The 144,179-nt window shown below is 37.8% G+C and overlaps 5 protein-coding genes, 1 long non-coding RNA gene and 1 pseudogene across 8 annotated transcripts; 4 read left to right on the top strand and 3 right to left on the bottom strand.

The window, feature by feature from the left end:
* Positions 1-2,366, bottom strand: part of LOC120781088 — a 10,044-nt pseudogene extending 7,678 nt beyond the window's left edge.
* A 29,057-nt stretch (positions 2,367-31,423) lies between these two features.
* On the top strand, positions 31,424-33,616 carry LOC120781082 (receptor-type tyrosine-protein phosphatase kappa). The gene has a single exon (XM_040113227.1). The coding sequence runs from the start codon at positions 31,498-31,500 to the stop codon at positions 33,523-33,525; it is 2,028 nt and encodes a 675-aa protein (XP_039969161.1). The 5' UTR covers positions 31,424-31,497; the 3' UTR covers positions 33,526-33,616.
* Positions 33,617-45,958: 12,342 nt separating this feature from the next.
* Positions 45,959-46,540, top strand: LOC120781087. Its single transcript, XM_040113231.1, has 2 exons — positions 45,959-46,058; positions 46,260-46,540. The coding sequence occupies exons 1-2, from the start codon at positions 45,959-45,961 to the stop codon at positions 46,490-46,492; spliced, it is 333 nt and encodes a 110-aa protein (XP_039969165.1). The 3' UTR covers positions 46,493-46,540.
* A 2,933-nt stretch (positions 46,541-49,473) lies between these two features.
* Positions 49,474-133,687, top strand: LOC120781078 (GMP synthase [glutamine-hydrolyzing]-like). 3 transcript variants are annotated; one of them, XM_040113221.1, is made up of 12 exons: positions 49,474-49,560; positions 71,940-72,046; positions 72,102-72,406; positions 77,189-77,345; positions 77,418-77,561; positions 117,121-117,217; positions 117,273-117,642; positions 117,708-117,900; positions 117,951-118,122; positions 127,133-127,362; positions 127,437-127,628; positions 133,445-133,687. In XM_040113221.1, exons 2-12 carry the CDS (start codon positions 71,957-71,959, stop codon positions 133,544-133,546), a joined length of 2,052 nt encoding a protein of 683 aa, XP_039969155.1. In that variant the 5' UTR covers positions 49,474-49,560; positions 71,940-71,956; the 3' UTR covers positions 133,547-133,687. The 3 variants fall into 3 exon arrangements, with proteins under 3 accessions (XP_039969155.1, XP_039969158.1, XP_039969156.1); XM_040113224.1 differs by lacking the exon at positions 49,474-49,560 and adding an exon at positions 49,586-49,605; XM_040113222.1 differs by lacking the exon at positions 49,474-49,560 and adding an exon at positions 49,642-49,702.
* Positions 113,512-115,535, bottom strand: LOC120781080. The gene is made up of 2 exons (XM_040113226.1): positions 115,417-115,535; positions 113,512-115,356 (listed from the first exon to the last, which is right to left on the bottom strand). The coding sequence occupies exons 1-2, from the start codon at positions 115,511-115,513 to the stop codon at positions 115,118-115,120; spliced, it is 336 nt and encodes a 111-aa protein (XP_039969160.1). The 5' UTR covers positions 115,514-115,535; the 3' UTR covers positions 113,512-115,117.
* Positions 133,688-134,348: 661 nt separating the features above from the next.
* LOC120781079 lies at positions 134,349-136,907 on the top strand. The gene is made up of 2 exons (XM_040113225.1): positions 134,349-135,115; positions 135,185-136,907. Exons 1-2 carry the CDS (start codon positions 134,875-134,877, stop codon positions 135,364-135,366), a joined length of 423 nt encoding a protein of 140 aa, XP_039969159.1. The 5' UTR covers positions 134,349-134,874; the 3' UTR covers positions 135,367-136,907.
* A 1,388-nt stretch (positions 136,908-138,295) lies between these two features.
* LOC120781081 lies at positions 138,296-138,879 on the bottom strand. Its single transcript, XR_005706006.1, has 3 exons — positions 138,839-138,879; positions 138,655-138,773; positions 138,296-138,554 (listed from the first exon to the last, which is right to left on the bottom strand). It is a non-coding gene; the product is annotated as an uncharacterized LOC120781081 (long non-coding RNA).
* Between the last annotated feature and the right edge of the window lie 5,300 nt (positions 138,880-144,179).

The raw sequence follows: 144,179 nt of genomic DNA, 5'->3' as shown, positions 1-144,179 counted from the left end.
GAAACACACTTACCACGTCTGTATAGCTGAGTGGTCGCAAAAGGAGAGAGCGCGCGCAACTTTTTTAGTTAGAGTTTAGTTGCGTGCTAATTAAAACTTCGAAAAGGAAGAAAAGAAAAGATTGCTCTGCCAATACAGATGTGGCAAAAGAAATTGGGCGTGGCGGCGTTAACAGGCAGATAATAAGATTAATATAATATGATAGACGATATATTTATATATTGTTGTGATAAATTCAATTTCTATTACTAAGAAACATAATACAAAAATATTTATTAGTATAGTATATTATGTAAAAATCAAATAAAATTATTAAATATTCAAATCCAAATTGACTGTAAATAGTACTATGCATGCATTCATACAAAATTATACTCATATCATAATTATTTTTACATGCCAATATGGAAATGCCGACGGCAAAACGCAAAAGCATAAATATTTGCATACATTGCGAAAGCAAAAATTAAAGCATGAAAATATCACAATGCTGTTGTTGGGAGTATCATAAGGAACATGCATACAAGTTAATGGTTGCCACCAGATGATTAATAACACGCTGTTTTGAATGGTGAAGTTGAACTCAACTTTCTTTATTAAACACATTTCATTTATACAGAATTTGCTTATTTGCTATAAACTTACATATGTACGAATTCTTACTTACTAGTACTTATTTCTATATACTCTATAATAATAACGAAAGCAATAATTATAGCAAAACAGCAAACCCCAGTTTGGTCGAGAAATGGCTTACATTGCGGCGGCACGGCTTCCGTTCTGGTTTAGTGCCGACGAAATGTGCTGTTGTTGTAAATTTTAGAAATTAACTTTATTGAGCAATTATATTGTATATTTACGGAATATTGCTGAATTGAGTAATATCGGTATATTTTGCTAGCTACGACATCATAACTGTGTTGTATTTAATTTAAGCAAAGATTTGTTTATCATGTTTAAAGTCCAGAAACGAGCACATCCAAGAAAATTTTAAATTTTTGTATATGAAGTGTACAAATATAAATAAATGACTTAATATGTATATAATATGTGCATTTGGATCCTTAATGTCAACGTGTATTAGTAACTCTTTATTTCCATCAACTTGGCTCCATCTACTTGGAAACCACTTGGATCGCCAGGACATGATAATATGGTGGAAGTACTAGGCGACTCGGACAAATCTGATTCGATCAGAACATTATCAATGTTGAGCTGCTGGCTGTCTTCAATTACATCAATATCTACCAGAACATTTTTGATGTTGGGCTTTTGGCTGTCTTCAATAACTTGAATGTCCTGTATGTCTTCGGCCGATAAATTTAATTCACAGAATGTCTCTTCAGATGATGAAGATGGCATTGTAGAAACGTGTTTTGGTTTAGATATCAGCTTTTGCTTTAATATATTTTTTTGTACTTTTGCCCTGTTCACGCGTATTATTCGTTCTACATTCTTACCACAATTGGTACAAAATCTGAAGGTAACAGCGATTATGTTGTAGCATTCGTCGCATATTAATAATAATTTAATACAATCTGGACAGTTATTATTTTTTTTCTGCCGTTCCATCCACTTTTTACAAAACGGACAATGCATTTTAAGGAGTTGAGGGATATATAGCTTCACTATAACTATATTGCAGTTGTTTGAATTCTTTATTTTCTCGATGACAGATGTAGTTCTTCTTCTTTTCCTAACCATGGCCATCGTCAAAAAAAAAACGACAGATGTTGTTTGATAGTTATAGTGTAAATATTTGTCAGTATTCACTCAAAAAAAATTGTCTATGGTAAAATGTCACTTGAAATGTTAACGTCTCTTTGCTGTGCATCTATACTATAATTCTTTAATATTCCTAAAAATCTAAAAGCGGCAAATTTCAATAAAATTAAAAAAGTATTGTGTCGTGTGTTTGTGGCTTACTAAATATGCCTCCAATAATTAGGCGGTGCGAAGTTCGCCGGGTCAGCTAGTTTACAAATATATTCGATACAACGGGAAATTGTGGGTTGGCTCATCACAGCGAAAAAATATAAAACTGAAATAAACTAGGGAAATTTGAATGCATGAAAACATACTGTTTCTTTAAGGTTAAAATGTAACTCACCCGAAGTTCAAATGGATTCGATGTTTGCTGTTGGTCATACGGCTTGAATTGATTAATGAGATCCCAGCACAAAGATTTGGGGAATCAGAAGAACTTCCCGAATGTGTTCTCTTCGTATAAAAAAGGATCTTTTTTGTTTCGCAAAACAGTCAGAGTGCGCCTGCGAATGTAGCTGGAAGATATGCACCTTATTATCCATTATTGCAAAATTATAAATATTAATACATTACTTCTCTTCCTCCTCTCATTTTTTCATCATAAGGTAAAATAGTCCAACTTCATCAGCCATGGTTGTGTTCTTATTTTCCTATGACCTGCTGCAAAGCACATAACAAGTTAGAGACTGATATGGCTCAATTAGAGATGAGTCAAACTCGCCAGAATACCATACAGTCTCAAAATAGATTTCACCACAGATTCGTCTCTATTAGAGACTTGAGACTGCTCGCAGAATACCGGCATAAGTTTAGTTATTCACATGTGAGAGCATACATACACTAAATTGTGTTAACGAACATATATATGTACATTCTAAGTCATTAAAAATTGTACATGCATAATGTTCCCACATAACTCATTTGCATATGCACACGTATGAATGTTTACATATGTACGCAGGAAAAACTCTTCCTGATCCTACAGTCTCAAATATCATAAGCATCACAAGTCAATATGGCAGCCAAATTGGCGAAGCCCAATTGTACTAAATCTTACAACAAAAACATTTTCATTCATAAACGAAGGCGCACAAGATAAAAGTGACAACCCCGCAAACCTGCAAAACACAGAAAGGAGTGACAAAAGTGGCAACATAGTTCTCGTCGATTTAAAATATTTATCCAATCTAAAATATTTTGGCGTGACTAACAAAAATCAGCGTCGATATATATGTAAGCTCATACATAAACATACATATTTACGCCAGTTTGTAGGTGAAGCTGTTCGAGTGGCAAGGGAAGCGGTGATAATCAGCGATCGTTTGGTAGTTTCTTTCGGCAATGGTCGGATTTTCTACCAACAACACATTGTTGTGGCGCTTTGTCGTCGCGTCAGTGCTTCGCCACATTAACTCTTTGACTAATCATGAGCTTCGGCCATTGGTTGCTCATGATAACGGAGATGCGGAAAGATGCGTGCGGATATATATCCTTATGGATATTTGTACATATGTACATGTGGCTTTTGTAAACATATAGACAAATAATATAAGGACATTTATTTGACCTGTGTAAGCACTTGCTTATTTCGCTTGTCGATCTAAAAATATTTTAAAAACTTTATTGAAAATAAGATGAATCTGAAGATATAATTATGCATGTATTTTTAAATAGTTAATAAATTTATTAGATTATAATTAAAAAAATTAAAAATAGAAATAATTTTTACTTGATAGATATAATATTAACAACTTTTTTGATATTTTCGTAATTATTGAAACTTATTAATTGGGCCAAAACAAGTCAAAGAAATCAAGATATACTGACCTCTAAACATATTTTGTATATTACATATCCACACAATTCCCTGGTTGAGAAAAGATGTTCATTGCGCATAGAGATGAAAATGCCGACGGCAAAACGTAATTCTATGCTGGTTTGATTCCGTCGTGGTGTCATTGCATGAATTATCTATTTTTCAAATACTACTTTTTTAACTCATTATAAAGATAAATGTATAAAAAATACAAAAGCAAAAAAGTGTAAAAAAATAAAAAGGTATATAAATCGCATGGCATAAATGCAGACCAGTATGATAACGAAATATTAAAGATGAAGACAAATTAACAGAACGGACAACGGACATTATTTGCGCAACCACGTACCACTACGGACGCTCCAGATGGATCGACCATTTAAATTTGTATTTGTTTTACATTTGTTTAATAAATTGTCATCGAACTTAATACGTAATCGCTATTTCAAGTTGGTCGCCTTGTCGTGGCGAAGGGACTTAACGAAGAGTAAAGTGTGCATTCCAAAGGAAACGCACTCTAATCTTACGAACTAAGAGGGACACCTCATAATTCCCACAATAGTGATATGGATGAATAAACCCTAGGTTTTACGCCCATCTCCTATTGTGGAAGTATGAGGATACCCGCACCAACACCATCCTAAGCCAAGGTGTCGAGGTACCCGTGCCGAGGGCTGAATAGTCAGCGGGGGGTAATAAATAGCTGATCGCGAACGGTTCCCTCCGATGCCCGGGCGAGGTCGGAGGTATAAAAGCCTTCTATCCGCATACCGGCTCTGCGGATGAGTGACCAAACCTTTCCGGCTTACTCGTGGGACCAAAATGAACGAAAACAATAACGCAACAACACAACAACAACAACCAAATTGACGACAACAGCGACGACTAAGGACATGAATTACAGGAATCCCATTACGGAATCCGAAGAAGACGAGTTACTCACCTCCAGCCAGGAGACGAGTAAGATTACTGCCGGACATATCAACCAAAGTATACCGGTAGGTACAGCAGTGAAAACAGCAGATTTAAGAGAGGAAGAATCCACCTCCAAAGCTGCTATGAGCACCAAGCAAAGTGCACTGGCGGCTAAAGGAGAAAACAAAAAGAAGCGCAAGAAATCCCAGAATCAACTGAGGAAAAACCGGTACCACAGGTCAGTCTTCATACTAGGGAAGATAGCCAAAGACCAGGCAGCCGGTACCCCAGTTGATGAGGCAGAAACAAAGCGCCTCAAAACAATAGTAGAGGAATATAAAAGCCACCTAACAAGGAAGCAATCAGAACCTCTAGAAGAGAGCAAACAAGAGAGCACTTCACAAAAAAGGAATCGCTCTATCACAGAAATACCAGAAACTCTACCCAAGAACGTAGGCGGAGTGAAGGTGAACGCAGCAGCACAACAATGGCAAGGCATTTCGGCGATGTAGCCAGGGATAGCCTGCAAGTTGCCATCATAGATGGGAATTCCTCCTCTCCGAGCACTATACAGGTAAGATGGATGGAGATCGACGTCAGATTGTCGAGTATGGTGATAAGCTTTATACTCGACAATCCTGCGGGTCCTCACCCGGAGCTTGACTCCTCTGTGACCCTCAGGGGCTACAGGGTCATCAAGTGCGCGGACCAGGCCTCGGTAGATTTCCTGACGAGTAATGTTGCTAAAATCAGCAACGCCTTTGTAGGCCTCCAATTGAGTCTTATACCCGCCAGGGACATTCCGAAGAGACCTCGTGCTCGCATTTGGCTACCTCCTCTAGAGGAGCCAGGCGAAAAACTCCATCAAGCTGCAGAACAAATCTTTACCTGGTATAGATGAGTGACAGCTGATCAAGGAGGAAAAAGCAAATAAATCAAGTAGACCAATACTGGTGGCCATATGCGATGAGCCCCTTGAGGCTCTCAAGAAGACTGACTACAAAATCAGCTTCAGAATTCGCAAGGCCAGACTAAAAATCTTCCAAGGCGACAAAGCGGCTGACGAAGACGACACGGAAGAGGTCGACGACGCCAGCCAGTTGCTAAGGAATGTGGGCATCGAAGAAACCCGAGATGCCCAATAACTTAAGATGCGTGCAGATAAACCTGCAGCACTCGAAGAGTGCTACTGCGAATCTGACAACCCTCATGAACGAGGGGAGCATAGACATCAGCCTAGTACAGGAGCCCTGGGTCAATGAAGACACCATTAAAGGGCTAAACAGCAACAACTACAACCTTTTTTACACACGGGACAAAGGTAAACCTAGAGCATACATTCTTATCAATAGAAGTATAAATGCATTTCTTTGTCCTAATTACAGCACACCAGATATCACAGTGGTAAAGGTGGAACAGAAGGAAAAGCTCTTTTTCTTGGTCTCGGCCTACTTGGTCCATGACGAAGACATACCACCGGCCCCGCTCACCAGACTAGTAGGGGAGAACAGGAAGGAAGATGTCCTAATAGGGTGTGATGCTAACGCAAGGCACACCGTATGGGTAGCTCCAGTATAAACACTAGAGGTGTATATATTCAACAAGGGCGATAAGCCAACATTCATTTCCCCAAGCTCTGATAGGTTTCCGGGGTGGGAGGAAGTGCTGGACCTCACATTATCAACAGACACAGACAGTCTCGTTGTGGATAACTAGAGGGTATCCGATGAGCCTTCCATGTCGGATCACTCCTGGATACTATTCAACATTCGCGAGAAATACAGTGCTCCTCTAACATATCGGAACCCTGGAAGAACAGCGTGGGAAAAATTTACCAGTACAGCAACAAAATGCCTTGAAAAGGGAGGCAATAAGAGTATTAGAAATCTTCAGGAACTAGATTCAGAAGTAGAGAAGTTGGAAAAAATCTTAACAACAAATTTCAATAAATCCACTCCGCTAACAGTTTTGAATAAGACAAAGTATCTTCCTTGGTGGAATAGTGAACTAAGGAAAGCTTTCAATGAGAGTTTTAGAACCAAAGCCTGGCAGCCATATAAAGATATTATGAAAAGATACAAAAAAACAGTCAGGAAAGCTAAAAACGACTCATGGAGATCTTTCTGCATATCGATAGAAAGTTGCAGAGAAACCGCTAGGCTGAACAAAATGCTATCCAAAGATCATTTTAATACTGCCTACATTAGGGCGGAGGGAAGTGATTGGACCTCCTCGGCAAAAGAGTCTCTGAAGGTGCTAATTACAACGCACTTCCCCGGGAGTCAACAAACACCTTCAACGAGGGTTCAACCAGAACCACCGCTGAACGCAGCTGATTATCGAAAGCAAAATCAAATATGCCATAAACAGGTTTGCACCATTTAAAGCGGCAGGCCCTGACGGGATTATGCACATAATGCTGCTAAAACTGGTAGAACCAATGATTCAAAGGCTTGAAAATATATACAAAGCTGGAATTCAACTATCTTACATCCCAAGAAGTTGGAAAAGAAGTAAAGTTGTGTTCCCCCCCCAAAACCAGGCAGAAGGATACACGAGAATGCCAAGGATTTTAGACCTATAAGCCTTACTTCCTTTATGTTGAAGGTACTAGAAAGGCTAATAGATTTACACGTAAGAACAATAATGGCGGAGAAGTTATCGAAGTCCCAACATGCGTACATAAAGGGCCGATCAACCGAAACTGCCCTTCACGAGGTGATAAATCACTGCACCACAAACTATACACCATGGCTGCTTTTCTAGACATAGAGGGCGCCTTTAATAACATAGAAGAAATGCTATAATTAATTCTCTGGCACATGGTGGCATAGATGACACTGTGTGCAGATGGATAGTATCGATGCTTGAGAAAAGGAAGATAATAAGTTATGTGAGTAGAGGGACGCCTCCAAGAGGGGTCCTCTCTCCGCTTCTATGAGTTGTAGCGCTGAACGAAATACTACTCCAACTAAACGGTGGAGGAGTGAAAGCAGTAGCATATGCAGACGATATAGTGTTGTTGATATCAGGCATGTTTCCTTCAACAGTCAGGATTATGGAAAGAGCACTTCGAAGGTTAAACCTATGGGGTAAAAACAATGGACTAGGAGTTAACCCGAACAAATCAGAACTGATGCTATTCACAAGCAGAACCAAAATACCTCAGTTTCAACTTCCTGTACTAAACGGTACAACACTCCCTCTATCCCCCACAGCTAAATACTTGCGGGTGGAGATTGACACCAAACTGTCCACGAAAATAAATATAGAAAAAAGGATAAATGAAGCATACATGGCCTACTATACTTGTAAGAGAATCGTCAATAAGAATTGGGGCCCCAAACCAAGTATAATAATGTGGATGTATACGGCTGTCATAAGACCTATACTTACATATGGAGCTCTGATATGGTGGCCAGGTATGGTGGCTAAACAAACAATACAACATTAAAAAAATTAAATGGAATACAAAGAGCAGCATGTGCGGGTGTTACTGGTGCAATCAGATCATGTCCGACTGATGCGCCTAATGTGATCCTGCATCAACTACCAATGGACATTTTTAGTCACAAAACAGCAGCTATTGCGGCGATAAGAATTAAAGAATTGGGAGGTTGGAATCAGCAGAACTACGGACAAAGTGTAATCCTAAACGAGCTCACCATTAGTAAAGCAGACTACATTCTCCCAAAGCTGAATTTCAATAGACACTTCCAGGTGAGGATACCATCTAGACGAGAATGGAGAAGAGGTTCAATAGGAGAGGAGGATACCATCACAGTCTATACCGACGGGTCCAAAATGGACTGCGGAGTAGGCACGGGGGTATTCTCCGCTGATCAAGGCATATCTCTCTCTATACGTCTAACGAACTCGGCTAGCATCTTCCAAGCAGAAGTACTAGGCATAGAAAAAGCCTGCGAAGTTCTGTTAGAAAACCACGGGAATATACATAAATCAACTATATTTATGGATAGCCAGGCGGCGCTCCTGACCTTGTCTTCACCCATGACAAATTCGAGCAAAGTTGACAACTGCAAGAGAGCAATAAGCTCAATAAAAGACAAGCTCCAACTAGACTTGATCTCGGTTCCCGGCCACAGGAACATTTTCGGTAACGAAAAAGCAGACGAGTTGGCAGAGACAGGAGCTTTCCTCAACGAATCCGAGGTGGAGCTAATACCAAGCCCGCTAGGATCGATCAAAGGAGAGATCAGTAGACAATTTCAACAATTTGCAAATAACAGGTGGAAAAACATTACAAAATGCGTCGTAACTAAACAATTATGGCCAACATATGACAGGAAAAGAACCAACGACCTATTAAATAGGTCAAGAAAAAGCATCTACAGAGTAACAGCTACCACAACAGGGCACTGGCCCTGCGAATGCCCAGCTCTAGCACATATCCGACACAAAACACTTGGAATTCATCAAGCACCAAACCTTAAATGGATTTCCACTAAAAGCATATCAGACATAAGTAGTTTCAACGAAACCTCAAAATGGTTTGAGAGAGAAGGTGAAACGTAACAGCTGATACAGGAGGTTCTACGAATAGTGTATCAAAATGTCACATCAAGTGCTAATTGATGCAATAGGGCTGCACTTCGACCTACTTACCTACCTAATACGTAATCGGGCCACTGGCAGCTCGACAGGGGAAATTGAACAGAGCTGAGCATTGAATAAAAATTGTGCTCGGAACTATATATTGCTATTACAGACGTACTATATGTTAGCTCGTTTGTTTATTTTTTTATACGTTTATATGCAAACATGTGTATTCGTATGAATTCGTTTTGTGCATATTTATGAATGCAGGTGCAATTTTACATTTCAACTAATTTCCTTTTTCAAAGCAATATTTGTAGTTAATGTGAAAATGAGGCCTACTTTTTTAATTATTGCCCATGTTTGATATATACGTATTTATGTCTATACTTCATTACATATGTATGTAGGTATATAACAAATAATCATAATATATTAAAAAAATTAAATATAGCAATAGTGATAAATCTGCGATCTGCTTTTATGTTCATACATAAATATTTTGTTATTGGCACACAAATAATGAATACGCAAACCTACATACACATATGCGCACACATATATTATAAATATGTCACCCACAAAGACTTCAAACATTGTTCTACAAAAATAACAACCCTACCAACCATGAGCGGTTAAAAAACCAATGAATCTGTAGGTAGTAAAGTGGTACATGTGATCATACATTTCTGTTGCGCTCATTCAGCAGTGTCATATAAAAAAGTATATCTGTCCTGCTCTAATATCCCCAATCGAAGGCTGATGCAGGGTTGCATTTTTTGATTCCTACTTTTAAAATTTCAAACAAAACTTTTTAATTTTTAAAATTTTTATTTTATTTTATTTTTTACATATTTACATAAAATTTATTATAATTTTTATAAATTTAATTATATTTAATTTAAAAAAAATAAGTAATATCTGAAAAAAGATTTATTAAAGAAAACCATTATTGATACCTGAAAATAAAAAAGAAATATCTAAAAAAGCTAATAATAAAATGAAGGATATTAATCTTAATTGGCGTAGAAACCGCTTAAGCGATTATAACCGAGTTAACAACAGCGCGCCAGTCGTTTCTTCTTTTCGCTACGTAGCGCCATTTGGATATTCCAAGCGAAGCCAGGTCCTTCTCCACTTGGTCCTTCTAACGGAGTGGAGGTCTTCCTCTTCCTCTGCTTCCCCCGGCGGGTACTGCATCGAATACTTTCAGAGCTGGAGTGTTTTCGTCCATCCGGACAACATGACCTAGCCAGCGTAGCCGCTGTCTTTTAATTCGCTGAACTATATCGATGTCGTCGTATATCTCGTACAGCTCATCGTTCCATCGAATGCGGTATTTGTCGTGGCTAACGCGCAAAGGACCATAGATCTTTCGCAGAACTTTTCTCTCGAAAACTCGCAACGTCGACTCATCCGTTGTTGACATCGTACAAGACTCTGCACCATACAGCAGGACGGGAATTATGAGTGACTTATAGAGTTTGGTTTTTGTTTGTCGAGAGAGGAAAGAGGAAGGATATTAATACCTGAAAATAAAAGACAAATATCTGAAAATGATTGAAAAAAATAAAGGTTTTTAATACCTGAAATAAATAATAATTACACTGAATTTGTAATATCTAAAAGAAAAAGAAAAGATTGATATTATCTGAAAAAATAAAATATATTAAATACAAATAGAATTTGCCCTGAAAGCAAAGATTAATTAAATAAAAATAGTGATAAAATCTGAAAAGAAAGAATAATTAAATAAAAATAATAATAACATCTGAATGAAAAGATAAATATTATTTGATCATTTAAAATATAAAACAAACATTCGTTTTCACATATTATATTGGATTGTGCAGGGAGCCTTAAACGCATAAAATACATACATATGTATGTATTTATTTTTGCGTATTATATTGGACTGCGCAGTCCAATTTCAAAGTACACACACTTTTTTCACATACTTACTAAACACTTTATATTTGCTGCTTCTGATGACATTGCTGCTGCTGCTTTTTCCAATTCATTCTGATTTCCAATGCTATAAAAACAAATGAAGTCTTTATTTGCAAATTCTTTTAAAAAAGATCACATAAAATTCACTTACTTACCTTCTTGTTGTATACGTACGAGCAGGAATGATATGCGCCTTTCAATCGTTTTTTTTGTATTAACCTTTTTGGAATTTTCTTTTGGTACTATTGACAATTATGTTTTTTCCTTCGCACTCATTCAAATAAATCAAGAAATGAAAGAAACTTTTTTTCATCGCATTTAGGTAAACAAAAAATAACCCGAAAATGTGCGTTGGTGTTAGTGCATAGAGAAAAAATGTGTAGTTTTATTGAAATATTGGACAAAAGTGAGTAGCCGAGGTTGGCAGGGAACTGTCTGAAATACCATCAGCGGCGTCACAAGTCAATATGGCAGCCAAATGGCCGAAGCCCAAATTTATAGGGGGTATTGAGACCAGCTATGTTAAATCATTAGTCGTTACTCGGTAATTTTTTGCGTGAGTTTTGTTTTGTTATTAATAATCTGTTACGTTTTACCGAGTAACGAAGTACCAGACTGGCAAGCATGATAGTTTTTTCGTTACTTGGTAACACTCAGCTGTTTTGTTTGCGTTGTTGCCAATTCATTGCGAAAAAATACTTTTGCTGTCTACCACAAAATAGTTTTTGACAAAGTCAGAATTTAATATAATTGAATCAGCTGTTTTGAAAAAAAATTTACACCCACTACTGATGTACAGCAAAAAGTATGTCCACAGATAAGTATTTTAACGAAGTAACGAACTACCAGATTAACAAGTTCGGTCTGAGTACCCCTATAGCGAATCACACAACAACAACATTTTCATTCATGGACGGAAGAGCACTTTAAGCAAGCGGAGTAATCTCCCCGAGCATGTCTTTGCCTACATGCGGAAGAACTAGTAAAAATGAATATTTGATATTGCCACTTACGAATTTCTGAAATTCGCTTCAAAAGGCAAAATTTTGCGAACCTTTATTTGACTGAGTGAAATTTAAAATAGAAAAAACATTAGTATAATTTTAAAAATTTATTTATTGTATATAATTTATTAGTATTTAATTTATTAGCCAAAGGAATGGCTCCGATTGGCTCAACAAAAAAAAAAAAATCGGATGGAAATGTGGGAAGGTATTGCGGCTGAATGAAATAATATCGGCTCTCCAAAGCGTAGTGGTAGCGAATGGAACAAGGAATAATATACAATTTTTATAAGATATATGTAAGTAGGAGCATACTCTTGTAGAACCACCAAAAGCGACTTCTAATGACCGGTGCCCAGAGCATACTAAAATTATGGAGGGAACACTTCTCCGGCCTGCTGTATGGCAGTGAAAGTCTAACGCCAGGAGACGGCGAATCCGATTCCCCAATCGATGACGATGGAGCAGACGTTCCATTGCCCGATCATAAAGAAGTTCGAATAGCAATTACCCGCCTGAAGAACAACAAAGCCGCGGGGGTCGATGGATTGCTGGCCGAGCTATTCAAACACGGCGGCGAAGAACTGATAAGGAGCATGCATCAGCTTCTTTGTAAAATATGGTTAGACGAAAGCATGCCCAACAATTGGAATTTAAATGTGCTCTGCCCAATCCACAAAAAGTGAGACCCCACAATCTGCTCCAACTACCGTGGAATAAGCATTCAGACAAGGCGACTCCCTATCGTGCGACCTCTTCAACCTGCTGCTGGAGAAAATAATGCGAGCTACAGAACTTAATCGAGCAGGTACAGCTGCTGGCGTATGCCCATGATATTGATATCATCGGCCTCAACACCCGCGCCGTTAATTATGCTTTCTCCAGACTGGACAGGGAAGCAAAGCGAATGGGATATCAAACAAACAGTTGTCGCACTCTCGACTTGGCTCTCACTTCACTGTCATAACTTTGAAGTCGTAGATATCTTGGAACTAGTGTAAACACCACCAACAATGTCAGACTGGAAATCCAACGCAGGATAACTTTTGCCAACAGGTAGTACTTCGGACCGAATAGGCAATTGAGAAGCAAAGTCCTCTCTTGACGAACAAAAACCAAACTCTATAAGTCACTCATTATTCCCGTCCTGCTATATGGTGCAAAGGCTTGGACGATGACAACAACTGATGAGTCGACGTTGCGAGTTTTCGAGAGAATATCGCATTCGATGGAACGATGAGCTGTATGCGATATATGACGACATTGACATAGTTCAGCGAATTAAAAGTCAGCGGCTAAGCTGGCTAGTTCATGTTGTCCGAATGGATGAAAATGCTCCAGCTCTGAAAGTATTCGACGCAGTACCTGCCGGGGGAAGCAGAGGAAGAGGAAGACCTCCACCCCACGTAGTTAAAAGAAGAAACGACTGGCGCGCTGTTGTTAACTCGGCTATAATCGCGTAAGCGGTCTCTCCGCCAATAAAGAAGAAGAAGAAGTATATCTCTGAATTAGTTTTTGTTTGGTTGGACTAAAACCTAAAATTAAAAAAAATTTCAGGAAATATGAAAGAGATTGTACCCACAGGTGGAGGACTTTAGACCCAATGCAGCTTAACGCCCTTAGAGTAGGCCGTGGACGAGTTGCTCAGTTAACAGCAGGCAGTGAATCCAAGCGAAGCCGAATTTGGAACCACTGCAGCTGCACCAACAAATTTAGAAGAAAGCAGCACACATGTGGAAGGTGACGAGGTGCAGCCTGAACAAGCGGGAAAAATTTTACAAGTCAGAGTAGAGGAGCGCGAAAATTTGCGTTAGTAGGCTTTGGAGAAGCAAGCGAAAACGCAAGAAAGCCTTGTCGGTAAATTAAAAAACATTAACTCAGTGTGCAAAGAAATCGCTAGGTATAACAGAAAAATTTGTGAATTAAAAAAAGAAAAATTGGCACTGTATAAAATGGAAAACCGGAGAAAATATTGAAAAAAGGTGACATAAAGAAAGAATTGAACTAAAATTAAATTATTAAATTGTCACCTATCCTGATCGCACGCCAAAATAAAATTATTTGTTAAGACGAAATAATAATAAGCTACTCGTATAATTTATTTGTTTAGTTGCTACTTATGTACAATCATCGCATTTGTTGTGTAAAATCCCGGACCATTAATCGAAACGTGCGTTCCATAAACGCAACTTGGAATTCCCGATCTTGTGAAAAATTTCCTTATTATTTTGTTTTCTTCTTCCGTTATGTCCGTTTTGATCCAGAAACTGCAAAGAGTTTATTCCAAAATTGGGAGCATTTCCCTTAAAATCAACGAAACAGAGAGCTGCGCAATAACTATTTGAAAATCATCTCGCACTGTTTGCTGAAAGTCTCCATGAGCCAAAAACCTAAGGACGCAACAAAATTTTAACAGCGGCGATATTGACGACGATAAGCGGATCGAACATTTTTCTTTTATGCTGTCTAGCACATACATAAATGCATCTTTGCTTAAGGGGGTAGTAAGGTTAATTCGAGCGAAAAAAGCAAATTTTCAATAATTTTTTTTAAAGATACTATCAATATTTATTCATTTGTATAATTACAGCATAATTATATGATATTTTAAGAATATTCTGTAAAAGTTTCATAGAAAAATATTAAAAAAATGAGCCGGTGACAAAGAATCTTCGTAGACCTTCCAAAACAAATTGATTCGCGGTGAACCGCATAACTCATGACTGTATCATTTGAAATTAAAAAACCAAATTGATTTGAGTAGTTGATAAGTTTCCTCAGGTAACGCTGTCGAGGTTTTTTTTAACGTTTTTTCAATTTTTTACAACACTCGGAACTCAAAATACTGATTTTTCACCAAAAAAATCAGAAATTTGTTGTTTAAAAATAAGTTAAAATTAAAAAAAAAATCGACAGCGTTACCTCGCAATTTATGTAAAGAAAGACTGCGCACAATTTCAAAAGGATCGGTTGAGTAGATTTTGAGCTACAGAGTTCACCGGCTTCGAAAAATTGAACTGTGAGAAAAACACGTTTAAAGTTTCACAGCCGCTCACAATCAAATCGGAGGGCGGAGACTTACAAGTGTATATCTCCGTAAATTTCACATTATAATCTTAAGATATTGTACATTAATATAAAATAAAAAAAAATAAAAATGCAAATAAAAAAATACCTTACTACCCCCTTTATTGAAAGTTTTCTTCAAATCTGATTATAAAAACTTATTCGATATGTGTGTATGCACATTTACACCCCTATTTTATGCACTTGACATATTCAACATATTGTTAATTTGTCAAAATTTGAAATTTATCAAGCATTTCATATTCTGTGTCTGAAATAAAAAGCTCTTTTCTTTATAAGTTGTTAAGATGTCAAATCCTCTTGACAGTGCTCGTTATGAATTAAATATTTGATTGTGCATCTTGTTATGAAAATGGAAGATATTTTACTTTTGTTATTATTGTGAAACGAAGATGCAAATTGTTATTATTAATTTATATACTAATTTAATAGAAATATATTTCAGATTTTCTGGAAAATTTAATATAAGCCTCCAGCTGCTCGTGAGTAACTCTATTGTTTGGTAGTTGTTCAAAATGTAAATTTTGGATTAATTCGTGTGACATTATTTAAGTATGGCAAGAAAAAAGTTAAGCGAATGTATTCATTCATGTCGAATATTCGCTAAAAAGTTCGACTCACCAAATGCTTTCGCTTCGCCAGTGACAATACCAGCATTAAAATAGATAACGCCTTTGGAATAATACTTTCTCCATTCTATTTCAATTAAATAATTGCAAATTTCTTTAAACATATTGACATTATTTAAACAAGCACTACCGTTTTTCAATTGTGAGGTTTGCTTTCACACATCATAAATTTGTAAGGTAGTTTTCAGTATTTAAGTTCTTGAAATCATGTCCGCAGACGTAAAACCTCAAAATAGTGAGGGCATTAGATTAGGGCTGATAGTTTTAGTAGGGGAGCCCAAGAGGGTATTTTTGCAGTTACTTAAGCGTGTCAGAAAACTTTATGGGGAGAAACATTGGACTTTTCTATGTACCCCAACCAAATATGAGCCCTTAATATGGAGGCGTGCGTTGGGGGGAGTTCGTCAGATTAGAGAAAAAAAATCGATCCTTCGGGAAACTCGAGCGCGTAAGATTAAGAGATGGTAAATTAAATACATGAAGACGAGTGTATATTTCAATATTCTGACAGTTTGAGGGTGACTTAGAGAAATAGCAGGGTGACAAATTTGTAAAAAAAAAACGTCACCTTGAAATACTCGAGCGCGATAGATTTTTTTTTTTCATCTTAAAGATAATTTGTCAGAATCACGAAAATCATATAATCTGACAGTTTCCGTGGGGCGATGCAGGTAAAATCGTCGAAAAAGGTCAAGTGTACTGATCACCATAGCGTGGTTGTTGTTAGTAGTCGCTTGACAATTTTGTTTGTTTCTCACTCTCTCGTCCAAAGTAACTGATACGTCTCAACCCTTCTCATTAAATGTGCGTAACTACGATGCTTGTAACTTACCACCCTGCCGATCAGAGCTACAACAACATTTACTGCGAACGAAATATATTGCGTGTTTGTGGAGAAACGCTCACAATCGTATTCTTACGGAGTTGTCACCTACATATTACGGAAGGAAAAACGTGGATAGAAAGTTGGAGCCGACTTGGTTTGTTGGAAACCAACTACCTGAAGCGTACGAGGACATCGTCAAAACACCTAAAATTTTAGGAGATACTTCTGATGCAGGTAAATCTTTTTCTGAAGACTATACTGTCATAAAAGAAGTAAAAAATTGTAAAGTTTCAAATTTTTTTTTAGTTACAGAAATTCAAAATGACAAGGAAGTTCAAGAAGTGGAAACCAACTTCAACGATGACTCGCATGACGAAAATTGACATGTATTTTTTTTTTTAATTTTATTTTTTTCTATTTTCATAATAATAAATTATTAAGTTTTCTATACATATGTGTATATGTATACACTGTTTTCATTACATCCTGTAACAAAAACAAGAACCGAACAGAATTCTTCCACTTTTAAATCGTCAGATTAACGATATGCCTTTATATAATTGTCAGATTATCTTTTGGGAAGACTCTGACATCAAGTTCATCCCCCTGCATAAAAATCTGACGCGCTCGAGTATCTCAAGGTCACCCTTTTTTACAAGTTTTAAAATCAATAAATGACTTTTGACCACGTCGAAATTGTCAGAAATTTAAATGGCACACTTTTTAGAGGTTCATTAACATTCGCTTTGAAAATCTGATACGCTCGAATAACTTTTTTTTTTTTTTAACCTCTCATTACGGCCCTCAACCTTGAATTGATTGTCAGATTAATATATATCGACTATCAGGAATACAATGCGCGTATATACCATAAATGACTGACGCGCTTGAGTATTTTTATGTGACTGTTTTTTTTTACATTTTTGAAAATAATTACCAGCTCTTCTCCCCACTAAAATGGAAAACTTCACCTAGACTTTCCTTTTTTTTTACGTTATCTTGACAATCTAGTAAGTCTTCATGACGCTCCAGTAACTGCAAATTTAACACTCCAGGCACCCCTACTATTTATAGTGCCCATACACGAGCACACAAGTGCGTTCGATCGGTATGAATTCGTTTGCCCATACACGACACTCAAATCCATTTTGCATTCGTTCTTCACAGAGTTAACATGTGCGACAGGCAAGCGGAACATTTCTTAGAATTTATTTCTAATGTAGCATTTTTATCTATTTCATTGTATTTCGTTAATAAGTTATTCCAAATTTTATTTTTCTTACACTATGTATATGTATGAGCGCTTAGGCAAAAAGCGAAAACTTTGAAGCGTGATTTCTCGGTTTTTCATTTTTACGATTATTCTTAATTGGCGGGCAGGATAGAAAAAAAACTAAACGTCGTATGGAATTAGGACAAAGTTTATTATCATTGACATAAAATTATCTTATATTTAAACTAAAAAAAATATTAAGAAAAGTCAAGTTTTAACATATTTTTAAACAGCATAAAGTAAAATTCTTTTGATCAAAAGCCACTTCTTATTCAATTTTTAATAAAATTTTAAATTTTACACTTTTTTTTGGAATTTTCTTAGTTTAACTAGAAGATAAATTAATAAAAAATATGAATCTCTTTGAATTTTTTGTTTCCGATAGAAATTGCGACCTGCATCCTGCCCGCCGTCCGAAAAATGTACATGCGAGATGCATCGGGTAATTGCTTCCCAAAGGCAGAATATCAAAGATTTCGTATCCAAAAAATTTGTGAAAGATGTTCAAATATAGAACTATTAGGCCTAGAAATTTCGCTTGAATCAATTATTTCTTTCCCTCCCAAAAAAATCCTCAAAAAAATCGATTTTTTGAAGCCTCGCAAGCAGGCTCTCCCCTTAACACTTGCCATTGTCCGCGATCTTCACTGTTCGGCGACACGAGAGAAATGAGATTTTGTGCGCCGACAACGCCATACACGATAAACATGTTCGCGCACCGATCGTAAAAAATCAAACATTTTCGCGAACCTGGATCAGTACGCGAACAAGCCCATACACGATAAACCGCAAGCGCACACATACCGATCGAACGCACTTGTGTGCTCGTGTATGGGCGCTTTTACGTAGGAGCAATAACAGATCGACTACACCGTTAACAATTATCTGTCTTGCAGAGTATATGAAAAAGGCATAATAACAAACTTCTATTACGAATAATATAAGAAGGAATCGATTTACAGCAAGAATGATAGAAACAAGATTGCGCAATGCGCATGTTTGCTTTCAGTCAGCTGTTCTTGCTGACGTCACGGTTGACTTATTATTCGCCCGCGCTTTTGAAAGTGAATTCGAATTGTGTTTTCAAGTGTTGTATTAATTGTGAAATTTTATATTTTTTAAAATGAGTTGCGCAGTGTTGGGTGCAATAATAATAATGGTAAAAATTGTGCTACGAAATGGAGATTTTTCCATTTCCCTAAAGATAAAACAGTGGTAAAACAATGAATAATTTTTGTCGTCGTACGGGCAAAATTAATGCAACTTGCAGTTTGAAATGGGTAATTATAGCATTTTGATAACAATAATTTTACTTTTATAACCAAACACTCTTGCAGGTTTAAGTTCGCGGAATTCAACTAAGTTACTGCCTAGCGCTTTTCCAACGTTAACCACTGCTCCTGCAGAAGCTAATGAACGGCTTTTTTGGAGTCTCGTTCCAAAAAAGAGGTGTTAACAATAATGTTGAAGAATACCGCCCCTGTTGAAGTAATTTTAGAAGACGAGGTTGGAGAGGAACCTCAAACTACAGGAGAGGAGGTCATCGATGAGAAAGACGAGAAAATACTGCATTCGGAAACAGAAATGTTAGTCCTAATTGATATTGATGAAGTATCTTTTTCTTACATAAGTATGTGTATTTCTTATTCTTTTAGACAAAGGCTGAATAGTGTTGTTAGAACTTTGAATAAGTGCAAAAACGAGCAGTCAGCAGAAATTAAACGCCTCAGGATTTCCATTAAAACTTCGGAATTCCACAGAAATAATTTGGAGCAAAAACTTAGCTGCATTTTCATCAACGGCCAGGTAAGTGCCAAAATTCTAAAAAGTATTATAAATTATATTATAAGCCTAAAACTACAATAAACATTCTTATATAAAAATGTATTGATGTTAACAAATGCAAATATGTACTAACGTACAAACTACGTTTTTGCACTGTTTCTTATCCTGGTTATAATAATAATCTTAACTAACAATTTATTCCATTTATTTATACGCATGTATGTATGTTTATTATAATTTTACAGGTAACAACGACGGACTTGAGAATTTGGCAGGGTACGTCTGCCACAAACTCGGTAAAGACAACCTCGAAATTTGTGGCAATTCAGAGAATTGTTCGTCTAATCCTTGGGGGGATCACCTTTCTGAAGAAGGACTCTCAAAACCAACAGATATGTTAATGGAGCATATGAGAGCCTTGCAAGCAGTATTTGACGATGTAAATGGTACTGATTTGCATATATGTACAAATTACGCCCAAAAGCACTTAGATTTAAGTAATTTTGTAAATGGTAGCTCGAAAGTAAAATAACTGTTTTTAATAGCTAGAATGTATTTTAGGATTCGTTCCTTAAATAAAAACTTAATTGAACATATGTATAGCAAAAAAGAAAATTAAATATGTAAGACAATAAATTGATACTTGGTCACAAAATATTCAATCTTTTTTTTGCTTAAATGTATATGGTTGAAACAAACACAGCAAAGAGACAAAATTAAATAATACATTGAAAATACAATTAAATGAATATGTAGGCAAATGTTCACTATAAAATATTCACTTATATTAATATCTTTTATTAATATTCACTTATATTGATGTTAACTTTTAATTATATTCATGTTTTTGTATGTCTGCAATACAAAATTGCTTCTTATTGCAAAGAAAAACAAACAAAGATATTCGGCAACAAATGCATTTTTACATCTAACAGGTACGTATGCATATTGCATACACATAAAGAAGGTGGCATAGAATTTGACATCCTGTTATAATTGAAATTTTAAAGACTATGAACTTCTAAGGGGCAATGAGTTACTTTTTTTCTCAATATTCGAGTCTGAACGAGAATTGGTAAAAATGAGAAATACATAATAGGAAAATAATAATAATTGGAAAAATAAAAATAAATTAAAATATCGATATTTTCAATATTCGGGTCTGAAAGAGGGAGCAATGAGTTTCGACACCCCGGCGTTCATAATTCTTCTGTGTCCAACTTCTTCTACTTTCTGCATTAATAATGAATTATAAATTTTTTTATTATGTATTTCTCATTTTTACCAATTCTCGTTCAGTCTCGAATATCGAGAGTATCGATAATTCGAAAACGATCAGTTCATGAACCCATTCGAATTTACAACAGTGATGCCATAATTTCGAACATAACCAATATACTATACAAGGGCACGAGAGCACCCATTGCAAAATCTTGTGATATATGAACGGCTGATTCGGTCATTTTATTGTAAATGACTATTGTGCATGGCTATTGTGAATTGCCGCATCTTCTGCATTCTTTCTTAACAAAAAACTGTAACAAATCTTTATAATTTAAATAGAAATTATATAATCTATTTAAAATTTACCTTCCTAAACAATTTAACGTCAATATATATATTTTGGTAAAATGACAGCTAAAACAGGGTTGGAGTTATATTTTTACGTGGCATTGCACGCAAATAAACATGGGTTTTGGTCTGACATATTTTACAGCCATTGCAAATAATTTTCTGCGTGTGTTTGTTGTTGTGCCGTTGTATTAGGTGGAAGAATCTGCAATTCGTGCACCGTGCAAGGGTTTCGTAGGCTGTACTGCCTCAAAACTACCCGGCGGAGTTGCTCGGATCGAAGGAGCTTACCGTGCTCCAGGACCTCCTCATGACGAGGTATTCAGAGGAGAAAAACTTAACCTGGGGTCAGTATCGCAGCCTGGCGCGTCGTCAGCAGCAAGATAGACAAATTAGGAGAAATAAATGGTTGGAGATTGTACTTGTACATAGACGATGAGTCGTACAAGTACGTCTGAGCAGCGGGCTTCCGCCTGTACTACAGGTACAGCACGGTGGTAATGCGGCCCCATAAGCCGACAGCCACCGGGAGCAAGGGAGCTGACAAGGCTGAGACTCAGCAAAGCGGAAGTATCACAAAACTAGCAGTGACTGTAGCGGCCCCGGAGGTGGAAAGTATGCAGGTAGGCGAGGTTGCGAATCAGCCCAGCGAGAGCAGGGCTGGGCAGGCTATGCCTGCGGCGACCCCGAAGTCCCAGATGACAGTTATTGCGGTCAGGGAGCAGAGCTACCCTCAACGCAGGAACTCCTCGAAGGGCTAGGAGACCCACCGGACGGCAGCGCGGTTGACGGCGGGGACGAGGATCTGCTCCTCGTCGAACTAATATTGTAGTGATCGTCAACACGGAAATCGCTCAGGTGAACCTGCATCACGCGGCGGCAACGTCAGCTGTCATAAAGAGCAAGTTCACAGCGGATAAACTGGGCATCCTGCTGATCCAAGAGCCATGGGTCCATAGAGGAGAGGTTAAAGGCCTCTAGCGAGAGACCTAGAACTTGCATAGTGGTCAGGAACAACATTGAATTCTTCTGCATTTCAGATTTCCTGACGCAGGATCTGGTGGCGGTGCAAGCCAGAGACTTCGAAAGCAAGGACTTCGTACTAGCTTCAGCCTATTTTCCAGGGGAGGCATCCACAGCATCCCCGGAGGTGGTGGAAAGGCTGGTGGAGCACTGTAGGAGATACAAGCTTCCCCTAATTATTGGCTGTGACGCACACGCCCACCACTTAGAATGGGACAGTACAAACTGCAACGCAAGAGGTGAGTCTCTTTTAGAGTACATATTAGGTAATAGCTTAGCGATAGAGAATGTAGGGTGTGAGTCCACATTCATAACTATAAGCAGGAGGGAGGTGTTGGACATCACCTTGAGCAATGAGCTCGCACACGGATTGGTCTCACAATGGAGAGTTTCAACGGAGCCCTCCTTGTCAGACCACAGCATTGTAAGGTTCACGCTAAAGGTAAAGGTCAGACAACTCCCCCCTAGACGCAACCCTCGGAAGGCGAACTGGGATACCTTCCGGGAGATACTAAGCGAGGAATTGAGCAAGAGGTGGCAGACTGATAGGAGCGTTTCAGGCCCATCAATGCCTACCATGGCAGTTGCCCTCTAAAAGTGCCCACAGACAGTCGAAACTGTCCCTGGTGGTCAAGGAAACTGGCAGACCTCCGGAAAAAAGTACGGAGTTTATTTAACAAAGGGAAACGTACGCGGGTCTGGGAAGAATATGGGAGCTACCTCACCTTATATAATAAAAAGATTATGTCTGCAAAGCAGGCAAGCTTCAGAAGATTCTGCGAAAATGTCACCTCCACACCAGAAGCGGCTCGGCTGCATAAAGCTCTTGCTAGTAATAGCAATCAAAAGAGGTGACGGGACTTTTACGACCAGTGCAGAAAACAGAGCTACAGAGCTACAGAGCATCTGCGAGCGCACTTTCCGGAGACTATTCGGGAAGACCAATGTCTACCCGTGATCGAACACAGGCCATCCCGCGAGGATTGGAGAATAGCCAAACAGCTATATACGGCGGACTCGATCAAGTGGGCAATGGCTTCGTCTGAGAGAGTCAAGTCTCCGGGAGTGGATGGCATCTTTCCAGTGCTGTTACAGCAGGGGGAGCAGGAGAAAGTCTTGCAATGGCTAAAATTCCTGAAGTATGGAAAGAAAGATAATCATGTACGGGGCGGGGGCCTGGGCCTCAATAGCGTCGCAGACTTCGGTAGGGATCAAACTATCGAAGCAACAGCGGCTAGCCTGTGTCTGAATGACGGGCGCAATGCGCACCTGTCCAACGGCAGCTCTGGAGGCCCTACTTGAACTCACACCGCTTCACTTGGTTATCGGTCAAGTAGCCAAGAGCACACTTCTGCAAATAACGGCAGAGGGGTTTGGCAAAGGAAAGGTATCTCGTCCCAGAGGATGGAAAAGATAAGTGGCAATATACCAATCGTTCTTCTCCCGAAGGACAGCACTATCAAAACAGTTAACTTCACTAAGAAGTTTAAGGTCACCCTCGGAAGCAATAATGAGCGGAACGACTCCACCCTTGAGCTGTTACTTAGGAATAGTACGTTGAGGTGGTACACCGACGGCAAAAAAATGTTGGAAGGAATTGGTGCAAGGATCGCAGGTCCACGCACCAAGCTCTCCTTACCTATGGAAGAGTTTCCGAGCATTTACCAGGCGGAAGTATTTGCCATAAGTCGGTGCTTAGAGATAAACTTCCATCGCAACTATCGCAATGAGCGGATAGCCATACTCAGCGATAGTCAAGCAGCACTAAAAGCGATCTCCTCCTACGAGATCAGATCGCAACTAGTGCAGGAGTGCAGAGAACGTCTGAACAGCGTTGCGAAAAGAAACCAAGTGCACATATTCTGGGTACCAGGTCACAGAGGAATAGCCGGTAACGAACTGGCAGATGAGCTCGCCCGCTCCGTAGCCTCCACCAAAATGGTAGGTCCCGAACCCTTTACTGGGGTGGGTCCCCATGGCATAAAGGAGCTGCTCCGCAAAGAAGAAGGAGTGGGCAGGAAAGAGCATTGGCAACGAACACACGACATGCGGCATGCCAAGTTGCTAATGGGAGGGTACAACTTGAGCAGGTTCAAAGTTGTAATTAACCTCCGCAGGAATAAACTCAGGCTACTGGTCGCATTTTATACTGTCCACTGCAAGCTAAATAGTCATTTGTATAACATGGGCCTATCTTCTTGCACTAACCGCCGGTTCTGCGACATCTAGCCTGAAACACCGGAACACCTGCTGATCGACTGCACAGCAGTCGGTAGACGCAGGATTAAGGCCCTTGGAACCATGTTTCCGGATAGGGATCGCATCGCCTGATTAGCAACCGGTAGAATATTGGACTTCATCAATGTGCTAGGGCTAAGTGAGTCCTTGTAATTTCAGAGAGGGCACAATAGACCTAACGTCCGGTGTGTTTTACGTGGGCACCTGCTGACGACAGCCTTACTTCACGGCGCTCAAAAGCACAGCGGATCAAATCAATGCGTTGATCAGCGCCCTGAGAATGCAAAGCATTTTCAGTACCAATTGGCAGTGTGGAATGGACACACTAACCACCTTGGTAGGGTTCGAGGCCCATCTAAAACCTCTGCCGTGCTTTGGGTCCGGCACCCGGTTGCAATGCAACTCCACATTCAACTGACAAAGTCAGTTCTTCCCGCGATTTGGGTTTCAACCACAACCACAACGATACTCCCCGAGGGGCCAGTCCGCACGAGCAGGTTGGAGCGAACTCCAAGGGCTCCTGCTCCCCGTGGTACCAGAACTAAGTCTCCAGTCAGACCTCGTAGCCGAAACTACTACCAGTTGAGCTTCCATACGGCTCTGGACTGGTGGCCAGGGGTTGGACCCCATACACACATCACTTACACACCCCAATCATACAGAAACTAACCCTAACTTCCCGACCCTAACTGTTCGGTATTCCGACTAGTGGAGATCACACCACTAACATCTAATCGTCCATCCGTCCAGCTAATCCCCATACCACCCAGATCCCTAATGTCCGAGTACATCGGGCACTCCGCAATTAAATGCGACCAGTTTTCTAAAACTTCCCCACAAAAACACCCCGACGTATCCGATAGGTGCCTCTGACGCAAAAATGCATTCAGAGGCCCATGCCCCGTAAGCAGGAAACCCAGACTCAGACAAAATCTGAAGTCTGGGTTATCCACAACGAACCCCACGTCCCGAATGTACTCGTACGTCACTCGGCCGTTAGGACTATTGTCCCAACGTTCTTGCCACCTGCATCTAACCCTATCATCTAGGAGCCTATTGCTCCCTAGATATCCCTCCCTCTCCACATCATCGTCAGAAATCCAATCATTCCGCAGCAATGACACACTCAAGCCCCTTCTTAACCTGAATGCAACAGCACGCTGTATGACAATCAGGTCAAGAGGGGGTGCACCTAACAAGACCTGCGTCGCATCCGTTGAGACGGTGCGACATACAGGCAAACAAGCAAGCATCATGCAACGCTGGATTGAGAGGAGTTTTTGAGACCCCCAGACAGTCGTGGCTGTCTCCCACCATACAGGGGCTCCATAAGTGGCACAGGCCACAAACAAGCCACGATATATGGTGCGGACAGCACGACGTCCTAAACCCCAATCGCTCCTCAAAATCCGTCGTATTTTGCCTACAGTTGCCTGCAGTCGCTCCTTTACATTCGCCAAGTGTGGAGTAAAACACATCCTTTCACTCATGGTCAGTCCCAGATATTTGACTTGCGTCACATATCTGATGCTGACCCCGTTCACACGGACAATCGGTGGACGACCCGATGACAATCTACCTTTCAGCAGCATTGCCATCGTTTTGTCCATCGATATGTCGACCCCCACACCTAAACCCCAAGAATTAACGATATCTAGAAGATCTCCTCCCGCCCGTTCTAGCTCAGACCTCGAGCGACCTTCGACCATAAGAAGAAGGTCGTCCGCATACGCACAACATTTACAGAGTGGCTCGAGCTGCCCAAGCAGAGTGTCCATCATAAGGTTCCAAATATATGGACCACAGATGGAACCCTGCGGGCAGCCTCGAACAACTCCGATCTCCACACTCCCATTCATGCCGACAAGAGAGGCCTTTCTGTCCGAAAATAACTCCGCCAAAGAGAAATTTCCGGACAGCCAAGCTCCTCCAGCCGTTGCACCACTCGATCCCAGCTTAGGTAATCAAACGCCTTTGAAGTCAACAAATATGCCGAGGACATATTTGTTGACATTCTCCCTAACGACACTCTGAACGTAGAACCACGCATCCTCTATACTGCGTCCTTTCCTGAACCCAAACTGCCTATCCGACCACATACCCCGCGTTAGCTCCTGAAGCCGTTCCACCATGACTCTTTCCAGCACTTTTCCAAGTACTGGAAGGAGCCTGATGCCCCGATAAGATCGAGGATCGCTCCTGATCTTATCAGGGGCCTTCAGGAGAGGAACAACCCTAGCACTTTTCCACTCGCGTGGAAAGTATCCCTCCCAGACGCACTTATCATAAATGGCCTCCAGGTATTCCGGAATGAACTTCCATAAGCTTTTACACATCTCTCCGTTCAAACCATCAAAACCTGGGGACCGTTTAGACCTAACCAGGCCAAAGGCGTACCCCAACTCCCCATCATCTAATGGAGGGACAGGCACCTCTTGTGCTTGAGGTACCTGCACCTCCGACCTAGGAAAGAACGCACCTAACAGAACCCCCGCACACTCTCTCCACGACGATAACAAGGTGTCACCGACGCGAAGAGAGGTGACATCCTCCCTCCTACGACCCCGGCAGATCCTATAGACCTGACCCCAGGGGTCGTTCCTATTTTCCCTAACAAAGCTCCTCCACTCTTCCTCTTTAACTTTAACTTAATTGGTCTAAGGTCATGGACCCTCACACCAAGTGAGGGACCCACCTCCTTGACCACCTTCTTTATAACCTCCTTAGAGGAAGTTGCAGGCCCCTTACTCCTCACCACACAATAGACCTAAGGTCGCGGTGCATTCCTCAACGGTAAATCTAATTTAATTTAAGGGTTTGGTTGATATCCTCGTAAAAATAAAGGCTGACATCACCGCCATCCAAGAAATGCGATGGACGGGACAAGGACAGACACGAGTAGGTCCTTGTGGCATTTACTACAGTGGCCATATAAAGGAGCGCAAATTTGGTGTTGGATTCGTGGTGGGAGAGAGACTCCGTCGCCGAGTACTATCACTCACTCCGGTGAATGAACGTCTAGCCACAATACGCATAAAAGCGAGGTTCTTCAACATATCGCTGATCTGCGCCCACGCCCCGACGGAAGAGAAGGACGATGTGACCAAAGATGCCTTCTATGAGTGCTTGTTGCGCATTTATGAGGTCTGCCCCCGCCACGATGTCAAAATCGTGCTTGGCGACTTTAACGCCAGGGTGGGCAAAGGAGGTACCTTTGGCACTACAGTCTGTAAATTCAGCCTCCACGAGGAAACATCCCCACGTGGGTCGAGGCTGATCGACTTCGCCGGAGCCCGAAATATGGTTCTCTGTAGTACTAGATTCCAGCATGAGAAGATACATCAAGCTACCAGGCTGTCTCCGGATCGAGAAACCACCAACCAGATCGATCATGTTGTGATAGACGGAAGACACGTCTCCAGTGTTTTAGATGTGCGTGCGCTCCGAGGTCCTAACATCGACTCGGACCACTATCCTGTTGCAGCCAAGATTCGCACTCGCCTCTGTGCAGCAAAAAACGCACGCCAACAAACACAAGGAAGGTTTGACGTCGAAAAGCTGCAATCACAACAGACAGCCGAACGATTTTCTACTCGGCTTGCACTCCTGCTCTCTGAGAGCACTCGTCAACAACTCGGTATGAGGGAACTGTGGGACGGCATTTCAAACTCCTTACGTACAGCTGCAACCGAAACCATTGGTTTTCGGAAAGTGCAAAAGAACAGCTGGTACGACGAGGAGTGCCGTGTCGCAGCGAAGAGAAAACAAGCTGCCTACCTCGCAACGTTACGATCGACCACAACACGTGCGGGATGGGATAGATACCGAGAGTTGAAAAGGGAAGAGACACATTTGCAGACAGAAAAAGAAAGAGGCCGAAATGCGTGAGTACGAAGAGCTTGATAAGCTGGCCGACAGGAGTAATGCTCAAAAATTTTACGAAAAAATGCGGCGGCTTACAGAAGGTTACAAAACCGGAGCATACTCTTGTAGAACCCCCAAAGGTGATCTAGTCACCGATGCCCAGAGCATACTTAAATTATTGAGGGAACACTTCTCCAGCCTGCTGAATGCCAGTGAACGCACAACGCCAGGAGAAGGCGAACCCGATTCCCCAATCGATGACGATGGAGCAGACGTTCCATTGCCCGACCAAGAAGAAGTTCGAATAGCAATTACCAGTCTGAAGAACAACAAAGCAGCGGGGGCCGACGGCTTGCCGGCCGAGCTACTCAAACACGGCAGCGACGAACTGATAAGGAGCATGCATCAGCTCTTTGTAAAATATGGTTAGACGAAAGCATGTCCAACTATTGGAATTTAAGTGTGCTCTGTGCTCAATCCACAAAAAGTGAGACCCCACAATCTGCTCCAACTACCGTTGAAAAAACCTAATCAACATTGCGTATAAGAGTCTATCGAGCGTATTGTGTGAAAGATTAAAGCCCACCGTCAACAAACTGATTGGACCTTATCAGTGTGGCTTTAGACCTGGCAAATCAACAACCGACCAGATATTCATCATGCGCCAAATTTTGGAAAAGACCCGTTAAAGGAGAATCGATACACACCACCCCTTCGTCGGTTTCAAAGCTGCTTTCGACAGCACGAAAAGGAGCTGCCTTTATGCCGCGATGTCCGAATTCGGTATCCCCGCAAAACTAATACGGCTGTGTAAACTGACGTTGAGCAACACCAAAAGCTCCGTCAGAATCGGGAAGAACCTCTTCGATAGCAGACGAGGTTGCAGACAAGGCGACTCCCTATCGTGCGACTTCTTCAACCTGCTTCTGGAGAAAATAATTCAAGCTGCAGAACTAAAAAGAGAAGGTACCATCTTCTATAAGAGTGTACAACTGCTGGCGTATGCCGATGATATTGATATCATCGGCCTCAACACCCGCGCCGTTAGTTCTTCTTTCTCCAGACAGGACAAGTAAGCAAAGCAGATGGATCAAATCAATGCGTTGATCAGCGCCCTGAGAATGCAAAGCATTTTCAGTACCAATTGGCAGTGTGGAATGAACACACTAACCACCTTGGTAGGGTTCGAGGCCCATCTAAAACCTCTGCCCTGCTTTGGGTCCGGCACCCGGTTGCAATGTAACTCCACATTCAACTGACAAAATCAGTTCTTCCCGCGATTTGGGTTTTAACCACAGCCACCACGATACTCCCCGAGGGGTCAGTCCGCACGAGCAGGTTGGAGCGAACTCCAAGGGCTCCTGCTCCCCGTGGTACCAGAACTAAGTCTCCAGTCAGACCTCGTAGCCGAAACTACTACCAGTTGAACTTCCATACGGCTCTGGACTGATGGCCAGGGGTTGGACCCCATACACACATCACTTACACACACCAATCTAACCCTAATTTCCAGCTAACCGCCTTCGCCGCTTAAATAATTCACGCGCAAACGACCCTAACTGTTCGGTATTCCGACTAGTGGAGATCACACCACTAACATCTAATCTTCCATCAGTCCAGCCAATCCCCATACCACCCAGATCCCTAATGTCCGAGTACATCGGGCACTCCGCAATTAAATGCGACCAGTTTTCTAAAACTGCCCCACAAAAACACTCCGACGTATCCGATAGGTGCCTCTGATGCAAAAATGCATTCAGAGGCCCATGCCCCGTAAGCAGGAAACCCAGACTCAGACAAAATCTGAAGTCTGATTTATCCACAACGAACCCCACGTCCCGAATGTACTCGTACGTCACTCGGCCGTTAGGACTATTGTTCCAACGTTCTTGCCACCTACACCTAACCCTATCATCTAAGAGCCTTTTGCTCCCTAGATATCCCTCCCTTTCCACATCATCGTCAGAAATCCAGTCATTCCGCAGCAATGACACACTCAAGCCCCTTCTTAACCTGAATGCAACAGCACGCTGTATGACAATCAGGTCAAGAGGGGGTGCACCTAACAAGACCTGCATCGCATCCGTTGAGACGGTGCGACATACAGGCAAACAAGCAAGCATCATGCAACGCTGGATTGAGAGGAGTTTTTGAGACCCCCAGACAGTCGTGGCTGTCTCCCACCATACAGGGGCTCCATAAGTGGCACAGGCCACAAACAAGCCACGATATATACGACGTTCAAGACCCCAATCGCTCCTCAAAATCCGTCGTATTTTGCCTACTGTTGACAGTCATAACTTTAAAGTCGCAGACAATTTCGTCTATCTTGGAACCAGCGTAAACACCACCAACAATGTCAGCCTGGAAATCCAACGCAGGATAACTCTTGCCAACAGGAGCTACTTCGGGCTGAGCAGGCAATTGAGAAATAAAGTCCTCTCTCGACGAACAAAAGCCAAACTCTATAAGTCGCTCATAATTCCCGTTCTGCTATATGGTGCAGAGGCCTGGACGATGACAACAACTGATTAATCGATGTTGCTAGTTTTCGAGAAAAAAGTTCTGCGAATGATTTAAGGTCTTTTGCGCGTTGGCCACGGCGAGTATCGCATTCGATGGAACGAAGAGCTGTACGAGATATATGACGGCATTGACATAGTTCAACGAAAACCCTCCAGCTCTGAAAGTATTCGACGCAGTACCCGCCGGGGGAAGCAGAGGAAGAGGAAGACCTCCACTCCGTTGGAAGGACCAGGTGGAGAAGGACCTGGCTACGCTTGGAATATCCAATTGGCGCCACGTAGCGAAAAGAGAAACGACTGGCGCGCTGTTGTTAACTCGGCTATAATCGCGTAAGCGGTGTCTTCGCCAATTAGGAAGAAGAAGAATTTAAGGGTTTCGCAAGAGCAAGAGAATACCCCTAATATCAAATTTTAATGTGCATTAACATTAATTTTGCTCGTCTCTCAAGGCTTTTGGATGTTTGGTTACAGTTAACGTTCTTGTTGTGAATATGTTGTGATATGGATGGCAATACATCTATATTGCAAGCCAATTTATATTGAACGTGTATCTGGCCCTATTGTATCAGTGTAATGATACTATAAATTGATTTTATGGGAATTTTATAATGTAGCAGAGTACAAGAATAAAGTTTTTAAGAACTGGTCCGATAATTAAAAATCATAATGCCAAATTTTAAAGATAAATCGCATATTTCAAGGGGAAACTCTCAAAAACGTAGATCTAAATCTTCGAATTACGCCGAAGTGGATATACATAAAACTAATTTTGTATCAATACCAAACACCATTAAACTTAGTATGCTGAATAGTGGACTTCTTTCTTTTGAAAAAATTAGGCTAGAGGCACGAGATGAGAACAACTCTTTATCAAAAACTATACCTCATTTTCCAATAAGTAAAGCACATTTTCTTAAGCTGTGTGATTTGCGACGAAAATTTCCAGTGCTTTATAAATTAGAGTTTCAAACAGCCACTAGAATAGAAACAAATATGTGTAGACATGCATTAAGGAAAAACAATCATGATAAAAACCAGAATTCAAAATGCATTCCTTACGATTACAACCGCGTTGTACTAAAAAAGAAAGCAGCAGTTCCAGATTCAGATTACATAAATGCGTCTTATGTTGATAGTCTTTTAAAACCAAATGCGTATATTGTTTCACAAGGTCCAGTCGAAGAAACTGTAAATGCGTTCTGGCAAATGGTGTGGCAAGAGAATATTAGTGCCATTATCATGCTTACTAAAACCTTTGATTTCGCTAAGGTAATGTGTGTTCAGTATTGGCCACCAAATATGGAAATACATGAAACGTATGGTGATATACATATAAACATTATACATGAGGAACAACTAGCTAATTTTCACATCCGGACCTTTCATTTGTATAAAGTCAACGAACTGAAAGAAATCGTTAATGAACGTCTTATACTACAATTCCATTATACGGAGTGGTATTCTCATTCATGCCCTTTTTCAAATGCACTTTTAGAATTTAGGCGGCGGGTACGTTTGGTTGTTGGTAATATTATTAAAGGTGATGATATTAAAGGACCGATGTTAGTTCATTGTAGCGATGGAGGAGGTAGATCCGGTGTGTATTTATCCATTGATGCTAATCTGGAGTTAGCGGAAGAAGAAGATTGTTTCAACGTGTTCGGTTATTTAAAGAAGCTGCGTCAATCAAGAAAAGGTCTTGTAGAAAATGTGGAACAATATAAATTTATATATGATACCCTAGAAGAACATGAAATATGTGGAAAAACATGGTTTCCAGTATCGGAATTATCTGACCGTCTAAAGGTAAAAGCCCGTCGCAATCCTTTAACAAAAATGAATGAATATCAAGTAGAATATGGTCAAATCTGTAAGCAAACTCCTCGATTTTCAATAGGAGATTGTGCTGGTGGTCATAGAGCTGACAACAGAGATAAAAATCGTGATGTGCTTTGTGTTCCTCCGGACAATTTTAGGCCGTACTTAACCTCTTTTCAAGGTAATGCTTTTACAGACTACATAAATTCTGTGTTTGTAGATGGATATACTAAACCAAGGGAATACATAGTAACAGAATGGCCATTGAAACACACATTAGGAGAATTTTGGTCTCTTATTTACGACCATGAATGTTCTGTTGTTGTAGTGCTATGTCAACCACCTGTTAATTCTCAGAATTTTCCATCATTTTGGCCACATAAATCAAAAATGGAAAAATACGGACCAGTCTTTTCGGTTCACAATATTTCATATAAAAATTATACCAATATCAAACAATGGGAATTCAAAATAAATAAAAAAATTGTGTCACTGACTGAAATGATGGCAGGTGTCAAAGCTCCAACAAAAGCTGTTCAGCTTTTTCAACTTACATGCTGGCCAATGGGACATAAAGTTCCTACTTCTACTAATTCTTTAGTTTACCTAATGAATATGGTAGAGCTTTGGAGACAAAGAGTTGATTACGGTCCAGTTTGTGTTGTTTCCCCAGATGGAAGAAGCCGTGCTGGAGTGTACTGTGCCGCTAATGCTTGTATTGAACAGGTTATTCAACATGGAGAAGTTGATGTGTTCCAAGCAGTGAAAACCGTCCGACGACATCGGCCGCAACTTGTGGAAAATATGACGGAATATAAATACTGTTACGATTTAGTTTTACATTACGTCCTTCATTTTCTAAATAAAACCAAATAATTGTAAAGAAACGCTAATACCTTCTTAAGTAGGTTTAATAGTTGTATTATATATATATGTGCTTCAATAAATACTTGGACGAAAACATTTACTTTAAAGTTTTTATGATAATTTATAGTTGTGCGTATAAATATGGTTTGCCATTAAACATACTATATAAAACCTATATAACAATCATAGATTTTATTGCGGCAGCCATGGCCGGGCACAATTCCGATTTCTTTGGCGCCGTGATTTGAAAGTACCGTTGGAAAGAGGTATCCTTATTAAAAAATATATAGGGTTATAGGTACCGCAAACGCTTAGTTTACGAGATATTCGACCTTAAAGTTCAAAAATTCGCAAAATTCGAACATTTCAAGAAGCTATTTCACCACGTTAAACCCACTCTATTCACATTTTTCTGCTCAAATTAATTAAATTACACTTTAATCTTTTAAATAAATCCACATTTTACACTTTTAGCAGGTTTTTTATTTAAAAAATCTTTATTTTAAAGATTACATTTTACACTCGTTTGAACCTCATTTGTTTACCAAAAATTACGAAGAAATGGAGCGCTGCCATGTGATGACAAGGCAATCCGCTGAAATTCCTCTTTTTCGCAAAAATTCCTCTATTCATGCATATGGATATTTCCTTTTTTAAATATATTAAGCAAATAAGTAATATTATATACATGTATTACTAATATGGGATTTAGAATAGCATCCCCGGATTTCGGGAATAAAATGGGTATCACTGGAAAGGTGACGTTCTCCAGATCACGAAAATATATATATAGTTGCCGCTGACTTATAGTTTTAAAGATATTTGCATTTAAAGTTGAAAAATTGACAGCTTTTACATTGATAATTTGTATATTGTGAGTAACTTTTTCACTTATATTATGCACTTTTCACGTACTAGCACTTCACTCTAACGTTTCTGCATATTACTTTTTTTAATATTTGTTGTAAATAAAGCTTTATTTTAATTATTTAAAAAAATTAATATGCAGAAACGTTAGAGTGAAGTGCTAGTACACTTAACCACAAAAGTGAACATACGATGACAATTTTTCGATTTTCTAACAAAATAATTCAAAGTTTAAATTTTTTTATGCAGTTTTATTTAATTTATTATTATTTAAATGAAACCAAGAGTTTAGAGTTTTACGTTATAAAGTCCTTTTAATTCCTGTTTTCTCATTGGCTGCTTACAAAGAACTGAGTAGAAAATTAAAATATAACATAAACTGTAAATACATAGATGCATGGAATGGAATTCAGGGTTGCAATAAATAGTAATACATATCTAAAATATATGTACGTTGGTAGTCTAAACTACTTCGTTGCGCCTACACCTCCCCTCGAAGTAGTGCGGCTACTTGTCATGCCTAACGCTGCTGAACATTTGCAATGTTTGACGCTGCTCAAGCTTTTCGTTAAGACGTCTGCTGGCATATCTTCGGTGGGCATATATGTTAACGTGATTCTTCCGCTTTGGTGGCATTCTTTGATGAAATGATGGCGCACGTCGATATGTTTTGTACGCGAGCTGTAGCCTAAGCACTGAATTAGTTTTAGAGCGCTTTGGCTGTCGTTGAATAATGTAGTGTTCTTATATGATATGCCGAAATCTTTAAAAATGCCTTGAAGATATATAGCTTCTTTTGTCGCTTCTGTAATTGCCATATATTCGGCTTCGGTACTGGAGAGCGCAACGGTGCGTTGTTTGCGCGCCTCCCAACTTACTGCTGCGCCCGCCACTATGAACGCATATCCACTATAGGATCGCCTGTCTATTATATTTGCACCCCAATCTGCATCTACCACACCATATAGGCTATTGTCGTTTTGCGAATAAAGGAGACCATAATTTCGGGTACCATTTAAATAACGTAGAATTCGTTTTGCGGCTTTCCAGTGCTGCTCGTTGTAGTTCGTATTAAACTGGCTCATATAATTTACTGCGAAAGCTATGTCTGGCCTTGTTGTAACTGCTAAGTACATGAGTGTTCCTATAGGTCTTTGATACGGATAACTCTTCATGGCTTCTTCATCGACTTTAACTGGTTTTTCAATTTGGAAGTTCATTTCTAGGGGTGTTTTTGCTGGTTTGCAATTAGCCATATTAAATCGTTGTAAAATAGTTTCAGTATAAGCTGGTTGCGATAAAAATACTTGATGTGAGTTTAAATTCTGCTTAAAGTCAATGCCAACGCAACGCTTTACTGGATCAATATCTTTCATTTCGAATGATTCGCTTAATGCCTTCTTGATACTTTTTAGTAACATATTATCGTTTGATGCTAGTAACAAATCGTCTACATATATTGTTAGTATTAAAATTTGTTTATCTTTTTGTTTGATAAAAAAACATGGATCTTGTGAAGATGCCTCCAAACCAAGCTGTTTCAATTTAGTTGTCAATCGATTGTACCACATCAAACCGGATTGTCGTAGTCCATATAGGGCCTTTTTCAGTAAACATACGGGATTACGGTTTTTCATCGCTGCAAGCCACTTGTCTGCAGTCTCTTCGACATTTTTACTATGCTTTGTTATACCCTGACTACCTGTAGGCTCACCTGATTTTATTTTGTTCAAAACTTCAATCAACATTTCTGGGACTTCCAAGTATACGGCTTCTTCTAGTTCTCCATTGAGATACGCAGTAACGACATCCATTTGATGGATTTCTAAGTCCATTTTAGCTGCCATTGCTGCAAGCAGACGGATTGATGTATACCGTGCCACCGGCGAGTAAGTATCATGGAAATCCTCCCCTTGACGTTGAGCATATCCTTTCGCAACGAGACGTGCTTTCTTCTGACCATTTTCTTTCGTTCGCAGTACTAAACGGCTACCAATAATTTTACTGTTTTTAGGTTGATTGATTATGTCCCATGTTTCGTTTGAAATTAATGCCAAATATTCATCTTCAATAGCCTCCTTCCATTCTAATGAATAATTACTGGTATCTTCTTCGAAACAACTTGACGGAGTTTCGTGTATACCAATACACGCAAATTCACTTATTTCAGACTCTTCGTCTTTGCGCTGAGTTTCGCAATTATTTTCTTTTGCATGCTGATAAACCTTTTTCGGTCGTCCGCGCAAACCAGTCTTAAGCTTTTTCGGACGACCTTTACCACGTTTTACTTCTGTTTCATTTTGGTCACTGTTGCACGTTTCAAACTCACTTGCTGTTTCATCACAGTCTTGCATTGATACCGATTTTTCAAGCGTCTTTGTTTCTAACTCAATAGTATTATTTTGCATTTCGATTATTTCTTCGTATTCGTTTTTAAAATCGAATTCGTCTATAAATTTAACGTCACGACTAATGATAATGTCTCGTTTATTTTTGGACCATAAGCGATAAGCTTTCGATTCGGACGAATATCCGACAAACACACACTGTTCAGATCGAGACTCAAATTTACCTTTCGATTGTTGTTTGTTTAACACATAGGCTTTTGAGCCAAACACTTTCATATGAGTAACTGTTGGAATTTTTCCAGTCCATGTTTTATGTGGGACTTCTCCCGTAGATTTTGTAATACACCGATTTCTTATATAGCATGAAGTGTTTATTGCTTCAGCCCAGAACGAAGGAGGAACACCAGCTTGCTTCATCAAGCACCTAGCCATCTCCACCAGCGTCCTGTTCTTACGTTCAGCAACTCCGTTTTGCTGGGGAGTGTGCGGGGTTGTTAAACGTCGTTTAATTCCGTATTTTTGCAAAAATAAATCAAATTCGCGATTACAGTATTCACGCCCATTGTCAGATTGTAATGCTTTTATTCTTTTACCCGTGAATGTCTCTGCCGCACTTTTAAACTTTTTGAACGCTTCTAGCACATCTGACTTTTGCCTTATAAAGTGAATTTCACACCATCGAGATTTGTCATCAATGAATGTGACAAAATAATTTTTTCCACCGTTTGAGCTGCACCGCATAGGACCACATCTGACTTTTGTCCGTCATTTTCGACACGGACAACAAATTAGTACGTAAAGCACACCTGTTAATGTTATATTCTTTTCGAACCCTTTCTCGTCTACTTTCACTTTAATGTCTCCTGCACCAGTGATTTTCGTAGAATCGTTATTGGCTAAACTTAACATTTGATTTAATTCTTTAACTTCAAGAAAATTATTTTTGTTAGAACTCATGTGCGAAGTGCACCCACTGTCCAAACACCAGTTGTCAATTCCATTTGGACACAAAAAAACAGATTCGGTTGCTCTAAGAGAAGCATTTTTCTCTTCGCTTTTGTTTGCACTGTGATTATTACGGTTATTCAAACGACAATTTTTTGCATAATGACCGTTTTTACCACACTTATAGCAACAAAAATTTCGTTTCGTTTCTGATTGTTTTTCACCACTGAATCGATCGTTGTAGTTTTTACTTTTGTTGTATACATTTGCTTTTGTCATATTTTTTGCATATAGAGCATCACTCTCACTACGCTCATTTTTTGCTTTTCGCGATTCCCACTCTTCTAATATTTTTACACGAAGCATTGCGGGCTTTGGCAAATCATCACGTGTTTCAAGTGCACACCGAAATGTTTCATATGAGTCTGGTAAGCTATATAATAATAAGATCGCGAGCAAATCGTCGCCGATTTCAACCCCTATTTCCTTTAGTTTAGCGACCGCGTCAAAAAAATCATTTAAATGGTTTCTAACCAAATCACACTCTTTCATACGTGACAACGCCACTCTCTTTAACAATGTTGCTTTTCTAGCGGGGCCTTTCGACTCGTATGTCGCTTGCAATTTTTGCCACATTTTCTGTGAGGTTGTGCATTCAGAAATTTGATTTAATTCTGTGGGACTTATTGCAAGCATAATATCCGCACACGCCTTTTCGTCGTTTATTTTCCACAAATTTGTGGCTGCTGCATCAATTGGACATTCTATTTTACCATTTGCGTATGCCCATAAATCATTTTTAACCAAAACTGCGCGCATGTGTAGCTTCCATGTATCGTAATTTTCCGCGTTCAGCGGCTCGATACGTGCGACTCCTGCCATGCTCAAAAAATTTCGCTAAATTTCTTTTCGAAATTTATACCACGCGTGTAACCAACAGACTTTTACTGCCTATAATATAAAACTCTTTTGTGATGGGTCAGGGCCCATAACCTATTTAAATGAAACCAAGAGTTTAGAGTTTTACGTTATAAAGTCCTTTTAATTCCTGTTTTCTCATTGGCTGCTTACAAAGAACTGAGTAGAAAATTAAAATATAACATAAACTGTAAATACATAGATGCATGGAATGGAATTCAGGGTTGCAATAAATAGTAATACATATCTAAAATATATGTACGTTGGTAGTCTAAACTACTTCGTTGCGCCAACAATTATTTAAAAGTTGGAAAAAACAAACATAACAATTCATTGAAAGTAAAACGATAAACAAAAGCAAAAATTCGAAATTCATTAAAAGGAATTGTCACATAAGTGTACATACGGTGTTAGGAAAAAATTTTAAAAATAGGTAGTTAATATTTTGTATGGCCTCCTTTGGCTTTAATAACTTCGAATAGATCAGACGGCATAGACAAGGCTAAAGTTCGATTAGTTTCCACCGATATTTTATTCAATTCATCAACTATAATAGCCTTCAGGTCCGATTTTGATGTTGCACACCTTTTCTTAATATGTTTCTTCATATGATCCCACAAATGCTCAATAACATTTAAGTCAGGAGATTGTGGCGGATGTTCCATCTTCGATTTCACGTTGTACAACAACCATTCCTTCACCAATACAGAAGTGTGCTTCGGATCATTATCTTGATGCATGATAGGCTCACCTGGCAAATCAAGTTTCTCGAGACTTGGGATGTAGGTGTCCCGAAGAATATAAATATACATATATTTATCCATTATTCCATCGATAAATCTTACGTGTCCGACATCACTAGCCGCCATACAACCATATGTACACCATCACAGATCCTGCACCATGCTTAACCATCCGGTCAATGACCAAACTTTCACCACTCGTTCAATGACGGTTACCCGGGTACCCAGGTGGAGCAGATGTAGAAATCGTTAGTATACTGAATAAAATTTTTTTTCTGTGTAAGTTGGCTACATGGCATATGAAATAACTATATATGGGGAAATAGTCTATAGTTCTTGTAGAAATAACGAAAGCGGAGTGCCAAGGTCGATGGGTATTTAGGTACCTAAGCCGTACCTCTCCCCTTTCCATTTCGGACGAAAAGAAAGAAACCTGTTCAGTTGGAATTCTACAAGCGTAGTGAACAGCGTAGAAAGAATACAGAGATAAGTGAAAAAAAATATACAAAATAAATATTAGTATACAGCATATAATGAAAAAAATCCAGAAAATAAAAAAACAATTGGAGTGGAAAAATCTCGAGCTGCAGGAATTTTAAGCATTTTTGGCTATTTTGATAACTTCTGGCGCAAATAATTCAAATACTGACAATGCAAGGGAAATGTGGCAGCTGTATTCATATCATTTATATCGCGCAGCAATGAGTATCAATCGCTTCTGGAATATAATATTATTCGTTTTATTCGATTTGACGATGCCAATACTAGAGCTCAGCGCTTAGAAAGTGATAAAGCTGCTCCAATACGAGACATTTATTAACCAACAGAATCCCAAACAATCGACGAGCAACTTTATCCATACCGAGGTCGAACTAGATTCACTCAATACATTCCATCAAAGCCAGCTAAATATGGAATTAAAGTATGGTGGATATGTGATGCTGAAAATTCGTATCCACTTACTGGACAGCTTTACACTGGGAAATCGAAAGATGGTCGTGAGAAAAATGTTGGTGAAAGAGTTGTTAAAGACTTGGTGGCACCATACAGAGGATCCGGTAGAAACATTACAATGGATAATTTCTTCACAACTCTTCCACTAGCAAAATTTTTACTATCTTGGAACTTGACGATTGTTGGTACTCTGAAGAAAAATAAAGCATACATTTCACCAGCAATGACTGTTTCAAAAACTGTGTCTGGCTTTCATGGATAAGTAACCCTATGTAGTTATGTGGCAAAAAAAAACAAGGTAGTAATGCTATCATCAATGCATCACGAAGCAAAAATTAGTGATAGTGTACGGAAAAAACCAGAAATCATCGAGTTTTATAACTGGTCCAAAACTGGAGTAGACACGATGGATAAAAGGCTTGGTAAGAATACTACAAAAAGGTCAACTCAACGATGGCCTCTAGCATTTTTTTACAATATTCTCGATGTTGCCTGCCTTGCAGCATATATTCTGTATTATGAGAATAATAAAATGCTTGTTAAAAAATCTCATGAACGACGCTTATTTTATCGGCAATTGGGCAGAGAGCTGTGTACTCCATTTGTTGAAAATCGTGCGAATAATGCACAAATTATGAGGAATATCTCAAAGAAAGTGGCGATTGAATCTCCTCTTGGTCTAGCTGTCAATCCAAATGCGCAGCCAACATCATCTGTATCATTGAGATCTCAGAAGCAGCGCGATTCAACTGGAAGGAAAAATATTACTGGTGTATGCTATGAATGTCTTAAAAGTGAATTCAAAAAACGTCGCAAAACTAGAAAAATATGTTCAGTATGTGAGAAACCTATTTGTGATGAACACTGCTTTACAACCACGATTTATACTTTATACTTTAATTCTTATATAGCACTGTATCATAATAAATAAAACAATATAAATAAACAAATAGTAAAAAAATAGAAAATAATATTACTAAAATAAATAAAAACGGAGTTATTTTGTTCTTACTAACTATTTTTGTTATTGTTTATAATAAAAATTATTGTTAAAATAAAAGAAATTGTAAACTATATTGTCTACTTGTTTTTTAAAAATATAATTATCTGAATGCTTTGATAAATAATCTCTTAAGTGTGTGTAAACCCGTCATTTATATATATAAATCTCAGCGGGTACCCGGGTACCTGGTTTTTGAACAGGGGATGTATCAAGTTTGATAGTTAATAACTTTTATTAAATAATTGATTCTAAAAAATTTTTACGAAAAATGGGCGTCAAATAACTTTAATTTTGGGGATCCAGGCGGCCATAAAATTTTTTTTGAGGGAGAGTTAAGAAAAATTGGCATGTAGATTAAAATGGATACCCGGGTACCTGGTCATTGACCGGACGGTTAACGGTGGGAACAATATTTTTTCGTTGCAGCGAAGTATTTTTTTTACGCCAGACTTTGGTATGACCATCGTTGGAGAAAACATTAAGTTTACACTCATCGGTGAAAATGACACGTTCCCAAAAGGTTGGATCAGTTTATTGGATGTTTTCGTATTTTTTTGCGTAGCCAAGCCGTCTAGCAATATTTGCATCTCTTAACAATGGTTTTCTTCTCGCTACTCTGCAATCTAAATCATGCTTTTTTAAACATCTGTAAGCGATGGCAACTCTGTTGCCCATCAAGTGTCAAATAAAATAAAGCAAGTGGCAGCAACCAAAGAGACAGTCAACGAGCAACCGTCAGCGAGTGAGCAACATAAACGAAATATTTGAGAACACCCAGTAAAGTTGAATAAGTGTAACATTTTTCTTATATTCACAATAAAGTTTTGTATTATTATATATAAGTGTTTGACTGTGCACACGAGTTCGGTGTTTCTCTACAGTTCAGAAGTGGGATGACTAAACCCATACACGTCTACAAACATAGTAAGTATATGTATTGCGTTGGTGAAGGAGCTATAGGCACCACGGCAGATATATATACACGATACGTAAAAACGATACGATGGTGAAGATCAGTGATCACGAAGGTGGAACAACTGAAGAGGTTGCTACGGGAAAGAGCAATTAGCGACGGCTGGCACGCGAGACCAGTTGTTGCAACGTCTTAGCTTGCATATGAGGAGTCCGACGAGGTGGGCATCCAAGAGATCAACGTTACGGAGGAGTCATCCGAGATGTCAGCGGTGGCACAACTGCAGCAGGAGATGAAGCAGTTACGCGAGATGATGGCGCAGCTGCTACAAGCGAAAGACAACGGGACTGGTACAGTTAGCATGAAAGAGGTACAAACGGTACAAAACGCAAATAGCAACGATAGCGCAGTCGCAGTCAACGGCGGCGCAGGCGTTCAGAGTCACGCCACTGACGCTATTTCAACGAACGACGACAGCACGGTGGCAACTAACAACAACGTTACAACACGCATTCAAAGCAACGGTGATATTTCTGCGAACGGGAATATTTCAACGAACGGGAATATGCGACACGCGTCAGTTAAAGAAATTGCAAATACCCTGCCGGAATTTGATCCAACGAATAACGCAAGCATTATGGTAGAGCAATTTATTGATAGAGTCGATCGAGTAGTGGAAGCATATAGATGGGACGAGAAATTTTTATTGTTAGCTATTTACACACGTTTAAAAGGAGTTGCACGTATGTGGTTGGATGCATCACCCACATTACACACAACTTGGGAAAATTTTGCTAATGCGTTACGACACGAATTTGGTACAGACCGAGACGAGGCGGAAATTCATTTCGTGATGGCCAATGCAACGAGGAAGCCAAAAGAAATCGTAAACGAATATTGTTTTCGAGTGGCGGCACTAGGTATACGTTGCAAACTGAGTGAGGCAGCCATTATACGTTATGCAAGAGCTGGGCTAAAACATAGAGAACTCAACCAGCATTTGCAGCAATGAAGTTTACAACAATGAAGCAGATGAGAGACGCCATCGAGGACTATTTCATTAATCGCGGAGGGCTAAGTGAGCCACAAGTACATCAACCAAATCCGCGAGACAACAATAACGAAAAATATGCTGAGTCAACGAAACAAAATGGTGAATTTAAAGCACAATTGAAATGCTACAATTGCAAACGTACCTGGACATTTCGCCAACAAATGTCCATTGCCACAGAAACGACATCGCTGTACAACGTGTAACAAAGTTCATCCAAACGGAGGAAATTGTGAGAAGACGACAGTAACGTTACGACGACTTGGTGCAATCAACCTTGACGAATGTTTCAAGAAGTTAGGGGTGCGGAGGGGTGCGTACGTTCACGGAGGCTATTACCATAGACATCACCATCGACGGAATCAACATCGAGACGCAAGCCTACATCGCTGATGACGAGTTACTAGAACAAGACGTTTTAATAGGTCAAGATATTATCATCAATGCAAACACTACGCTGGAAATCGCACAATATTCGGAAGCAGACGAGCAGTACAGACAACGGTACTAACTGAGAGCAATTTTTCCAAATTAATGTCCAATTTCAGCAATGAAGCAGAACGAAATAAGATACAAAGTCTTCTGGCAAGCTATGCCGATGTTTTCTCCAGTGGGCTGAAAGATATTGGCAAAACTGACGTAGTTCAAGCTAGCATCGAACTTGAGAGCAATCGCACCATATTTCAAGCGCCTTATCGTATCCCAGAAACGAAGCGTGATATTGTCAGCAAGGATGGTTGAGGAGTTGCTTGAGCGTGATATTATCACGAAATCGACATCCGAGCCACGCAAGTCCCGTGGTCTTAAGTCAAAAAGCAGAATGGAAGTGATCGGTTACATGTATCGATTATCGACGAATTAATAAGGTAACAAAGAAAGAGAAATTTTCCAGTCCCGAATATTGAAGAACGGTTACACGAAGCGAAACGTTTCCGATACTTTTCGTCAGTCGATTTGAATAGTGGGTACTATCAGATCAAAATGGCACCCGATAGTAGGAAATACACCGCTTTTATCACGACGGACGGTCTATATGAGTTCAAACGCATGCCGTTTGGTTTAAAGAATGCACCAGCTGTGTTTAATAGACTCATGGCAGAAATCCAAAGACAGGTGGAGACGGGCGACATGCTGCATTATATGGATGACATCCTAATCGGCAGCAATTCTTTCGACGAAATGTATACAAAGCTTTCTCGTATACTCCAAGTACTACGTACCTGCGGACTCACATTGAACGTCAACAAATGTGAGTTGTTCACGCAAACAATAACGTTTTTGGGACATCAGCTAACTCCTGAAGGCATGAGTCCGGGCAACGTCAAAACCAATGCTATCGTAAATTTTCCACAGCCGAGAAATGTCACTGAAGTACGAAAATTCTTAGGTCTCAGTGGCTACTTCCGAAAATTCCCAGCGACGAATTTTCCATATTCCATTATTTCTGAACCATTACGCAAATTGCTACGCAACAACACCGCATTCGCATGGGGACTACAGCAAGAGTCAGCATTCAACGAACTCAAAACCGTATTATCATCGAAACCAACCACGGTCAACTACCGCATCGCAAGCTCTATCGGCCTTGCAAGCGTTTTGTTGCAAGTCGAGAATGGACAACTGCACCCGATCTCATATTTTAGTCGCTCTACTACAGACAACGAAAAACGTTTCCATAGCTATGAACTCGAAGCATTAGCGATTGTGGAATCATTGGAAAGATTCAAATACTACGTACACGGAAAGAAGATCAAAGTTATTACCGATTGCAACGCTTTACGAACAACGATGGAAAAGCGAGAGCTTATACCACGCATTGCCCGATGGTGGTTGAGAATCCAAGAATTCGACATTGAACTTCAACATCGACCAGGAGCTCGTATGGCCCATGTCGATGCGTTGAGCCGTGCACCTTATGAAGATGCACACGAAATAGATGCCGCTGATCTCAAAATTTCCAAGATGATTATCGACCAGGCAGATTGGTTGTTTAGTGTTCAGCTACAAGACGAGAAAATAAGAAACATCGTTAACGAAATACAGAATGAGGTGAAGCCAGAATATCCCGACTACGGTGTTGAACTGGGACGCTTATATCGAAAACACGACAACAAGCTACTATGGAGTTGTTCCAAAGCAATTAAGGTTCCAAATACTAGCAAATGCCACGATAAGGCAGGTCATATGAGCGTTGACAAACAACAATGAAACGAATTCTCAATCTCTGGTTTCCTCGAACTTGCGCAATTACGTAAAGAGCTACATCAACTCATGTGTGGGTTGTTTAAATAAAACCCTGGCGGACGACATGAGGGTCGATATCACTACGATAACGTTAAACCAATGCCGTTTACGACAATACATTGATCATTTGGGTCCGTTCCCAAAAAGTTCAAAACGCAACGAGCATGTATTGGTAATTGTAGATTCATTGACCAAATTCACAATCCTACGAGCAGTCAAGAGTACCACAACAAACCCGGTATTGCTAGAGATCACGAACTATCTGGGAATGCCTGAACGTATCATATCCGACCGAGGAACGACCTTCACTTCAAAAGCGTTCCAAAAGTTTTGCAATGAAAACAACGTCAAACATATTCTCAACGCAGTGCGGACGCCACGCGCTAACGGACACGCTGAACGAGCTAACCGTGTCATCCTATCTATGCTATTACATTCTACTGATGACAAAAGACGATGGGACGACAAGTTACGTCAAATACAATGAATCTACGTCAAATATTAATACCATCCCGAATAAAACCACAGGTTGTACACCATTCCGACTACTTTATGGGTACGTGCCACGAGATATCCTGCAGAATCAACTTTCCAGGCATTTCAAGACCATGATGGCGACCTGATAAACGACACCGACCTACAACAACTACGAGTCACAAGCCAAGAAGCTATACGACGCAAAGCATAATCAACCGAAGACGTACAACGAAGGTGATCTCGAATTGACTACAAACGAACCAATAAGCTCCGGTACTAGAACCACGATTCAGAGGACCATTCATCATCACCAAAGTCCTGCCAAATGATCGTTATGTAATTGAAGACTTACCTCATGCCGAGCGAACGCAACGTCACTACAAAGCCGTATTTGCATCAGATCAACTTAAAACTTGGTGCATGTTACCACCAGATGATCCAGACGACATAGACAACGAAGATGAGAGCACCATGGGCGAGGGCGCCACATTGGGTCAGGAAAGCCGACTGTAAGCGATGGCAACTCTGTTGCCCATCAAGTGTCAAATAAAATAAAGCAAGTGGCAGCAACCAAAGAGACAGTCAACGAGCAACCGTCAGCGAGTGAACAACATAAACGAACTATTTGAGGACACCCAGTAAAGTTGAATAAGTGTAACATTTTTCTTATATTCACAATAAAGTTTTGTATTATTATATATAAGTGTTTGACTGTGCACATGAGTTCGGTGTTTCTCTACACATCTTCAAACGGTTTCAGGATGCACACCAACTCCATAATCAATTCGGATGCCTTTCGCGATATTAACGGCATTTTCCCTAGGACAAACGTTGATTGTACGAATAATTTGCCTTTGCATCCTCAAATCCAGTTTAGGTGGGCGACCAGGGCGAGGCTTATTTTCATAGCTACCTGTCTCGTTGAAATTATTAACTATCACCTGAACTGTTGCTTTCGATAACTTTGTAATTTTTCCAATTTTCCCAATGGATTTTCCTTCGCTTTTAAGTTTTATTACGACTTTTCGTAGATCTGACGATGTTTTTTTTTATTTTTAAACTTTTGCAAATCTGTATAAACTAAAGATAATGTTTTCACGGCCGCAATTACAAAAGAACTGACCACGCAAACCAAAAAACATGCATAAACAAAAAACAAAATCAATTGCATAACGGTAAATCAAATATCAGTAAAGCGTATGTACACTTTTGTGAGATTTCGTTATATGGGATTCCCCTTTTTCATTCGTTTTTTATGCAGTGCCAATAGGAAATTGGTAGTTTCGTATTGTAGTTATTGGTACAAGACCAACAAAAATAAAATGCATTTAAAAAATTATCAAATTTGTGTTATTACATTAGATAATGGCAAAATTGTTATCGTATGTTCACTTTTGTGGTTAAATGCATAATGCATAATGCATAAAAGTGCATAATATAAGTGAAAAAGTTACTCACAATATACAAATTATCAATGTAAAAGTTGTCAATTTTTCAACTTTAAATGCATCTTTAAAACCATAAGTCAGCGGCAACTATATATATATATATTTTCGTGATCTGGAGAACGTCACCTTTCCACTGATACCCATTTTATCCCCGAAATCCGGGGATGCTATTCTAAATTTTACCCTTATATACATATGTATAAGTAATATTACATATATAATAATGTTACGTAATAAAGTGTAAGGTTACAGTACAGTACGAAAACTCAAATTTTGTTTCAACATGAGTGCATGATAACCGTAAAATATAACCACTTTATATCCAAAACTCATATTTTAAATATAATAATATATATATCGTCACCTAAAATACAAACCAATGTATCATAAAAAATAAATTGAAATCGCTGACAGATATAATAACCAAAATGTATAAATTTTATAACGAAAACTTAAATTTTGTTTGAATATTGGATATAAAGTGGTTATATTTTTTGGTTATCATGCAATCATATTGAAACCAAATTTGAGTTTTGGATATAAAGTAGTTACATTTTTTCGTTATTATATCTGTCAGCGATTTTAATTTATTTTTTATGATACATTGGTTTGTATTTTAGGTGACGATATATATATTATTATATTTAAAACATGAGTTTTGGATATAAAGTGGTTATATTTTACGGTTATCATGCACTCATATTGAAACAAAATTTTAGTTTTGGATATAAAGTAGTTATATTTTTTGGTTATTATATCTGTCAGCGATTTCCATTTATTTTTTATGATTCATTGGTTTGTATTTTAGGTGACGATATATATATTATTATATTTAAAACATGAGTTTTGGATATAAAGTGGTTATATTTTACGGTTATCATGCACTCATATTGAAACAAAATTTTAGTTTTGGATATAAAGTAGTTATATTTTTTGGTTATTATATCTGTCAGCGATTTCCATTTATTTTTTATGATTCATTGGTTTGTATTTTAGGTGACGATATATATATTATTATATTTAAAATATGAGTTTGAATGCATAATAACCAAAAAATATAACTACTTTATATCCAAAACTCAAATTTTGTTTCAATATGAGTGCATGATAATCGTAAAATATAACCACTTTATATAAAATATAAATGGAAATCGCTGACAGAAATAATAATCAAAATTTATCAATTTTATAACGAAAACTTAAATTTTGTTTGAATATGAGTGCATAATAACCAAAGAATATAACCACTTTCACCACTTTATAACAAAAAGTCAATATATATTTTTATTATTAACGCAGAAAGGAGTACTACGCGAAAGTACTTCAGTCACCCCAGGTATTCGCTCGGCCAGAGTTATTTTTTTAGAGCACGGCCGAAGGCCGCCAACGCAGAAAGGAGTACTACGCGATATTACTTCAGTCACATAAATTACGTATTACACATATACATATGTAGAAAGTATTTTTTATAGTTAATATAGAAAAAAGAATCACGCGATAAAACAAACAAAGAAAAATTGTTAAAAATCCTACATATTTACTGTTTAAGATGTGGAAAGACTCGTTTTCCTCATAATTGTAAATAATCTAACCTTTTCAACGATGAGTGTGCTAAGTGATTTTTAAATTAATAAATTTAGGTAAAATATAGCAAAATATAAGTGAAATGTAAGCTTATTTCAAAGCTTAGATTGTGTACTTAAATATACAAAGAAAAAAATGTGAAACAATTTTGTGAAACATAGAGAAATAACATGTTTCCTTAGTGCAAATTTTTGAACTTTTAATCGGGGATATTTTAAAAAATATTAGTATTTTTTACATTTTTTTTGGCTATTTCTCCTCTCGAGAGGCGCCCCTATCCGTACATACCCAAAGTAATCGGAATCGTGCCATTTATAAGATTAGTGGGATAAGCCACTCAACAGCCGAAATCGTGTGATTAAGTGTCGGTCTGAACATGGTATTAAATACCACTTCAAAACATTATTGATAGCAATATAGTTGTTTGGATAAAATCCATTGCCTGCCAGTACCTCGTAAACGTTGGTGTTTGGCGGCATATATATAATAGTATATCGATTACTAAGTGGCTATACTCAGTATAGTTTTTGTTTTTTAAATGTGTTAAAGGTACGAAGTTAAACGTTGAATATAAAATGTTATAGTTACTATAGGGTAGGGAATAAAGTGAATGTAATTGAAGGGCATTGTAGTGGTTATGAAATGTTATATTGGAACCAGAATTAAGGGCAACCATGATTGCGCATTTCACGTACTAGTATTTTAGCTAACTTATTTTTCTACATTTTAGTTAACCCTCTAACCAATAACCCAATTTTTGTTTGAGCTGAAAAAATTACCATACACTAATTTTTATACAAGGAACAAGAATCTGAAGTCAGATTTAAAAAAAATTCAATAGGTCCCCTTCCAGGTTGGAAAAAGTGAGGTCTGCCTTAAGGCATACTTGCCTGTTGGCATGTAAAAAAATACGGATTAATTTATTGCAAATTATTTAAAAGAAAAATGTTTATTGCAATAATTTAAAGTAAAACGTATCAAAATCAAGTTTAGTTATATTATTTCATAAACAATATTAAATAAAATAAAAGATAAAGTAAACATATGTATTGCATAGCAGTAAAAATTCAAATTTAGTTATAATATAATATAAAATACAAAAGTGTTTATGATTTTGTGTGAAACAATTGAAAACATTTTTTTGACGATGATAAACATAAATTTAACTGACATTTTGTGCAATACATTTGGGTTAAAGATTTGCAGCCTGGCATCTTACACATATGTTTACCGTCTCGCCCTAAAACATCTGGTATATGACCAATCCCATCGTATCGAATATCAGTTGGTGGTGCATAGGTGCGTCGATAGCCAGTTCTCATTTGTGAACTTGCACTTGATGGTCTACCCACATCATGAATCCGGTGGTAGATGATATATGCGTTGACAACCGCTATATCCAGCATATGATAAAATAAACGTAACGTCCATTTTTTGGTTTTAAGACGGATATGATAGCGTCCTATTAGGCCATCCATTAAATCGACGCCACCCATATGCCGATTGTACTCTTTGACTATGGTTGGGCAATCGATATCTACATACTCTTTTTTTTCTTTCTATCAAAGCGCGTCACTTTTGGGGGTTGACAGGTATCAGTAGAAGTGCAGAAAGGCTTAACGCCAGCATACGTGGAAACAAGTCGTACACATTTTGTGTCTTTCCACAGTACAGACGTTATGTCAACTCCAAAAGCAGTACCCACAAATTCCTCGGCGTAGCCCCGTTCTTTATTTTTTACATCGATGTCCTTTGAGAGCTTACAATTTGGAAGTCTATTGGCACGAACCGTACCAAGTGCATAAATTCCTCTGCTTCGTAAATAAACAAGCAATGCCAATGACGTATAGAAATTATCAAAGTATACTATGTGATTTTTAAAGTTGGGCACGGTTTGTGTTAAGCGGACGACAACGTTTCCGGTTGCTCCCAAGTCAGGTGCATCTGCTACAACATCATTATCACCAGCACCTCTGTAGACTTCAAAATTATACGAAAACCCATATGAGTCACATAACACAAAAAGCTAACACCATATTTGTGAGGTTTATCTGGCATATATTGACGTAAGTTTGTTATCATCTTTGTGGGACCCATTTGCTCGTCAATACATAGCCTTGGTGATTTGGGTACAGAATTAAAGCGTTCATTTAATGTATCTATGAGTGGACACACTTTGTAGAGCTGATCATAACCTTCCTCACCCCTTTTCTTCATATACGAACTGTCATTGAAGTGCAGGTATTTCTTGATTTCATAAAATCGTTTTGATGGCATCGCAGCTCTAACACATTCAAGTGAGTGTTTTGACCAATAACTTTCAATATTTGGATAGCGAAACACAGACATATATAATATTATACCAATGTAAATTTTCAAATCTTGTCTGGTCAAATTGAAATCAGAGTTTATGTTTTGCTGATGAGCGTACAGATTTGTTTGGCTGACAATATCGTCCAGCAATTTATTTGTAAAAAAATATGTAAAGCATTTAAAAGGAGTATTCAATTCATTAAATGCTTGTGGAAATTTCTGTTCACCATTGAATACAATTTCTTTCCGATGTAGCTGGAAGTTTTTTTTTTCCAAACTATATTTTTGAACTGTGAAGATTGTGGTGTACAATGCTTCACAGAACCAAAAAATCCACCAGAGTTAGATGGAATAGAAACTTCACCTTCTTCAATTTGTGGTAACGGTGATCGAGCTCTTTTCCTCCTTGGTGGCTGTTTTGTTGTTTTATTCATTGCGTTACTGCTGGTACTTGGTTGCTCGGAAGAAGGTGGAGTAGACTCATTGGGTTCATCTACACTTATATTAATTGCCGATGACAAAAGATATATTGCACTTGCATTATATAAATGCTCAATATAATGATCGATTTCTTCAAAATCTTCATTTGGTAATTGCACGTTAACTTCATCATCGCTGTCAAAGTCTTCTTCATTCACGCTTTTATCATCTTCTGAATCATCATCATCAACAACAGAATTCATTAATTGTTGGATAGCTTCTTCGCTCATAAGCGACAAATTGTAACGCTTCCGATTATTTGACATGCTTACGACTACGAAACACAATACAAATTATTAAAAAAAAAATTATAATGTATAAAATATGTTATAATAGTTACATGTTTTGCTTTCAACTACAAAACATAATTTTATAAATTACTATTTACTTTTAAACATGTTAAAATAATTACGAATAGAATTTACATACTTACAACGAAATAATTTTTTTGAGCGGGCGCCGGCAAGTGTGCCTTTAGGAGTAGTGAACTTTTAGCTTGCTAGAAGCTTGTCTGTACAAATTTTTTCACAAAAAACTTTATACTAGTAAACCAAAATATTGTATCTATACCGTGATATTTTTTTAAGAACAATTGTAGCACAATTATTTTTTTTTTGCAAATTCTGAAAATGCGCTTTGCATTAAAATAATTTTTTGCTGATCTTCACACCAACTTTTGACACTGACTGATCACTGGCGCCTGAACTCATAAGCAAAGAGCATGCAAATGCTTGTTTTATGCAGCCGTGACATTTTACAACAGAAATTTACAAAGGTAACGGTAAAAACTTTTCGGGCTGTTGCGCTATTGCAATTGTGCTTAACTATACCTTTTGGTAGCATTGCCGGATAGAGGGTTAAATACAACTCGTGGAAATTTTGCGCTCACTTTCTGTTAAGGTTGGCTATATGTTGGCTGGGATTTAGAATAGCATCCCCGGATTTCGGGAATAAAATGGGTATCAGTGGAAAGGTGACGTTCTCCAGATCACGAAAATATATATATATAGTTGCCGCTGACTTATAGTTTTAAAGATATTTGCATTTAAAGTTGAAAAATTGATAACTTTTACATTGGTAATTTGTATATTGTGAATAACTTTTTCACTTATATTATGCACTTTTCACTTACTAACACTTCACTATAACGTTTCTGTATATTAATTTTTTTTAATATTTCTCCGCGCCGCGCTCCAAAAAAAAATAACCATGGCAACCCTTTTCTTATTGTGCAAATGCAGAGAATTGTAAATAAAATAAAATAATTAAAATAAAGCTTTATTTACAACAAATATTAAAAAAATTAATATACAGAAACGTTATAGTGAAGTGTTAGTAAGTGAAAAGTGCATAATAATGGGTGATTTTTTAAGAGCTTGATAACTTTTTTTAAAAAAAAAAACGCATAAAATTTGCAAAATCTCATCGGTTCTTTATTTGAAACGTTAGATTGGTTCATGACATTTACTTTTTGAAGATAATTTCATTTAAATGTTGACTCATGTGGTTTCAACAAGATGGCGCTACATGCCACACAGCTCGCGATTCTATGGCCATTTTGAGGAAAACTTCGGAGAACAATTCATCTCAAGAAATGGACCCGTAAGTTGGCTACCAAGATCATGCGATTTAACGCCTTTAGACTATTTTTGTGGGGCTACGTCAAGTCTAAAGTCTACAGAAATAAGCCAGCAACTATTCCAGCTTTGGAAGACAACATTTCCGAAGAAATTCGGGCTATTCCGGCCGAAATGCTCGAAAAAGTTGCCCAAAATTGGACTTTCCGAATGGACCACCTAAGACGCAGCCGCGGTCAACATTTAAATGAAATTATCTTCAAAAGTAAATGTCATGAACCAATCTAACGTTTCAAATAAAGAACCGATGAGATTTTGCAAATTTTATGCGTTTTTTTTTTAAAAAAAGTTATCAAGCTCTTAAAAAATCACCCGATATAAGTGAAAAAGTTATTCAGAATATACAAATTACCAATGTAAAAGTTATCAATTTTTCAACTTTAAATGCAAATATCTTTAAAACTATAAGTCAGCGGCAACTATATATATATATTTTCGTGATCTGGAGAACGTCACCTTTCCACTGATACCCATTTTATCCCCGAAATCCGGGGATGCTATTCTAAATTTTACCCCATATGTTTATTTAAGTGGTTCTGGTTCTGTAAAATTTGGTCAAACTCTTGCCTTGTTGAGAATAGTTGGGGAAACTTTAGTATACCATCCCACGATTTCAGGATTAAAAGTGGTTTGGTTGGATAAAGCTGATGCTCCAGATTAAGAAAATTTATAATTATAGCCGCCGCAAACTTTTAGTTTTCGAGATATTTGCATTTTAAGTTGAAAATTTCGCTAATTTCAATTTGCAATTTCTCGATTTATAGTAACTTTTTCTTTCATATTATGCACTTTTTATTCACTTACACTTCATTCAATATTTCTACATATTTTTTTTATATTTATTATTTAGATATTTGCCAAAAATAAGCATTTTATATTTTACATAAATATTATTACACGCACAATAACAATAAGTGTTCCGTGTTGTCAAATAATAAGTGTTATCATATCCCAAACGATTGAAAACAATAAAAATAAATTAAAAAAAAACTCAAATGTAGGAAAAAATTACCCTGGGCGATCCAACACCGGGGTGTGTCAGGTTTTTTTTTGAGCAAAACTGCTGTTTGCGTTGGCGGCCTTTGGCCCCTCTTCAAAAAAATAACCCTGGCCGATCCAACATCGGGGTGTGTCAGGTTTTTTCGAGTAAAACTCCTTTTGCGTTGGCGGCCTTTGGCCGCGCTTCAAAAAAATAACTCTGGCCAATCCAACACCGGGGTGTGCCAACACCAGGGTGTGTCAGGTTTTTTTTCGAGTAAAACTACTTTTTTTTTTTTTGCTTTTTACTCATGATATAGAAAGAAAAGGGATAAAGATTTATGTATTTGGCGTAGAAACCTATTTTTTATTCGTTTGATAGACGTGTAGATATGGCAATACTTATTATTTGACAACACGGTACACTTATTGTTATTCAGGGGTGTTGTGGAATCTGATAGATAGATAGATAAGATTATTGAGGTTCTGCACCGCGACCTAGGGTCTATTGTGCCCTCTCATGTATCACATGACCTCCTAAAGCCCCAGCAGTCTGAAAAATTCCAGTAGTTTGCCGGGCGCTAGTGAGGTGATGTGATCCCTGCTAATAAAGATGGAATCCAGGGCCTTAAGCCTTTTTCCACAGATTGCTGTGCAATCTAGGATAAGGTGTGCTGGTGTTTCCTGTTCCAGGTCGCAGAACCGGCAATTAGCACAGGAGACCATGCCCATGTTGGACAGCTGCTTCCTGAGCTTGCAGTGCCCTGTGTAGACTGCGACGAGGATTCGGAATTTCTCACGGGGGAGGTTAATTAATTCCTTAAACCTGGAGAGGTTATATCCTCCTAAGAGCAGCTTGGCGTGGCGCATACTTGCTGCCTGCCGCCAGTGCCGCTCCCTCTCCTCTCTCTCCTCCGTGCGGAGCAGCTCCTTAAGAGTGTGGGGTCCTACTGCTACGAACGGCTCTGGTCCCCACATCTTGGTACGATGAGATCGCTTTTAGTTGCGGCTGAGGTTGATTTCAGCGCATAGACTGATGGCAAGAACTTCTGCCTGGAAAATGCTTGGGAAGCAGCCCATAGGTATGGATAGCTTGGTTCGCGGACCCGCAATACCTGCCCCAATGCCTTCCGGTGTTTTCGAGCCATCTGTGTACCACTGAATGGTACTGTCTTCCAGCAGTCTTTCCAGCGTGGAATCGTTCCACTCCTTCTTACTGCCTAGAGTTACTTTGAAATGCTTTTTGAAGTTTACTTTCCTTGTTGTGCCGTCTCTTGAGAGGAGGGCCAGCGGTGTGCTCTCCGCTAGAGCGTCCATCTGTCTGGAGGACATTATCTTCCCTCTCCTGCAGCCTTCTGCTGACATTAGCAGCATGGTGTGCTTTGCTGCTAGCTTGATCACCTTATGCAGCGGTGTGACGCATTGCCCCCGAAGCACAGACACATGCAAGTCTTTGCAGCTTTGACAGTCTCTGAATCACAGAGGACTGTGCTGCTTTGGTGGCCCAGGCAACCGCTCCATAGGTGACGATGGGTCTTACTATCATGGTATACAGCCATCTCATGATGTTTGGCTTGCATCCCCATGATCTGCCGGCTAGGCGTCTGCAAATCATAAGTGCTCTTGTTGCTTTGGACAGCGTTAAGTCCAAATGCCTGCTCCATTTTAGTGTTGAGTCTAGGGTGACGCCAAGGAATTTGACCTCCCTAGACATTTCCACCTCTGCGCCTCCAATTGTTAGGGTCCTCAGGCCCGGAAGAGATCTCCGCCTAGTGAATGGGATCACGGTGGTTTTGCTGGGTTGATGTTTAACCCTACCGTGTTACACCATTCCTTCGCCAATTTTAAGCCCCTTTGAACAATGTCACAGAGAGTGTTCTCAAATCTACCTCTCGCCATTATGACAATGTCGTCCGCGTACCCTTGACAGCGGATTCCATTGCTGGTGAGCAGCTCGAGTAGTTCGTCTACTATCAGGCTCCAAAGCAGAGGTGATAGTACTCCACCCTGTGGGCAGCCCCTCGTGGTGCCAAGACGAATTTTACTTCCTCCAACTGTTGTTTCTGCAACCCTAGTGCGCAGAAGGGCTTCCGTCCATCTGCGTATCGAGGGATTTACGTTCCTTCTCTCGAGTGCCTTGATGACGCTAGTGTGAGACGCATTATCAAAGGCCCCCTCGATATCAAGGAAGGCGCAGATCGCAACCTCGCCATTATCCAGCGAATCCTGCAGCTCAGACGCGAGTTGGTACAGAGCGGTGTTTGTAGATCTACCTGCCCTGTACGCGTGTTGTCCGGCATGTAGGGGTGCAATCTTCAGCGCTTCCGATCTAATATGGTTGTCTATTACTTTTTCCATCCCCTTCAGCATAAAGGACGTGAGACTAATAGGCCGGAACGATTTGGCTAACGAATAGTCTCTCCTCCCTATCTTGGGGATGAAAATCACTTTTGCTATTCTCCACGGTTCGGGGATATACGACATCGCCAGGCTGTCTCTCATCAGCCCCAGCAGGTGTGGTAGGAGGATGTCCATACCTTGCTGCAATAGGGCCGGGAAGACGCCGTCCACTCCCGGTGACTTGTAGCTCGAGAAGGAGGCCAGTGCCCATCTGACTGAGTCAGCAGTGAACAGATTCCTTGCCGTCAGCCAGTCTGAGCGATCCGGCCTGCGTGTGACCAAGGTTGGGGTTAGGTCAGCTTGAGCCGTCTCCGGGAAGTGCGTTTGTAGGAGTGTTTCTGCCCTCTCCTCCGCGCTTGTCGTATATGTCCCGTCCTGTTTCTTTAGAGATAATACTGTGTCCGTCTTACCCTTCGACAACGCCTTGTGCAGTCGAGCTGCCTCCGGGGTCGAGGAGACGCTATCACAGAATTTCCTGAAACTGTTTGACTTGGCAAGCCTAATCTAATTGTTGTAGGCTGTTAGGTGCCATTTGTAGTCCTCCCAGCTGCCTGTGCGTTTGGCTTTGTTGAACAACCTACGCACCTTCAGTCTGAGGGCTGAGAGTTTACTGGACCACCATGGGCAGCCTTGTTTGCTGGTGGTCGCTTTCAATGGACAGGCACAATGATAGGCGTCCACAATGGACTGGGTTATGGCACTCAGTCTGCTCTCCAGTCCAACTGTGGTGGACCTAACATCCGCCTGCTCCACTACACTTATACTTCTACTTAGGATCTCTTTGAAAGTGCCCCAATTTGTATTTCTGGGGGTACGAGTTGGAGGTCGGTCCCCGACTACCACCCTCAGAGCAAAACGAATGATTCTGTGATCTGACAGTGAGGGCTCTTTTGATACCCTCCACTGCGAGATCAACCCGATCATGTTGTCATTGCTTAAGGTAATGTCTAGGACTTCCCTGCGGACACTTGTTACGAAGGTTGGCTCGCAACCCACATTCTCAATGTTAATATTATTACTAAGTATGAATTCAAGCAGTGACTCACCCCTCATGTTGCAGTTCGTGCTACCCCATTCCGTGTGATGAGCATTTGCGTCACATCCTATGGTCAGGGGGAGATTGTTGGATTTACAATACTCCACCAGACCAAGTATCGATGGGGGGGTGCTGTGGCTGACTCTCCCGGAAAGTATGCGGATGCAAGGACGAAGTCCGATCCTTCCTTGTCCTTCACCTGCACCGCCACCAGGTCTTGCGTTAGAAACTTTGAAATACAGAAAAAGTCTATATCGGCCCTAACGACTACACAAGATCGGGGTCTCTCGCTAGAGTGATCCCAGATTACCTTGCTCCTTCTCATGTTGAGGCCTCTTACCTCTCCTTTGAACACCCAAGGTTCCTGGATTAGAAGGATGCCCAGGTTATCCGAGATGAACTTCTTCACGATGACTGCCGAGGCTGCCGATGCGTGATGTAGGTTCACCTGGGCCACTTCTATGCCGGTGCTGGAGCCTACAGAATTGGTTCTATGAGAGACAGGTCCCCGTCTTCGTCCCCTTCATCGACCTGCATCTCCAACCCTTCCAGAAGCTCCTGGGTGGATGGCATCTTGTCTTCTTGCCCGTTGCTCTCGTCTGCATCCGCGGCGGTGGTCGCAACCTACCCAGCCGAGATGGGTTCGCTGGGGGATTCGCTGTCCTTACCCGAAACCACAGCTGCAGTCGCCTCATGCGCCGCTGGGCGAGTTACGGGTGGAGCTGGTGCTTCGTTCATCCCCGTCTTGGCTTCTTGGCTCATGGACGCAGCCTTGGGCCTCCATGGCCGCACCACAATCTTGCCGAAGCGGAAATTCAGTTTGAATCCCTTCAGCCTTATATACTTGTAGGACTCGTCGTCCATCGTGATGTTGAGGTTCCACCCGGAATCCACAACACTGCTTGCTACGACTTTCCACGCCGAGGTACTTAAACCTTCGTTCTGGTTTCTCACCAGACTAAGCGCGAAGTCGTAGCTATCCTCTGCACTTCTCGGAAAGAACGCTACCATGCTGTGTATTCGCGGTATTTCCTCACCTCTCCTAACACACAGGGCCGGGCCCTTCCAACCCTCGAACCTTGGCGTGATCTCCTTCAGCCAGGTGGCCGACTTCTCTTCCTGGCAGTCGACCAGCAGCATGCCGCCCTTGAAGAATATGCCGCTAAAAGCGCCGGTGAACTTGTTGCCAATGGATAGGGCCTTTACCAGGCAGTTCTGTAGAGCTGTAAGTTGCTCAGGCCCTAGGGCCTCCGCCGGGTAATTGCGAGCCACCACTGCCATACGGATGCTACTTACAGCCTCCGAGTATTTACGGCTTGCGGTACTTATTGGCTGCTGGTTGGGGTTGGAGCGTTTACCACTGGCCTCCTGTGGTTTATCTTCCCGTATTCTCTTGGGCTTTGGTGGCACCTGAGGCGTTATTTGGCCACCCTTCCTTTTCTCCGATCGACTAGGTGCCTCCTGGGTCGCCGGCCTTGCTGCGCTCTGTCCCTCCGACGAGGCTGCTTTAGCACGACGACGCCTTCGGTTCCTGCGTTTTGTCGCGGCCGATCCACCGTTGGTACCTGCGCGTCGTGCATTGTTAGGAGAGGGGTCTTTCCCACTGCTCCTACCCAGAGCCCACCTTTCGGCTGACTCCGGGGTCATGCCGTCCTCAAGGAATCTTAGGTACCACTTAAGAGTGGTTCCACTCATTCCCAATCTACGTGGGTCGTCATGACCTCCTGGCTGTCCTGGCTCCGGGGTACAAGGAATGTTCCCTCGTTGCCGTCTTCTTTTACGTTCACCCCTTGATTCCACTTTCGTGAAACCACCCTCCTCTCCGCAGTCGATCCTGCTCGAGGGGGTTGCGGGGGTAGCGTTTGCGCGAATTGCGGTTGACGCGCTGCGTTGAGTGCCGCTGCAAGAGGGCACGCTCGTGACGACGGCGTGCTCTTCAAAGAGTGCACGCTCTTCCGGCGACAGGGCGTCCAAGAAGCTAAACTTACGCTTAGCCCCTGGGCTACTCTTGCCTACGGTACTATTGCTGCTGCTGTCTATGTCCACCGTTTTGATTGTCGTTGCTTTGGTCGTTGCCGTTGTTGTTGTTTGTTGTTGTTGTTTTTGTGGTTGTTGTTGTTGTTTAATCTTGTTCTTACGACCGTTCGGCTCGTGTTGTAAGCCTCCCGGTCTAGTCTTAAAGAAGGGGAGTCTAAAAGTCCACTGCGCCAGAGCCCCTTGACGCAGTAAGGCCACCGTTACTTCCCAAGGCGGCCCGGTGTTGGGAAGGCTCCGTACGAATACAGCCGAATTTACCTCCTGGCTGCAAATCATCCAATGGGCACGGGCCGCATAACACCCTGGATTAAGAGGTGGTAGCTCTTGGTCACCGTGCACATGCAGCCTCCGACAGCCACCGGGGGCGATGCTCTGCAGCATCATCTCCGGTGGCTGAGAGATGCTGTGCTGTGCTGCGGTTTAAGCCCCTGCACCACGACAAGGTGCCTACCATTCGCAGAGGCGAATCAGTCGGAATCAGAATTGAAACCGTTAAAAAAAAGCAGTAGGTGTCATGAATTCAGATATTATTGGTTTGATATTCGAAACAGAATTTGTATCGGTTTTGGGTGTCACGGAATTCAATTTTATCGATTTTGCTGTCAGAAACAAATCAAGAAGATAGTCGCACACAGATTTGAATTGTAAGTTAAGAAATCAAGTTATTTTATTGTTACAAATTAATTTATCTTTATTTCTATAGGAGAAAACATTATAATAAAACAAGAAATGTCTTAATTATTGAGTTTTGGAAAAGAATGCGGATATTTAAGAGGGGAGCCTTTTTTAGAGGCTTAAAAAAGTCGTTTTTTTTTAGCTTTTTTTGGGTGGGAAAGAAATAAATGATTAAAGCGAAATTTGTAGTGTTTATATTTATACCTGCCTTTGAAAAGCAATTGCTAGATGCTTCTCGCATGTGCATATGCCAGACGGCGGGCACGATGCAGGTCGAGATTTCTATCGGAAACAAAAAATTCAAAGAGATTCATATTTTTTAATAACTTGTGTTCAAGTTAAGTTTGGAACATTTTTAAAGAGATTTAAGCAAAAAGTAATTAATTTTTTTAAAGCTTTTAAAGCAGGCTCCCTGTAAAATGTAATAAACGTAATTTAACACCCAAATGGGTCTTTATTCGTTCGATAAATGTTATCTCTTAAAATCTTTCTTTAATTCGGAACTCATTAAAAACTTTAATATGATTGCATCCAAATGTATTCATTTGCAAGTTTGTGTGTTACATTAGTAAACAGCTGATTCGATTAGTGGTTTTGCATATGTTCGAAAAGACTAAAATCCAATCAATCCACCATTGATAATCAGAATTGCTTTGCAATTCTGACAGCTAAGCAATTCTGTCTTGGATTCCACAACACCCCTGATGGTGCTTGTAATAATATTTATGTAAAATATAAAATGCTTATTTTAAGCAAATATCTAAAATATTAATAAAAAATAAATATGTAGAAATATTGTAGTGAAGTGTAAGTGTATAAAAAGTGCATAATATGAAAGAAAAAGTTACTATAAATCGAGAAATTGCAAAATTAAATTTGCGAAATTTTCAACTTTAAATGCATATATCTCGAAAACTATAAGTTGGCTATAATTATACATTTTCTTAATCTGGAGCATCAGCCCTATCCAACCATATCACTTTTAACCGTGAAATTGTGGGATGGTATACTAAAGCCGACCCAAATTATTCATTAAAACTTCGTGTTTCTATAATTTTAAATAATTTTGGGTAAATTTTAGAATTGCGTTTTAGTGTATATAAAAGTTAAAAATATAGGTCTAAAATTCATTTTAACCGGAGAAACGCGTTTTAAATAGTTGAATGTTTGAACTTTAAAAAACCATAAGTCAGCGGCAACTATATGTATATATATTTTTTTTCTTGATCTGGAGGACCTCCTGTATCCACATACCCATTTCGGGTCATTGTCATGTTGAAAAAAAACTCGTTTTTTTGACATGACGGTAAATTTTCCTTGAGAATGCTTAACATGTGCTTTGATGTTAAATTTTTCACTTGTTTTCCGACAGACCATACGACGGCCATACGATTCGTTCCCACAACAGTCTGGCCTACGTAACCGGAACGGACCCGGATTTTTATCCGGCCAAGGACTGTCAACTGGTCAGAATTCAGCCACTACAACAACAATGCCCATCCGACAGTTTTCCAAAAGTCAACACCTTTAATTTTATAGGTATTAGCGAACGATAATGTCTTGTTTAAATATAATCGATATAAGTGGTTTTTTTCTTGCAACACGGTCTTGTATATTGTTATTTCTCAGCCCTCTGTACACTGTTTAATTTTTCGTTTGTAGTTGGGCCGTTAATTTAGAATTTATTTTTTTAATACCATGTGGACAAAATTAATCGACAGGTCACCGGATATTTGGTTTTCTAAGTCGAAATGGTTTGTAGTTTATTGTAGTTGAAGCAAAATTTCAATTGGCGGTATGTATACTCGTAGATCATCATTAATTGTTGGACGACACTAGAATTATTACCGAGAGCTTCGGTCGTTATTCCAGCCTATCGAAAATTAAAAGTACATGATTGTAGTAACAATTCTTTTACTTGTAGTCAAACTATCACATCAGCATTGATGTTCAAACTACCTGAAGGGTTAATTTTATCGGTGACTCGCCGGATACCCGATATTTATAGTCAAAATGGTTTGTAGTTTTTTGTAGTTAGTGTAGAATTTTTATCCGAATAATAAATTTTGACAAATCAATAACCACGGAATAATTTTAACATTACTATTGAGAGTTTCGCTCATATTCCGATCGTCGCTAGATTGGAATGTAATTTTAAGATAGTTTTATAATTTATCATCAGTTTTTCTAAGTTTTATAAATGAAAAAAAAAACCGTGAAGATACGGTATTGGGTCTAGATGGCGTTGTAAGATCCTCGTAATCCGCCATCTTGTTCCGGTTATACACGTGGTACCGGCATAAGGCATTCTCGTGGTGAGGAAAAATGATTGTTGCTGCGTTTTCCAAATGAACATACATTATTTTTATTTTAAAAGTTACCTGTGTATTTATGAAAAAAAACTGATTTTTATCAACAACTGGAGGTAAAAATGCGATAGTTTCATACTATTTTACGGGTTGATATCCATTATAACCTATTTCAGAACTTTTTTATACACCTCTGCCATGTTTCCCATTTATTCATTACAGCACAGCTCGTTTCCATTCGTGTTTCTGAAAATAAGCTGTGTTGAAAAAAGATGGCGGATTACGAAGATCTTACAACGCCATCTAGACCCAATACCGTATCTTCACGGTTTTTTTTTTCATTTATAAAACTTAGAAAAACTGATGATAAATTATAAAACTATCTTAAAGTTACATTCCAATCTAGCGACGATCGGAATATGAGCGAAACTCTCAATAGTAATGTTAAAATTATTCCGTGGTTATTGATTTGTCAAAATTTATTATTCGGATAAAAATTCTACACTAACTACAAAAAACTACAAACCATTTTGACTATAAATATCGGGTATCCGGCGAGTCACCGATAAAATTAACCCTTCAGGTAGTTTGAAGATCAATGCTGATGTGATAGTTTGACTACAAGTAAAAGAATTGTTACTACAATCATGTACTTTTAATTTTCGATAGGCTGGAATAACGACCGAAGCTCTCGGTAATAATTCTAGTGTCGTCTAACAATTAATGATGATCTACGAGTATACATACCGCCAATTGAAATTTTGCTTCAACTACAATAAACTACAAACCATTTCGACTTAGAAAACCAAATATCCGGTGACCTGTCGATTAATTTTGTCCATATGGTATTAAAAAAATAAATTCTAAATTAACGGCCCAACTACAAACGAAAAATTAATTACTACAATCCTCGGTGCGCCAAGCTGCTTCGAGTATGCACAGAAATTTTGCAATCGGTTAAAGTGGGGTGCCAACTTCACACAGCTGTTTCATTTGACACTTTTGTGTGAAACGCTGCTCTAAGTTCAGAGTTAAATTTTTGGTTACTGCCAGTAACTTGGGTCATCCACTGGATCTGATATTGGGGCAATATTTATTTGCAGTTTTTACTGATTTTTCTAAAGAAAATTTTAAATAACTCAAATCGCCTATCCTAAGCACTCAAAATTTCAATAAAAGGAATGTTAAGGATTCTGCAAAATACTTCTGTGAGCTGTATATACAGCCATGGTCACACAATCCGTGAGATTATGTACTGTGATACAGTCACAAGTCTATAAATTTGAGATTTTAAAAGTTAGAGAAAATTTTTGGGACTTGAGACGATTTTTGCTATTCTGTAAGTGACAGTCACAAAATCTATTACATTTCATTATTCAGAGATGTTTTTACACTTGAATGAAAATAAATATGTGGCTGCGATTTAGAATAGGACACGATTCCGATTACTTTGGTGGAGGAGTAAAAAAACCGAATTTCCGTATAAATGGGGTATGTGCGGATAGGGGAGCTTCACCAGAGAAGAAATACCAAAAATAATATCAAAATATTTTTTATTTTTTAAAATATTCACGATTAAAAGTTCAAAAATTTGCACTAATAACACATGATATTTCTCTATGTTTCACTAATTTTTTTTACGTTTTTCACTCTGTATATTTAAATATACACTCTAAACATTGAAATAAGTTCACATTTCACTTTTATTTTGCCATATTTTACCTAAATTTATTAATTTAAAAGTCACTTAGCACACTCATCGTTGAAAAGGTTAGATTGTTTACAATTATGAGGAAAACGAGCCTTGCCACATCTTAAACAGCAAATATGTAGGATTTTTAACAATTTTTCTTTGTTTTTCCGCCTGATTCTTTTTTCTATATTAACTATAAAAAAATACTTTCTACATATGTATATGTATGTGTAATATGTGATTTATGTGACTGAAGTACTTTCGCGTAGTACTCTTTTCTGCATTGGCGGCCTTCGGCCGCGCTTTAAAAAAATAACCCTGGTCGAGCCAATACCCGGGGTGACTGAAAGACTTTCGCGTAGTACTCCTTTCTGTGTTGGCGGCCTTCGGCCGCGCTTTAAAAAAATAACCCTGGTCGAGCGAATACCCGGGGTGACTAAAGAACTTTCGCGTAGTACTCCTTTGTGTGTTGGAGGCCTTCGGCCACGCTTTAAAAAAATAACAAAAATAACACTGGTCGAGCGAATACCCGGGGTGACTGAAGAACTTTCGCGTAGTACTCCTTTCTGTGTTGGCGGCCTTCGGCCGCGCTTTAAAAAAATGACCCTGGTCGAGCGAATACCCGGGGTGACTGAACAACTTTCGCGTAGTACTCCTTTCTGTGTTGGAGGCCTTCGGCCACGTTTTAAAAAAATAACCCTGGTCGAGCGAATACCAGGGGTGACTGAAGTACTTTCGCGTGGTACTCCTTTCTGGGTTTAAATAAAAATAATATATTGAGTTTCGTTATAAAGTGGTTATATTTTTGGTTATCTTGCACTGATATTGAAACAAAATTTGAGTTATCGTTATAAAATGGTTAAATTTTGGTTATTGTATCTGTTAGCGCTTTCCATTTATTTTTAATAATACGTTGTTTTGTATATTAGGTGACAATATATATAATATTATTATATAATATTACTATATAATATTAACACTTCACTAATTTGTTTATAACCATTTATTTTATATTAAATAATGCACAAATAACTTTTATTCAACATTTAACTTTTGTTCAAACAAAAGGGTTGCATTCTAACTAATAATTAGTGAAGTCATAATTTGCTTACGTTTCAAATACTTGGTTTTATATTCCAGATCTTCGATTATAGCATCACATCCGCATACCATATTTTCTACCAGCTTCTCACATCTCTTCTTTGGATGGTGTACCAGACTTCCTTAATACCTTCCCATAAATCCTCAAAATTTGTAAAATTTTTAGCAGCAATTTTAAGGTTAACATCGTTCCATAAGTTTTCTATTGGATTAAGGTCAGGTCCAAAACATCTATTTTTTCTTTCTTAAGGCCAGGTTGCTCTAAAAAACGTAATTTTTTTCAATACATTTTATTTTTATTACAAAATATGTTGAGTAATAAATTTTATTACATATGAAACTACATATATTAAGTTTTTTATTCTTTTTTCAAAATGGCGGTCCTGAAAATGGCTGCTGAAACTCATCCGATTCGTAGATGGTGACATCATTTCTTGGAAAAGAATAATCTGAAAGCAAACAACTAAACGGTTTCATGTTCTGTATCAAATTAGCTATGGCCTCAAGCAGAATGAAACATTTTCAATGAAAAAAAAATGGCGGGCTTTTGAAATTTTTGAACCCTTTTTTCACTTTTAATTGTTTATAACTTTTTTAAATAATAATGAATATTTCTGGTTCTGCTTAAGGGTATAGCCAGACATCTAAAGAGTAAAATGCCGTTTGGTTCATATCGATAAGTGCAATAGTTTTGAAATGAGAGTGTCATCCATGCGAAAAAGCGTGGCTCGGAGAAAACTCAGTTTAAACCAAAGGCACGCAGTAGCTGCCGCTGCCAAAGTGTTCGAGCGGCCGGATTTCCCGCAGACCTCATCACTGTTTTATACCTGCTTCTCGGTCTTGCTGACCTACGGGCTTAATTCTATACTATTATAAAATGGTTTGGAGGAACCTGGCCATAAGCCAATCCTTTGTGATTTTCGCTGTGTGTTTAGGGTCGTTATCCTGCATAAAAGTCAATGAAGGGGCATGCAATTGAAAGCAAATGGTTCCATTTCTAAATATTTATACCGATCCATTTTCCCCTAAATGGGAATTGTTTGATTGAAGATGAGGAATGCACCGCGACCTTTGGTCCATTGTGCCCTCTCCTAACTCACATAGACACACCTAGCCCCAGCGCATTGATGAAGTTCAATAGACTTCCGGGCGCTAATGAGACTATGCGATCCCTATCCGGAAACATTGATCCAAGGGCCTTAGTCCTGCGTCTACAGACTGCTGTGCAGTCGATCAGCAGGTGCTCCGGGGTTTCAGGCTCCAAGTCGCAGAACCGGCAGTTAACGCAAGAGGATAGGCCCATGTTGTACAGATGCCTATTCGACTTGCAGTGGCCGGTATACTCTGCGACCAGTAGCCTGAGTTTGTTCCTGGGGTGGTTTATTACAACCTTGAACCTACTCAAGTTGTATCCTCCCATTAGCAACTTGGCATGTCTCATACTACGTGTTTGCTGCCAATGCTCTTCCCTGCCCACTCCTTCTTCCTTGCGGAGTAGCTCCTTTATGGTATGTGGACCTACCACAATAAAGGGTTCGGGTCCCACCATCTTGGTGGAGGCTGCGGAGCAGGCTAGCTCGTCCGCCAGTTCATTACCGGTTATACCTCTGTGACCAGGCACCCAAATTAGGTGTACCTGTTTACGTTCTGCAAGGCTGTTCCCTGCACTCCTGCACTAATAGCGATTTGATTTCGTAAGAGGAGATCGCTTTTAACGCCGCTTGACTATCGCTGACGATGGCTATTCGCTCATTGCGATAGTTGCGATGGAGGTTTATTTCTATACCCCGGCTTATGGCAAAGACTTCTGCCTGGAAAATGTTTGGGAACTCTCCCACGGGTATGGAGAGCTTAGTGTGTGGGCCCGCGATCCCTGCACCGATTCCCTCCGACATTTTCGAGCCATCGGTGTACCACCTCAGCGTGCTATTCCTCAACATCAGCTCGAGATTGGAGTCGTTCCACTCGTCTTTGCTGCCGAGGGTGACCTTAAACTTTTTCTTGAAGTTAACTATTTTGGTAGTGCTGTCCCTCGAGAGGAGGGCTGATGGTACATCGCCACTTATCTTTTCCATCCTGCTTAATCCGCCCGCTCTGTAGGCATGCTGAGCCGCATGCAGGGGTGCTCTCTTTAGCGCTGTCGTCCTTATTTTATGGTCCACGATCTTCTCCATGATTTTTAGTAGGAAAGACGTTAGACTGATTGGCCTGAAGGACTTCGCCAACGAGTAGTCTTTCCTACCTACCTTGGGTATGAAGATCGCCTTCCATGTCCTCCATACTTCAAGGATGTACGCCATTGCGAGGCTTTCCCTCAGCAACCAGGTGATGCAGTAAATACTGCGCCCCCTGTTATAACAGCGCTGGGAAGATGCCATCCACTCCCGGAGACTTTAATCTCTCAAACGAGGCCATTGCCCATCGGATCGAGTCCGCCGTAAATAGCTGTTTGGCGATACTCCAATCCTCGCGGGATGGCCTGTGTTCGATCACGGGAGGACATAGGTCTTCCCGAACCGTCTCCGGGAAGCGCGCCCGCAGAAGCTCCGTCGCTTTGTCCTCTGCGCTGGTTGTTAATGTCCCATCTGCTCTTTTTATTGCTACTACTGCGTCATTTGTGCCTCTGGCCCGAGCTTTATGCAGCAGGTGACATTCTCGCAGAATCTCGTGAAGCTAGCCTGCTTTGCAGACCTAATCTCCTTATTGTATAAAGTGAGATAGCTCCTATGTTCTTCCCAGACCCCCGTAAGTTTCGCTTTGTTGAATAGGCTGCGTACCTTTTTCCGGAGGTGTGCTAGTTTTCTTGTCCACCAGGGACAGTTTCGTCTGTCTGTGGTCACTTGTAGGGGGCAACTGCCATAATAAGCGTTAATAACAGGCTCGTTTTGCTTAGATAGCCTAATCTCCAAGCCTGGGCCTGAAACGCTATTATCAGTCACCAGATCCTGCGTCAGCAACTCTGAAATGCAGAAGAATTCAATGTTATTCTTGACAACTATGCAAGTTCTGGGTCTCTCTCTAGAGAGATCCCAGATTACCTTATTTGACTTCGTTCTATGGACCCAAGGCTCTTGGATCAGCAGTATGCCCAGTTTCTCCGCTGTGAACCTGTTTTCTATGACAGCCGAAGCTGCCGCCGCGTGATGCAGGTTCACCTGGGCAATTTCCGTATTGACGGCCATTATAATAATAGTTCGAGGAAGGGTAGATCCTCTTCCCCGCAGTCAATCACGCTGCCGTCCATTGGGTCTCCTAGCCCCTCAAGAAGTTCCTGCGTGGAGGGTAGCTCTGTTCCCTGACCACAGGAACTAACATCCGGGACGTCGAGGGTCGCCGCTGGCATTGCCTGTCCAGGGGGCCTATTCTGTAACTCGATTCGAAAATCGATTTACTAGAATTCGGATTTTTTATATTCTGTAACTCGATTTTCGGATTTTCAAGCCAATTTTCGAATAAAATTTCGTTAGCTTTTGTGTTGTAGAAAGCAAAAACGAATATTGTACGTATTTTTTCTGGCACAGGGTGGTACAACTTTCGCATAATGATAAAGTAGATCCGAATTTCGAATGGAATACATTTTCGAATCGAGTTACAGAATAGGCCCCCAGTCCTGCTTCCGCTGGGTTGATTCGCAACCTCGTCCACCTGCATTGCTACTGTATCCGGGGCTTCCACAGTCTCTGCCTGTTTTTCTACACCCCCGCTTTGTCCAGTCGCAGCCTTTCCTGCTCCCTTGGTTCCAGTGGCTGCAGGCTTGTGGGGCCGCATGACCACCGTGTTGAACCTGTAAAACAGGCGGAAGCTCGGTGCCCGAACGTACTTGTACGATTCGTCGTCGATGTACAGGTACAATCTCCAACCTATCATGTCGCCTATTTTTTCACCTTGCTGCTGACGATGCGCCAGGACGAGATGCTGAAGCCCAGGTTCTGATTTTTCACCAGACCTAAGGCAAACTCGTAGGGTTTGTCCCCGCTTCGAGGGAGGAACATTGTCATGCTATGCATTATTGACAAATCTTCCGCCCTCCTCACGCAGAGGACAGGACCCTTCCAGTCCCCCAGCTTTGGGGCGAACTCCTGCAGGCAGTTGGCGGACCTCTCGTCCTTGCAGTCCACTTGTATCATACCTCCTTTGAAGTTTCCTCCCAGGAAGGATGCCGCGTATTCAGTTCCCCTGAACACCTCTTCCATAAGGAGGTCCTGGAGCGCTGTAAGCTCCTCTGATGTTAGCAGCTCCTCCAGGTAGTTTTGAGGTAGTACAGCCATGCGGATGCCTTTAACAGCTGGGGGGCTCCTGCGGCGTGATTTGGCCGCTCTTCCGCTTCGCAACTTGAGCATACGTGTCTGAGGGCGCCACGCCTTGCGGACAATGTAGCACTGACCGGGCCACGGTTGCTGGTTCCGCCGCCTTGCGCGCGAGCAGACACGGTCTCGCCGCGCACCTTATGTGGGGATGCGTTGCTCCCTTTGCTCCTGCTTCTGGCCATTGCCTCCGCTACCTGGGGAGTCTTTCCTTCTCGGAGTAACGCTGGTACCACTTCATACTGGCACCACTCATACCTTTCCTGTGCGGGTCGTCACATCCGCCGGGTTTACCAGCTTCTGGGAGTGGGCGTTGCCCACCTCTGCGCCTCCTCCTCCGTCCACTACGAGCGCCGTAGGGCTCTGCCCGATGTGACTCACCCGAGTCCGACCCGCTACGCCTTCTGGCGGGGGTCCTGGTGGCGCTCGTTGCTGCTTCCGCGGCATCAGGTCCTTTCGCCAGCCGAGTGCCGCTGCATGAGGGCATGTCGTCATCATCCTCCCTGGCATGCTCCTCAAACAGCGCCCGCTCCTTGGGCGAGAGGGCGTCAAGGAAGCTAAACTTACGCCTAGCTCCTTGACCTCCCTTGCTCCTTGACCTCCCTTGCTCGCTGCTGCACCGGTTTCCTTCTCGTTGTCCAAGTCCGTTTTCCGTGGTTGTTGCCTTGTTTCCGGGTTGTTTTGTTTTAAGTTGTGTGTGCTCATCTTGTCCTTACGACCCTTGGCTCACCAAGGTGAGCTGTCGGGTCTATTATTTTAATGGGGAACTGAGGGTCCGCCACGCCAGAGCCCCTTGACGCGGTAAGGCCACAGTTACTCCCCAATTTGGCCCGGTGTTGAGGAGGCTCCGTTATAATACAGCCGAATTTACCTCCTGCCTGCAAATCATCCAATGGGCACGGGAGTTGCATAACACCCTGAATTAGGAGGTGGTAGCTCTTGGTTGGCGCACGCATGCGGCACCCGACATCCTGCCTATGCCTTGCGCCTAAGCCCCTGCACCGCGGCAAGGTGCCTACCATTCGCAGAGGTAATTGGGAATAATTGAGCCCACGCCATGCCAGGAAAAGGCACCCCATATCATATTTTCGTCTGTGTATTTTATCGTCTTTTGTGTGTAACTGGGATTTAACGATTGACCTTTTGGACCATGAATATTACTTATCCCATTAAGACCATATTAAATTTCGTTTCATCCGTTCATAGTACTTTTTCCCCAAAGTAAGGTCTTTATCCCTATGTGTTTTCGCGAAACGTAGATTGGACGTGCCGCTTTGACAAGTGTTTTTTTGGCCAAAAAATTGGGCCTCATTTAAACGTCTTCCAACAGTCTTCCGCGATATATTTAATCCATTTTCTTCATTGATTTCCAGCATTATTTGTCATGAAGACTTAAAAGGGTTGGCTTTGCTTTTCCAGACTACGGCAAGGACTGTTAAACATGGCGGAGGAAATATAATGATTCGAGGATGAGTATGTTGATAATATTTGGTCAATAGTGAAAAGACAGCTCTGGTAGAACGAAACAGCTTTGGGATAATCGTTTTTTTTATATTTTAAGTTGATTGAGTGGCCAGCAAAAAGCCCCGACTTCAAGCCGATGGTGAAAAGACGGCTCTGGTAGAACGAAACAGCTTTGGGATCGCGTAACAGCAAAATAAAGGCGAATTCTGAAAGACATTGAAAATTTGTCTATAGACAAAATATTGAAATATATTTAGTTATTGACTCTTCGAATTTATCTAATTTTTAATTTGATTGAGTGGTTGTGTTTTTATGAGTGATATTCGAATTTAAAGTACAAAAATTCACAAATTAAGTACATAGTTCTTTTTATTTATTATAAATTTTAACTTATATAACTTAACATTATATCCACTGACATATTAATAAAATATACCTGAATATCCTGTATATATATTTTATGCAAACTGATAATGAAGTAAATTTCATATATATTTTCAGTAATAAAAAACATCGATATGAATGTAACAAACAAATTTTTATCATCAGAGAATGGAACACCGCACGACAAAGTGGCAATATTGGATGCAGGTGCACAATACGGAAAGGTATGTGCTTAATTACAATTCTTTAGAATTTAAGAAAAAAATATATTTTTTACAGGTAATAGACCGCAAAGTAAGAGAATTACTTGTGGAATCGGAAATTTTACCATTAGACACACCAGCTGCTGTGTTAAAAGCTAACGGATATAGGGGTATTATTATTTCTGGTGGGCCAAACTCTGTGTATGCTGAAGATGCGCCTAATTATGATACAGATATTTTTAAAATTAAGATACCAATTCTTGGAATTTGCTATGGTATGCAACTTATCAACAAGGAATTCGGTGGTACTGTACACAAGAAAACAGTGCGTGAAGATGGGCAAGAAAATATTGAAATAGAACCGGAGTGTCCTTTGTTCAAGTAAGTTGACAATAATTAATGGAATAATGTTTGAATCCATGTTGAAATTTACACATGTAATATGTTAGGAAGGGGTTAGGATTTCAATGTAAAAAATAAGACTTTTTCGCGAATTTATTTCTAAAATATGTATTGATTAATTTTATTCGAACATTTTGAACATTATTGAACACACTTTTGACAATATAGGGTAATATTTTCATGCAGAAATATAGAAAATAAAAAAAAAAACAGGAAAAATTAGTCAAATTATAATCAACGTTGAGGGGAACGTTCTCTGATAATTGTTTTTCATTTAAAAGTTTTGGCGGCCATTTAAAGTGCATACTGTTAGTTTCCAATAAAATTTCCGTCATTTTGTGGGTGGTGTGTACAAAGCCTGAAATGAATCGGTCAAGTAGTTTTGAAACGACAGTGAGCACGGAATTTGAAAAAGTAGTTTTGAGAAAAACGCGTCTAAAGTTTATGAACTAAAAAGTTACGAAAAAAAATTATTCTATATTGTCAAAAGTGTGGTTTAACGATTTTAAAGTGAAAAAAGTTCAAAATTTCGTACTGCCAGATTGGCTGGTTAAAAAACACGAGCTAATATAACAGACATCTCAGAAGATCGTGAGCTGATTTTCTTGCGTGAAATTTTGGGTATGCGAAAACTGTCGACACGTCACTGCAACGGACCCGGGTTTTTATCCGGTCAAGGACTGTGAACTCGGTAACATTCCTCCCCAGCTTTTTCAGTGATGTTTTTTGCTGCAATAACATGGCTGCCGATCACTTTAGACAACAATCGCTAATGCCAGACCACTTTGCAGTGGGAAGGTGTCATGTCATGATTTTTGCCTTATATTGCGACCGTCGACGAAACATGAATCTAGTGTACTCAGTAGTCGCTAATTAATAGTCGTAACAGTGAACTTCTCCTGTCGAATTCGCTCCGAGAAAGACGAAATACCGCCGTTTTATGGGATTCACGTTTTCTGGTATTCACGTTTCTGTTTCTGTTTTCCGGTATTCCCGAAGTGTGATCAGCTTTATTGGGCCGAACTTTTGAATCGTTAATGTGTAACCGATCGTTTTATTCTTTCACAATTCACACGGCTCAAAGCGGAGAAATATGTTTAGATGGTACCAAAATTTTATTTTAGTAAGTAAGAAAGTGCTCGAGGACGAAAAGAAGTTTGGGCCATAGATATTTAGTTCAAAACCGATTACATTCATATTCAGCACCAAACAACTTTGAATATATACATATAATTTAAAATATTGTCACGTTAACCGATACAATGGTATAACGAAAAGTCGAAAATAACTATAAAGGGAATATATAGTTCTAGTGGGAGGTCTAGACTAATTTAATTTTGAAATTAACACATTGACCGAAACATTCGGCATAAACTCAATTAATTTAAAGAAAATCACTATTATCCTTTTCCGACCAATGCGGAATCTGCTTTGTGAAAGTCCATAAATTTTTAACAGTTGTCACTTCTATCTAAGAACATTCATGTAGAGTGTTCTGTTAAACTGTACCTTTGTCCCTTATTTTCAGAATTCGCACAATTCTGGTACTAACGGCTTAATTTTGAATAAAAAACAGTAAATAATTTAAAAATGGTTGGATTCTGCTCTAGTATCTACCTTAATTTAGAATTTATTTCACAATTAATTAATTTACTTTTAATTTAAATTCCACAAAATACTAAAACCTAACAATACAAAAAAAATTAACAACTATTGACACTGTTCAAGGTTTTAGTGCAAATCAAAATTATTTTTCCCCACTGCCAACGATTGATGATAGTAGTGACATCGAGACAGAGGTCATTGTTCAAAAAACAAAATTTATGCATATACAACTTCATATCCTTTGCATGAAAAAAAATTTCGGATTATTCAATAAACATTATCTATATTGGCTTGAAATTGCGCTTTGTTTAAAAGGATCTAAGCTGAGTGCCAAAAAATTAAACTTGACAATATAGATTTCTACTCTTGTGCTACTAGAAATGAAAAACCTTAGTAAGTCCCTCTTTGGGCTTGACATGTTAGAGCCAAATACCATTAAACATGCTCGTATTCAAAAGCAAGATGTTGAGCTAGTTGAAAAACAAAGGCCAAATAACAGTCTACTGACTGTGACTGCGCAAGCAGATCTCAGTATCGGTCTATCGGTTATCTTCATTCATTGAGTTGTGAAGAAGGTGTGGGAGGCCATTCCTCTCGAGAAATGCAAGCGTTTGCTAGACTCCATGCCTATTAGATGCAGAGCTGTATTATCAAACAACGGTCATTTGACGAAATACTAATTGTTTAAGCTTTATTTCGTATTATTATAATGAATTAATTGATTTTTGTTGTAAAACCCTTAATACTGCTATTATTAATCACAGCTGAAATTTTTAGTTCTATTCTTTTTGCGTTCTATTTTTTTTGCGTTATTTACATTCCGGGTTATGTCACTGCTATTATTTCGGACACTGTTGTAAGTATATTTTTGCCAAAGTCTGTCAATTTAATGCAAAATTTAGTGTAATGTATTAATAAAAAAAGCTTATCAAACTAAATACGCCATCATTGCATATGTAACTGTCAAAAAGCATCAACTTTATTTGTGATGCGCGATTTTCTTTGTCACTGTGCATCGACTTCCAAGTTAATGCGTTTCAAAACATGATGCAATGTAAAAAATATTACGGATGCATTACAGATCAATATGGAAGGCAATTAGTTGGTGGATTGAGTTGGGCTAAAAATTGCCCTTGTCGCTACATACGACACAACTTTTAATACAATTTTGAGGCCAACTTCATTTTGAATATTCACTGCGTTGCGATTCTATTTCCTTTCTCAGTTCAATGTTGACATATGTTTACTAATCGAAACCTGGTTTAAAAACAATACATTTGGCATCGAGAATACTGCTATTATCGTAATGAAGGTTGTAATTCAAGGGGTGGAGACGTAACGATTATAATTAGGAAAAAATTTACACCATTTGGTTCGTTCATCTAACACTATGCGTATTGATAGTATCGGCATTTAAATTTCAAATTTATCTGGCGATTACACTGTACACAATACTTGAGATATATCTCTAAAAATGTATCAAATGTCGTATCCCGTATCAAGTTGATTTAATGGTCTCCAACTTAAAACGAGTTATACAAACTGCAAGAGATTGAAGCATTTCAAAAAAGTGTTTAAGGGCTTCACATAAACCACTACCAATAAAAATTCGACCGTTAATGCAACTAAGAAATCATACTTTTCGGGACTTCTGTCGGCGAGGGCTAGGTCAAAGATTTGTTGCTTGAATATCGTTGGCTCAGCCAAAACTAATTTTAACACTTTGAGCCCCGCGTGCCCACCCGTGGTAATTTTTTTTCTGTACCGGTGGACCGCATGCTGACGAAGGGTTGTGCTTTAGTTGACAAGCTGGTTTGTTTGTTTTTGTTTTATTGATTGCTTACTTAGTTTTATTGATTTTTTGCGATTGAGGTGACTTTGTGATATTTATTTTTGATAAACCAAATGCATTTTTGATGTTTCTTTTCTTGTTTTTTTTTTTGTGATCACCGGTGGTCACATTGTCCCATTATGAAAATCCACCAATGTCCACGGGTGGTCACATTGTCCCAAATCGTCAAAACATAAATGTCCACCAGTGGTACACGCGGGGCTCAAAGTGTTAAAATGTTTTATGTCTCAAAACGAAAATCTCTTAAATGCATTAGTTCTTCCTAACTTTAATTTTATATGGTTCCCCATCCACGGTACTCGCCTAATTTGGCTCCGTGAGACTTCTAGCTATTCTGCAAACTCAAAAGGTCAATGAAGGAACGTCGTTTTGACACGATTGAGGAGATAGAAACTGAATCGAAGAAGGGGCTGAAAGCTATACCGGAAAATACTATGCCGCCTATTTCAAGGACTGGAAAATTGAAAAAAGTTCGTTTTATAGGACGGGGATTACTTTGAAGAGGACAAAATAAATATTCAAGAATAAAAGCTTTTTGTAATACACTTTGAAGAAACCTCATGGGGTACTTTATTACCAAGTTGTCTAGTGACTGAGCGTTTACGGATATAGACCCATAAGCCCTTAACGACTAGCAAAGTCTAGCCTGCACAAGCATACTGGGAGACATCTCAATCATTCTCTTTATCTTTTTAGATACATTTATTAAAGCTAACTTGTTCACCATTTTCTTATTAGATAGTTCTCTTAGACTTGAAAAATTTAAATGTCTCTTCTGCTGTACTGTCCAAAGTCTGCAGACCGCACGTTTCAGAGTTGGTACCATCCTATTTTTCTATTTGGTATAGGAAACTCATATTTTATTTTAATGTGGCAAACACTTTATGTAACACAGGCAAAATCGTATCGTACAGTTTATATAATTCCGATGTAGGCCTTGGGCCCATAACTTGTTGCGAACTTTACCGCACCGAGGAAATTATAAATACTCGAGTTAAATTCTTCTATTACCGATCACTCTTAGAGTTGAGTAAAACTCAACGCATAACTATTATTCTGTAAGTAATAAATTGTTGTTATCAAATAACTCTTATTTTGTAAGCGAAAAATAAAAATCAAAACTTAACGATTATTTTGTGAAGAAAAAATAAAAATCAATTAAAAGTTTTTGTCATATTTTGCAGTGCTCAAAAAAATAAAACAAAAATTATCTATTTCTATATTATACTATGTATGTACAACCCTTAATTAAAACTATACGCTATTTTACGCTATTCCTGTTTTTTTTTTTATTTCAATTCTAGTCGACTTAGTCGAACACAGTCAGTTTTGCTAACACATGGTGATAGTGTGGAACGTGTTGGAGACAAATTAAAAGTGGGTGGTTGGTCGTCGAATCGCATTGTGACCGTAATTTATAACGAGACCTTGCGAATATATGGCGTACAATTCCATCCAGAGGTAAGTAGTTGCGTATGAAGGTGTTTGATTCGAAATAAATGAATCGTAATCTATATTTTATGCAATGAAAAGGTGGACCTTACAACCAATGGGAAGCAAATTTTTTCAAATTTTTTGTTCGATATTTGTGGAGCAACACCTAACTTTACGCTTGGAAACCGGAAAGATGATTGTATTAATTACATAAAGGAGAAAGTCGGTACTAATAGGGTTTTGGTAAGTTTAATGAAAGAGTCGCAACTGTTAAAATGTTGCAAAAACTTAAACATTTTCCAGATAACTTATGTATATCAATTTATAAAAACCAAAGTTTTTTCTTTTGCAAATATTTTTTGTTTTGAACATTTTACATTTACTTATGTGTATCTTCTATTATCCGTCGTATATCAGAATTTGCTTTTGTGCTGAGTTTATTATTATGTATACTGCATTATAAAGTAAAGTACTGTTATCTATTTAATGGCATAAACAAATGTGAAACTGAGGCAACTGAACAATACAATATCACTTCTTTGACTGTTGTCAATTTTAGATGCAGAAGATATGCAATATTTCCAATAAATATTTAAATATTATTTCAGAAAATTTCAAAAAAAAAAACAAATATGATTTGCAAAATACTTAGTTTGTTTCTATTGTGGTCCTCAACCACCTCTAAAACTGTCACAAATATACGTCCTTAAAAAATCTCTGTGTGTATCATATTTTCATCGTCTTGAATGAATTTTAAAATTACTATATTATAACCTTCCCTGATTTTATGTTAAGGTCCACTGTAAAAAGCTACAAGTGTATAATTGCTGTATATTTATGCATTGAATAATATTGACAATTTAAAAAAAATATATAAGAAATAATTTAAAAAAAATATATTTCTCAACAAAAATTTTACGTAAAATTCAATTGAAAATGTTCATAAATAAATAAAAAAAATACACCTATTTGCTTTAAAGGAAGTCAACGTTTTCGTACTCCAAACTTACCAAATACAGTTCGTCTGAACACTAGCTTGATTTTGATATACATATGTATGTGATACCTTGTGTATTACAATATATTGGCTATTCTAATTAAATTAAAGTGAGAGAAAGTGGAGGAGACACCTGTATTGAATTCTATAGCCATAACAGAATTTGAATAAAACAGGAAACATTTTATGGTTGCTGGACTTTCTTAACAAAAAGGTCATTGCTTAATGATTTGTTTTGGAATGAATGACTAACAAGAAAAAACGTTAACTTCGGTTGCACCGAAGCTAAATACCCTTCACAGGTGCATTTCTGTTAGTAACTATGTGTTCAGTTTGTATGGAAGCTATATGCTATAGTAATCCGTTCTAAACAAGTGTTTTAGAGATTACATTGTTGCCTTAGAAAATAACATATATCAACTTTCGTGAATATATCTTGTCAAATGTGAAAGTTGTCCATACAAGAACTTGATTCCGATCGTTCAGTTTGTATGGCAGCTATTTGCTATAGTTAACCGATCTGAACAATTTCTTCGGAGATTACATTGTTGCCTTAAAAAATAACATATACCAAGTTTCGTGAATATATCTTGTCAAATGTGAAAGTTGTCCATACAAGAACTTGATTCCGATCGTTCAGTTTGTATGGCAGCTATTTGCTATAGTTAACCGATCTAAACAATTTCTTCGGAGATTACATTGTTGCCTTAAAAAATAACATATACCAAATTTCGTGAATATATCTTGTCAAATGTGAAATTTGTCCATACAAGCATTTGATTCCGATCGTTCAGTTTGTATGGCAGCTATATGTTATAGTGGCCCGATATCGGCCGTTCCGACAAATGCTTCTTGAAGAGAAAATGACGTTTGCAAAATTTCAAAAAGATATCTTAACAGACAGACGGACATGGCTAAATCGACTCAGCTCGACATACTGATCTTTTATATATATACTTTATTGGGTCTCCGACGATTCCTTCTGGGTGTTACAAACTTCGTGACAAACTTAATATACCCTGTTCGCACGCTTCTTTCGCATCTCCGTTGTCACGGTCAACCAATTTTTTGTTGGTGACATATTCACATGTGTACGCATATGTACTTATGTATGTATGCATGCTTGTGCATTATTTGTTCGGAAGTGTATACAAATATATTTATGTATGTACATATAAGTATATATGAATGTATGAACAAGCAGATTAATGCGCGAGTTAATTTTTACATGAAGTAAAAATGAGTCAAAAGAATATATTTTGAGCTGCACCGAAATGTGTACTCTTTATTTATACTCTTAAGACTAACTTATTACATGGTTCTTACTTCTATTTATACTAACTAGTATGTTTACTTATTACTAGTTGATAGTTTGTTAAGATACAGATTATATTATTTGTTTAGGTTTGTTTACATCAGAGCCGCTCAAAATAATTCATGCCTATACTCGGAGTATAGGCAAGCAAATGCAGTCGAAACATGTACGCTATGACGCTAATTCTGCCAGCGTCAAAAATACACTCGAAATACAGAAATTCAGTTTCGAATAAGCATATAGAGGACTTAATGAGAATCAAAACTTACGATCTTGAAGTCGATATGGAAAAAATCACGGAAAGTTAAAAAAATTAACAAACGTATTTGCTGGTTTTGTTGTTATTATTGTTGTTCTTAATTGCTTTTTTAATCAAAAACCATAATTTTTTATTTTTTTCTAAATTTTTAATAACAAAATAAACAAATAGCACGATTTCACTCAGTGTACTAAGCAAGCGCACGCACTCAATCATTCGCTAGCAGATATCAAATGTGTGATTGTATGCGTTGGTAAATAAATTGCGCATTATTTTGAGCGGCTCTGGTTTACATATATGTATGTATGCTGTTTGCTTAGATACATTTGCTTTGTTTTAAGATAACGTTGTGGTGGTATTCAAACTCAATGTTGTTTTGATACTTCCCTGCCAACCATGAGCGCGTAAAAAACCAGATAATCAGTGGGTAAGAAAGTGGGTAATCCATAGGGTAATCATGTGTACTTTAACATAGGCCGAGCGACAATTTTACCCAGTCACGTACGTATACATGTGATCTTACATCTTTGTTGCGCTCATTCAGCAATGTCATATAAAAAAGTATATCTGTCCTGCTCTAATATCCCCAATCGATGGCTGATACAGGGTTGCATTTTCTCTTTTTAAATAGCTGATGCAGGGTTGCATTTTTTGATTCCTACTTTTAAAATTTCTTAAAATTTCAAACTAAACTTTTTAATTTTCAAAATTTTTATTTTATTTTATTTTATTTTTTTAGATGTTTACAAAAAATTTATTACAATTTATGTAAATAAAAATATATTTAATTTAAAAAATATTTAATATCTGAAAAAAGATTAAATAAAGAAAAGAGTTTTTAAAACCTGAAAATAAAAGAGTGGAAAAATATAAAAAATAAAAGACAAATACCTGAAATAAAATAACAATTACCTTGAAGAAAGATTAATTGTATAAAATGATAATAATATCTGAAAAAAAGATTAATATTATCTGAAAGAATAAAATATATTAAATACAAATAGAATTTACTCTGAAAGCCAAGATTAATTAAATAAAAATAGTGATAAAATCTGAAAAGAAAGAATAATTAAATAAAAATCATAATAATATCTGAAATAAAAGAATAATATTATCTGATTATTTAAAATATAAGGCAAACATTTGTTTTCACATATTATATTGGATTGTGCAGGCCGCCTTAAACGCATAATATACATACTTATGTACATACATACTTATGCAATTATTTTTGCGTATTATGTTGAACTGCGCAATTCAATTTCAAACAACACACACTTTTTCTCACATACTTAACAATTTAAATTTGCTGCTTCTGATGATATTGCTGCAGCTGCTAATTCCAATACTATAAAAACAAATGAAGTAATTATTTGCAAATTATTAAAAAAAATCATTCACTTACCTTCTTGTTGTACGAGCCTCCTTTACGATAGTACGATCACGAATGACATGCGTCTTTCAATCGTTTTTTTTATTACCCTTTTTGGGATTTTCTTTTGTCACTATTGACAATAATGTTTTCTCCTTCGCACTCATTCAAATAAATCAAGAGATGAAAGAAACTTTTTTTCATCGCATTTAGGTAAACAAAAAATAACCCGAAAATGTGCGTTGGTGTTAGTGTATAGAGAAAAAATGTGTAGTTGTATTGGAATATTTGTCTCAAGTGGGTAGCCGTGGTTGGCAGGGTTGTTTGTTTGTTTGCGATTACATGGGGCAACTTTAGTTGCTAATTCTCGGGCGATTCTCTTTTACTGTCGCCCATTACCTTCACACGAGCAACTTGTGTTGCGCAACTCTGCTCGAGTTTTTTTCTCATTCTCTTTCACTTTACTTTAACCCATTGTCTACTCTTTACTTTAACCCATTGTCGCTTCTTTTTCCTTATAGGTATTTGGGCCACTCTATCACATATATTAAACAGCTCTGTCAATTAAGAAATACATTTTATTTATTAAAACAAAGATATATCACCCTTTTTACTATCATCTAAATCAATTTGTATGGCTTCCTCCATACATTTCACAATATCTTTAATTAATTCGATTTTTTCGTCATACTCCATTTTCTAAAATATTTATATTATATTATGTATATTTGTATACATATTTGCAAATTACTTACCAAAAGATGAAATTGAATTTTTTAAATATATTCAAAATATTAATTTCAAAAAAAATATACGCAAATGCAACTATGTACTACGAAAGAAAGAACACGAATACCGAGAAACGTCGCAGCGAACTGTTACGAATAAGAACACAAAGCGAGTTGCTGAACACTGGAAACTCGGCGCGATTCTCCTCTCCTCGTCGCCCCCTCGCCTATAAACTAAGAGTTGCCGCAACAAAAGTTGCCGTGTGTAATAAGGCTCTTTAGGATGGTTTGTTGTATCGGGTGATTTTTTAAGAGCTTGATAACTTTTTTAAAAAAAAAAACGCATAAAATTTGCAAAATCTCATCGGTTCTTTATTTGAAACGTTAGATTGGTTCATGACATTTACTTTTTGAAGATAATTTCATTTAAATGTTGACCGCGGCTGCGTCTTAGGTGGTCCATTCGGAAAGTCCAATTTTGGGCAACTTTTTTCGAGCATTTCGGCCGGAATAGCCCGAATTTCTTCGGAAATGTTGTCTTCCAAAGCTGGAATAGTTGCTGGCTTATTTCTGTAGACTTTAGACTTGACGTAGCCCCCCACAAAAATAGTCTAAAGGCGTTAAATCACGCATGATCTTGGTGGCCAACTTACGGGTCCATTTCTTGAGATGAATTGTTCTCCGAAGTTTTCCCTCAAAATGGCCATAGAATCGCGAGCTGTGTGGCATGTAGCGCCATCTTGTTGAAACCACATGTCAACCAAGTTCAGTTATTCCATTTTTGGCAACAAAAAGTTTGTTAGCATCGAACGATAGCGATCGCCATTCACCGTAACGTTGCGTCCAACAGCATCTTTGAAAAAATACGGTCCAATGATTCCACCAGCGTACAAACCACACCAAACAGTGCATTTTTCGGGATGCATGGGCAGTTGGCCACCAAGATCATGCGGGGGGCTACGTCAAGTCTAAAGTCTACAGAAATAAGCCAGCAACTATTCCAGCTTTGGAAGACAACATTTCCGAAGAAATTCGGGCTATTCCGGCCGAAATGCTCGAAAAAGTTGCCCAAAATTGGACTTTCCGAATGGACCACCTAAGACGCAGCCGCGGTCAACATTTAAATGAAATTATCTTCAAAAAGTAAATGTCATGAACCAATCTAACGTTTCAAATAAAGAACCGATGAGATTTTGCAAATTTTATGCGTTTTTTTTTTAAAAAAAGTTATCAAGCTCTTAAAAAATCACCCGATAGTATAGTGCATTTCAATTGTTCCAACTCAAGGTTGTTTCTGCATTCTGTTTACTGAGACAAAACTTTGTTTTGATGTTTGTTACTATTACATATAAGGAATACATTCCTTAACTCGCGCACATGTAATATGTATAAGTGATGAAATCATGATTTGATTTTCTGAACGCGCACATGCGTATACATATGAGCAAATAATAAGATTAATATGATAGCCGATATATGTATATATTTATTGTTGTTGTGATAAGTTCAATTTCTATTACTACTATTAGTATAGTATATTATGTAAAAATCAAATAAAATTATTAAATATTCAAATCCAAATTGACTGTAAATAGTACTATGCATGCATTCATACAAAATTATACTCATATCATAATTATTAAGCTATTGCATAGCTTCTATCGCGGGCCTTGAGCGCGGGGACCGAATCCAGAAATTCCGTAACGAAAAAACCTCACGCTCCCCACTCCGACGGGCACGATTTGACACATGCATACATATAAGTTAAGCTTTCTCTCGTTGAGAAAGCTAAAAAAAACAAAATTGTTTTCGCGTTTAACAACGGTGCTGCATGGATGGCAGCGCGACTGCGTTACTTTATTGATTGACATAAAATGTGACTAAAATTAGTGCTTAACATAATTTTATACCTAAATTCCGTCTAACCTGCAGTGTGGTGGCGTGATGCACTTCCAGGAATTGGCTTGTGAAGGTGCATAAGCATTTCGGGTGCGCGTGCCGGAAGTCAAGTCGTTGTTACTGAAACTGCTACGGCGATTTGCTTAAGTCAGTAAATTATGTAGTAGTTGCGCAAGTTATGTTGTCGAACTGTTGATATGTGTTGTATTAATTCTTCCCCTCTTAGTTCGATCGTCCGCGATCGGTGTTATTGTTGGGCTGCGATGTTGTAATTTGCAGGAACGGGCCTTTCTGCACGTTTGCAATAAATTCTGCTTCTGGGCTAGGCGAAATGTACATTTTTTGTTTTTCTTTGATAATAAAAAATAAAATTGCAGTAGTGACTACTATAATTAAAACAATTGAAATATCAGAACTTAAGCTAATTATTGAGGATACACTGTTTCCATTCTTTAGTAATTTAAAATTATTTTCATGCTGAAGCAGTTTTATGTACAATGCTTCCATCTTTATTTCTTTATTAATTTCGTTTGTATCATTTATTTTTGTTATTACATTTGGTAATACAAATGTTTCAAATATCCTCAAGTTTACATTGAAATATGTTCTATTAGAAATCTTTATCTCACAATTTTCAAACCTTAATAAAAATGTGCCTTTTTGGCTTATCTTTTGTTTATTACAATTTTGGGTTATATTTGAATTAAAATTCTTAAATACAAGGGTGCCTGGTAGCACTTCTATTACATCAGGTTTATTAAAATTTTCAAGCTTACAGCTCGCTTCTTTAAACATTAATATATTGCCTATACATGTGTCTTCAATTCTTATAATATTCTTTTCTAAATTATCCTTAATTTCTAATTGGTACATTTTATTGTCCTCGTCTACAAGGATTTCTAAATGGCTTAGTATTACTGATTTATTATTAATGTTTGGGATGGGTTCAAACTTTATTTTGGATAATGTATTCTGGGAATATTGAGGTATGAGGAGGGATAGGATGATTGTATTTTCCTGAAATAGTACGGCTGTTCTAATGTGGCTGTAACTTTCAAAATTGCTAATATGATTCAGTTCAGTAGGGGTTAGAATGTCCGTTGGCAAGATACCTAATTTAGTTGAAAAAATGATTTGTCCGATGTCATCTACGTGATTGCGTAAAAGCGATATGTCGTTGCTAATTTGGTAAGTATCCATGATGAATTGAATTTCGTCCTCTATTGTCTTTATTTTATTTTGTGCTAATTCAGTAAATTCGTTTATGTAACTACTAATAACAGTTTGTTGTTTGTATATGTGGTCTGTAATGTTCGTTATCTGTCCAGATAGAAAGTCGCTAATTTGCATTAAATTGTTAACATTATTCGTGGTAATTTCTTCGTTATTATGAATTTGTGTAAGAGCGTCTCTAATTTCTTTTTCATCGTCACTGTCCATGGAGCCTGCTATAAATTTTAGTCCTTTTCCTACGATATTGAGTAAGCCTCGTTTGACTTTAAAGTGCGGATGCAAACCGTCTAACTTAGCTTCTAATAAAACAAAATTTTTATGGATTGAGTCAAGAAATTGTCTGTCCTCAAAAGTGATTGCTTTTAGAGTGTTAATGTTGCCTGAAATAAGCGATAGTGTTTCTTCATATTTCGTTAAATTGATGAAATGTAAAATTTTGTCGTAATGGTTGATTGTCCTTACTTCTCCTGTCTTAATGGGTAGGTACCCGTTGCTGCTGGTAAGATCCTGTATGTCGATTTGTTGTGTGACCGCGGTCAATGTCATCGTTAGTTGAATCAGAAAGGTATAGTAGCGGGTCATTATGACTAACTGGAAAAATAATTTTAACATTGTTTAATATTTTTTTTGTGAACGATTTTACCTGACTTAGTTTTAATTGCGGAATTGTAGTTCTGCTCTACAATTTCCTTTCTGTATTTAGAAGATAACTTTGTTCCTATTCTCTTGTCTATTTTTACGAAAATCTCGTCTCCTCTGACGTATTGTTTTAACGGGGTTCGATCTTTATTATGGTACAAAAGGTCGATATTCTGTTTAGTTAATAATTTCCTAGCAGTTTCCTCTCTATCCTTATCTAGTAATTTTGGGTCACTACAAACTCTTCTGCCAAAGAAAGCTTCTACGGGTTTCTTTGCGGTAGTGGAATGAATTGAATAATTGTATTCTTTTACCGATTTCTCCAGTAATTCGTTAAAAGAATTATGCGTTTTTTCCCTTTGCAAGCAACGCATGATCTCCTGTAGAGTTGAATGAAACCGTTCAACCTGTCCATTTGAGGAGCTGGTGTAAGGGGCTGTTCGAAATATTTGTATGCCGAACTCATTCTCTATCATAAAATTTATTGACTCAGATTTAAATGATCTTTCATTGTCAAATACTACCGTTTCCGGTATGAGGGAAAGTAGTATATCTCTCAGAGGTTGCCTGATATCCTCTGCAGCTTTAGATTGTATGGGTTTCGCGACAGCAAATTTTGAAAATTTATCTACGGCTGTCAAAATCAACTGTTTTCCTATTATGAGGATATCTAAGTGAACTATTTGACCAGGAAATTGTGGAATTGGAGTGGCCTGTATTTGCGGCTTTGGCGGATGCCGTTCGTATTTATTAACTTTGCATGTTTCGCATTTTTTCATAATTTTTTTAATTTTATTTGCATTGCAGGAAAATAATATTTTTCTAGGATCTGCATTCTATTTTCCCTGCAATTCCTATGTGCTCTATTATGGGTGCTAACTATTATCTCTTCTTGCTCTTGTTCATTCGTTATGTCCTTTACCATTATTTGGGTAAACCTAACTTTATATTTGTTAAAGTGTAAGGGATATAATAACTGAATTTTTCCCATAATATGCTCATCCGTTTTTATGCAATTTATGACGGACGGATTGAGGTATCTTTTTAAAATATCTATCAAATTTTCATCAGTATATTCGGGTTCGGTGATTAGATGGCGATGATACGTTGGAAATATAATTTTGAATTGGTAACTCGAGATTACGTCTTTATTTAAGAATATTTGATTTTTGAATGCATTAATAGGTGCTTCAACGCTATATATTAAATTGTGGGATGAACTTCCATCCGAATGAGTCGCTGTAGAGAAAGAATTCAATGGTGTATCATGAGGTATTCTAGACAAGGCGTCAGCTACGACGTTACCCTTGCCAGGCCTGTAGTATAACTCATAGTTATATTCTTCAAGGATCGCCTTCCACCGCTTCATTTTACTATTGCTATTCTTGTTGCTTAGCGCATAGGTTAAAGGTTGGTGGTCGGTCGTGATTTTTACCTTGCGTGAACCGTATAGGTAATTTCTGAAGGAGTTTAATGCCCATATTATTGCAAGCATCTCCTTTTCGTTTGTTGCGTAGTGCTCTTCGGCTCTACTCAACGTTCGCGATATAAAAGCTATCGGCTTATCACTTTGCGACAAAACTGCGCCTATGGCGAAGTTTGAGGCATCAGTAGCCAGTTCAAATTCCTTTTCGAAATCTGGGAAAGCAAGGATAATGTCCTTGGACGTTAGGGAATTTTTAATTTTGATAAAAGACTCGATTGCATTTTTATCGAGGTCAATCTTAATGTTGGCCGCTTTGTTTTTAGACGTTCGGCCCTCTTCCCCTCTTAAAAGGGATGTCAAGGGTTTGGCGATTTTTGCGTAATCTCTAACAAATCGCCTGTAATATCCTGACATACCTAGAAAGCTACGGATTCTTTTAAATTTTTGGGCTGTGGAAAATTGGAAATTGCCTCCACTTTTGCCGGATTGGTTTTTATGCCATTTGGTGTAATGATGTAACCTAAAAATTCCGTTTCCCTTTTAAAAAAGTTGCATTTATCCAACTGCACCTTCATGTTGGCTTCATCTAGGGTCCTAAAAATTGTTTTAATGTGTCCGAGATGTTCCTCCTCGGTTTTACTAAAGATTATTATGTCATCAATATAGACATAACAACATTTCCCGATATATTCTCGCAATATATCGTCTAATGTGCGCTGGAATATTGATGGCGCATTTTTCAGGCCAAAAGGTAAACGCGTGAATTCGTATTTTCCATTGTTTATGGAAAATGCGGTTTTTTCAATGTCAGATTTTTTTAGTGGAATCTGGTGAAAACCACTTTTTAGATCAAGTACAGAAAAAAAAATTGCTGTTGCTCAGCTGGGAGATAACTTCTGTTATCTCGGGGATAGGGTACCTATCCGCAGTCGTGACTGCATTGAGCTTTCTGTAGTCGATGACCATGCGGTACTGTTTGTTTCCCGCTGAATCCGCCTTTTTGGGTACAATCCAAACTGGGGAGTTGTACGGCGACCTTGACGGCCTTATTATACCATCATTTAGAAGCTTTTTTACTTGGTTTTCTACCTCGCCTTTTAGAGCTGAGGGGTATGGGTAGAATTTCGTGTAAACTGGTGAATCACTCGTTGTCCTAATTTGGGCAACAATTTTGGTTGTATATGTAAGTTTCTCATCGGGTTCTGATAAAAGATTTCTGTAGGAGTTGACAACGTGATTCATTTTTGTTTTCGTTTGAGGAGCCAACGTTTCCTCTTTTATATTTACTGCATTGACTGCTTTAGAAGGCAGCTGCTTTAATCTTATTGCCTTACCATTTCTTATTTTCATGTAGTTTTTGTTTGTGTAAATTACGGCCTCTAACTCCTTTAGAGTGTCGTTACCTAGTATGCCATCAAAAGTTACTAAAGAAGGCATGAGGTAGAATTTTATCTCCTCATTCATATCGAACAACTTTGCTTTTGTATGCTCGCATATTTTTATGCAACCTACAACGGATTTTGCATAGAAGGGCACCTCGTTTGGTATACGCTTCCTTGCAAGTTCGGGTTTTACGTAATTCTTGCTTGAACCCGTATCTATTAAAAAATTTAAGGATTTTTTCGCTCCGCTTTTACTTCAAAATAGGGCAGCGAAGAGCCCATCATGCTAAAAATTAATGTTCGTTTGTTCAACGATATTCTCATCTTCCGCCTGTTCTGTAGCTATATGAAGTTCTTTGATATTTATTTTCTGGTTGATGATGAGCAGTCGGCTGGAGGTCTTTTGCCAAAAATTAATGCCTGGTTTTTGGGTGGGTCTATTCATATAATTTATCCTACGGGAGTGGATGCTTGGGTCTACATCCATCGGTTCTGGCCGCTGTTGGGGTTTGGGTGGTCTAGGGGGGTAATTGCCGTTATGCTGCCCTATTTGACCAAGAAATTGTGGCCGTGGTTGCCAAGTAGGTTGGTTTGGCTGGGGAAAATGAGCCAGTTGGGGATAAAATTGTAGTGTTTGCTGCTGCACAAAGTTTCTCCTTGGTGGCTGCTGAGGGGGTTGTCTTTTCCTTGCGTTAGTCGCATGATTTGTGCGAAAAGTTTGGTTCTCTAGTTTCATACACATATGAAGAGCCAAGTCCGCCGGTTCCCGTATGCCTGTGTCAGGAGGCACAAGGATTCATTACCCATTTCGAGGCATCCTAACTTGTTTAAAATCAGCGAAAGGTGTGTACTCGAGAGTGGACAAATCTCTCTTGTCGCCATAATGCATCGTTAGACATTTTGATATGGCCTTCTAATCAAGCGGCGTGTTGTAAGATTCTAAGGCGATGTCGTCGTTGCCGACTATTTTATTTCTTATCACACTTAATATGCCAAAATACTTTTGTTGTCCTTTCAATGGCTCGTATATGGTCAAAATTCGATCAACACCTTTCTTCCAGGAGTTGTATTCTCCTGGCTGTCCCGAAAAATCCTTAAGGGATTTAACTATGTCAGGAATTTTATCTAATTCCCCTAAATTGTTCCTATGTCTATCCTCAATTTGTTGGTCTACTACTTGCGACGGAGGGGGGTTAAGTACTGACTGTACTACTTGTGGTCCTTGTTGTCTAAGTATGTCTGTGGCAATTGTCGATATTAGCCTAGTCAAATCATCTACTGATAACTGAGCAGATTGTGGGGGGCGACAGAAGTTTGGGATGAGGAAAGAATTGGTGGACGAACTAGGTTATAGGGATTTGCCATTTTTACAAAATACTATGTATATAATTATAAATATATTTAGAAATAATAAAAAATATAGCACCGACTCACTGCTTGTAGCGCTGGTTTTGTGCTTGTATTTTCTTCCTTCGTTACGGATTCTGTAGTTAAAGCTGTTGAGCTGTTGTAACTTTTCGATATAGAATTTCACGCTGCTCACAGAACTTGTTTTATAGTTCACTTTTAGATTTTTCCTCTTCTATTAACTTGTTTCACAGTTTTTTTCTTTCGCACATTCAATGCTCAATAGGATTTGGTAGCAGCACTATTTTGATGTAGAATTGCACGCTGCTCACAGAACTTGCTTTATAGTTCACTTCTTATTGAAAGTCAAATATTTTTACTATCCTTTGTTGGTTTAAGGATAGATTTTTCTCACAGTTTTTTTGCACATTCACTTCTTATTTTATCCTTGATCGTTTACGGATATTGTTTATATAGATTTTTCTTCTTTATTGTCGAACACTTTATTACAGTATTTTTTGTTATTATTCTAGTTAAAAATTTTTTTTATATCCGCGATCTTAGGCCGACACGTAATGTCTCCTTTTTGCCTAAGCTACTAAGGAACCGACCGATCGACGCTTTTTGTTTTTAGCAAAATAGCTTTACGCCTAACTTTTTAGCTAAGTTTTTACACTTTTACACGGCGCGTGATACAGGTGGCTTTACGCTTCTTTGCATCTAAGTTGTCTTTGCACTTTACGTGACTTTTAGTACAAACAGCTATATCCTTTTTCGCTCGGGCGTCAGTTAAGCTTTCTCTCGTTGAGAAAGCTAAAAAAACAAAGTTGTTTTCGCGTTTAACAACGGTGCTGCATGGATGGCAGCGCGACCGCGTTACTTTATTGATTGACATAAAATGTGACTAAAATTAGTGCTTAACATAATTTTATACCTAAATTCCGTCTAGCCTGCAGTGTGGTGGCGTGATGCACTTCCAGGAATTGGCTTGTGAAGGTGCATAAGCATTTCGGGTGCACGTGCCGGAAGTCAAGTCGTTGTTACTAAAACTGCTGCGGCGATTTGCTTAAGTTAGTAAGTTATGTAGTAGTTGCGCAAGTTATGTTGTCGAATTGTTGATAGGTGTTGTATTAACTTGTATTATTTCTTTGGCACATTTGTCTGTATGTTTACGAAAGCAAATGCGAGCCATATATATATGTACATACATTCATAATAACAAGTGTCGCACGCTTCTTCGCATCTCCGTTGCCACGGTCAACCAAAGGCCGAAACTTGCGTTTTGTCAAAGAGTCAAGTGCTGAACACATTGAGCACGACAGACTGCAAGCGACATCTGTCAAAATTAAAATACACACGTTCTTAGGGACCCAGTTATGTAGTTGTGCAGCTGCCTCAATACCTGTGTCCCCAAGAATGTTCAGCACTTGTGTGATAATAGAAAATCCAAGCTGTGCCGAAAAAAATAAAAGAATGGCCGCCTATTGACCGCTTCCCTTGCCGCTGTAACAGCTTCGCCCACAAATTAGCGTAAATATGTATGCATATGTATGGGCTTGCATATATATCGACGCAGATTTTTGCGATTCACTGAAAAATATTTTAGAATGGACAAATATTATAAATCGACAACTCCGTTGTTGCCACTTTTCTGACTTTTTTCTGTGAAGAAGCAACAGAAGTTGTTCAATTTATGATTTTTAGCTTTTGCCATTGTCGCGAAAAGACGCTTGTAGGCAAAGGCATGCTCGGGGAGGTGTTACGGCGTCTGTTTTTATGAATGAAGCGAGGTCGCTTGTAGAATTTGCGCCTGCGTTTATGAATGAAATCGTTTTTGTTGTAAAATTTACTACATTTGGGCTTCGCCAATTCGGCTGCCAAATTGACTTTTGATGCTTCTGCTATTTGAGCAATTGTTGTTTTTGTAGAACAATGCTTAAATTTTTTGTTGGTGACATATTCACATGTGTACGCAAATGTATGTATGCATGCTTGTGCATTATTTGTTCGGAAGTGTACATATAAGTATATGTGAATGTATGAACAAGCAGATTAATGCGCGCACATGTAATATGTATGTATAAGTGATAAAATCATGATTTGATTTTCTGAACGCGCACATGCGTATACATATGAGCAAATAATAAGATTAATATGAAAGCCGATACATGTATGTATTTATTATTAATAATAAAAATATTTTACACAATATTAACATTTTATTTATTTAATAATAGAAAAATTTGTTTTCTTATCGGACACCACGCTCAAAAAGTGTAACTTGAATTAATATCAAAGAAAAAGAAATACTGCATGAATAAAATAAATAATTATAATTGCATAAGTTGATACAAAATGCTAAGCAATAGCTTTACCGCGGCAGTCCCGAGTGCCACACGTCATTTTTTTTTATAAGTGAAATACTGAAAAATCAAATTTATTATCAATATTTTTTAAAGTATTTCTATAACTTTTTTATGGCCCAATACTAACTTAAATAAGCAATCAATTGTTTATGAAATACGATGCCAAAAACACACGGTCGTGGTACCGTATTTTGTTACTCTATTTTGCAAATTTTGTATATACAACCATGATCACGCAAATATCACACTTAGTCATAAACCTACGAAAATCATGTGAAATTAATAAAATTTAATCAACGATTTGGTGTCATAACATGGTTACGTTTCTAATACTTGGTCCTATATTCCAGATTTTCAATTATAGCATCACATCCGCATACCATATTTTCTATCAGCTTCTCGCATCTCTTCTTTGGGATGGACTACCAAGCTTTCTTAATACCTTCCCATAAATCCTCAAAATTTGTAAAATTTTTAGCAGCAATTTTAAGGTTAACATCGTTCCATAAGTTTTCCATTGGATTAAGGTCAGGGCTTAACGCTGGCTAATCCAAAACATTTATTTTTTCTTTCTCAAGCCAATCCTTTGTGATTTTCGCTGTGCTTAGGGCCGTTATTCTGCATAAAAGTACAGCGAAGGGGCATGCAATTAAAATCAAATGGTTCCATTTCTAAATATTTATACCGATCCATTTTCCCCTAAATGGGAATAATTGAGCCCTCGCCATTCCAGGAAAAGCTACCCCATATCATCATATTGCCGCTTGCGTTTTTTTATCGTATTTTTTGTGTACCTGGGATTCAAAGATGAACTTTACTTTTCCTATCAGGACCATTCTACTAATTTTCGTTCCATCAGTTTATAGTACATTTTTTCCAAAAATAAGATCTTTATCCCTATGTGTTTTCGCGAAACGTAGCCGATTTAGAATGTGCCGCTTTGACAGAAGTGGTTTTTCCGACTCGGCCAGCCAAAGGTTGTACCTCATTTAAACGTCTTCCAACAGTCTACCGCGATATATTTAATCCATATTTTTCAATCATTTCCTGCATTATTTGTCACGAAGACTTAAAAGGGTCGGCCTTGCTCCTCCAGACTATGACTCTGCCTTCAGTAATTGTTGTCTTTCGCGGTGGTTGTGGTTTTTTTTAATAGATCTCGTTAGCTTTTATGAGTTTAAGACCATTATACACCATTTTCCAATTCAATAAAACAGCAATTTCTGCAACAGTTTTCCCGGATTTCTTAATATTGAGCATAATGCGTCTTTTTTCAGGACTACAGTGCTTACCATCATACCATATTTTAACTCTGCAATTTCTTTTATATTTTCAATATTTTTTATTGCGATATCATTAAAAGTAAATTTTTGTGTGTAGCTTTGGTTTAATTTTTCGACAGGGTATACAATAGTATGAACATATTTTGTTTTATTATTTTTATATTCTTGTTGTAAAATTTCTATTTTACAATTTACTCATACTTTTGCCAATTTTAATTTGTAAAAATAAATTTCATATTTTCAATTTCTTCTCCAGTTAACATACTAGGGTGCACCATATTTTACTTCATTATATTATCTTTCTTTTACTTTATTTTCTATAAATTTTATTTTGTTCATTTGGTCAATATACATATGTAAATTTTCTTTAAATTATATTTTGTTCTTTAGTTATTCCAAATAAAAATGTTATTATTTGTTTTCTATCTGATTCTACAAGATGCTTTTCAAAGTAAACAGGACTTAAAAAAAACAGAACGAATGGTTTTTTTGGCAAAATCAATTTATTTTATTCTAAATAATTTTCTGCTTCAACACAGCTTTTTGCACGGTCCAAAAACATGTCGAACGAGTGTTTTAGCTCGTTGGACGGTATGGCCGCCAGTATGCTGGTGCAAGCCTGTTGAATGGCCTCTACGTCTGCATAACGCTTTCCTTTCATGGGCAAATCCATTTTTCCGAAAAGGAAGAAGTCGCACGGTACCATATCAGGTGAATACGGGGAGTGGTTAATGGTTAAAATGTGACTTTTGGTAAAATAATCAGAAAGATTCAAAAAGTCGTGTTTACTTTGGAACGCACCTTGTATAGACGCTTTCAACAATTTAAAGATATATGAAATGTCCATTAATTACTACATATTTGTGTATTTAAATTTGCAATTGCATTATGGTTATTTTCTTCAATAACTTTGAAAAGATCCACAATTTCTTGCCTGTCATCATTATCCATAACTCCAAACATCTATTTATAGGCTATTCCCAGGGTTTTCATTTACTACTCCGTAGCAGCAAAATTTCTAGAATTGCTATACTATAGCTACCGCTTTCACTTTGACGGGAGCCATAGCAGAACAATATAAAAGTATGTGCTCTGCTCTGCTCGGAGTTTTGTTAGGTAAAAAACTATAGCTGTAGCAATAGCCAAAAATGAAGTGCTGTGCTCTGGCGTAGCGGTAGCAAAAAAGTTGGAAGTAGAGCAGAGCTAATTAAAATTTTCATGTGCTACAGCTACACATGCGAGAACTGTGTGGATTGTTTTTTGAAATTAAAAATATCAATGTGCACTATTTCTTTTTTTTTTATCAGGGGCTTCTGTTAATTGAAATTTTTGTTTTGTTGGTAGGTATTTTATTTGGTGGCATTTTTGGCAGTTGTTTATTGGTAGTTATATAAATTTAGGGTGACTTATTTTATATTTTAGTGAAATATACGTTTCGTTTTTACCACTATATATAGATTATTTTGTATGGAAAAGTGATATTTGCTTATGTAATTCCTCTTCTTTCATTACTGAGGCTCTTTTTGTGCATTTTACAAATTTTAAATTTCTTTCTTGAGCAAAAATGTCAATGAGTAATTTCTGAATTTTATGGCAATCTGCTTCAGATACTTTCCACTATTCCGTTTCCTATTATATATCTTTTTAATGGTTTCTCGTTCTCTCCTTCTTCATACATTGGATTTATTTCCATTATTTTTCTTCCATGAAGCCTTTGCATCTGAACTTTTGGGTTATATGTGAATATAATTTTATTTTAATATAACTTAAATTGAATTTTGTACTTATTTACAACTTCTTTTTAATTCGGAAGTGCTGAAGCGGTTCTTCAACTTCAGAATTGAATTGTTTCTGACAATTCCAGGGTTGCTTCATTGTCGTTACCTTCTTTTAGTTTTGGTGAGTTTTCAATTCGACTCAAGAAATCAGCTACATCATTATTGTTTCCATTTACATATTCTATTTCAAAGTTGTATTCCTGTAATTTCGATAACCACCTCTGATGATGTTGTGAAAATTCTTTTCCTTTATATTTATTAACTGGATATTTGATTGGACAATGATCTGTTATTATTTCAACTTTGTTGCCATATATACATACAAGTCTACGGTCAAAAATATGTTGTTGAAAAAATTACTGCTAAAAATTATGTAATGCATTTTCTATAGTAACCGGTTCCTCTTAAAAATCCTTTTAATTGTTTCCTTCTTTCATTAATATGTCCTAAAAATTTAGTTTCCCTTTGAAGAAAACTGCATTTATATGCCTGTATAATCGTGGTACCATATTTTGTTACGCTATTTTGCCTATTTTTTGTATATGTATTTATAACTACCAAGTAAACATATTTATAATTTATTATTTCTAAAAAAGAAAAAACGTTTACTTCGGCTGCACCGAAGCTAATATAACATTCACAGGTGCATTTCTTTTAGTAACTATATGTCCAGTTTGTATGGAAGCTACAGCCATGGTCACGCAAATAGCACACTTAGTCGTAAGAAGCAATAAGGGCTTATACAATTGAGAAACATTTTTTAAAGAGTAAAAAGTGCTCAAAATATGATTACTTGTTTATTAATTTACTCATTTAAGTAACAGAAATTCACGAATAATTAGTATTAATTGAAAAACTTGAACTCCCTCTAAAATGGCCTGGTCACCCAAACAGCACATTTTTTAGAAAGTGAAAATCTGTTTGTAAAAATTTATAAGGAGTGAATTATTATTACTAATTAAGGTTGTCTACGATAAAGTGATTTAATTCGAGTGGAAATGGGCCGTTGTAAGCTCTGTTAATTCGGGAAAACTGTTCAGAAATTGTTGTTCTATTGAATTGTTCCCGGAAAAAGGTTTATACGGATAACAGCCTTAAACTTATTAAAGCTAACGAGATCTATTTGACCAAAAACAAAAAAAAAACTCCAACCGCCGCGAAAGACAACAATTACTGAAGATAGATCCATAGTCTGGAGAAGCAAGGCCGACCCTTTTAAGTCTTCATGAAAAATAATGCAGGAAATTAATGAAGAATATGGATTAAATATATCGCGGAAGACTGTTGGAAGACGTTTTAATGAGGTACATCTTTTTCGCTGCCCGAGTAAAAAAAAAAACACTTCTGTCAAAGCGGCACATCCAAAAACGGCTGTGTTTCGCGAAAACACATAGACATAAGGACCTTATTTTTGGGAAAAATGTATTATGAACGGATGAAACGAAAATTAATGGAATGGTCCTGATGGAAAAAGTAATGTTCATCGTCCTAAAGGTCAATCGTTGAATTCCAGGTACACAGAAAAGACGATAATGGGGTGGATATGGGGTGCCTTTTCCTGGCGTGGCGTGGGTCCAATTATTCCCATTTAATAGAAAATGGATCGGTATAAATATATAGACATATTAAGAAACGAAATGGAACCATTTGCTTACAATTGCATGCCTTTTCGCTGTACTTTTATGCAGGATAACGACCCTAACCACACAGTCAAAATCGCAAAGGATTGGCTTAAAAAAGAAAAAAAATAAATGTTTTGAATTAGCGAGCGTTAAGTCCTGACCTTAATCCAATAGAAAACGTATGTAACGATGTTAACCTTCAAATTGCTGCTAAAAATTTTACAAATTTTGAGGATTTATGGGAAGGTATTAAGGAAGCTTGGTACTCCATCCCAAAGATGAGATGTAAGAAGCTTGTAGAAAATATAGTCTGCGGATGTGATGTTATAATTCAAAATCTGGAATATAGGACCAAGTATTAGAAACGTAAGCCTATTATGGCACCATATCGTTGATTAAATTTCACTAATTTCACAGGAATGTTGCAGGTTTGGTAAAATGTGCTATTTGAGTGACCAATGCATTTTAGAGGGAGTTCAAGTTTTTCAATTAATACTAATTATTTGTGAATTGCTATTTGGTTTTTGTTACTTAAATGGATAAACTAATAAATAAGTAATCATATTTTAAGCTCTTTTTACTCTTTTAAAGATCTTTGTCAATTGTATTAGCGTATATTGCTTCCTAAGTGTGCTCTTTGCGTGACCACGGCTGTATATGCTATAGTAATCCGATCTGAACAATTTCTTCCGATATTACAATATTTCTATAAACAATAACTCATCCCAAATTTCGTAAAGATATATCGTCAAATGAGGAAGTTTCACATGCAAGCATTTGATTTCGATCATTCGGTTTATATGGCAGCTATATGCTGTAGATAACCGATCTGAAAAATTTCTTCGGAGATTACATTGTTTTTGGTATGTTTAAGGTCATTATCCCGTTGATATACCCATATATCAATGGCATATTCCATGAGGCATGTGTTAACATTACCTCATATAATATTTTGACATATGCCCTTTGGTCCATGATGCCTTCAATTAAGTGAATTGGACCAACACCACAATGTGAAAAACGACCGTGTACAATGATTTGCCATCGTTATGTATAACGGTTTTTGTGGTAAACCGGGGATTACATTCTGAGTTAGGGGGACGTCGGGCAAAGTTCCTAGAACCTGTACTACCAAATAACTCAACTTTGGATTCGTCTGACCACAATATGTTTCGCCATTTAGACACGGGTCAGGAGCCATGCTTTTTTGCAAATTGTATGCGGGCTTCCTTGTTATTTTTTTAATGGGGGTCCTTTTCGTGGACTTCTGGCAAATAATTTGTTCTGCTCCAAATGCCTACGAACAGTTTCAGTATTAACTGACAAATTTAGTTCGTCATGGATGCTCCTGGCTGAAGCAAAAGGATTAGTTTTGGAGTAGCGTACTATATTGCGATCGTCTGCAGTGCATATTTTGTGCTTTTGTCTACAAGTTTCATTTTTGTTTCTGAAATTTAAGACATTTGCTATCATTTGAGGAAAGCATTTTACGATTTCTTGGATCTCTTTATACAATTTTCCTAAATTTCTCAAATTTTTTATCGTTTTCCGCTTTTCCTCTGTACAATGATTTTCTCTACCCACTGAAGAAAAACCCAATGATTAAATAAAATAATAACTAATTGAATCTGCTGCTAGATTATGGAACTATACTTACATTTATAATTTTGTGAATATTTTTTATATTAAGGACTATTTTGAAAACGAAATATCGAACACTCCTATTATTTTGTGAAAAGCAATTACAAGTGTCTCCGAGAACTAGCAAAGCAGAAGTAGATTAGCAATCATCACAATAAAAATTTGTATTGTATTTTTAAGCTAGTATCCAGTTATGTGTACCGTTATTGTTTCGCGCCATTTCATGTGATTTAAAAAAGTTATGCAGCCAAATACATTTTTCATATTGGCACCCCAATTATTTTGTGGACAACTGTATATTTTTTCTGTTTTCTGCGAAACTCACTGCGCGACACTGCTGGCAAAATCGGGAATTTAGTTCACTCCGTCACTTGGCGGTTTATAAAAAACGGAAAGTGCGGTGGTTGCTGCGGATAACAAATGAAAGTTAATATTATCGGTCGAACGTCTTGCTTCGTGGATGAAACGAAAATAAGGAATATCCTGTTCGGATCTATCCCTTTTAATAGTTTGGGTGGTGAATATTTGATTATTGCGAGTCGTCTCGTTGATGATCGTGTGGCGGAGATGGCCGTGAACGTGTTGTGGTTGGTTGGCTGCCTCGTCGTCGCCTGATAGGATCGCTGCGTGGTCTGGTACGGGAGTTGGTGCGATTGGCTCGTGTGGGAAATCGATGCAACAGAGTGTGGTGCGGCCTTTGGCAATATTGACAGGCACCGTCGGCCCAGCACTCTATGGTGGCGTGGTCATCTGCCAGGCAGGTCATGCAATGCTCGCGGGCCCTTGCAACCTGTTGTCGTTGAGCGGGCTTCATACTTTGAAAGATGGTGCATCGTTTCAGGGCGTGTGGGCGATGGTACAGGATGCAACATGGAGGACCCTGTGGCTCCAATAGCTGCTCTTCTCTTATCTCCCTGACTGCTGCGGCGGATGGCGGTGGCCCCATAACCTTGGTCCTTGGAACGGCAACGGGTGCAGCCGACGCTGTGGGTGTAGCGATTTCGAACCTTACGGTGTTGGAGGTGGTTTGGGGAGACCCAATCTACGTCCATTTCTATGGGAATATAAATTTGCTTTAAATTGATTTTATTTATAATGTTATGATGTAGTTGTAACTACAGTAGAATCCGGATATAACGACCTTCAAGGGACCGGCGGTATTATGTCGTACTAACCGGATGACGTATAAAACGGATATTTACATATGTATGTAATTATGTATTATAAGTGCGAAAGTTTGATTTTCCTATTTAGGTAAATAAAACATGTTGTAGGAATCAGTTACATATGTTTATTTTAATTATTCTTATATGTACACAAATAAGTAGTACATACCAAATTACAAACATAGGTACGTAATGTACTGTAATACTGTCACTAACGTAGGAAATCTGTTATTTGGGTTTGTTTTTGACAGGCTTTTGTTCGGTAGTAAGAACTTCGGACAGCATTGTGAATTCGTGACATCATTGTTTTCATTTGGTCATCATCAAAGTTAGTCTGAACAAATACATTAAGCGTTTCCGCAGCCTTCAGAGCTTCAGATACACTCAAGGTTGGATAAAACTCTGGTTCGTCATCATCACCGTCGCTATCTTTGCTATTCGCGTCGTCGGCGATGATATTATCCACAATGTTTTCATCAGACGGCTATTCACAAGTGGCGACGGCATCATCAACACGCGCGTATTGTTCAAAGCCCTCGTTTCTTATGGGTAACTGATGCTTATCAATAGCCTTCGCCCAAATGCTCAGCGGTACGTCGTCTTCTTCGTTAAAATCATCTGAAGTTATGGTACATTCTATATTGCTTCGGACAAAACCAGCATGTTTGTAAAAGTTAAAAATTGTTCCTTGCTTGAGTTGAGTCCAGGCATCTTGAATCATTAGAATAGCGTCAAGAACAGTGATCTCAGGCACTCAACACTACTGCATCCGCCATTTAGAAACTGGATCATTTTTAAAACAAGGTTTTTACGAAAATGTGTTTTCAAAGCTCGAATGATCCCTTGATCCATTGGTTGCAACACTGATGTCGTGTTTGGAGGCAGAAATACTAGGGTTATGCTTTTCAAGTCTGCAATATGGGGATGTGTAGGACAGTTGTCAACTAACAGCAGGATTTTCTTATTCTTTTTCGTAATTTCACGATCCCATGGTCGTGCCCATTTGGTAAAAAAGTCACCAGTCATCCAGGCTTTTCGATTCTCTCATAATCCACTGGCAAATGCCGTACATTTTTAAAACATCTGGGACGTTGAGATTTCCCGATTACGAGAAGTTTTTTTTTAACTGTGCCACTCATGTGGGCTGCCACCATCACTGTTATTCGCTCCTTTGATAATTTTCCTCTTGTACATTTTTATACTCTCTCAACAATGTTGCTAAGGAGAGTATTATAGTTTTGTTCACATAACGGTTGTTTGTAAGTCCTAAAACTAAAAGAGTCAGATATAGGGTTATGTATACCAAAGTGATCAGGATGACGAGTAGAGTCGAAATCCGGATGTCTGTCTGTCCGTCCGTCCGTCCGTCCGTCTGTCCGTCCGTCTGTCCGTCCGTCCGTGCAAGCTGTAACTTGAGTAAAAATTTAGATATCATGATGAAACTTGGTACACGTATTCCTTGGCTCCATAAGAAGGTTAAGTTCGAAGATGGGCAAAATCGGCCAACTGCCACGCCCACAAAATGGCGGAAACCGAAAACCTATAAAGTGTCATAACTAAGCCATAAATAAAGATATTAAAGTGAAATTTGTCAAAAAAGATCGCATTAGGGAGGGGCATATTTGGACGTAATTTTTTTGGAAAAGTGGGCGTGGCCCCGCCCCCTACTAAGTTTTTTGTACGTATCTCGGAAACTACTATAGCTATGTCAACCAAACTCTACAGAGTCGTTTTCTTCAGGCATTTCCATATACAGTTCAAAAATGGAAGAAATCGGATATTAACCACGCCCACCTCCCATACAAAGGCTATGTTGAAAATCACTAAAAGTGCGTTAACGGACTAACAAAAAACGTCAGAAACACTAAATTTTACGGAAGAAATTGCAGAAGGAAGCTGCACCCAGGCTTTTTTGAAAAATTGAAAATGGGCGTGGCCTCGCCCACTTATGGACCAAAAACCATATCTCAGGAACTACTCGACCGATTTCAATGAAATTCGGTATATAATATTTTCTTAACACCCTGATGAAATGAAATATAGGTGAAATCGGTTCACAACCACGCCTTCTTCCAACATAACGCTATTTTGAATTCCATCTGATACCTTCTCTGTATAATATATAGTACATTAGGAACCAATAATGATAGCGGAATAGAACTTTACAAAAATACGGTATTTGAAAAATATGTAAATGACGTATAATGAAATCTCGATTATCACTTTATCATGCGAGAGTATAAAATGTTCGGTGACACCCGAACTTAGCCCTTCCTTACTTGTTCACCTTTAAATTTCAACGTCTTGTCTGGGGTTAATTTATAAAACAACCCGGTCTCATCTGCATTAAAAATTTCATTATCACTAAATTGAGCACGTAGAGTAGGGGATGTTCGAGCAAGCAAATAACTGCGGCAATATTGCAACCCTGATGTTTTTTTGCAGATACTCAGCTGATACTTAAACAAATATTTTGCAAATATTTTGCGCGGCGTGCAGGTGCATTGAAGAAGTGATGTTTAAGAAGTCTTAAAATGAATTTTTTATCAATTTAACAGTGGATAACCGGTGGATAGGAGTGTAGTTTGCTTCTTAAATACAGAAAAACAAGGAAACAAAGTTTTTTGCGTAAAAGTGGCTTACGACTGAAATTTTAAAGAAAAGGGCAATAGTAAAATCGCAAAACTTCTTTAAAACAATTCGATTTTATCCTCCAAATATATATTTATCACATTTTCGGATGTCTCGTGAAACACAATTAATGATAATAATTTGTTGTAAACAAAAATAAAGAGCGTTTTCGCTGTCTAGCAAAAAAATTTGCTTTCTCTTGTAGCAGAGGTCCATTAAGAGGTATTCCCCGGTCGCTGAAGCTTAAACCACTGTAACAATGCCTTATCCAACTGCTCATGAGTAGAAGTTCTTACACGTTTCCATTTCAAAACATTGGCATTAAATTGCTGTTATTTATTCTTCTTTATTGTTGATATTGTAGAATGAGATACGCCAAATTTCTTTGCGAGGGTCGCGTTTGATTCACCAGCTTGTAATCTGTGTAATATTGCACTCTTTTCTTCAATTGTAAAACATTTTCTCTTCACAGAACTCATTTTATGGCGCTTTATGAACTTGTCATAACAGGTGACAAACACTAACTGTGATTTACGCGCGCCAATAAGGAGAATTGAACGGTGAAATATCAAATTGAACAAACGAATTATCGTAAAAAATGGTCGCTATAAACGGTTTGTCGCACTAAACAATTACATTAATAATATCGACGATAAAAACGGTTAGTCGTTATAAGCGACGTCGTTATAAATAATTCTACTGTACATACATACATATCTGTACATATGTATATGTATAGTAGGTTGATCTTCAACGCGCGTGTTTGAGTTTATTTTTATGTACGGATTATAAAGCGGGTTAATTTCGAATTTATTTATGATTTTTCGATTAATTTTGCGAGTTATTTTGCGGTTTTGGTTGAAGTTGTTCTTCGCTGTATGGAAGAAAACACAGTTTGGTGACTGGTCGAGTTAATATGCCGGTTTGTGTTCGAACATCGACTACTCTTATGTGACCATTTGATCCTCGATGAACCTTTTTCAATGCGACCTAGTCGCCATTCCGTTGGAGGAAGGCATTTGTCTTGTATGATGACGCATTCTCCTGCATTGGAGATCTTTAAGATAGTCTTCCTTCCATCTGTGGCTGAATTCGTGATGGAGAATCTTGATTCTTTCCCATCGATTTATTAAAGTGAGTGAGTCTCCTTCTGTCTCAGGTATGGCGAGAAGAGGAGCTCCTCTGAGGAAATGACCTGGTATGTGACTGAGTTTACTCGCGCTTATTTTGTATATTTGTATCTGCAAACGAATCAAGAACGCGAAGGAAAAATACAATACGTAAAATTTTTTGTATGTATATATGTATTTATTTTCATATGTTTGCATATGCATATGCTTTATATGCACCATATGACGTTTTCCTTTTTGTTTTGCTTTGCTCGTATCCCTTGTAGTTATGTAATTGTTATATATGTATGCTTGTATATATGTTATAAAAATGTAACATATAAAGTGCGGAACACATAGAGCGCGGCAGACTGCAAACTACATCTATCAAATATTAAAATACACACGTTCTTATGGACACTGTTATTTTGACAGCTGCACGACTACACGACTGCAGGCCGACAGTTGTTGTTCTCGCTAACTTCAATATCCTCCTATATTTGCCAACGACAGTACGACGACAGTAGAGTAGACAGTAGAATGGAAGATAGAGAGATGAGGTAGAGTGGTGATGCCACTAATATGTAAAATGTAAAATTATTCACAGCTCTAACAAATTTGAAGTTATTTTACAATTAACAGCATAAACTAGCTATATTATAGCTCTATTATATCATTTGTAATAACAATTGATAATTTAAAGCAAAAATATTTACCTATTTACTTATTTTTTGCATAAAAAATTTCACTTTGAACAAAATATTAAAATTTCATTGAAGTGAAAGGAATTAGTATGGCCACAACGAAATTGTGTACATACAAAAGGGCAACTGCGTTGTTTTGTGTACATGCCGGCCATTGTGTTGTTGTTGCTTCTCAAAATGAACATGTAGTAAGATGAACAACGACGTTTTCAGTTCACTGTCGTGCTGCTGCAGTCTGTCGCGCTCTATGTGTTCCGCACTTAACAATTCGATAATCGCACATAAATGTATTAAAGCGCGGAAAAAATACATAAATGTGTATGTAATAAATAATTAGTTCAAATGTGAGGAAAGAATAGGTGAAATGTAATGTGCAAAAAGTGTATACTTGTATGTACATACATATGTCGCGCGGGAGAAGCATATGTTTACCGGCACATTAGTACATATGTATGTACATAAATGTAATGCCTTTTTTTCTCTTTTTATTCTTTTGCTATTTCTTTATTTTTTTATTACCTACCTTTGCTTGAATGTTAAAAGCGATGCAGCTTGTTGCTTTATAGTACAAGGGGTATCGTTGGTAATTTGCAAGCAACGAGTACTTGTCTTCTGTAAGTTGCTTTTGTAATGCTTTTTGGTAGTGTGTTTGGAGACACGAATTGAACATCCAATCAGGTAGTTTAATATTATTGTATGTTATAGCTTTATGTAGGTTAAGTTAGTTCATGTATGTACATACATACATATGTACCATATGATTATGTATGCATATAAATATGTACATATATTAAAATGGAAGAATTTGCAATTTTAGAAGAATATGCTTATATAATAGGTTGTCAAAAAAGTCTTGCGGTATTTGTATTGAATTCTGTTTTGTTTTTTATTGAAATTGAAATGAACTTTTGATGACTCATGCCCAGCTCTTGACCGTTGCTATGGCTGCTACTATGCCGGTCTCTTTCGACCAATTCAGCGATTTTATCCCAATTTTCGACGACAGGCCTTCCGGAGCGTGGCGCATCTTCGACCACCTCTACACCAGTACGAAAACGTTGAAACCATCGTTGTGCGGTGGAAATGGAAACTGTATCGGGTCCATAAACTGCACAAATTTTATTGGCAGCTTGAGATGCATTTTTGCCTTTATCGTAGTAGTACTGTAAATTATGCCGTATTTTCTCTTTATTTTGCTCCATGTTTGCGACGCTATAACTCACGAACGACTTAAAAGAAACGACAATCAATCAAACACGTGTTAGCGTGTGAAATGAGCTTTCCAAAAAGGTATAGCATGACCAGATGCGACGAATAAAACTAGAACTACGCGCTTTCAGCGCCAACTAGCGAAAATACCGCAAGACTTTTTTGACAACCTATTATATGTATATATTTAATATTCTTTTTATTTCGTATCTTCCGCTTTTGCTTAGGGTTTGAGCGATCCTGCTTGTTGCTTTTTTTTATAGCCCAAGGGGTATCGCAGGAAATATTGCAAGTATATAAAGTGCTGAACACATAGAGCTCGACAGACTGCAAGCGACATCTGACAAGTATTAAAATACACACGTTCTTAAGGACACAGTAGAGTTGATAGTAGAGAAGAGTGATGCTACTAATATGTAAAATGTAAAATTATTCAAAGCTCTAACAAACCTAACGTTATTTTACAAATAAAAGCATTAAATCTGTTATGTCATTTGTAATAACAATTGATAATTTAAAACAAATAAATTTACGTATTTACTTATTTTTTGCATAAAAAATTTCACTTTGAACAAAATATTAAAATTTCATCCAAGTGAAAGGTATTAGTATGGCTACAACGAAATTGTGTACATGTAAAATGGACAGTTGTGTTGTCTTGTGTACTTGCCGGCCATTGTTATGTCGCTGTCTTCTTACAAATGCTCATGTAAAAGGATTCACGACGCCATTTACAGTTCACTGCCGTGCTGCCATGTCGTGTCGAACTCTATGTGTTCGGCACTTAATACTTGACTTAGTAAATTTTTTTTTTGAAATTATATAACGGGGTGTCTAACGACACAAGCTAAGCAAAAGGCGGGTACTGTATTTTTTGCAGTTATTATTATTTTTTTTTGTAGATATGCATTTATCGAACCCTTAAGAACAGTTAACGGTGTCCCGAAATACCGTCAAAACTGTAAATTTAACATACATACATATATATGTGCATAAGAATTAAATGTATATATTTTTATATATCAAATTATATATGGAACGGACTCACTTTATTTACCGCCAAGGGTTTTGGGTCATTGTACCTATACCCTTTTTTCGTTTACTTACTTTTCCTCTTATGTATGTCCAGCGCTGTCCCTGTTAATTTGCTGTCTTTCTCTTTGTTGTTTGTTGGTGTAGTCTCCCGTGACTATGTATGATAATTGTGATTTGTGTATATGTTATCGCCCGCTTACTATTTTAGTTTTAATGTTTGTATGTTTGTTAAACTTTGTAATTATACCGCGCCCGTTTTTGATGTTAGTAGGTTTTGTTTTTGTTGTTTTGGTTTTTAGTTTATTTCGCGCCCGGTTTTGATTTTAGTAGGTTTTTTTTCACTGTTTCTTTATGTTTAAATTTCTTGTATGTATCTTTTCACTTCACTTTCTATTTTCCGTGTGATTATGGGGTTTGTTTCTTTTTTCACTGTAACTTTGTTCTTTATACAGTGGACCAATAAAGTTTACATACACCCAGTTCTATTAAATTACGACACGTTTATTTGATATAAAATTAATAAATTTTGTGGTTTTTTTCTATCCATTTCAAGACATGCATATTTAACATTAAATATAGCATATCAAAATATTTTTGTTTTTTACACAAATAAAAAAAACGTACATCAATGATTATTTTATGATGAATAAGCATATGTATCTGAACATTTTAAGAAAAAAATTTAAATTTTAAGTGTGCTTAAATCGGCTGTTAATAGCGGTCACTTCTATTTACAACAGGATAACGACCCAAAAAACCCATCTTATCTTGTATGTACAGGGTTGTTATGGAATTAAAAATAACTCCATAGGTCCCGCAATCCCTAGACATTAATCCTATTCAAAACATCTGGAACTTCTGGAAATCGTATTCGAAAACATCGAATTTCATCAAAATAAGGCCAAAAAGCTGGATCATGGACTTAGTGGGTCAAAATATCCGGAAATAATACTAGAAATGGAGTGAGGAGCAAACATCGATGTCTATGGACAATAAAAGAAACAAAATGTATTCCAAAAACCGCTAAAACTATTGTAATTACTTTTGATTTCTATAAATAATAATTAGTGTACGTAAACTTTTTTGATGTAAATTATGCTCATTTTAAGCTTTAACATTATTTTTTTTTTATTTGTGCAAAAACAATTTTTTTTTTGATTTGCTAAATTTAATGTTAAATATACATCGTTTGAAATGGATAGAAAAAAACCACAAAATGTATTAATTTTATATCAAATAAACGTGTCGTAATTTTATAGAACTAGGTGTATGTAAACTTTATTGGTCCACTGTATGTATTTGTTCACATTAACTTTGTTCACCATATGTTCACTTACATTTTTATTTTATTTTATTTTCTTTTGTTGCTTAGGTGCCTTTCGGATAGGCTCGAAGGACCATTTGTTAACGTGTGACACTAGTATACTAGTTAACAAACACAAACGGTTGATTTCAAAAAATATATTTTCGGGAGCTCATTCAATTCAACTCCAACTAAAAAGTAAACTTTACATTTTATCATTCTTAATGCTAGCCCTAAATCTGTCGCTACTGCTACGTGACCAAAAGTGCTGATTCTGTGGTTCCCACCGTTTTGCTAGATTTGTGTTGCTGGCCGTCCGTTCCCATAGTCTGGAGTTACACGTGCCGCAACTTCAGCGACTTTATTAGTTGGATGTATGTTGGCATAGGCATCCATAACATAACATAACATAATTAACATAATGAGGTGTTATGTTGCGCTAAAGAATGTTGGTGTAACAGTATGCGTGTCTTAACATTTGTTAATATGTGTCGTGCTAACAGGCCCCCCCTGAGATTCAAACGTCCTCGTTTGGACCTTTAGGCTTATTGAAGATCTGGTTAAGTCCTTCGACTGCGGTTTCTGTTAGATCGATGGACCGTTTCTGTTTGTCCTCCTTGGGTGATAGAACGGATTTTGTTAGGTATATGATAATGATTAACAATATGATGGTTAAGATAATATTTGCGGTATATTTAAGTTGGTTTGCTGATTGTGTGAGGCTTATTTCTTTTGAATTATCGATATTTAGTTGCTTCAGCATCTCTAAGGAAAGTATTGCCTCGCTTTGAAGTTGAGGGTGGTTGGAGTAGGGCAGGTAGGGGCTTGTTTGTCGATCTTTGTGCATTGAAAAATATCTTCTCATTGATCTTGATTGTAGCATTATGGTAGTGAATTATAAAAGTACCATTCAGGATCGTAAGTTCCTCGTTTATTATGATTTCTCCTTTAAAATTGTTTAAAAATAGTACTCCTGGTGACAATTCTTCGTAGTCTAAAATGTGTTGGCTGTTGGTCACTGTGTAGTTTGACAAACGACTCCTTAGGAGATTACTTATGCAATAGTCATTACTTAAATTTAATAAGTTACTTCTTAAACATATTTGCAAGGAATTATATTGCTTACAATTGGTATTTATTCCGAAAATATTCTTTTCACAGCTAAGAATTGAGTTAAAATTTATTTTATTGATCTTGTCATTCCTCTTCACTGCTCTAATATCTATTGTTTTCCAAATTTCTTTTTCTACTGTAAGTAAACTTATAATGTAAATTATTATTTTTCCATCGGTTGCTATTTTTATTTCAGAAAATTCTAAAGCTTCGTCTAACTTTATGAATGGAATATCATCTTTTTCAAAAATTTTCTTGGCGATGTCCACTTCTTCGCTTGACATGATGTAGGAGTTGATTATATTGGCTTTTGCCCAATGTATTGCGTACGCAATATTTACGACTTCTTCTTTTATAATTTCTAATTTATACTTTAACTTCAAAAATGATTCTATTTCTTTGCTTTTATCATTTTCCAACTCTTTCGTTTACTTTTTCTATCGTTAGCTTGTTAATTAGAACTTGATCATTATTATTTTCTAGAACGTTATTTAATTTGTTTAACACTATTTCGTGGTCTTCGTGGTCTGGACTTCCTACAATCCATTTCCACGCACTACCTAGAAAATTTAATGACCTTTCTGATTTTCTTACAATTTTTAAATTATTGATATGAGCTTTGATCTGGGATATTAGTTGAGTAATGAAAGGATCGTCATTTCGATATGTTCGAGGACTTCCGTATATTTGTCAATGTCGATTTCATGTATTATTCTAAAGGTTCCTGTCTGCAATCTGGCCGATCCTTTTTCTATAGTCACTAATTGCGAATTCGAATAGTCTATGATTTGTACCTCCGCGAGGCATAGTGGTAAGAGAAACCTGAAAAAAAAATCGGTTTTCATCAGTTACGTATCCTGCTTTTATGTATAATTTGTCCTTTTCCAGTAAGGACTGTACTATTTTTATCCTCCTTAATTATTTCCTTACAGTATGGTTTGCTTAACTTAGTTCCTAATCTTCTATTTTTCTTAACGTAAATTACCTGTCCTGGCAAATATGTTTTTGTTGTGTGTCTTTTTTTGTTGTGATAATCGATATCCTTTCTCTGCTTTTCCGCTAATTTTTGTAAGTTATCTTGTCTTGTTTTTTCAATATCCCCGGGAATATGTGTCACATTCCTACCAAAAAATATATCTACTGGTCTTTTCCTCGTCACCGAGTGGATGGTATGGTTATACTCTGAAACTGCTCTTTCTAATAGCTCTTCGAAATTTCTGTGGCCTCCATTATTCTTGATACATCGCATTATTTCGGTTAGGGTGGAGTGAAACCTCTCCACTTGGCCGTTCGCTTGACTTTTGTATGGGGGAGTAGTGTAAACATCTATTCCTAGTTCGTCTTTTATCATAAATTTAATTGAGGTGGAATTAAACGCTGGTTCGTTATCCATTACCATTAGCTTTGGTACACCGAAAAAGGATATTACGTCTCTTAAGGGTCTTCTGACATCCTATATCGCTCTACTACTCAATATTTTTGTTATAGCGTAATTACTAAATTTGTTCAATGCGGTCATAACTACCTTACCTTCGGTCAAATAAATATCAACGTGTACGGTGTGTCCTGGAAATGTGGGTAGCGGTGTTGGTGCTAATACGAGAATTGGCTGATTAGGATATCTTTCGTATTTATTCTCCTTACATGTTGTGCAATTGGCTATTATTCGCTTAATTTTGTTCATCATCGCAGGGAAGTAGCCTTTCTCTAGAATTTGTTTTTTGTTTTCGGTTGCATTCCTATGGGCTCTTGAATGTCCTTCTAGAATAATATTTTCCTGTTCCTGGTCGCTGCATATGTCGTCTACTAATTTCTGAGTGTATCTGCATTTACAATTGCTGAAGTTTTGAGGGTAAATATTTTGAATCAAGCCCATCGTTCTTTCGTCTGCGTCTGTATTCCGTTAATAACGGACGGATTTAAATATCTTCTAAACAACACAGTAAGGTTCTGTTCATTAAAATTTGGTTCTTTAATTATATGTCGGTGCATGGTCGGAAAAGTTGTTTTAAATTGGTATGAGGGTGTTTCGTCTAGTTTAAGGAATATTTAATTTTTGAAAACATTTATGGGTACCTCTGCACAAGGTATTAAATTGTGACTTGAACTATCGTCGCTATGGATAGTGGGTGTAAGTGAGTTTACTTGGTTCGATATCCTTGATAGTGCGTCTGCCACTACGTTTGATTTTCCGGGTTGGTAAACTAATTCATGATTATATTCCTCTAATATTGATTTCCAACGTTTCATCTTACTGTTAGAATTTTTATGGCTAAGAGCATATGTAAGCGGTTGGTGATCAGTTATTATTTTTATTTTTTTCGAACCATAGAGGTAACTTCGTAATGTGTTGAGTGCCCATATTATGGACAGCATTTCTTTTTCGTTAGTAGCGTAGTGTTCCTCCGTTTTACCAAGGGTTCTTGATATGAAAGCTATCGGTCTGTTATCCTGTGATACCACACCGCCTATGGCATAGTCAGAGGCGTCGGTAGTCAGGTCGAAGTCTTTTTCAAAGTTTGGGTGCGCAAGAACGATGTCTTTTGATATTAATGTGCTTTTAATTTTATTGAATGCTCTTAACGCTTCGTCATCTAGTCTTACTTCCATTTTCCTAGATTTGTTTTTAGGGACGTTCCCGGGTTCTCCTCGGAGAAGTGCTGTAAGGGGCTTGGCTTACTTAGAGTAGTCCTTAATACATCGTCTATAATATCCCGACATTCGGAACTGGGGATTTAGCTATTGCTTCTACCTTTTTGGGGTTTGTTTTTATTCCTTCAGGGCTGACTACATATCCCAAGAATTCTACTTCCTTCTTTGCAAATTCCCATTTATCTAGTTGGATTTTCATGTTGGCTCTTTCCAACGTTTCGAAAACCCTTTCTAAATTTCTTAAATGATCCTCTTCGTCTCTTCCGAATATAATAACGTCGTCAATGTATACGTAACAGCGAGTTCCAATATGTTCACGGAGGATATCGTCTAGTGCCCTTTGGAATGTGGACGGGGCATTTTTAAGCCCAAAGGGCAATCGTATTTTCCGTTATTTACGGAAAATGCCGTTTTCTCTATGTGTTTCACGGAGGGATATTTGATGAAATCCGCTTTTTAAGTCTATAACTGTAAATATTTTGTTATTTCCAAGGTTTGAAAGGACTTCACTAATCTCAGGAATAGGATATCTGTCTGGAATGGTAATTGAGTTGAGTTTCCTGTAGTCGATGACCATGCGATACTTCTTTTCGCCGGAAGCATCCATTTTTTTATCGACTATCCAAACGGGGGATAAGATCCTGTATCTATGAGAAAATCTAGAGCGTCTCCACTCCTTGTCACGAATTCGTAATAAGGTAGTGAGGACGACGTTAGTCTAAAAAATGGATCGTATCAGGTTCGTAATAGTCTTGATCGTCCTGTTGCTGTTCGTTATTATTAATGAAATTAATATTTCCCTCCGTTAGTTGATTTGGTTCGTTTCTTTCTATGTATTCGTTAGGGTAGGTACTGCTTTCAAAAATTTGGTAGGGATCTGCTGGTATTTGGTAGTTGCTAACTGCTGGTTCGGTATCCGCATAAAAATTTCTTTGTATTTTATTCGGTGAGTGGACTTGTTGTGCAGAAAGTGGTCGCTTCTGTGCATTGTAATTATTTTGGTTGGTATTGGGGTAGTTTTGATAATTGACATTTCTGGACTGTATAGATCTATCTACATCCATTGGTATGGGCGGTTTTTGAGGTAGATTGGGTCTATTATTATTATAACAGTTAGGTTGGTTACCAAATCCTGGAGCTTTCGGCCGGAACCCTTGGTTATTTTGGGGATGATTATATCTATTATAGTTATAATTGATAGCTAAAGCAGCCTGTTGTTGAGGGCGGTAATTTTGAGGTGCGATTTGTGGGAAGTTTGTCTGAGTAATGAAGCATCAGACATTTTTTAATTTGTGTCCAGTCCAGTGGAGTTCGATAAGACTCCAGGGCCGTATCGGCATCGCCGACAATCTTATGCCGTATGGTATGTAGGATTCCGAAGTATCTTGGGGTGTCCTGGAAGTTTTTGTAAACTTCTAGAATTCTGTCTACGGATTTGCGCCAAAAATTGAATTCTCCAGGACGTCCGGAAAATTCTGTTAGGCATTTGAATGTCCGGTATTCTGTCAATTTCTTTCACGTTAGTGGTATACGATAGTCCCTATACTCTAAGTCTGAGTTGTTGGTCATGTGGTTCGCGACTTGTTGTGCTATCTCTCGTATAAATGCGTTATTCATAGGTACGGATTGGGAGGTAAAAGGTTCGGTATTTGGGTTTTCATTTAGTCTAATCTGGTTTAACCGTTTAACTAATTCTTCCTCCATTTTTTTTTATATTATATTTTTTTTAAACTTCACAATTAAGTAAAAATCGGGTTTTACAATTTCCTTGATATTAATGAATTTTCTTTTCGATAAAATTTATAACTAATAATTTTATTTATTAAGGCGTTCGATTTACGTTTTGATTACGTTTTTTCTTCTTCACTAGAATTTTTCCCAATAAATATTATCGTCTAGGTAGCCGATTTCTTTAATATTAATAACTTTGTTTTCAATAAAATTTATAAACAATATTTTCTTTTCGATTTATAAAAAAATAATAATTTTCTTTTCAATAGAATTTTACAATCAACATTCTCACTGCGGGAAGATTTCCGCTTTCTTTAGTTTTAATAACTTCGCACAATATAAATTTTTAAATAATTAGTATTTTAAAATTTGAAATTATTCCATTAATCAATATTTTACTATATTTCTATGTTGTTACAGTATATTTTGATTTCACAATGCTTAAATAATTTTTTTTTTTTACGTTATTCTTTTCACAATCATTCACAATTACAAAGATATTGTAAGGATAAACTTACAATAAACTAATCATGTCCAGCGCTGGGGCTCTGAGTTGTTAAACGTTTCCAGATGATCCTTTTCCTGCTGATTTATAAAAAATGTTTGCTTTTATTACCATTCAACCGATTCTCTCTCATTGTTGTTCTCAGCCATGTCTTTACTCTTCTGAGAGTGCTGAACGACCGTTCAACAGTGGAAGTTGTGCAGGGAATTGCGAACAGATTTTCAAGTCCCTCCCTTATCCTCGGATAAAAATCTGAGCTATTGTAAGCACATATTAAATCTAACTCATCTCCTTCCTTATCTTTCCAATATTTGTAATAAAGTTCAAGCTCATTTTCAATATCTTTTATATTGTAAAAAGAGCTTGCACGCAAAACTTTTTCATTGAATTCGCTTAGAGAGATAGTTTTCATATGCAGTGGACTTAAGGCTGCGAGATCAAAAGTTGAAATGTTTTCTTTAGGAAATCGTTCTGTAATAGATGTTATTAAAGAGTCCAAATATGGAATGAAAATTGCCCGGCGGTAATACTCTGCTGTTGTCGTGAATGGAGGGTTTGATCTTTTTGTTTGCTTCTCGACGACTCTGGGCACACTTATATTGAGCGATGCATTCTCAGCTAACTTTTCACAGTCTCTAAAAATCTTTTCAAATTCGCTGGCAGATGTCTCTCGATGTTCCTCAAATAAATTTAAAATGTTATTGATGTGATCTCTACATTTAATCACATCATTGTTCTTGGCTTGCAATATATTCACTACTGGTTGGAGAATGCTGTAATATTTGGCAATAATGAACATACAAATAAGAAAAACGCTTTTAGTTGGAGCACTGTGAAGTGGGAATGCAAATTTTCTCGTGCCTGCGTTTCCTTCTGTGTTTAGTTTTTCCAATCCATCTATTATATCACAATAGAAATTTTTAAAATCAGCGATGCTTTTGTACTTCTCCGACCAGCGTGTTTCACAAAAAGAATGTACATTCGAAGTGTATCTTCTGCGAAGGGGTGACTCTGAAAAAATTTATTACATCCTTTATGGTGGAAATGGTGTTACGTATTTCAGAGACTGAATTCTGGTTATTAACCACCAAATTGAGGCGATGACTGGCGCAATGAATATAACAACTTTTTTGGAATGTACCTCTTAATATTTTTTGCACCCCACTAGTATTGCCGGCCATAGTAGCACATCCATTAAACCCAAGCCCAATACATTTAGCAGGATCTAAGTCTAAACCTTCCACAAATCCTTCGATGTTGGCTGCAATTGTTGCTGCATCCATTGCATCTAATTCCATAAATCCAATAAATTCTTCACGGATAATTTTTTTTCTGCTGTCAAAAAATCGAATTCCTATCGAAGTTGTTCCTTTCCAGCCATGTCCGCTGTCTCGTCTGCTAAGATGCTGTACGCTGACGCTTTCTTAACATCTGTGCAGATGTAATTTTTAATTACTTTCGCCGAAATGTCCACAATTTCATTTTGGATTTGTGGACTAGTATACTTTGCGTTTTGTTTGCCATCCTCCAAATTGTTTTTTAATGCCTCAGCACCAACTGATATTCTCATCATAAGCAGATCATATAGAACACCTTTGAAAAAGTGAAATAATGAAATATAGTTTTTAACTTTTATAAATCTGTTAGATTTACCTTCATCATTCGCTTTGCCACGAAGAGGAAGATCATGCGTTCCACAAAACAAAATTGTATTTATAATGGATTTAATAATTTTTTTATTTGGTTGCATTTTTTTTGCATGACCCCGTTGCATTTGCAAATCGACAGGAGTTTCATTTAAAAATGACATTGCTGATTGTGTAACTTCTTTATGCAAACTGCTTGATGCATGAGCTTTGCAGTACTCATGCACATTTTTAAATTTTGTAAAAGGGCGTACAACAAACGAGGAAGTTACGCCAGGTTTGTTGAGAGGCTTAAACAGCACGCAATGAAGACAAAAAGCGTCCTTTAGCCTGCGCGAGTACACCAACCATGGTTTGTATAAATCTAGCCATGACCAATTGAATTACCTCTTCAAGTGCGTTGCATCAGCTGAAAAATTATAATTTTGGTCGGGCTTCCAACAACTAACCAACAGTTCTTTTTTCTGCTCCTCACTCATCGTACCGACTAAAGCCACCCATTTGCCAATATCGTTGGCATGACAATCATCCGCCGTCATATCTGCTCATTTAAGCTCAGCCTCCTCTTCAATCTCGCTGCAATAAGAACATATGTATCATTAAAAAGTGTAATGCAATAACTTAAGTCAACTATTACGTACTTGTAGTATTATTAAAAACGGTTCTAATGTCCATTTTTATTATATTATTATCAGTTATACTTCTTAAGCGACACTTTTTTTTAACCAACACTAATCACTTTTGACACTTTTTCTTTTTTTAATTGCCTGAATGACAGCTGTCTCTCAAATATGATAGTGATGACAAACTATTAAAAAAGCTATTGATGGTAAACATACGATCGATAAATTATTTAACTTCATTGCAACTTTACAAACAAAAAATCACCAATGGGACGAACGGTAGGTGGGGGCAGCGGCCCTATGGGCAATTTTCTTAGTGTTGCTACAGTTTCTGTACTTTCACTAATTCCTCATTCCTTATTAGATTAATTTCTGCTTTTTGTTGGCTTTTCATTAGTATTAGACTTCCTTTTTGGAGTTAAATTTAAAATCGTCTGTGTTCGAAATACCGTCAACTACCGTGTAGATCCCACAAATTTGTGCTATTGTGTCTTCAGTGGGGTTAAACGCGTATTGGTTAAATTACAAGTTAATTTTCAAGCTGACTCATATTGGTAATTTTAAAGATTTTGAACAATTATTTACTAACTATCCATTTATAAAAATGCAGCGTATAGGCTCAATTATTATTATTAATTCATAAAGCCAACCATTTTGGGTAATCAATTTTGGTAAATTATTCAGTTAGCCATGTTTGTAAATAAATAAATATCATATTATATTTACGGATATTAAAACTCCAAAATTCCCAAAATATTGCATGAGACTGCTTAAGATCAGTTTCCATATCTCGACATATTTTGCTATAGCAAAGGTTTATAGTGATCGAGTATATACATATCACAATTAACAGTTGCCATTATTATACAGTCGTGAGCACATTATAAAAATAATATCAATTTTAAAATTTAATTTTACTGACAGCTGCACTACGTAACGTTGTGTACATGTTATGGTGCTTTTTCGAGCTGATTTTAATTAGTAAAACACACAATGTATTAATTTATTTATTCATGATCAACAACTATATAATTTTGTATAAAAAAGTTTTCTTGTATGAAGTGCTCCTTTATTATTTTCTTTTGTAGTTGTTGGTTAGCGGAGGAGTTGATTCGACTGTTTGTGCTGCTTTGTTACGCCATGCATTACATCCAAACCAAATTATTGCAGTTCACATTGACAACGGTAATTTACTTCTTAAAAATTTGCAGCACAATTTTAAATAAAACATTATATTAAGGATTCATGCGTAAAGGAGAAAGTGAAAAGGTTGAAAAATCTTTAAGGGAAATCGGCATTGATCTGCTGGTGAAAAAGGAAACTTATCGATTTTTAAAAGGCACTACACAGATTAAAAGGCCTGGACAATTCTCAATTGTAGAAACACCCATGTTGTTTCAGACTATTAACCCAGAGGAGAAACGCAAGATTATTGGTGATGTATTCGTAAAAATTACCAATGATATTATAGCTGAAATGAAGTTGAAGCCTGATGAAGTGTTATTGGCTCAAGGTACACTTCGACCAGATTTGATTGAATCTGCATCAAATTTAATTAGCCAGAACGCAGAAACTATTAAAACTCATCATAACGATACAGAACTAATAAGGTTATTAATATAAATATTTCTTATTAAAGCTTTAATGTCTAACAGATTAAAAACTATTTTATAAGACAATTACGAAGTGCTGGTCGTGTCGTTGAACCTTTAAGCGATTTTCACAAAGATGAAGTAAGAGACATAGGCAGAGATCTCGGTCTACCAGCCGACTTAGTTGAACGACAACCATTTCCAGGGCCAGGCCTAGCTATCCGGATTCTATGTGCTGAAGAACCTTATATAGAAAAAGACTACTCAGAAACACAGGTTTTTTTTTTGTATTCACGAAAAATCAATTTTATTTTATTTTTTTATAGGTTATAGCAAAAGTTATAGTCGATTTTCATAACAAACTATTGAAAAACCATGCATTAATAAATCGCGTAATTGGCTCTACCACAGAAGCAGAACAAAAGGAACTTAAGCGTATTTCGTCCATAGATAAAGTGCAAGCTACTGTTTTACCTTTGCGATCTGTCGGTGTACAGGGTAAGTAATAACATACTTGAATAAAGATTTACACGAATTTTGTGATCAAATTCACAAACAATTATTCGAAATGACAAGAAGTCATTGGAGACTATTGAAGTAATAGTATCGACATAGAGAGGACAAAGTCATGAAGTTGATGAACAAGACCTCAATGTCTCAATTCCTGCCAGTGGTGAGTGTCAATTACTAGGAGAACAAGATTGATTATTACGAAGGTAAAATCAGCAAATTGATCTATAAACAGCCAGAGCACGGCATTGGGACCGGTTCACCAGTAGGACCTGCTCATTGATTCCTGCCGGAAACAGTGGCTTCATTAGATAATGTCCCAACTACATTATTTTATTCATTTCAGTATATATTTTTATATTCGAGAGTTTTCCTATGCTCATTTTTGTCATTCGATAAGTATTCTTCTTCTTCTTAATTGGCGTAGACACCGCTGACGCGATTATAGCCGAGTTAACAACAGCGCGCCAGTCGTTTCTTCTTTTCGCTATGTGGCGCCAATTGGATATTCCAAGCGAAGCCAGGTCCTTCTCCACTTGGTTCTTCCAACGGAGGTCTTCCCCTTCCTCTACTTCCCCAGGTGGGTACTGCGTCGAATACTTTCAGTATTCATTGTCATGCGGACAACATGACCTAGCCAGCGTAGCCGTTGTCTTTTAATTCGCTGAACTATGTCAATGTCGTCGTATATCTCGTACATCTCATCGTTCCATCGAAGGCGATATTAGCCGTGGCCAACGCGCAAAGGACCATAAATCTTTCGCAGAACCTTTCTCTCGAAAACTCGCAACGTCGACTCATCGGTTGCTGTCATCGTCCAAACCTCTGCACCATAAAGCAGGACGGGAATTATGAGCGACTTATGGAGTTTGGCTTTTGTTCGTCGAGAGAGGACTTTACTTTTCAATTGCCTATTCAGTCCGAAGTAGCACCTGTTGGCAAGAGCAATCCTGCGTTGGATTTCCAGGCTGATATTGTTGGTGGTGTTAATACTGGTTCCTAAATAGACGAAATTATCTATAACTTCAAAGTTATGACTGTCAACAGTGACGTCTCCCTGCGGGGAGGGAGATAAGAATATTCCCGCGGTAAGGCATGCCTGTCGTATGAGGCGACTAAAATCCAAATGCACTATGTCCGACATTCGCATGTCTGGTTTATTGAATGTCGGCATGGTCAGAGATGTCAGAAAAGTGCTATATTGAAATACTATCAATTCATTGAATGGGTTTGCGATTATATAACAAACACAAAAATGAAAGGGATAACAAAAAATCATACAGTCGGGTTCTTAAGAATTCCTCGGAATTTTTGGGGGCTCGACTGGCAGTAGCTTAAGCGCAAGCTTGGGCTACAGGTCACACCAAAGACTAAAACATGGTACCACGGGGAGCAGCCGCCCCTGAAGTTCGCTTCAGTCTGCTCATTGGGTCTTGGCCCTTTGGGGAGATTCGTGGTGGCTGTGGTTTACACCTAAATGCAGGAAGGGCAATTGTCCAATGTGGAGTCGCACTGCGGCCGGGTGCCGGACCAAGAGTACGGCAGAGGTTTTAGATGGGCCTCGAACCCGACCAAGGTGGCTAGGGTGTTTCCTTTGGTTTTCACCCGAACCGATTGGAACCAAAGTGTATGTGTGTGGGGCGGCACTCATACCTTGGTTTCTTCCGGAGTGTAGTGTTGTGCATGCACTTACACTTTGGGGCGCTGATCAACGCATTAATTTGATCTATGTGCTACTAGCAATAGATAGCACCGTGGATTTGAGCCTTCGCAGGCAGATACCCACGTTAAACACATTGACAGTTGTCAACAGTGACGTGAGAGCAAGTCGCGAGTGCGACGACTGTTTGTTTGATGACAGGAGATATTTCGTCTTGCCCTCGTTCACTGTCAGACCCATTTTGTGTGCTTCATTATCTAGTCTGGAGAAAGCAGAACTAACGGCGCGGGTGTTGAGGCCGATGATATCAATATCATCGGCATACGCCAGCTACCTTCTCTATTTAGTTCTGCAGCTCGAACTATTTTCTCCAGAAACAAGTTGAAGAAGTCGCACGATAGGGAGTCGCCTTGTCTGAAACCTCGTTTGGTATCGAACGGCTCGGAGAGGTCCTTTCCGATCCTGAAGGAGTTTTTTGTGTTGCTCAACGTCAGAGTACACAGCCGTATTAGTTTTGCGGGCATACCAAATTCAGACATCGCGGCGTAAAGCAGCACCTTTTCGTGCTGTCGGAAGCAGCTTTGAAATCGACGAAGAGGTGGTGTGTATCGATTCCCCTTTCACGGGTCTTTTCCAAGATTTGGCGCATGGTAAATATCTGGTCGGTTGTTGATTTGCCAGGTCTAAAGCCACATTGATAAGGTCCAGTCAGTTTGTTGACGGTGGGCTTTAATCTTTCACACAGTACGCTCGATAGAACCTTATATGTGATGTTGAGGAGGCTTATCCCACGGTAGTTGGCGTAGATTGTGAGGTCTCCTGTTTTATGGATTGGGCAGAGCACACTTAAATTCCAATCGTTGGACATGCTTTCGTCCGACCATATTTTACAAAGAAGCTGATGCATTCTCCTTATCAGTTCTTCGCCGCCGTGTTTGAATAGCTCGGCCGGTAATCCATCGGCCCCCGGCGCTTTGTTGTTCTTCAGGCGGGTAATTGCTATTCGAACTTCTTCATGGCCGGGCAATGGAACGTCTGCTCCATCGTCAGCGATTGGAGAATCGGGTACGCCTTCTCCTGGCGTTACGCGTTCACTGCCATTCAGCAGGCTGGAGAAGTGTTCCCTCCATAATTTAAGTATGCTCTGGGCATCGGTGACTAGATCACCTTTGGGGGTTCTACAAGAGTATGCTCCGGTTTTGAAACCTTCTGTAAGTCGCCGCATTTTTTCGTAGAATTTTGGATCATTACTCCTGTCGGCCAGCTTATCAAGCTCTTCGTACTCACGCATTTCGGCCTCTTTCTTTTTCTGTCTGCAAATGCGTCTCGTTTCCCTCTTCAACTCTCGCTGGTCGATCGTAAAGTTGCTAGGTAGGCAGTCTGTTTTCTCTCCGCTGCGACACGGCACTCCTCGTCGTACGAGCTGTTCTTTTGCACTTTCCCACCACTAATGGGTTCGGTTGCAGCTGTACGTAAGGAGTTTGAAATGCCGTCTCACTGTTCCCTTATACCGAGTTATTGACGAGTGCTCTCAGAGAGCAGGAGTGCAAGCCGAGTAGCAAATCGTTCGTGATTGCAACTTCTCGACGTCGAACCTTCCTTGTGTTTGTTGACGTGCGTTTTTTGCTGCACAGAGGCGGGTGCGAATCTTGGCTGCAACAAGATAGTGGTCCGAGTCGATGTTAGGACCTCGGAGCGTACGCACGTCTAAAACACTGAAGAGGAGTCTTCCGTCTATCACAACATGATCGCTCTGGTTGGTGGCTTTTCGATCCGGAGACAGCCAGGTAGCTTGATGTATCTTCTTGTGCTGTAGCCTAGTACCACAGATAACCATATTTCGGGCCCCGGCAAAGTCGATCAGCCTCAACCCATTTGGGGATGTTTCCTCGTGGAAGCTGAATTTACCGACCGTGGTGCCAAAGATACCTTCTTAGCACACCCTGGCGTTAAAGTCGCCAAGCGCGATTTTGACATCGTGGCGGGGGCAGCGCTCATAGGTGTGCTCCAAGCGCTCATAGAAGGCATCCTTGGTGACATCGTCCTTTTCTTCCGTCAGGGCGTGGGCGTAAATCAGCGATATGTTGAAGAACCTCGCTTTGATGCGGATTGTGGCTAGACGTTCATTCACCCGAGTGAATGATAGAACTCGGCGACAGAGTCTCCCTCCCACCACGAATCCAACACCAAATTTGCACTCCTTTATATGGCCACTGTAGTAAATGTCACAAGGACCTATCTTTCTCTGTCCTTGTCCCGTCCATCGCATTTCTTGGACGGCGGTGATGTCAGCCTTTATTTTCGCGAGGACATCAACCAGCTGGGCAGCGGCACCTTTCCAATTAAGGGTCCGGACATTCCAGGTGCATCCATGGTCGTCATCAAAAGGGGGGTCTCTCATCCGAGGCTTGTTGTTCCTTTTCATTGCGGGTGTTTTTTACGTGGCGGGTCCCAAACCCAGCGCACAACCCTATGTGGGGGATGTTTCGCCTTCTCACTTTAGCTCGCCTTTGAACAGATGTTCTTAGGCTACCCAGAGCATACTTGGTCAAAGACCGGAAGTTGTGAGCGGCTTGAGCCATGAAAAAGAACCGTTTCTGGCCACTCCCAAATGAATGGCGATTAGAGAACTTTCCTCACTTGCGTGAACATCTACACATGACTCCATCCTCCATTCGATAAGTATTACGTAACATTAATTTTTAAAGTGCAATTTGTTTTTGTTACAATAGTCAAAGCCTTCCATCATTCTTACAACTTTCTCTTTCAAAAATAAACTTGAGGCACATCTGGTAGACATTCGTCTGCGACTTACAGCTAAGACGATGTATCGAAGCTTCTTTATTTTTCTAGCGGTTGTCCAGCCGAGATTGCTACCATCAAATTAGTAGTTATATATTGCTTATGAGTGCCGTCTTCTTTAGGGAAGTGACTAACGACTCCGATAATAGAGCGTGAATAATAACTTTGAACTCAATAACCGTGCGCTTAAGGCTAGTTAAGGAATGCTTAACCTCTGTATCAACCGCATGGTGTTACTTAAAAATAAGCTTAGTTTGGGTACCATGCCGTAGGGGAACTCCAGGCATTTACAAAGCTGAAGTGTTAGCTGTGGTGCCCTGCCCTTCTTAGCAAAAGGAATTAGTCGGTCGGTCGCTCTCTTTGGCGTTATAACTGGACATTGTGCTACAGTTCTTTAGACATCCAGCCTCTTTAAGTATCAGCCATAGAATCTATCTTAACATAACCTATACTCCCAAAAGACAGGTTTACTCGAATTGTCAAATATAAAAAGTATTAACTATAGTAGCCGCAGTGCGCGCAAATAGGAAATGTGTTCCTATATTTTCCACTGAACAAAAAGGCTAGCCCGTTGAAAAATTCGGCTCTATAACAGAGTTTGTTTGGTTTTCTGACGCAAATATATGTTGTTATTGCAACACAACTTACATGTAAACCATAGAAGCTTTAGACAAATCCAAACCAGTAGCGAACATTGATTAAAATGAAAATAAGCCGTGGTTGCAAACGCGTAACAAATCGGTGATCATTGGCTATTGTTGTTAATATACTTATGCTACTGGTTTGCTTTCTTATATTATATGAAAGCAGTTAGGATCAATCAGGAAGAATAATTAACAATCCTCTATATGTAAAAAGTGAATCCCGGGGTATACGGCAGACCAGTATTCAAAATGATAATGTAAAAAATGCATGTATTCTATGAAAGTTTGTCATGTTGTAAAGAAAAATTCGATCTATCTTCCACATTGAAAAAGATGCAATGTGCCTAAACCACAATGCAGAACCAAAACCTACAGTGGCAATGTTTCTCTAGTTCCAGCATTCATCAACTACATATGGTAAACAGTTTTTATCCTTTCGCAAAACATTGCACAAATTATAATAACTGTGTGCACTTAGGCACTCAAAGAGGGTTGCTGATGGGCCGATGCGGTCCATTACCACCCCACAAAGTGTCCTTAAGCGAAAACACATACTTATGTGAAAGTGCCATAACTAAGTACTCAATTAAGATACAAAACTGTAATTTGGCACAAAGAGGGACACCTTTGCGCTAATTTTTTTTAAGTGGTCGTGGTAAATATACATATCTTTTGAACCGCTAAAGCTAACTAGACCAAACTTGCTGAGTCGTTTTAGTACTTCTTCGTACACTCTGACTACCCATTTGACGGTTATGTTAAAATACTAAAAGTGTGGTAACTTACTAAATGCGCCACAAGCATTAAATTTCACAACCAGGATAGCAAGGAAGGACTTTATAGGAACAGCTGTAAAAGTTGTACAAGTGGCATAGCACCGCCCACCTTTAGGTGATATCCTATATCTCAGAAACTGAGTGTATTCAAACATTACTATACGAGTACGATGCGAAAGGAGGCGAAATCGAATGTCCATCTCCCCTATTTTCCATATAACAAACTTTTAAATGCCATGATCAATTGTCGAAATTGGACTATAACTTTTCAGGGCTAATTTTTTACCGAACATATCAGTCAATTTGTTAGGTCAAGTATTGAAATTGTGGGAAAAACTTGGTTTGATGACATCATGGCCTTGTGCCAAAAATAGGTACAATCGGGTCAATCAGGGGTGATGTGAAATATGATAGTTGTCGGAATCAGAATAGAAACCGATAAAAAAAGTAGTAGGTGTCATGAATTCAGATATTGGTTTTATGTTTGAAACATAATTTATATCGGTTTTGGGTGCCATCGAAAGCAATTTTATTGGTTTTGATATCAGAAATAAAGTAAGAAGATAATCGCTTAACAAATTTTAATATTGCGTTATTTCTGTGAGGTGATAGACGGTTGAAAATTTTTAAGTTAAGAAATTTATTTATTACGAATTAATTAACTTTATTTTTATAGGGGAAAACATAGGAACAGAACACAAACGCAGTGTTGCTGCCAATTGAATTACAGGTGGAATCGTCGAGGGCTGCAAATGTGGTTCTATGACATTTAACGCCATAAGAAAGCGTTTTTATTCAGTCGATAATGAAATGAGAATCTTGAAAAATAACACACAAGTAAATACAAGCTAAACTCCACTTACGATTCTCCTGGGGCATCAATTGGTTTACTGTGATCTCTTAATATTTTCCTTTAAACCTTTCCTTTTTTCTTTTCTAATAAAAGGAAAGTTAAAAGTGCCGAACTCATTGTAAATTTAATTAAAAATGTTCTCACGAGATTTGTCACATTAGTAAACAGCTGATTTTAATATTGGGAAGCTGTTTAATATGGGTTTGTTTTGATTTAGTGGCTTGGAAAATACTTTGTAAACTTATGTATTATGCAAAGTATGCGACTCTCAACGTATGTTTTTTTGTTTTTAATTATACGATATATTTTATATCGTAAAAATCTTTTTTGATATAATCGGTATTGGCTGCATAAATTATGCAGATAACAATTTTGGACATAAAAGTATATTGGAAGAATAATGCTACTTCATTAAAAATAAATACACTTTCTGGTTGTTTGCTTTTTAAAACCCAGGATTTTCGGCTGTACTGTTGGTCACAAACGTCAATCTTTATATATAAAAATCACGTGTCACGTTGTTTGTCCGCGATGGACGCCTAAACTACTCAACCGATTTTAAATTTGATTGCACACCGTGTGCAATTTGATCTAACTTGAGAGACAGGATAGCTACCATCTCAATTTATAATCCCATTAATAGGCTGTCAAAAAAGTCTTGCGGTATTTTCGCTAGTTGGCGCTGAAAGCGCGTAGTTCTAGTTTTATTCGTCGCATCGGGTCGTGCTATACCTTTTTGGAAAGCTCATTTCACGCGCTAACACGTGTTTGATTGATTGTCGTTTCTTTTAAGTCGTTCGTGAGTTATAGCGTCGCAAACATGGAGCAAAATAAAGAGAAAATACGGCAAATTTTACAGTACTACTACGATAAAGGCAAAAATGCATCTCAAGCTGCCAATAAAATTTGTGCAGTTTATGGACCCGATACAGTTTCCATTTCCACCGCACAATGATGGTTTCAACGTTTTCGTTCTGGTGTAGAGGTGGTCGAAGATGCGCCACGTTCCGGGAGGCCTGTCGTCGAAAATTGGGATAAAATCGCTGAATTGGGCGAAAGAGACCGGCATAGTAGCATCGGTCAAGAGCTGGGCATGAGTCATCAAAAATTAATTTCAATTTCAATAAAAAAAAAATCATTAAAAATTCCGCAAGCCTTTTTTGACAACCCATTATACTATTGCAAATTATTTGTATATTATTTGACAGTCACAATTATTTGTTAGCTCCAAAAGATTCTAACAGATGGCGATAGTTATTGATTGGATTGAGTAAGTATTCAACAGATGGCGCTATGTTAAGCCTTTTATATAAGTTGCAATTTTATAGCATAATCAGTACCTACTTATTTTAATGTTCAAATACAAAATAAATTTATGTTATACCTTAGTTTCAGCAATACGTATTTATTATGCTATTAAATTTGTGTTTTTAACATAGCGCCATCTATTGAATACTTACTCAATCTAGCCAACAGTTAACGTCATCTTTTAGAATATTTTGGAGCTAACGGATAATTGTGACAGTCAAATAATAGACAAAGAATTTGAATAAAATAATATTGCGATTATAAATTGAAATGTAAGATATCATATCAATAGAAAAATAATTTGAAATAAAATATTCAATTATTCTTACTTTTTCAATTTTTGATGTTAGCATAACCGGCTATGTGTTAAAGCCCTGACAGACGGGCAAAATTAATGCGCATTAAGCAACGCTAACGCGAATTGAAATATTATGGTGACAGACGGCAGACTTGTGCATTTAGACAGCTGATTGTGAAATTTGTTTATTTATTTAAAAGAAAAAAGTGAAATTAATATGAATAAGAGAAATTATTAATAGAAATTTTGGTATTTTTGGAAAATCAATCTAAATTTAACGAAAAAATTCGTTTATTATTAACTACGTTAAAAGATAATAGAGTGAAATTAAAAGCAATAATTGATAGTTATTCCTAACTAACAATTTTGTGAACAAATTACATGAATTTGTTAGATTCGTTAGATGGACGTTAGAGAACCATTTCGAAAATGGGAATTTTTCACCATGTAAAGTTCACGATAAAAAAGATAAATATAGATGATTTTTTCCATGGAGGAATGGCGTTCACGCGAAGTTCACGATAAGGCTGAATTAATTTTTCCCACAAAAGACGGTTAATTTTACATGCATATTACATATCTGGAGAGATATCTAAAAAAACATAAGTTTTTACATAGTTTATATTAAATATATTTTTACATTATTTTATTTTTCAGGTGATAAAAGAACTTATAGCTATGTGGTGGGGCTTTCTAGTAGCTCAGAACCCAATTGGAATGATTTGATATTTTTGGCAAAATTAATTCCTCGTATTCTTCATAATGTCAATCGTGTTTGCTATGTGTTTGGAGGTCCCGTGCAATATCAAATTACGGATATAACTCATACTACTCTTAATAAATACGTTTTAGAGCAACTAAGGGAAGCTGACGCTATAGGAAACGAAGTATAATTTATAAAAGTTGATATTTTGTAGAAATACTTTTAGCATTGATTGCATTCTATGTTTCTTTAATTTAGATAATAATTCAGGCAGGAGTACATCGTTTAATTTCGCAAATGCCAATTGTTTTGATTCCCGTGCATTTTGACAGAGATCCGACGAATCGAACTCCGTCTTGTTGTAGGTCAATAGTCTTAAGACCATTTTTAACAAATGATTTTATGACCGGAGTACCAGTAATACCAGGATCGCTTCAGTTGCCAACACAGGTGAGAATACAATCATTTTATGTTACGTTAATTGTGTTTTCCTATTATAAGTTTAGTCTTTGCTTTGACATTTTTCCACTCGCTATCTTCGATTACTTACAAAAATATTTCATTTGTAAGCAACAACAAAGAAAAAGGATATTACATACAGTACTGTACAATCCAGAATATATATACCTCATTAAAGTGGTATAGCCTAGCCGATGTTACTAAGTTTTGTTTTACACATATTATTTTAAGTTTTACTTTCAAAAATGAAATGCAATGTTAAAAAATTAATATTCTTAGTTGTACAACGATTTCCAAATCTTAAAATCTTTTTGTTTAACTTTTAATTTAATTAATTATTGGCTGTCAAAATGAGTTATGTTCAACCATGACTATTTCTGAAGCATTCGTAATATTTGTAAATTGACGTAAAAAGCAAAGTTAGGCAAAATCTATTGATTCCCTTAGAATGTGCCAAAGGCACTAATTTTTATATCTGAACAATGTATATTAAGGTTGTAACACCCAGATGGCAACTTCGGAGCCCCTATAAAGTATATACATATATATAATGGGTAGTCGAAAGGTATTTTCGTATCTTGTCAATAGATGTCGTTGCAGTCGTATATCTCCGGTGCAACCAATCACATTGTGTCATACCATACAGTGTTGGAAAGGTAAGCTTCATTTAATAAAAAATATAATAAGATAGTTGAAAAAAAGTTACAGCTGCTCAAAAATGAGTGAAAATAAAGAAGAAATTCGCTATATTTTGAAATTTTTGTATGAAATGGAAAGTGAAGTTTACAGAGACGATGCTGTATCAGCTCGTGTAGCACAACAATGGTTCGTTCACTTTCATTCTGAAAATTTCGATTTACACTGATGGAATAATGTCGCTAGCGAAAAAATGACAAAAAGTGGTCGACCAAAATAGTACATATTTGTCTAATTATCTATTACTAGCTGACCCCGCAGCCGTTGTCCTGCGTGAAATTATGTGTTTTGAAATGAAAAAAGTTGAAATTATATTGTGTCGAACATGATTTATTTTCGATTTTTGTACATTTTTTTTTTAATGCAGCGCAGCTTAATAAACATAATTTTTTGATTTCTGTTCTGGTGCGTAGAGATACAGAGAAGATGGGTTTCCAACTCGTCAACACGCCACATATATCTGGCCGTGTGAAAAACATAGCATTTCCCGATTTCCTTGTGTCCTGTTGATTGTTAATGATTGTAATTGATTGTTTTCCCCGGAAATTGAATACGTTTGAACTGAAATGGCTGTCCCTTGTATTCGATAACTGCGTCACAATCAGTTGGGTTCCATTACACAGTTTCGGCGCATGAAGATTGTGAAACAGAATAATGACAGATCCAACTTTGAGACGCAAATTATGCTGGGGCATACCAAGCCTCTCCAAAGAATTTGGAAATTCCACTGTATAATTTACGGTTTCGTCTTCCTTGTCAAGACGATCGATCGATTTATATGAGCGCAAACCTGCCGGAATTTGACTTTGAATCTTCCAGTTTAAGTCATTAACATCGGTATTTTTGGCAGCTAAAATTGCGCGTGCACTTAAGGAATTGTAGTTACGATAATTTGGCCAATGTTTGGATAAATATTCGTGATGAGTTCATCTTCCGCTGAAGTGAATTGAAAAAAGGGGGGTGAAATTGATATCAAACCACTGGAAGTATCAACCAAAATTTGCCAATTCTTAGCGAATACAATGTAAAATGTCATCGGCAATGTCATTTTTTCGTATCCCATAATTAACGCGAATTTGAAGGCTGATATGTCGAATTAATCTTCGCGAAAACTCTGCGAACTTCAGTGGCATGCGAAGTAACTATCGCATTATCCTTCGTCTGTTTCCAGTGATTATCATGTTCCAGAAAATGCAACATGCTTCTCAAAAAGTTGCACACACTGTACCCAATACGCAATGACTTAAATGAAGTTGAACCGCGAGACGCACAACAGTTGGAAAACTTTCATGAATTGCAAAAGTAAATATCCTACAAAGCGCTTTATTGCAGTTCACATATCGACCCATTTGATACTGCTAATCTCATATCGTTCAAGGCTAATAACCGCTATGTTGCTTTCTTTGGTGACGTACTTGCAAACGTATTTGATCGATTTCACCAATCTGCAATATTCAACATTGACATGAGTTTTGAATGTGAATTAGACAAAAGTGGCGAATATGGTACGATCCATGTGTTCTCAACTTCGATGTGTTGTTAAAGTCGATATTCACGCCTCTAAAAGCTAAATGTTCTGCCATTGTCGTCTGGTGAGCGACGCCGATACAGTGAATATCCATCATTTCCCATTTCCGTTTCCGAAAGAAAAGCACATGAGTAGTGTTTCGTAAATTTATTGTCAGACATACAAACCAAAGTGGGATTGTAAGTTTCGCAAGGTTCATGAACCATATTGATTTTCATCACTTCGTATAATTCTGGATCTATCTCTGAATCAAGAATTTCCGCTGAAATGATTTCATCAATTTGATCTGGTGTAATCACCATCCGCATCCAAAGAAGAATGTGTGCGTGCGGCAAACTCTTTTTTGCTACTCAACAGAATACATTTAGCATCTAACAGCACCATATATACCATAGGTTGCTTTAAGATAAAGACCATCAAACATCGCAGCTATTGTTTAAAAAGTCGTGCTGTGTTATCGTTCGATCGCTAGCTGATTGACCGCAATCCATAATTCCGCACGTATGTCATCGCATTTTGGGAGCACTTCTTGCCTTTCCTTGGGCTGTCATACGTTGATGGCAAAAAGAACGCCGACCAATATTAGCGCGACCTCTTGATCACATTGTGTGAAACACACATAAAGTTTTCACTGAAAAATTTTAAATAATTTTTCCTTTGGATAGCCGGAATAAAAAAGCAAGCGACCGCAATTGAACAATTCAAATAATTTACAAATCAAAATATTGAAAACCAAAACAAACAAAAATTGAAAAAAATGTGTATGGAAAATGTTACTTTTTGGAATTGTCCAATTATCCGACTTCTTCTCATTAAAAGTATAAGGTATTTTGTTTCTAAACCTTTCCCGATCCACAACAAACCACGTTTCAATTTCAAGATTGTTTCAACCGTTCTCTTAGTGTTACTAACAAACAAACATTCATTTTTATTGTAACGTTTGTATGGGGAAAAGTAAAGGGCTGTTTTTAGGGGTTTTCTGGAAATTATTCATATTTTTCTCGCCGTAAAAACCATCTTTGAACTTCAACGAATATTTAAGAAAAAGAATTAGCCAAATGGGTCCAGGCGTTATTGAGTTATGAGCGTACACACATTTTGACGATTCATTTTTATTTATATAGATTATAAATATAAAAAAATAAGTTAAAATTTTATTAGAAATACGAAAAGACTTTTTCGACTACCCAATATATCAGCGTGCTATATTGAATCGATCGTGATCCATGTATGTCTGTATAAACGAGGAAAAGTCTCTTAGTTTTGGAGATATTGATTTGAAACGTGATTTTAACGTTTGTATGGGGTAAAGCAAAGGGCTGTTTTAGGGGTTTCCCGGAAATTATTCGAATTTTTCTCGCCGTAAAAACCATCTTTGAACTTCAACGAATATATAAGAAAAAGAATTAGCCAAATTGGTCCAGGCGTTATTGAGTTATGAGCGTACACACATTTTGACGATTCATTTTTATTTATATAGATTATAAATATAAAAAAATAAGTTAAAATTTTATTAGAAATACGAAAAGACTTTTTCGACTACCCAATATATCAGCAAGCTATGTTGAATCGATCGTGATCCATGTATGTCTGTATAAACGAGGAAAACTCCCTTAGTTTTGGAGATATTGATTTGAAATTATTCATACGACCTTTTAACCCCAATAAGCTGCTCATTTGTTGGAAACGCCGATTTCGGAACACTATAACGTATAGCTACTACATAAAACTGATCTATTAAAATTGAATCCTTTTATAGAAAACTCTCTTATTTGACAAGAAATTCCTAACGAAATTTGGAGTGAATTATTGTCCAATACAGTGATACCATCCCCAACCATGTTGTTCAGGTGGAATCACGTATGTAACTGCCATACAAACTAACTGATCAAAATCAAGATAAAGATTTTCATAAAAGATCCGTAAGCAACTTTAATTATACTTAAATGTTGTTTATATCATCCTATCACCATTTGTATACATGGCCGATCACGTTTAAAGATTTAGTTATAGATAATATATGTATACAAATAAATGCTTAAATCGGCACACCTCTGTAATGCGTTGTGATTTTTACAATGGATAAAAATATGGAACAAAGTCTCAAATTTTGTATTTCTACTAAATATCGTCTGCGAAAGCGTTGCAAATTTTAGAAAAGAGTTACGATGATTCAGTTTTATCGAATACGAGTGGTACAATGTCTTCAAAGACGGTCGAGAGATCGTTGAAGTTCAACTGATGAAAATATTAAAAAAGTGAAGGATATGGTGCTTGAAAATTGTTAGACAAGTGTTAGTGAGATGGCAAGAGAGCTCGACACTTCTCGCTAGTCCACTCTTGCTGGGCTCGTTCCGATAAAACGTTATAACTACCGTTGAGACATGGGTTTATAAGTTTGACATGCAAACAAGTCAACAATCGTCGGAATAGAGGGGAAAAAACGAGACGAAACCAAAAAAATACCCCAAAGCCGCTCAGATATCAAGGTGATGTTTTTTGTTTTTTTTCTATATTCTTGGTTTTGTGCGTCATGAATTTGTTCGGGAGCTAAAGACGGTCAATAAAGAGTTCCATTTGGCCGTATTGAGGTGTTTGCGTGAGAACATCTTTCGATAATGGTCGGAATTGTAGAAGAACAATTCATGGATTTTACACGATGATAATGCACCATCGCATTGAACCACGGTTGTAACGGATTTTGAAGCCAAAATTGCATTGGATACCATCGATCAACCACCGTATTCACCAGATTTGGCTCCGTGAGATTTTTTCTTGTTCCCCAAACTGAAGTTGACGCTTCGTGGAACCCGTTTTCAGTAGTATGAAGAGATAAAACAAAATTCGCTGAAGGCCATTCCAAAAAGTGCTTATGAAATGTTGCGACAGCTGGAAAAACCGTTTATCATGAGTGTATTACATCTGGTGGGAATTAATATGAAGGCGAAAAAATAATTTTTGATGAATAACTACATAAATATTTTGGGTTTTATTTACAATTTTCGGGTTATTAAATTGCATCAGGAAGTTTATGATTATTCTTTAAATTAATAAATTCTAAATTTTATAATATTTCGAGTTTTTTACTTTTTATGAGATTACATTTTTAATAGGTCTGATGCACACTTAAGCTTTAATATTGTGTTTTTGAATCGTTTTTTCTAACAAATTCGTTTGGAGTTGCTTGCAGTTTTTCAATAAGGAGCTACATAAGTAGACCGACAGGGAGAGCAAACGACGGCATATTTTTCTCCGCTCTTTTGACATTTCTCTTCAGTAAGGTTTGCAATTTCATCATGAAAAGATATTCGATCCAACAGCGAGTCGAAATTATTATATTTAAAACCTCGTGTTGAAATTAGTTCTATAAATGATTGTTATTGTACCTGAACTATTACAACATATTATACATATACATATATATTCTATAACAAATATTTTGAAACAATGATTAGGTAAAAATCTAAAGATAGTAAGTAAAGTAAAGTTTTTTGATAATTAAGAATGCGGTAATTTTACATTGAGTGTATCTGCTTTAAATTATAATAATGCATTACTAATAATAATAATTTTTTCATTAAAGGTTCTCCATAACATTGTTCACGAAATATCAAAATTAGATGGTATATCCCGAGTTTTATACGACTTGACATCTAAACCACCAGGTACAACCGAATGGGAGTAACTCTATTATCTAATTTTAACCTGATTTCTATGATAGAATCATCTATCTGTAATATAAATCGTATGAAATATGTGGAAATGCTAAAAATATATTTGCTGATTTTAATTTTATAGTTATTAAATAAATGTGCTCTTAAAATAATTTTCTTACTTATTGACCATGTATTCAACGCTGTTAAGTATGCCTTTTCTTAAATGTGATTATTTGAGGCTAAAAGGAATATTTTCTTGTATGTATAATTATTAAATGATTTTTTTTACTGGTTTTTAATACTTAGAATTAATCAATCTATAATCAATAAGGTTAAACGTATAATGGAGGCTGTGTTCTCATAAAAACTTCGCAACAAAATATCCGTTTTCGCATGTATTAACGATTTTTATATATATGAAAGACCTAACAAGTACATTAGAGGTGTTCTACGTTATATGGAGATTTTTGAAATAGTGTTTTAAGTTAACAGAATGGGCTAATTTATTTCCTTTTTATGTACAAATGTTAAAAAAAAAATTTGGGGACAATCGGATGATGGGGAAGACGTCGCGGAAACGTTTTAAAATTAAAAATTGCCTTCCTATAGGAAAAAACAAGTTTTATGTATTCAAGTATCAATTTTTCTTTTAGTGTATTTATTAAATGAATATGTATGCTTTAATATGTCTCAACTAGCACGATATAAAGAATAATTTTAATAATATTTTGTTCTTATTTCGAGTGAAAAAACGGTAAATAACATTTTTTTTATCGCACCATCGTCGTAACTGTCGATTGCTTTATTTTTGCAACATGAACCAGCCATATTTGCAAAAATAAAAAACGAACGACTGCAGACTTTGGTAACGGTATTTTTGGGCAGCGAAATAAAACAGTAAATGGACTGTGTTCTTTTTTCAATAATTGTCACTCTCGTTTGTTTGGCATTTGAAATCAGATATGTTAATTTGTGCGGAATTGTGATTATTTAATAAAAAAAAGAAATGAGTGAATTACCAGCAACTGCGAGTACATTACATATACAAACACGACAACGTTCTTAACAAGTTGTGAATATTGAACTAATTGGAAGAAATTCTCATCAGATAACAGGTGCTAAACTACCATCGAACAAACAAATACTGCAATTACTATTTTATAACATTAGATTTGTGTATCGGCAATTGAGAGAAAGTGCAAAATTAACAATAAATGCTGTATTAATATTTTGGCAACAAGCTCGAATTCCGACAAAAGATGTAGCTAGGTGTGTCGATAAATTAGAATCTCCGTACAAATTATGGCAGAAGATTCAAAAAACCGTACCAAATAAGAGATCTGATGCTCAGAAAAAAATGGTTGAAGACTTTTCTGCAGAATTGGATAATTTGTTTGACATTGCTCATAGAGATGCCTTACAAAACATGCGTATTAGCGTAGACAAGGAATTTTTGATTCTACAAAGGCAAAAACGTCGCCCTGGTAGCATGGCCGGTGCTGACATGGTATTGTATCGGCGACAAAATATAGCAGATCATCGCATTGAGAAAGAAATGTCTAGAAAAAGGAAACATCAACAAATGTCGGAAGTGAATCGTAAGTTTATCAAATGAAATTAATTTAATTTATAGTGGTAATGGTCAATTTTAAAATGATATTGTGTAGTCGAACTCAAAGACGATTTTGGTATGGACTATGAAGAAGATATTGTTGACAGTGAGCCTGAAGTAGCGGAAACCAATGTGAAAAAAAAAATACAAAACAAACTGCTTCAACTTGTATTAACAGGGGAAGAAAACATTTTATCACACCGCGGTTGCTTTCAGCACTTGATAGCGCCAAAGTAAGCGATGGAAAGGCGATGCACATTCTGATGGCGACTGCAGAAGCATTGGGCCATTGCACTAGAAACTTGGTAGTCAATCGTTCTACTCTCCATAGACTGAGGGAAGAGCATCGCAGAAAAGAAACACAGAGGATTCAAGAGAGTTTTATTGACAAAGTATACCATGATTGAAAATATATGTATAGGTTATTTAAATACTAATAATATTCTATTCTAGCTAAGTGATACATAAGCAATGGTCGTCCACTGGGATGGTAAAGTATTGCCAGATCTAATTGGAAAAATAAAAGTTGAGCGAATTGCAGTGCTTGTTAGTTATAATGGCGAATCCAAATTTCTAGGCGCTCCAAAACTTATATCTGCTACTGGTGAAAATATAGCTACAGCCGTTTTTGATACACTTAGTAAATGGAATATTTTAGATCGCGTAGAAGACATGTCTTTTGACACCACGTCCACTAATACTGGTCCAATGAATGGAGCATGCGCTCAATTGCAACGCATGTTAGGAAGAAATTTGTTGACGTTACCATGCCGTCACCACATTCTTGAAATATACTTGCGTAGTGTATTCGACCTGCATTTCAAAGTGACTCAAGCACCGGAAGTCTCAATTTTCGAGAGATTCGCCAAAGCCTGGCCAAATATTGACACTTCATCATTTAAGAGTGGGCTCCAATGTGAAGATATAAAATCTGATATAAGTCTGCAATGAAATCAAACAATTTTGTCATTCACAACTACAAAAACCTTTGTTCGTGCTGACTACGAAGAATTTTTACGTCTAGTACTTACATTTCTTGGTGACAATGGTGGTAAATTTAAAACACCCGGAGTTACAAGTCATGCACGTTGGATGTCAAAGGGAATATATTCCTTGAAAATATATCTTTTTCGTGATCAATTTCACTTGAGTAAAGCTGAATTAAAAGGTTTAAGTCACATTTGCGTTTTTTAGTGCGTTTATATATGTACATGTAAAAGCTTGGTACAAATGCTCTAATGCAATTACCTCTCCCCTGCATGATTTAAACTTTGTAAAAGAATGTATTAATTATGAAAAAGTGAACCCAAGTATTTCTTCGGAATTGCTGAGAAAAATGCAACAACACATGTGGTATTTGTCAAAGGAAAACGCCCCAATGGCTTTCTTTGATTTCAATATTTCTGTAGATGTTAAGAAAAAAATGGTAAAACATTTAAAATCAGAAGAGCCAACTAATAAACTACAAAACAATAGCAAAATAAAAAAATTAAGTGACATACGCAATTCGGATTTAAGCGAATTTGTATCCAAAAGAACTTTAACATTTTTTATGAAGTACAAGTTGTCAACCAACTTTTTGCATTTGGATCCAGAGTCTTGGGGAAACAAACGAGGAATTCCAATGGTCGCACAATATGCCACAAATTGCTTGTTACTAATGATACAGCGGAAAGAGGTATTAAATTTATAAAGGATTTCAATACTATTCTTACAAATAAAGAAGAAGAAAACAGTTCCTACTTCAAGTTGTTGAAGAATACAAAAAAAATAAGTCCTATAAAAAATCAGAATTAATTTAAGTTTTAATATTTCTAGATGTATTAAATAAATTGATATGAATAAAAATATTTCCTTTAAGTAGTAGTTTTAAGTTAATATAATGCAAAAAATTGGAGAAAAATAATGCAGTAAAAGAAAAATTGATATTTGAATACATAAAACTTGTTTTTTCCTATAGGAAGGCAATTCTTAATTTTAAAACGTTTCCGCGCCGTCTTCCCATCATCCGATTGTCCCCAAATTTTTTTTTAACATGTTTACATAAAAAGGAAAAAAATAAGCCATTCTGTAAACATAGAATACATTTTGAATTTTAAGGACAGGTCTAAAGTACATACAAAAATTGGAAATCGAATAATTGTTTAATTTTCTAAGCACACATTAAGATGTAGATAATTATCATATTGAGAATTGAGTGGTATTAAGGATTATAGGAATGAAAAACAGCAATGTAATATACATTTACTTAAATATTTAATGATTATGTCCCCTATTACGATTTTCAACTCGACTGTTTCGGCATTATTGATACCTGGATCTCACACTGGATGGAATAGAGAGGTGGAACCAACTCAAAAATTTTTTGTAAGTATATGACCTGACCCCGCATGCGTTCTCCTGCATGAAATTATGTGTTTTAAAATGAAAAGAAAGTTGAATTTATATTCTGTTGAAAATCATTTATTTGCGTGTTTTCTACATTTTTTTTCACTATATCGCAGCTTGATAAACAACATTTTTTGGAGTAAATACACAGAGAAGATGGTATTCCAATTTGTGAACACGCCACGTAAAGTCGGCCTTGTGAAAAACATGGCATTTTCAAATTTATGCCACACACTTGTAGCGACTATCCTTGTGTCCTGTTGATTATCATCGCAAATCGTTGGAATTCAAAAGAGTTTGTAGAATCAAGCATTCGGCCGACCTCCTTATATTCGATAACTGCGTCTCAAACAGTCGGGTTCCATTACACAGTTTCGGCGCATGAAGATTGCGAAACATAACGACAGATCCAACTTTTAGACGCCTCCAAAGAATTTTGAAATTCCACTGAATAATTCCCGACTTCGTCTTCATTGTCAAGACGATCGATTAATTTGTATGAGCGCAAACCTCCCGGAATTTGAAACTGCTTTACTCAATATTGATAAGACTTTTGAATGTGAGTTAGAATATGGTACAATCCATGTGTTGTCAACTTCGATATACACTCCTCTAAATTGAATGCTGAATGTTCTGCCATTGTCGTCTGGTGAGCGACGCCGATACGTTTCTAAAATAAAGCACGTGGATAGTGTTTCGTACATTTATTGTCAGACATACAAACCGAAGTGGGATTGCGGTGTCCGCACGGTCCATGAACCATATTGGTTTTCACCACTTCGTATAATTCTGGATCTATCTCTGAATCAGGAATTTCCGCAAATATGATTTCATCAATTTGATTTGATGTAACCACGATCCATAATTGATCGCGATCCATAATTCCGCACGTATGTATGTCATCGCATCCTTCCGAGTACTCGTGCATGTGCTGCCACTGTAACATCTTATTAACATATGAACATAGAATTTGGGTTTCAAATCCTGTTGAGTTACAGAATAAGAGATTGAGCGAATTCCTGGCTTGTCAACGCCAACTTAACATAAAGCATAAATTATAAGCAAACAAAAAATGTTAGTACAGTTAATATTAATAGAAGAATTTAGCGAACTAACAAAGAATGTTAGTACAGTTACCTTTATGATTAGGAGTAAGGAAACGAACAAGTAGTGTTAATATAATTAGTCTTAAGATTCGATTCAATTGATGAAGAAGTAAAAGCCCAAAGTTTCTGGTGCAGTCAATGGAAATTTGTCTTTAAATAGTTTTAAAAATATTGAAAAATGCAAAAACAGTGACAAAATTGCAATTACACCCAACTCTTTTTGTAGATATGTTCCTCAGAAATCCGTGTAAAAAAGTAGCCGTTTCCTATAGTAAAATGGGGGATACGTTCCATGTTATCTGAAATCCATGTAAGATGAAATAAAGAACTATATTTATTTTGAAAAACCGTGCAAAAATGTTGAAAACTATAAAATTTCAGATATGCATACAAATTGTATGTTCATAAGGCATTTTATTGAGCAGTAAAATTTAAAATACATAATTCATACAGGTGAAAAATTGGTAGATTAAGCAAAAAACAAAAGAAATCTGTTAATCTAGAATTAAGAACAGAAAATTTTGAATAGAAATAAGGAAAAAATATTTACATAGCTACATAATTATTCGTCGCGACTTGATAACAAGCGCAATTGTTTGCGACGAACTGGACTAACGTCGGTATCATTGTTGGAGATATCCATTTCAGCAATGTAAATATCATGCGAACAAAATGTGTAGGTAAGAGTTATCGAATAAGGGGTTTTCCCAGTTACTACTATGTATGTATGTTTTCAATTCAGCTAAGTGTGGTAAAAACAAACATAATTACAAGACAGTGATGTTAAAACCGTACAAGATTTAAATTTTTTACAAAATTTTTTTTTTAACCGTGTAACTTCAAATCCGTGTAAAAAGAAACCGTGTAATCCATCCGTTGGGTGTATTGTAGTGAATAAAAAATTTAGTGAAATTATTTGTGTCCAGTGCGTTCAAAAAAATAACGTTGAAAATTAAAAATATATACATACATATATGTATATCGGCAAATTTAACTTCCGAAAAGGTCGAACCGAGCGGAGCTGACCCAAATCATAAGAAGGTAGGAGGAGGTAATTAATAACTTGCTGCAGCAAACGGTACAGTTGCAGCGGTAAATGCAAGAAATGGACTTGAAATTCATGGAAATGGAATTGAACATCTCCAAAACATCGATTTATCGCATTTTGACTGAATATTTCGGCTTACGAAAGGTGTGTGCACGGTTTATTCGTCTCAAATTGACTGACGACCAAAAATTGCTCAGAATCCAACATTCGAAGGACATCATTAAATAGGACAAAAAAAAACAAAAATTTCCTTTACAATATCGTGACTGGTGACGAAACGTGGTGTTTCCAATGTGATCCCGAAACGAAACGCCAGAGTACTGAATGGAAGGCACTGGACGAGCCGAAACCCAAAAAATCGCACATGGAGAAGTCAAAAGCGAAGACAATGCTGATTTGTTTTTATGATTCCAAGGGTATTGTCCACAAAGAAATTGTTTCACCCAGCCAAAACGTTAAAGCGGTATTCTACCTTGGAGTTTTGAAGCGTATTCGACGTGTTCGGCCCGAATATCGCAAAGATGAAAGTTGGCGTTTTTGCACGAAATTGCGCCGTCTCATCGATCGACGATTATTTGAACAAAAATTACATTTAAACAATTAGCCACTCACCGTATTTACCTGATATGGCACCGTGCGACTTCTTCCTTTTCTTAAAAATGCATTTGATCATGAAAGGAAAGAGTTATGCAGACGTAAAGGCCATTCAAAAGGCTTTCACCGGCATACTGGCGGCCATACCGGCCAACGAGCTAAAACACTCGTTCCACATGCTCTTGGACCTGACAAAAAGCTGTATTGAACAGAAGAAGATTATTCTGAATAAAATAAATTGATTTTGCCGAAAAAACCATTTGTTCTGTTTTTTAAGTCCTGTTTACTTTAGGAGGGAGGATGGAGTCATGTGTAGAAGTTCACGTAAGTGAGGAAAGTTCTCTGATCGCCATTCACTTGGGAGTGGCCAGAAACGATTCTTTTACACATGGCTCAAGCAGCTCACTACTTCCGGTCTTTGACCAAGTATCCTCTGGGTAGCCTAAGAACATCCGTTCGAAGGCGAGCTAATGTGAGAAGGCGAAACATCCCCTACATAGGGTTGTGCGCTGGATTTGGGACCCGCCACGTAAAAAAACATCCCCAATGAAAGGAAGCAACAAGCCTCGGATGAGAGACCCCCCTTTTGATGACCATGGCAAACGAAATAAGGACTACGATTTGAGGGCATGCATCCTTAACTGGGAAGGTGCCGCTGCCCAGCTGGTTGATGTCCTCGCGAAAATAAAGGCTGACATCACCGCCGTCCAAGAAATGCGATGGACGGGACAAGGACAGAGAAAGATAGGTCCTTGTGACATTTACTACAGTGGCCATATAAAGGAGTGCAAGTTTGGTGTTGGATTCGTAGTGGGAGAGAGACTCCGTCGCCGAGTACTATCATTCACTCCGGTGAATGAACGTCTAGCCACAATCCGCATCAAATCGAGGTTCTTCAACATATCGCTGATTTGCGCCCACGCCCCGACGGATGAGAAGGACGATGTGACCAAAGATGTCTTCTATGAGCGCTTGGAGCGCGCTTATGAGAGCTGCCCCTGCCACGATGTCAAAATCGTGCTTGGCGACTTTAACGCCAAGGTGGGCAAAGAAGGTATCTTTGGCACTACGGTCGGTAAATTCAGCCTCCACGACAAAACTTCCCCAAATGGGTTGAGGCTGATTGACTTCGCCGGGGCCCGAAATATGGTTATCTGTAGTACCAGATTCCAGCATAAAAAGATTCATCAAGCTACCTGGCTGTCTCCGGATCGAAAAACTACCAACCAGATCGATCATGTTGTGATAGACGGAAGACACGTCTCCAGTGTTTTAGATGTGCGTTCGCTCCGAGGTCCTAACATCGACTCGGACCACTATCTTGTTGCAGCTAAGATTCGCAACCGCCTCTGTGCAGCAAAAAACGCACGTCAACAAACACAAGGAAGATTCGACGTCGAGAAGCTGCATTCACAACAGACAGCCGAACGATTTTCTACTCGGCTTGCACTCCTGCTCTCTGAGAGCATTCGTCAACAACTCGGTATAAGGGAACTGTGGGACGGCATTTCAAATTCAGCTGCAACCGAAGCTATTGGTTTTCGGAAAGTGCAAAAGAACAGCTTTTACGACGAGGAATGCCGTGTCGCAGCGGAGAGAAAACAGGCTGCCTACCTCGCAACGTTACGATCGACCAGACGTTCCATTGCCCGACCATGAAGAAGTTCGAATAGCATTTGACCGCCAGAAGAACAACAAAGCGGAAGGGGCCGACGAATTGCCGGCCGAGCTATTCAAACACGGAGGGGAAGAACTGATATGAGCATGCATCAGCTTCTTTGTAAAATATGGTCGGACGAAAGCATGCCCAACTATTGGAATTTAAGTGTGCTATGCCCAATCTATAAAAAAGAGACCCCACAATCTGCGCCAACTACCGTGGGATTAGCCTCCGCAACATCGCATATAAGGTTCTATCGAGCGTATTGTGTGAAAGATTAAAGCCCACCGTCAATAAACTGACTGGACCTTATCAATGTGGCTTTAGACCTGGCAAATCAACAACCGACCAGATATTCACCATGCGCCAAATCTTGGAAAAGACTCGTGAAAGAAGAATCGACACACACCACCTCTTCGTCGATTTCAAAGCTGCTTTCGACAGTACGAAAAGGAGCTGCCTTTATGCCGCGATGTCTGAATTTGGTATCCCCGCAAAACTGATACGGCTGTGTAAACTGACGTTGAGTAACACCAAAAGCTCCGTCAGGATCAGGAAGGACCTCTCCGAGCCGTTCGATACCAAACGAGGTTTCAGACAAGGCGACTCCCTATCGTGCGACTTCTTCAACCTGCTTCTGGAGAAAATAATTCGAGCTGCAGAACTAAATAGAGAAGGTACCATCTTCTATAAGAGTGTACAGCTGGCGTATGCCGATGATATTGCTATCATCGCACTCAACTCCCGCGCCGTTAGTTCTGTTTTCTCCTGGCTGGACAGGGAAGCACAGAAAATGGGTCTGGCAGTGAACGAGGGCAGAACGAAATATCTCCTGTTGTTCAAATATCATTGAACATGCTTATTTATCAGCAAAGCCGAAATTCTACTGAATACAAATATCTATTTATATATTAATAAACATATATATGTACATACATAATGCATTTACATGCAATGCGCATGCAATAAAAACAAAAATGCATAGGGACACATGTCATAAATTTAGAGAAGAGATAAGATTATCATACACACACATATGTATCAAAACAACCCCATGTCAAGCAGCAATAAACAATATGCTGCAATACATATAATATACACACATACGCATATATTTAGATAGATAAGATAGTTTTACAAATTGTATATAAGCAAGAAAAATACGAAATAAAGATCAGATTTGAAAGAAAAGCTCAATCAAAACATTCCTTTTATTTACAAATTTTACTTCCCCCCACCAGTGGTAAGGGGTAAAAGAAGAATTAAAAGGAAATATTTCAAATAAAGGAGCCGTTAGCTATCATTTATTGCCCCCCACCCGAGGTAAGGAATAAGTGAAGCAAAACGCTTAACCTTTATCAATATATATTTGGTCCAATCGAGCCTAAAAAAAAAAAAAAGAGCTCAGCCAAAATTAAAGAAGCCCTGTTATTAATACAAATACAGGCAAAATTAAATTGTAAGACGGGTCCAATCGAGCCTAAAAAAAAAAAAGACCTCAGCCAAAATTAAAGAAGCCCTGTTAATAATATATATTAAGTTTTGCGAAAAAATTCTCGAAATGGGTATAAACAGAAAGAAAATTCTGGATGCCCAGGCAGATTTAGCCGAAAAAGTGTTGTCCACATCCAACACTATTTCAGGAAAGGCATTAAAGAAAGCAAAAATTGAAGAAAACATTAAAATTCTTGAAAAGTACCAAAAAGAATTCGATACCAACCACGAAAAGTTAATGGCAGATGGCATAGGAGAAGAAGATTACTTCAAGAAGAATGAATACAATAACACTATGATTAAAATCGAAGAGGCAATCAATGCATTAAAGATGAGCATTTTAAAAGATAAGCCTCTAGTCGAATTTGATCGGCAAATTGAAACAGTTCAAATACGATGCACTAATCCAGATCAAAAAACTTCCATATTCATGAGGAAAATTGAAAACCTCAGAAGAAAAATGGAAGATCTAAGCATGGAACTAACGATTGACAACGATCAAATAAAAGGCTTAGACTGCTTATTCAATGACATCCAAAACCTAAAAAGCAAATTAGATTTTAATGTAGAAATTGAAGACATATTCGAAAAAATATGCGACGAATATTACGAAGAGCTTCAGAATTTAAAAAGGAAATTAAAAAAAGAAGAGCCTCAAATATCTTATCGCCCTAACTTGCATTTGGAAAAATTAAAAATTCCAATATTCTATGGCGATATTAAGGAATGGGCAAATTTTTTTAACGTGTTCCAAGAAATG

The sequence above is a fragment of the Bactrocera tryoni genome, unplaced genomic scaffold (genome assembly GCF_016617805.1).
Source record: "Bactrocera tryoni isolate S06 unplaced genomic scaffold, CSIRO_BtryS06_freeze2 scaffold_269, whole genome shotgun sequence".
NCBI lineage: Eukaryota > Metazoa > Arthropoda > Insecta > Diptera > Tephritidae > Bactrocera > Bactrocera tryoni.
The sequence above is the reverse complement of the archived record's forward strand: the minus strand, read 5'-3'. Positions and strand labels throughout refer to the sequence as shown.

What these genes read in the sequence shown, in the direction of transcription:
- LOC120781082 (XM_040113227.1), top strand. Translation starts at nt 31,498, where the DNA reads ATGCCAAATTTTAAAGATAAATCGCATATTTCAAGGGGAAACTCTCAA.
- LOC120781087 (XM_040113231.1), top strand. Translation starts at nt 45,959, where the DNA reads ATGGGACGACAAGTTACGTCAAATACAATGAATCTACGTCAAATATTA. An exon ending in CCATTCCGACTACTTTATGG is followed by an intron (nt 46,059 to 46,259) that starts GTACGTGCCACG and finishes CTCCGGTACTAG; the next exon opens with AACCACGATTCAGAGGACCA.
- LOC120781078 (XM_040113221.1), top strand. Translation starts at nt 71,957, where the DNA reads ATGAATGTAACAAACAAATTTTTATCATCAGAGAATGGAACACCGCAC. An exon ending in CCGGAGTGTCCTTTGTTCAA is followed by an intron (nt 72,407 to 77,188) that starts GTAAGTTGACAA and finishes TTTCAATTCTAG; the next exon opens with TCGACTTAGTCGAACACAGT. An exon ending in TCGGTACTAATAGGGTTTTG is followed by an intron (nt 77,562 to 117,120) that starts GTAAGTTTAATG and finishes TTTCTTTTGTAG; the next exon opens with TTGTTGGTTAGCGGAGGAGT.
- LOC120781080 (XM_040113226.1), bottom strand. Translation starts at nt 115,513, where the DNA reads ATGCAACCAAATAAAAAAATTATTAAATCCATTATAAATACAATTTTG. An exon ending in TGGCAAAGCGAATGATGAAG is followed by an intron (nt 115,357 to 115,416) that starts GTAAATCTAACA and finishes ACTTTTTCAAAG; the next exon opens with GTGTTCTATATGATCTGCTT.
- LOC120781079 (XM_040113225.1), top strand. Translation starts at nt 134,875, where the DNA reads ATGGTTGAAGACTTTTCTGCAGAATTGGATAATTTGTTTGACATTGCT. An exon ending in ACAAATGTCGGAAGTGAATC is followed by an intron (nt 135,116 to 135,184) that starts GTAAGTTTATCA and finishes GATATTGTGTAG; the next exon opens with TCGAACTCAAAGACGATTTT.